Source organism: Nerophis lumbriciformis, linkage group LG28 (assembly GCF_033978685.3).
Source record: "Nerophis lumbriciformis linkage group LG28, RoL_Nlum_v2.1, whole genome shotgun sequence".
NCBI classification, from domain to species: Eukaryota; Metazoa; Chordata; class Actinopteri; order Syngnathiformes; family Syngnathidae; genus Nerophis; species Nerophis lumbriciformis.
Window position 1 is genome coordinate 7,066,417 of NC_084575.2, and position 144,179 is coordinate 7,210,595.

General features: G+C 41.4%; 5 protein-coding genes, 4 non-coding genes and 1 pseudogene across 9 annotated transcripts in view; 6 read left to right on the forward strand and 4 right to left on the reverse strand.

Annotated features, from left to right (window-relative positions):
• The window catches only part of LOC133570535 (uncharacterized), a 17,606-nt gene extending 11,913 nt beyond the window's left edge, over window positions 1-5,693 (reverse strand). The window contains exon 1 of the mRNA XM_061923220.2: window positions 5,226-5,693. Coding sequence (XP_061779204.1) covers window positions 5,226-5,412 — 187 coding nt within the window. The 5' untranslated portion in view covers window positions 5,413-5,693. The remainder of the gene's footprint in view (window positions 1-5,225) is intronic.
• Window positions 5,694-18,260: 12,567 nt separating this feature from the next.
• On the reverse strand, window positions 18,261-39,650 carry LOC133570622 (uncharacterized). The gene is made up of 5 exons (XM_061923311.2): window positions 39,518-39,650; window positions 39,178-39,298; window positions 37,009-37,275; window positions 30,755-31,015; window positions 18,261-19,898 (listed from the first exon to the last, which is right to left on the reverse strand). The coding sequence occupies exons 2-5, from the start codon at window positions 39,200-39,202 to the stop codon at window positions 18,568-18,570; spliced, it is 1,884 nt and encodes a 627-aa protein (XP_061779295.2). The 5' UTR covers window positions 39,203-39,298; window positions 39,518-39,650; the 3' UTR covers window positions 18,261-18,567.
• A 16,921-nt stretch (window positions 39,651-56,571) lies between these two features.
• Window positions 56,572-73,356, forward strand: LOC140680185 (uncharacterized). Its single transcript, XM_072916569.1, has 2 exons — window positions 56,572-56,695; window positions 72,830-73,356. The coding sequence occupies exons 1-2, from the start codon at window positions 56,572-56,574 to the stop codon at window positions 73,354-73,356; spliced, it is 651 nt and encodes a 216-aa protein (XP_072772670.1).
• A 1,282-nt stretch (window positions 73,357-74,638) lies between these two features.
• LOC133570564 (uncharacterized) lies at window positions 74,639-83,112 on the forward strand. Its single transcript, XM_061923246.2, has 2 exons — window positions 74,639-74,687; window positions 81,559-83,112. The coding sequence occupies exons 1-2, from the start codon at window positions 74,639-74,641 to the stop codon at window positions 82,962-82,964; spliced, it is 1,455 nt and encodes a 484-aa protein (XP_061779230.2). The 3' UTR covers window positions 82,965-83,112.
• A 6,933-nt stretch (window positions 83,113-90,045) lies between these two features.
• LOC133571165 (5S ribosomal RNA) lies at window positions 90,046-90,164 on the reverse strand. Its single transcript, XR_009810321.1, has one exon. It is a non-coding gene; the product is annotated as a 5S ribosomal RNA (ribosomal RNA).
• A 9,020-nt stretch (window positions 90,165-99,184) lies between these two features.
• Window positions 99,185-111,257, forward strand: LOC133570522 (uncharacterized). Its single transcript, XM_061923205.2, has 3 exons — window positions 99,185-99,206; window positions 100,980-101,240; window positions 109,408-111,257. The coding sequence occupies exons 1-3, from the start codon at window positions 99,185-99,187 to the stop codon at window positions 111,144-111,146; spliced, it is 2,022 nt and encodes a 673-aa protein (XP_061779189.2). The 3' UTR covers window positions 111,147-111,257.
• A 3,110-nt stretch (window positions 111,258-114,367) lies between these two features.
• Window positions 114,368-114,439, forward strand: trnap-ugg (transfer RNA proline (anticodon UGG)). The gene has a single exon. It is a non-coding gene; the product is annotated as a tRNA-Pro (tRNA).
• A 272-nt stretch (window positions 114,440-114,711) lies between these two features.
• Window positions 114,712-114,783, forward strand: trnap-ugg (transfer RNA proline (anticodon UGG)). Its single transcript has one exon. It is a non-coding gene; the product is annotated as a tRNA-Pro (tRNA).
• Window positions 114,784-117,175: 2,392 nt separating this feature from the next.
• trnap-agg (transfer RNA proline (anticodon AGG)) lies at window positions 117,176-117,247 on the forward strand. Its single transcript has one exon. It is a non-coding gene; the product is annotated as a tRNA-Pro (tRNA).
• A 25,103-nt stretch (window positions 117,248-142,350) lies between these two features.
• On the reverse strand, window positions 142,351-142,925 carry LOC133570657 (ragulator complex protein LAMTOR1 pseudogene; annotated as a pseudogene).
• Between the last annotated feature and the right edge of the window lie 1,254 nt (window positions 142,926-144,179).

Sequence of the window (144,179 nt, forward strand, 5' to 3'; positions counted from 1 at the left end):
CAGGTTTACATCTTCTTGGGGACTGGAACACAGATATGTCCCGAAAGGATGCACCCATTTTTAAAACCTTCACTAAGCTGTGTCACCAACATTGTCTCATTTAAGCAAACTACCAGGGTGAGTGAGTCCTTTTAAACCTTCATAGACCTCGTTGTTACTTCTGACCAGTCTAAGATCACCACAAGTGGAACTACTGTATGCGGCTTAAGTGATCATTCCATCATTTTCTGTACCCATAAAGAACATAGAACCGAGGCTTATGACCACAAAACAAGTGAAGCTACAATCCTTAAAACCTAAACTAGCAAGGCTATCAATGACAAACTGGCACATTAAGACTCGCCTGGTACTTGCAAGTACACAGGTTTTTGGGTCAATTCCTAACCTCAGAAAAGTAGATAACTTCACAGTCAAAGTGGGTGACAATATTATAACAAACAAAAATGAGATTACCGTATTTTCCGCACTATAAGGCGCACCGGATTATAAGGCGCACCTTCAATGAATTGCCTATTTTAAAACGTTGTTCATATATAAGGCGCACCGCATTATAAGGCGCATAGAATAGACGCTACAGTAGAGGCTGGGGTTACGTTATGCATCCATTAGATGGAGCTGCGCTAAAGGGAATGTCAACAAAACAAATAGTGATTGTACTGACACTTCTACTTGCTGCTCTCTGTTCAACAACTCACTGTTCGACTTTGTCCTCCAACTGTAGCCATCTCGCTTTGTTCCCTCGGAAACTCTGTTTAGTCTTCTTTACTTGGCGCAGGTCATCATGTTGCTTACTCCTCTTACGCACCATTGATTCGTTTATGTTAAATTCTCTCGCTGCTGCTCTATTCCCGTGTTCTACTGCGTGACTGATCGCCTTGAGTTTGAACTCTGTGTCGTAAGTGTGTCTCTTAATAGGAGCCATTTTTCTTCTTCTTCTACGGTAAGCAGCCGCAGACTTCATTTCCCCCCGTAGAAAAAGAAGCGCTTCTTCTTCTACGGTAAGCAGCCGTAGCACACTACTTCTTCTACGGGGGAAAATGAAGTCAGCAGCTTCTTACCGTAGTTGCGAGACCTGTTGTGGCTCAATATTGGTCCATATATAAGGCGCACCGGATTATAGGGCGCACTGTTAGCTTTTAAGGAAATTGGAGGTTTTTAGGTCAGCCTTACAGTGCGGAAAATACGGTACCTATTTTGGCTGCATCGTAGAGACTAATCTCTCCAGTGAAAAAATTACTACTAAGGCAGTCAAATAATCAACTGACGAATTCTGTTCTTACTAGTGGTGTCCTGATACCAATATTTTGGTACCGGGACCTGTACCAAAATGTATTTCGATACTTTTCGGTACTTTTTGATACTTTTCTAAATAGAAAGGACCACAAAAAGTGCATTAATGGCTTCATTTTAACAAAAAAATCTTAGGGTACATTAAACATAAGTTTCTTATTGAAAGTTTGTCCTTAAATAAAATAGTGAACATACTAGACAACTTGTCTTTTAGTAGTAAGTAAACAAACAAAGGCTCCTATTTTAGTCTGCTGACGTATGCAGTAACATATTGTGTCATTTATCTACCTACTATTTTGTCTACATTATTAAGGACAAGTGGTAGAAAATGTATTATTAATCTACTTCTTCATTTACTGTTAATATCTGCTTATTTTCTGTTTTAACATGTGCTATCTACACTTCTGTTAAAATGTAATAATCACTTTATCTTCTGTTGTTTGATACATCACATTAGTTTTGGATGATACCACAAATTTGAGTATCAATCTGATACCAAGTAGTTACAGGATCATACATTGGTCATATTCAAAGTCCTCATGTGTCCAGTGACATATTTACTGACTTTATAAACATAATATATTTTTTTTAAACAAAAGAAGATGTTGTGATGCCAAAAAGTATTGATATAATCATAGAAGTAGTATATTTTACAGGCGGTATAGTACCAAATAGGATTCATTAGTATCGTGGTACTATACGAATGCTGGTATACCGTACATCCCTAGTTCTTACATAGTAGGATCACCCCGCTGGTGGGTAGAAATACACGTAAGACTAACACAAGCACTCATTTAACCCCACTTTGACTACAGAGTTCATGTTTGGTACCGTGATGCCTTAAAAGCCCTGAAAAACAAACTCCAGACAGCCAAAACAAAATGATTGGGCTTCTACTCAACCGTCCATCTCGGGCTCACATTTCCACCAACCATTTCAGAGTACAGCTTCTTGCAGTTGATATGGTGTACAAGATACACCATACCACTAAAATCACCATGTATTGCAACTACCCAGAGGTAGTTGTACAAATCACATTCAACCCAGATTTCTCCGAAAAAATTTTTAAATCATTTTCCTGCTATCCCACCAAAATGTGGAACTCCCTATCAAAAAGAGAATACATTACAGGTACCGGCTACTCGTAACTGGGACTATACAACGCCTTTTGCTTATTGTAAATTATATTTTCATTTATTTTCTTGCCGTATATTTGTATTTTAAATGCTAATTTCTACATAGTAATGTGAGTTAAAAAATATTTTAACTGAAACCATCTCAGGCTTTCTTGTAGCAGCAGGGTTTCCCGCAGCGTTTTGTTGTTAAGGCGGCCGCCTTAACAACAAAGAGCCACCGCCTAAACTAACATCTTAACAGGATCTCCAGCCACACGTGAGCATTTAAAGAAACTATTACTGTCCCCAAGCAAACGCATACACTGAGTGTCATACACATGCCAAAATACTGGGGGCGCTGTAGCCTAGGACTTAAGACCATTTTAGCCAATCAGAAACATCCAAAACGTCATTTCTGGAGGCGGCATATAGAAAAAATGGCGGGTCACGGCAACAAAGAATTATATATGTGGACTGACAGAGAAGTAGAGCTACTTTTAAGCATCGTCTTGGAGCTTAAAGTTAACACAACTCAACATAGTGTTGACTGGTAAACTTGCCAGTCCAAGTCTGGTGACATTCTTACCCTATTTTGGAACGGTACGGACTTGGAGGGACATCTGAGGAATTTCCTCATCGGAAAGAGGACATGACAAAAACAACTATCGACACTAAACTGAAAGTGATTGGTGGAAAGTACAGACAAGCAGTGGACGCAGGTGGAAGAAGTGGTTACGCTAGAGTTGTTTTGCTGTACTTCCAACTATGCCAGCAGACCTGGGGCGGTTCTCCATCAACTACATCCATTCCATTTGGAATAGAAACATCAGATATTGACACAAGCTCTCACAGGAGTTGGGATTCTCCATTGACCCTTGACAGCCTGGTCACAGACAAAGATATGCCCAATGATGTACAAGAGCGGCAAGGTTCCAATAGGAACTATCCACAATCTTCTGTGGTGAAAGAGAGAAGAGCTCTACTTCAGGTATGTGGGCGCTAACTTCATTGCTAGTAAGTAATATTGTTAAACGGCAGATAGATGTGGCATCAAAACATTTTTATATGAACTGCACTGCAATTCCAAATGCTCTCAGATGACCACTTTCAACAATGTGGAATCATATTTGTTTGAATATGATCATTGTTTGACAACAGTGTGACAAAAATACTTGCTTTGGAATCAGAAGTCAAGATGGCAAGCATGTATTAAAGTTCAGCTGTTTTACATGTATTTAAATAGGCTTGTATTAAAAATGCTTTGAGTAGTTTCTTGTAATAAATAATATTGAGTTAAGTAAAACTGCAGTTGCATTAAATTTTTTTTTTTTCTGTCAAAATTTAAATAATAAAAAGTGTTTTATTGACACACATTGTTTCCTGACGATGTTGACGGCCATTTGACATGTTGTAAATAACATGTCACTATCTTACACCTGTGCTAAAGTGGGTTCATTCCAAATAATGTATTCATGATTATTGAATGCCATTTTGGCAAGACACTTCAGCCCTTGCTCCTGATGGCTGCTGGTTAGCGCCTTGCATGGCAGCTCCCGCCATCAGTGTGTGAATGTGTGTGTGAATTGGTAAATGTGGAAATACTGTCAAAGCGCTTTGAGTACCTTGAAGATAGAAAAGCGCTATAAAAGTATAACCCATTTATTATTTAGTAAAAATCCTCATAATTTTTTTTTTTTCACTAGGCAAAACTCGACAGCCACAAGCATGACAGACTAAAAGGAAAACTTCCAATGGAGACAAAGTTGCTGAATGCAGTAGAAGACGACATCCAGATAAAGAAGAGACTTCTGGACATGATGGAGACATCAGAGAAGCCATCGTCGACAATTTAGACAAACTAAAATCAAATTACTAAGTCAAAATATTGACTTACTAAGTCATAATAATAAGATACTTAGTATCTCAGGTAACTAGGACTGTTTTGTGTTTTGTTTGTACTTTACGGAAAAAATATGGAGATTTATATCGTATATCATCATTCTGCAAATGGAGCGGAAAACACAACCAAAAATTGTAGGCTTCTTTATTTCTCTAATATTTTTATTTATTATAATATATTGTTATTTGGTTATTTTTTAATAAACAATGTGTTCAATGTATTCAGAGTCTGTAGTCTATTGCCCCCCCAGGCTGTGGTGGCAGCGATGAGGTGGAGACGTGATGGTGGTGACAGGCCGCCTATCCCGGGAGACGCCCCCTCCCACCACCTTAACTAACACATTTTCTGGGGGAAACACTGAGCAGTGAATGTGTACCGTGATGAAAGTGTAGCCTTTCTTATGCAAACTCCTCATAACTCCTTCAAAAACAATCACACATTGTTACAAACTGAGAGGAACATCAACCTCAAACTGTCTCGTTTTCATGAAGAATCTAAATGAAAGCATTGCATCATCCCCACAAGACAAACCATCTTCCTATTCAGTTCAACTTAAAGTACCAATGATTGTCACACACACACTAGGTGTGGCGAAATTATTCTCTGCATTTGACCCATCACCCTTGATCATCCCCTGGGAGGTGAGGGGAGCAGTGAGCAGCAGCGGTGGCCGCGCCCGGGAATCATTTTTGGTGATTTAACCCCAAATTCCAACCCTTAATGCTGAGTGCCAAGCAGGGAGGTAATGGCTCACATTTTTATAGTCTTTGGTATGACTCGGCCGGGGTTTGAACTCACAACCTAACCATCTCAGGGCGGACACTCTAACCACTAGACCACTGATTGACCATCTATTGAAGAAAGGTGTTATTAATCATATATTAAGTTAGTAAACACGTGAGAGTAAGAAGTCAACAAACCTGTTCTGTGTAACACAACTTGATGTTTCTTGAAAACAGCATCCAGTAGTCGATTGTTCTCCTCCTTTGTTCTAGAAAGTTCCGCCTCGTATTCTGCTATCGTTCTTTCTAACACTACAAATATTTCTTCAACGGCAGCAGTTAGTCGCTGATCCACCAACGCTCTCAACATGTGTAATGTAGACATTTTCACACAATCGCAACACTTTACTCTCACACTTGATCTCTACTTAGCGATGTGTTGATAACTTCTGTTAGCAGCTAACAAGCTAAGCTAACTAGCGAGCTAAGCTAACTAACAATAAACGAGCACGAGAAGCAGCAAAGTGCTTCTAGCACATCGAGACGATTTTATCCTTAAAATAAAGACTCAAAGATGTATTTTATACGACGTAAATATTTCAAACTGGAGAACAAATAATAAGACTGACTTATTAGCGTCCTTCTGGCTTCTTTCTGCGTCAATGTGCTTTCACGACAGTTGGCACGCTTGACGTTACAAGACGGTTCTGCTCTCGTCTCTGACTGCTCTGCTCTCGCGAGATGTGTCATGCGCAGAAGACTCAAAGCTTTGTAGTAAATCAGGAGCGTGATCACTTTTTGATTTTCTACATTTATTTTGCATTATTGACTTTGTTAAAATTGTTGTTTGTAATAAAATGATTATTTTTTTTATTTTGTAGTAATTGTTTCAATAACTAAAATTATGTATATATTGTTATATTATTCACCAATAAAACGATACATTTTGGTCCCGTGTTTTATTCTGATGACAATGAGGTAAAAGGCATAGTGAAAGTGAAACTAAGCTACTGCCTCTCGCCGACACGTCAATTTATCGTGCGGTAGCCAAAAGTCACCAGTAGATGGCAGTACAGTATTGTAAAGTCCTACATATAGTACCATTGAAATGTTGCTGCTCATATAAATAAAACGCAAAATCCTTTATTTTGACAAAATACCTCTAGTAGTGATACAAATGTGCTCTGGCAAAATAATATTATTTCCTTTGTCTGGCTCGAAAGAAGCTATGAAAATAAACATGACAAAAAATGTGTAAATCTCCGCCATTTTAGTTTTACAAAAAAAAAGTTATCAGGAAAAAAAAAAATTGTAGATGATGTGAAAGGACCAAATCCTCTGTTAAGGAATAATACAAATAATAATAATCAATTGTATTTACAAGGTGCCTCTCTGGAGACGATACAAACATTACAACATTGAACAATATAAAACAGAACATGTCAGTTTAGACAAGAAACTAGAAATAGCTGAAATGAAAGTGAATAAGTATTCTGGAATAAGTGTGTTCTTGATTTGAAAAGGCTAAATGAGTCCATATTGTGGAAGTCTTGCTGTTCCAAAAATATGGAGGGTCAAATGGGACAAAAACTAAACAAATAAATACATCTTTAAATAATTACTTAAATGTGATAATTCATTACAAATTGAATTAAATACATAAATGTATTTTATCTTTCAAACTCAGCCGTCAAAGTCAGTGGGCGGGTCCTAACATCTGATTGGTTCCACCGACCAGAGAGAATAGCGGTTTATATCTTCGTCCGAAAGTGAGAAAATTGTTACATCTTTGTAACTGTTTTGGACTTAAATTTGCTTGTTATCTGTATGTGGTATATAAGTTCCTGTCCTGTGCCCTTATTTGGTGTTTTTCACTTCCTCGTGCTGTTCACAGGCTTCCACACCAGCTGCCTGATATACAACCGGGACACAACTGTACCATGTTGCCAATCAATCTCCTATTTCAGTCCAGATTGTCAACCAGACAGCGTCGGATCATTGCTTCGCGTACGTGTGATGTTTCCGGTACAAAATTAGTTCCGTCTCTTGTGCATTTACTTCTGCACTCGCCTTCTTTTGTTTTCCTTCACTCCTATTGTGGTTGAGTTTTCTGTTCTTTCCTCCCCTCCATGTGAGTATTTTCTCTGCATCCTTGGGGTCACGTCGCTAAGCTGCATTCCAGCTCCTGACAGAAATAACTGTATTACATTCCTCTACTTTATTTGATACATGCGGGTCAGCATAGGTCTTACTTCTACATGTTGCACATCTACAAGCAACTCCCAAAAAGTATTTAAAAGTTTGTCCTTCAAAGACGTCACGTTTTCAAATACTTTTAAAGTTCCAAAGATATGAAGATATGACGGGGCGAGGTTGTAGATAATCTTGAAAGTAAGAATGATCTTAAATTGGCTACGGTCTTTGACGAGGAGCCAGTGGAGTTGCTGCAAGACCAGGGTGATGTACTGGACTAAGGTTCTGGTGAGTATCCGGCTGGGGGAGTTGAAGGATTCAAGGAACTTTGTTTAAGACACATAAGATGGCAGGAAAACTAATAACCAAGGTTCTGGATTTAGCCCAATGAGTACCACATAAAAGTATAGGCATGGGTTATTAAAGCATCATTTAATACAGCCAAACTTCCCTCTCCCACCAGCTTGGACCCAGAATTGGATTCAAAAGGACCCCTTACAGCCAGTACACCAAACAAATGGACCCAGTTCAGGGACGTAGTAACAGCGACTGCACAAGCTGTGTTTGGCAAGAAGCAGATAATTAATCAAGACTTGTTTGATCAGTACAACATGGCTGTACAGGCGCAATTTGATGAAAAAAGAAGGGCCTCTATTGACCTGTGGATCCCAACATGACAGATTCAAAGACTGTCAAGCCAAAGTCCAAAGAGAGCTTTGCTCTATGCAATATATTTGGTGGGAGTCAAAAGCTGAGGAAATCCAGCGTTACGCAGACTCTATCAACTTCAAAATGCTCTTCAGCCGTCTGAAAGTCATCTTCGGTCCAGCTAAAGGGGGCACTGCATACCCTCTCTCTGTCGATGCAACCATTAAATTAAAGAGCAAATCTTGGATCAGTGGGCGTTGGGAAGAAATCTTTAGTCAGTTCCTCAACAGACCACCTTCTGTTGACCAAGAGGCATTACAACAGATACCACAGAAGTCAACTCAGGCGTGCCTGTACCTCCCTCCTACTGGGGGAAAGTGAGAACTGCCATGGACCAGACACGCTGTGGTAAAGCAGCAGTTCAGAATGGCATACCTGCCGAAGTGTACAAAGCCTTAGGACCCACAGCCTTCAAGGCATTTCACGACATCCTGTTAACCATTTGGGACAAAGGAGATACGTAGCCTGACCTTGGAGATGCCACCATTGTCATATTATGTTTAAAAAAATGACAGAAATTCAGACTGTGGTAACTACAGAGGTATATCACTTCTCTCTATCGATGGAAAGATTCAAGCTTGTGTCCTGCTAAAATAGACTAACAGATGGCATTCATGAGAATCACAATGTGGTTTCTGTCCGGGCAGAAACACTGTTGACCTGGTATTTGCGATATGCCAACTCCCAGAAAAGTGTATTGAGCAACAGATGGACCTGTAGGTCTTTGTTAAACTAACCAAGGATTTTGACACAGTGAATCGTGAAGCACTCTGGTCTATGTTGGCAAAATTGGGTGGCCCAGAAAAGTTCACAATAATGATAAGTCTCTCTCACGATGACATGATTGGTCAGGTCCTCTCAAACGGGGACTATACTGGCAGCTTTGGGATCAGTAATGGTGTCAACCGTCAACCTCTTCTTCATGTAAGTCATCCCCCATGCTGTCAAGGACCTTGGCATTGGCGTCTACTTCAGATAGCAAGACGGATCCGTGTTTGATCTGAGATGTTTCGCTGCAAAGACACAAGAAAAAATCATCTTCAAGGCTCTTTCGCTGATGACAATGCACTTCATGACTCAAAAGGAGGACCATCTCCAAGTCATTAACGACCGTTGTGAGACATGACATCAGTCTAGTGATGTTCTTGTGGGTCATGCAGCCCTTTGAGGCATCTGTGCTTAAAGTCTTTATCAAAAAATCTGTATACAATAGGGGCTTACATCTTCTTGCAAAATAACACATTTCGAGTCCTCAGTGTCAGCCAATCTGGGTCATGGCACCAATTGAAAGAATAGACTTTTATTTTTGTTAAAACACCACAAAGAATCAGACCATTAGTCCTAAAAAACAGACATTTTATTCTACAAGGTCACATGCAAAGGATGCAGCGCTGGTTTGAATCTGCTAGTACAAACAAAAATGTCTATCTTACAAAAGGTGTGCATAAATATATTGTACAAGTAGTATGACGGCTGGCACCACCATGGTGGAGACTTGTGTTGGACACAGCAAGCCTGTGAAAGGGCACACTGAACCATATCATCATCATCACTTCTTAAATGTTAGCAGAAGTACAAAGTGATGTGTTAGTACACAATTAAAAATATTAGTAAGAATGGATAATAAATATAAACTTTTGTGTGGATGTTGTTTTCCAGAATGTGTAACTAAGAAACATATTTACATGTTTGCTATTGAAGTAATTGAAAAGTAACTAAAAGTGATTTGGGGTTTGTTTGATTGTCATTTAGTTGGAATCAAAACAAAAAAAAAGTATAGTCAGATGTTAATGAAACTTTCAGGACATGTCAGAAATGGGATAAGGAACAAGTGATTAGATTTTGATGTTGATCCTGATCATCATTTTTGGATTCAGCTTTCTTTTGAAGGATTCTTTACTACTGGGAGATTTAGCCTGGTGGAGGTCTGCGCAACATTTTTCTATTTTACTGCTGCTGTTCTCACCAGCACACTTGTGTTTGTTATGTTGGTACTCATGAGAGAATCTTTCATCACACACACTGCAACTCAACACTTTTTCTCCAGTGTGTCTTCTCATGTGACTTTTCAAATCTCGACTTTGTGCATAACTTGAACCACACACTGAACAGGAAAACGTTTTTTCTCCAGTGTGTATTCTCATGTGTCTTTTCAGAGAACTATGGTATTTAAAAGTTTTGTGACAGTGAGAACATGTGAAGTGAGTGTTGTCAGTGTGACATGTTGCATCATCTTTAGAGTGTTCATCATCAGTGTCAGGAGAGTGTGACATTGTGTCCTCACTATCTGATAGTGGAGCTAAGATCTTGTCTGCTTGTGATCCTCCACAGTGGTCTCCATCAGCTTCTGTTGTCATGTGTTGTGTTGAGCTGCTGCTTGGAGGCTCCACCTCTCTCTTCTCCTCACTTTCACCTTTGACCTCATCATCTTCACTCTTCACAGGGACACCAGTCACTGAGAACCCCACCAGTCCTTCAAGATGATCTCCCTCCTGACTGATGCTGTGTTCCTCCTCTTCCTCTTTAATGTGGGGGGTCAGTGAGTCTTCCTCTTCCTTTTTACAGGGAAGGGTCTGTGTCAAAGAGGAAAAGGAGAAGCCAGAGGGTCCGTGGTGCCTGGTCTTCCTCTGTGGTGGATCCTCCTTCCACATCCTGAAGCTACTCTCCTGTTTTTCAGGCAGAAGTTGTTCTTCACAGACGTATGCAGGACACAAAATGACAAACATGCTTGAAAAATGTCCAGATTTTCTCGGTCTGCAGGTGTACCTAATGTTGTGGCCCAGCAGCGACTGCAGCACAAATTTCATATTTCATTCATTCGCAACTTCTCCAACACGAACATTATTGTTTTTGCACTTTTGGCTTCTTATTAAATAACTTTTTCAAATACATTCAATCTTGCACGTTGAAACTTTAAGTGTGGGCTTTAGTTGATATAACACTCCCGTCAGGGGGTGCATTCTACGCCGGGGGTGCATTATCCGGCACAACACCTGGAACCTGACGCTACAAGGTGTGTGTATGTGTGTGTGTAAGGGGGTTTGGTGGGGTTTGGAGGTAGCGGGAGTGTATATTGTAGCGTCCCGGAAGAGGTAGTGCTGCATGGGATTCTGGGTATTTGTTCTGTTGTGTTTATGTTGTAACGACCGGGGCGCATTGTGATGCGGGGTTCGTTCTCTCAGGAATGCAGACGGGCGTCATACACAGCGTGCAGGTAAGAAGGTATTTATTTAATAAATAAGTTATACTGGAACAAAGAAAAGGGTGCTCATAGCACATAAGGCAAAAACTAAAAGAGCTAGCATGGGAGCTAGAAGGTAAAAACTAAGGAAGATTAGCGTGGAAGCTAACAGGTACCGAGCCAGAACAAAAGTCGTCAACTGTTGCATGAAAACAAACTACGAAGCAAGAACGAATGACAGGGAGGACAGGCTTAAATAATAATGTCAGTGATGACAAACAGGTGCGTGTCGGGAAACAAACGCGGCAGGTGAAAATAATAAGCAGCCATGGCAACAAACTCAGGTGTACAAAACAGGTACTCAAGGAGTCCAAAACTAACCAAAAACACAAGTATCTTGAAAACGTAAACAAAAAATATGATCCGGGCAGCGGATCATAACATATGTTGTGTTACTGTGCGGATGTTCTCCCGAAATGTGTTCGTCATTCTTGTTTGGTGTGGATTCACAGTGTGGCGTATATTTCTAACAATGTTAAAGTTGCTATACAGCCACTCTGTGTAAACTGTATCGCTGTTGATGAAGTATGCTTTGCATTTACATGTGTGTGCGTACTAAAGCCGCTCACATCTTGTGACTGCGCGGGCACGTTGTTCGAAGGGATGAAAAGCGGACATGACATCAGCTCGTAGAGGACGTTAAAAGCAGTGCCTGCAAGGCACGCCCCCAAGACTGTGGAATACGAGATATAATGACTGATGAACACCTTTGTTCGATAATGAGGGTTGCCTCAGCTCAAAGCCTGATCCCCGACATTAATGAACTAGCATCCAAGAAAAGATGCCAGGTATCTGGCTTTGGCACATCAGATTGGATCAGTGTGTTGCAAACTGAGCAGTTTAAAGCCCTGAATGGTTGGTTTATTCATTATTTTACTGGTATTTTCAAATATATTAGCCTGTGGAAAAAGTTAATGTATATATGTACCTCAGACGGCTGCAAATAGAAAAGAGGCATTCAATTTTTATTTAAATTGTATTTGATATGCCATTGATAATTTTTAATTATTATTATTATTATTTGAAACTGGATTTTGCATGTCACTATAAAGTTATATAAGCCTTGCTTGTTCAATATTTAATGCAAAACTTGTTTGGGTCCCTATTAAAAGGTTAATTTGTTCAACCTTGGCCCGCGGCTTTGTTCACTTTTACATTTTGGCCCACTCTGTATTTGAGTTTGACACCCCTGGTTTACATGTACTTAAAATAACAAGTTAGTATATGAATTGGCCTAAAAACAAACACACTGCTGTTTACAACATTATTCACAGGAAAAGAAAACCACTTTTTACAAGGGGTGGGCAAAATGGCCTAAAATCTATATTGCCATAAATTCCCTTTTGCCTGAGTGCAGCTGGGATAGGCTCCAGCGCCCCCTGTGATTGTATTGTCAGTTACTGATGTATAAAGTTGGAAAAATATGAGGTTGTTTACAATGTAAATCTGTATTCTGTATTGTTGTCTCTGCTATGGCGCCATCTTGTGGTCAAGTTTGCTCACTGCGAGTGATGTGGGTTGAAAGTGTATTTCCTTTTGCTTCGTGCCTTGAACCCCAAGTATGGTTACGTCATTTATCTCGCCAAGCAACGTTTGTAAGTGTAACCGGGGATTTCCACTGGATGTGAATTGGCGGCGCCACAGCAACAGACTCGTTCCGTTTTTTGTTTTGAAGTCAACATGTCAGTTTCCACCGCCTGACTTCTATATTTAGTGGTCGACATAACAAGGCGGTTCAATTGAGCTAAAATCTGCTCGTGTGGGACAAGAAGTCATGCATAAACACAAAATAAATGATCCAGTTTACTTTCAAAGTAGAATATTCTGTTTAAGGTGGATGGCATTCTACACTTTGAAAATACCTAATGGACATGAAGTCCACTTGTCAAAAGGTTTTCAGACCTAATTTTACCTTCTTGACACAAATAGACGAAGACATGCTGATTCTAAAAGGCCCAAAATGAAAGAATCATACAACAGGCATATCCCCCGGCAGCCATATGGGGGTATGTGTCAAATACCAGCTGATACGAGGCCTTGAATAAAAATCATTCTCCTACAGTTTCAAAGCAATGTGTACATTAAAATTCAGCGTTGTATTAAAATGACTAGTTCCACCTCCAACATGAACACTAACACTACTAACACTACTGTACACAGGAAAACGTGTGGAGGAGAATTGCAAGTAGCCGAAACAAAGATTGAAAATGACTGACAAAAGGCTCAATTTGTTCATGTACCGTATTTTTCAGACTATAAAGCGCATTTAAAATACTTTCATTTTCTCAAAACTCGACAGTGCGCCTTATAGCCCGGTGCGCCTAATGTACGGCATAATTCTGGTTGTGCTTACCGACCTCGAAGCAATTTTATTTAGTACAAGGTGTAATGATAAGTGTGACCAGTAGATGGTAGTCACACATAAGAGATACCTGTAAACTGCAATATGACGCCATTAAACAACAAAACGTTTTAAGTTCCATTGAAAATAAAGAACATTACACACACAAAAATCTGTCAAAATGTTTTAGTAGGACTTTAAAAGCCGCACGGCTTGATGGATTGTCGGACCATTACGGCTACCGTAGTCAGAGATACAAGTATTACTATGGTGTGTGTATAAGAACCACAAAATGGCACCCATTAGCAGACATATTATCTGGCGTTTTGTTTCGCAATATTATGCAAAACCAACTTTTCTTACCTTCTGGTACCTGCTGATGTGTATTTGGGATCTGCAGAAGTCCTGAAAATGTGCGCACGTCCGTGCCGATGCCATAAGCTTCTTCTTTTTCCCTATCTTCTTGTTATGGGACATTCACCCTCTGCTGTTGCCATTTCTAATACAAAGTAGTGTAAAATGATGTCAGTAAAGCTCTAAAACATACCGGTGTAGTGAGTTTACATTATTCACCCAAGGAACTTTAGTTATTAGAGACTTCCGGTCGGACGCTTTTTCACGGGACACATTTCCAATGTTGTTGTTGCACTAGTGAGCCACGGATGAGGAGATGCTGCTCCGTTATTGATTGAAGTAAAAACTAAATGTCATTAAAACAGTTAACTCCATCTTTTGACACTTCTTCCATTCCCGTCCTTGCATGCTACACCGCTACAACAAAGATGACGGGGAGAAGACGCTGTCGAAGGTGAGCCACGTAAATAAGACCGCCCCAAAATGACGCATCCGGAAGCGACTGTCAGATAGTGTAGGTATATATGTATTTACATATTTTTGCTCATTGGCGCATTAATTTCAAAAACACATCACAACGTTCGTTTTTTTTTAACAAGATTACTGAATATTACACACTACAGAATTCATGAGAGCCAACAAACAAACAAAAAACATCACCTACTGTACAAAGTCTGCTGTGACTATGACACAGACTGATATAATCTCGTTATATTCCCATTTAGATAAACAGTGATTCATAATCGTCGCACAGAAGAGAGGGGTGAAACCAAGCATCTTTTTGTGTCGTTCGCCACTGCCGGGTCTAAATTGGCTGTCAAACGGTACCAACTTGTCAAAGTACATCTTCATCCTTCTACTATCCAGGTGAGAGGCATAATTCATGATCTGGAATAATCTTTCACCAGCACCGAGGCGAGGAAGGAGCTCACCAGCCGGTGATGTCAACATAGACACACAAGCTATAAATAGTTTGTCTGCGTTAGCACTTACAATAACAATATCATTAATACTTGGTGGACATTCAAGCCACGAAATGCAAATGGAGTATTGTTGGCACTTTTTGGATGGTTATAGAGGACCTCCCATTGGCTCCATTGCATGTGGACTTTTTTTTTTACAAACCCCGTTTCCATATGATTTGGGAAATTGTTAGATATAAATATGAAGGGAATACAATGATTTGCAAATCATTTTCAACCCATATTCAGTTGAATATGCTACAAAGACAACATATTTGATGTTCAAACTGATAAACTTTTTTTTGTTTTTTTTTGCAAATAATCATTAACTTTAGAATTTGATGCCAGCAACACGTGACAAAGAAGTTGGGAAAGGTGGCAATAAATACTGATAAAGTTGAGGAATGCTCATCAAACACTTATTTGGAACATCCCACAGGTGGGTGCCATGATTGGGTATAAAAACAAATTCCCAAAAAATGCTCAGTCTTTCACAAGAAAGGATGGGGCGAGGTACACCCCTTTGTCCACAACTGCGTGAGCAAATAGTTAAAGTTAAAGAACAACGTTTCTCAAAGTGCAATTGCAAGAAATTTAGGGATTTCCACATCTACAGTCCACAATATGATCGAAAGGTTCAGAGAATCTGAAGAAATCACTGCACGTAAGCGACATGGCCGGAAACCAACATTGAATGACCGTGACCTTCGATCCCTCAGACGGCACTGTATCAAAAACCGACATCAATCTCTAAAGGATATCACCACATGGGCTCAGGAACACTTCAAAAAACCACTGTCACTAAATACCGTATTTTCCGCACCATTAGCCACACCTAAAAACCACAAATTTACTCAAAAGCTGACAGTGCGGCTTTTAACCCGGTGCGCTTTATATATGGATAAATATTAAGATTCATTTTCATAAAGTTTCGATCTCGCAACTTAGGTAAACAGCCGCCATCTTTTTTCCCGGTAGAACAGGAAGCGCTTCTTCTTCTACGCAAGCAACCGCCAAGGTAAGCACCCGCCCCCATAGAACAGGAAGCGCTTCTTCTTCTACTGTAAGCAACCACCCGCCCCCGGAAGAAGAAAAAAAAACGCGCGGATATCACCGTACGTTTCATTTCCTGTTTACATCTGTAAAGACCACAAAATGGCTCCTACTAAGCGACAAGGATCCGGTTCATGAAAAGACGCGATCTCTCCATCCGCACACGGATTACTACCGTATTTCACAGCAACTGATATTCCTGTGAACCGCACTGTGGAACGGGAGCACGTACGGTGAATATTCGCACCACAGGGAATGAGAAGTCATCCTTCACTGTGGTTCTAGCTTGCCATGCTAACTTCCACCCATGGTGATATTCAAAAGGAAGACCTTGCCAAAAGAGACCTTTCCAGCCGGCGTCATCATAAAAGCTAACTCGAAGGGATGGATGAAGAAAAGATGAGCGAGTGGTTAAGGTAAGTTTAAGTTTACGCGAAGAGGCCGGGTGGCTTTTTTCACGCAGCTCTGTCCATGTTGATATACGTATGTTTGTGATTGCACATTTGCGTACATTTTGGGAGTGAACAGAGTTGTTAGAATGCTGGTTTTTAATATATTATTAAAGTTTGACTGACCTATCTGACTGTTTTTTTGACATTCCTTTAGCGCAGTTAGATGCGGCTTACAACACGGGGCGGCTTATTGGTGGACAAAGTTTTGAAATATGCCGTTCATTGAAGGCGCGGCTTTTAACCCAGGGCGCCTTATGATGCGGAAAATACGGTACAGTTGGTCGCTACATCTGTAAGTGCAAGTTAAAGCTCTACTATGCAAAGCCAAAGCCATTTATCAACAACATCCAGAAACGCCGCCGGCTTCTCTGGGCCCGAGATCATCTAAGATGGACTCATGCAAAGTGGAAAAGTGTTCTGTGGTCTGACGGGTCCACATTTCAAATTGTTTTTGGAAATATTTGACATCGTGTCATCCGGACCAAAGGGGAAGCGAACCACCCAGACTGTTATCAACGCAAAGTTCAAAAGCCAGCATCTGTGATGGTATGGGGGTGCATTAGTGTCCAAGACATGGGTAACTTACACATCTGTGAAGGCACCATTAATGCTGAAAGGTACATACAGGTTTTGGAACAACATATGCTGCCATCTAAGCGCCGTCTTTTTCATGGACGCCCCTGCTTATTTCAGCAAGACAATGCCAAGCCACATTCAGCACGTGTTACAACAGCATGGCTTCGTAAAAAAAGAGTGCGGGTACTTTCCTGGCCCACCTGCAGTCCAGACCTGTCTCCCATCAAAAATGTGTGGCGCATTATGAAGCGTAAAATATGACAGCGGAGACCCCGGACTGTTGAACGACTGAAGCTCTACATAAAACAACAGGAAACAATTACACTTTCAAAGCTTCAACAATTAGTTTCCTCAGTTCCCAATTGTTTATTGACTGTTGTTAAAAGAAAAGGTGATGTAACACAGTGGTGAACATGCCCTTTCCTAACTACTTTGGCATGTGTTGCAGCCATGAAATTCTAAGTTAATTATTTGCAAAAAAAAATAAAAAATGTATGAGTTTGAACATCAAATATGTTGTCTTTGTAGTGCATTCAACTAAATATGGGTTGAAAAGGATTTGCAAATCATTGTATTCCGTTAATATTTACATCTAACACAATTTCCCAACTTATATGGAAACGGGGTTTGTAGATTTATGAGTTAGAATGTGATTTAAAAAAATAGATATATCCATCGTCAGGTCTTTTATAATGATTGTGAACAACAGAAAACATTCCCCCAAAAAGGAGCAGTTCCCCTCTAAATTGCAATGATTCGATTTAAGACTTGAAGTGTATGAGCATGAAGTGATGAAGCCTACTTGGATGAGTCTTCTAAGACAAAGTGAACAGTCCAGTTGTGATGGATTGAATGCCCTGAGAATAAAATGATATGTGCTTACTTGGACTGTGATGAAGCTGTGAGGACTCAGGTGCTTTGTCTTCATGCTCTTCAGTCTTCACAGAGACAACAGTCAGTGGAAACTTGCTGCCATCATCCTCCTCTTGCCCTACAACACACTCTCCCTCCTGAGTGATCCACACTTCCTCCTCTTTCTCTTTAATGTGTGTGTGTGCGTGTGTGGGGGGGCGGGGGGGGGGGGGGGGGGGGGGGGGGGTCTGTGGATCCTTCCCCTTCCTCTTTAATGTGAGGGGGCTGCTGGATGTCTGTAGGGTAAATAAGTAAATAAGATAAAGAGAGAATATACTGTAAATAGCGACCGAGCATTTTTTGGGAAGTTATTTTTATACCCAAGTGAAGTGAAGTGAATTATATTTATGTAGTACTTCCATATTTTAAACTATCTAATCTATAAATGAATGAATGAATGAAATAAGTTTATTTCGGTCATATAATCAACCATTAACCATTGTGTGTGACCAGTTTAAGAGTACAGACTATACATTTATAAAAATCATACACATTTACACACAAAAGGAAAAGAAAAGAAAAGAAAAAGCATGACCGAAAAAAGAATAGGCTGAAGCCAAAGCTTATATTTGGCTATCCTAAACCTTCACTGAAAATAAGATTACCTGGAACATCAACGTTAATAAAAAATGTAGGAGAATATTAACAAGATAGTTACACAAACAACAATGTCACACATGTTATATGTGCTGATGTTGTTAGAAAGTCAACATTAAAGTCTTGACAGTTTATTTCAAATCCTGCATCTTCATTTGCTGCTGCTTTTCTCACCAGCACACTTGTGTTTCTTACACTGGTAATTAGAAGACAATCTTTCACCACACACACTGCAACTCAACACTTTCTCTCCTGGGTGTGTTCTCATGTGTTTTTTCAAATGTTGACTTTGTGTAAAACCTTTACCACAGGTTGAACAGGAAAAGGGTTTTTCTCCAGTGTGTATTCTCATGTGTACTTTCAAATACTGACTTTTTGTAAAACCTTTACCACAGGTTGAACAGGAAAATGTTTTTTCACCAGTGTGTCCTCTCATGTGTCTTTTCAAATGTCTTTGTGTAAAACATTTACCACAGATTGAACAGGAAGAAGGTTTTTCACCAGTGTGTGTTCTCATGTGTACTTTCAAATATTGACTTTGTGTAAAACCTTTACTACAGATTGAACAGATACAAGGTTTTTCACCAGTGTGTGTTCTCTTGTGTCTTTTCACACTGTGACTTTGTGTAAAACCTTTACCACAAGTTGAACAGGAAAAAGGTTTTTCACCAGTGTGTATTCTCATGTGTACTTTCAAATATTGACTTTGTGTAAAACCTTTACCACAAGTTGAACAGGAAAAGGGTTTTTCACTAGTGTGTGTTCTCATGTGTCCTTTCAAATGTTGACTTTGTGTAAAACCTTTACCACAGGTTGAACAGGAAAAGGGTTTTTCACCAGTGTGTATTCTCATGTGCATTTTCAAAGATCGCCTTTGTGTAAAACCTTTACCACAGATTGAACAAGAAAAAGGTTTTTCACCATAGTGTGTTCTTGTGTGTGTTTTCAGATCACTATGGTACTTAAAGGTTTTGTGACAGTGAGAACATGTGAAGTGAGTGTTGTCAGTGTGACATGTTGCATCATCTTTAGAGTCTTCATCATCAGTGTCAGGAGAGTGTGACGTTGTGTCCTCACTATCTGATAGTGGAGCTAAGATCTTGTCTGCTTGTGATCCTCCACAGTGGTCTCCATCAGCTTCTGTTGTCATGTGTTGTGTTGAGCTGCTGCTTGGAGGCTCCGCCTCTCTCTTCTCCTCACTTTCACCTTTGACCTCATCATCTTCACTCTTCACAGGGACACCAGTCACTGGGAATTCAATATGATCTCCTTCCTGACTGATGCTGTGTTCCTCCTCTTCCTCTTTAATGTGGGGGGTCAGTGAGTCTTCCTCTTCCTTTTTACAGGGAAGGGTCTGTGTCAAAGAGGAAAAGGAGACGCCAGAGGGTCCGTGGTGCATGGTCTTCCTCTTTGGTGGATCCTCCTTCAACATCCTGAAGCTACTCTCCTGTTTTTCAGGCAGAAGTTGTTCTTCACAGACGTCTGCAGGACACAAAATGACAAACATGCTTGACAAAGGTCCAGATTTGCTTAGTCACATGAGGCATTCAGTAAGTTCACATGTACTTAAAATAACAAGTTAATGTACGAATCGGCCTGAAAACAAACACACTGCTGTTTACAACATCATTCACAGGAAAAGAAGACCACTTTTTACGAGGGGTGGGCAATAAGGCCTAAAATCTGTATTGCCATAAATTCCCTTATGCCTGAGGTATGATGTATAAAGTTGGAGAAAAGATTAGGTTGTTTACATTGTAAATCTGTATTCCGTATTGTTAGCTCTGCTATGGCGCTATCTTGTGGTCGAGTTTGCTCACTGTGAGTGCAGTGGGTTGAAAGTGCATTTCCTTTTGCTACGTGCCATAAACCCCAAGTATGGTTTCTTCATTTATCCCGCCAAGCAACGTTTGTAAGTGTAACAGGGGATTTCCACTGGATGTGGAACGGCGGCGCCACGGCGACAGACTCGTTCCGTTTTTTGTTTTCAAGTCAATGTATCAGTTTCCACCGCCTGGCTTCTATATTTAGTGGTCGCCACAACAAGGCGGTTCAATTGAGCTAAAATCTGCTCGTGTGGGACAAGAAGTCATGCATAAACACAAAATAAATGATCCAGTTTACTTTCAAAGTAGAATATTCTGTCTAAGGCGGATGGTATTCTACACTTTGAAAAGACCTAAAGGACATGAAGTCCACTTGTCAAAGGTTTTCAGACCTAATTTCACCTCCTTAACACAAATGGACGAAGACATGCTGATTCCAAAAGGCCCAAGATTAAAGAATCATATAATAGGCATATCCCGGTCAGCTATATGGGGGCCTGTACTTCAGCGCTATATTAAAATGACCATCTCTAACATTAAAGTGAGTGTGGCCAACACTAAGAAAATGTGTAGAGGAGAATTGCAAGTAGCCGAACCAAAAGTTGTGAATAACTTACTTTGTTCATGTAAGTCTGCTGTGGAATTAACATGCTCAGGTGCTGAGAGCCATGCACAGAGTGAGACCTCTTAGTCCAGTGTAAAATCCAGAGACCAAGAAGGAAACACACGGACAAAGCAATGTATTGATGACGGCAACAATTAAGTTATTAGGTTAATTTTCATTTATATCGGTCCCGGCCTACGATTACATGAATATTTTAATGCCTCTGGACATCGTATTTAATGATGTTTAATACCATTTAAGGCCTTAATTTATGCAAAGTCCATTTAATGCCTTTAATGCTTTTTAATGACCCACAGAAACCCTCTTAAATTTAAAAAATGTGGTCACAATACCAAGTATAATATCAGTATAAGGTCAATACAGTGGTTTGATCGATATTTTGTATTATATATATTTTGATGATTTTGTGATTGTTTACAGGAAATAAGTCTTTGGACACAGGAAGACTTTAAGGGCATAAACCAAATTATTTTATTCAGAGCCATCCTGTTTTTTTTCTTATTCGGGTTATTCAAGTCATGCAACCACATGCTACTTGGATATCTTGCACTTCCGCCCACTATAGTCTCTATAGCTTAGGCGCCGATCTACATTTCGGCCAGTGGGTGCTCGGACGGGCGGTAAATCTGACGCTACTTTTCTGAGCATGCGCGGTTTTTGCTTGGTGGTAACTCACCACTGGTTTCACATTTCAAATGCAGTATTAAAGGCACTACCTAATCCACTTTTTATTTTTGATAATGAAAACTGTTCTTATTGTTTTAGATAGATAGATAGTACTTTATTGATTCCTTCAGGAGAGTTCCCTCAGGAAAATTTAAATGTATTTAAATAAATAAATAAATATATTTTAATTTTATTTATGATGCCAAGAATATAGTTTTATTCAAACTTTCTCATATTAATTTTTAAATCATTTTATATATATATGTGTGTGTGTGTGTGTGTTTTCATCTCAAACATGTTATGATGACAAAATGAACATTGATTACTATTATGCATGCTAAGAATGCAATGAACTGTATAGCATTCTTAAAATGTAAAACTGTTGTCGTCATTATTAAGTGGTTTGTCTTTTTATATTGTTTATGTATTGTTGGCAGGTTGAAAACAGCTCAGCGGATTTGCGTGGAGAAACCACCATTTAAACAGCACCGTATAATTAACATCAAAAACGCACAAGAGACAATTACTTTTTTATGTGATCACACGGCACAGCACATAGGGTTGTGAGCGCACCTGTTTTTATTAGCAAAAACAAATTGGCATGCATTTCAGCTGTGCATGTCAGCCTTCAATAATGAAAACAGGTGTTTAGGAAATAAGACAATTAGGACAAACGCAGTAATAAAGGGCACATCTTAACATGTATAATTAAACCTTAATTAAGCAAAAATATTGCTCCGGCCCGGCTGCACCAAATGATAATATAAATCCATTTAATCAAGTCAAAATACAAATAAGGCAACAAGAGAAGTATCCCACACTTCTCTTTTGTTAAGTAAATTTGTACAGCCGATATCGGCATCTACATCAACAATATGATTTGCCTGAGAAGCTGGACCGGACAAAATATATATATATTTTTTAAGCAAAAATATCCATACGTCCGGCGGCGAAAACTCATTTCGGCCGCTTGTACCTGTGATCTTGTCCTTTCGATCATAACCCAAAGCTCATGACCATAGGTGAGGATGGGAACGTAGATTGACCGGTAAATTGAGAGCTTTGCCTTCCAGTTCAGCTCCTTCTTCACCACAACGGATCAATACAGCGCCCGCATTACTGAAGACGCCGCACCGATCCACCTGTCGATCTCACTATCCACTTTTCCCCCACTCGTGAGCAACACTCCTCGGTACTTGAACTCCTCCACTTGGGGCAAGATCTCCTCCCCAACCTGGAGATGGAACTCCACTCTTTCCCGGACGAGAACCATGTACTCGGACTTGGAGGTGCTGATTCTCATCCCAGTCGCTTCACACTCGGCTGCGAACCGATCCAGTGAGGGCTGAAGATCCTGGCCAGTTGAAGCCATCAGGACCACATCATCTGCAAAAAGCAGAGACCTAATCCTGCATCCGCCAAACCGGATCCCCTCAACGCCCTGACTGGCCTAGAAATTATTTTCATAAAAGTTATGAACAGAATCGGTGACAAAGGGCAGACTTGGCGGAGTCCAACCCTTACTGGAAACGTGTCCGACTTACTGCCGGCAATGCGGACCAAGCTCTGGCACTGATCATACAGGGAGCGGACCGCCACAATCAGACAGTCTGATACCCCAAACTCTCTGAGCACTCCCCACAGGACTTCCCGGGGGACACGGTCGAATGCCTTCTCCAAGTCCACAAAGCACATGTAGACTGGTTGGGCAAACTACCATGCACCCTCAAGGACCCTGCCAAGAGTATAGAGCTGGTTTACCGTTCCACGACCAGGACGAAAACCACACTGTTCCTCCGGAATCCGAGGTTCGACTATCCGGAGGAGCCTCCTCTCCAATACACCTGAATAGACCTTACCGGGAAGGCTGAGGAGTGTGATCCCACGATAGTTGGAACACACCCTCCGGTTCCCCTTCTTAAAGAGAGGAACCACCACCCAGGTCTGCCAATCCAGAGGTACCGCCCCTGATGTCCATGCGATGTTGCAGAGTCTTGTCAACCAAGACAGCCCCACAGCATCCAGAGTCTTAAGGAACTCTGGGCGGATCTCATCCACCCCCGGGGCCTTGCCAGTGAGGAGCTTTTTAACTACCTCGGCAATCTCAGCCCCAGAAATAGGAGAACCCACCACAGATTACCCAGGCACTGCTTCCTCATGAGGATGTGTTGGTGGGATTGAGGAGGTCTTCGAAGTATTCCCTCCACAGATCCACAATAGCCGCATTAGAGGTCAGCAGTACACCATCCTCACCATACACGGTGTTGACAGTGCACTGCAGGCATTACACTACAGGCTCTTCTCACTCTTTCTTGTCTCTCCTTCTCACAGAGACATAAAACAAGCGCATCTTCTTACATACGTCACATACTGTCACGTGTGCAACGTCATACGCTCTCACGGAGCAGACAGGCAGCGGCGTGGTAACATTAGCTGTGGTGCTAGTGGTAATACGAGAGAAAGAAGGTGCAAATCTGGTGACAAATATAAAGGAATAATTCATTCCCAAGACAAACAGCAGTGAGTCCATCATCTGGCAGTGGTTTGGCTTCAAGCGGGTAGATGGTGAACAAGTATGCGGCAAAAGCGTTGCTACAAAAATTAGTAGCACTACTAATGTGTAACATCATTTGAAAAGTCACCCGCTAGAGAATGAGGAGTGCTTGAAACTCTGCATGTCAACATCTCTGTTTGGTGCCACACCCACAAAATGCCCAAGCAACCATTTCCACATCAACACCGTATGAAACAAATAGTCAACAACAGAAGGAGATAACGTCCGCAGGAACCTACCACATAGCGAAAGATATACAAACCCTGTTTCCATATGAGTTGGGAAATTGTGTTAGATGTAAATATAAACGGAATACAATGATTTGCAAATCATTTTCAAACCGTATTCAATTGAATGCACTACAATGACAAGATATTTGATGTTCAAACTCGTAAACTATTTTTTTTTGCAAATAATAATTAACTTAGAATTTCATGGCTGCAACACGTGCCAAAGTAGTTGGGAAAGGGCATGTTCACCACTGTGTTACATGGCCTTTCCTTTTAACAACACTCAGAAAAAGTTTGGGAACTGAGGGGACACATTTTTTTAACCTTCTCAGGTGGAATTCTTTCCCATTCTTGCTTGATGTACAGCTTAAGTTGTTCAACAGTCCGAGGTTCTCCGTTGTGCTATTTTAGGCTTCATAATGCGCCACACATTTTCAATGGGAGACAGGTCTGGACTACAGGCAGGCCAGTCTAGTACCCGCACTCTTTTACTATGAAGCCACGTTGATGTAACACGTGGCTTGGCATTGTCTTGCTGAAATAAGCAGGGGCGTCCATGGTAACGTTGCTTGGATGGCAACATATGTTGCTCCAAAACCTGTATGTACCTTTCAGCATTAACGGCGCCTTCACAGATGTGTAAGTTACCCATGTCTTGGGCACTGATACACCCCCATACCATCACAGAAGCTGGCTTTTCAACGTTGCGCCTATAAAAATCCGGATGAATCTTTTCCTCTTTGGTCCGGAGGACACGACGTCCACAGTTTTCTAAAACAATTTGAAATGTGGACTCGTCAGACCACAGAACACTTTTCCACTTTGTATCAGTCCATCTTAGATGAGCGCAGGCCCAGCGAAGCCGACGGCATTTCTGGGTGTTGTTGATAAACGGTTTTCGCCTTGCATAGGAGAGTTTTAACTTGCACTTACAGATGTAGCGACCAACTGTAGTTACTGACAGTGGGTTTCTGAAGTGTTCCTGAGCCCATGTGGTGATATCCTTTACACACTGATGTCGCTTGTTGATGCAGTACAGCCTAAGGGATCGAAGGTCACGGGCTTAGTTGCTTACGTGCAGTGAAGTGTAGTGAATGATATTTATATAGCGCTTTTCTCTAGTGACTCAAAGCGCTTTACATAGTGAAACCCAATATCTAAGTTACTTTTAAACCAGTGTGGGTGGCACTGGGAGCAGGTGGGTAAAGTGTCTTGCCCAAGGACACAACAGCAGTGACCAGGATGGCGGAAGCGGGGATCGAACCTGCAACCCTCAAGTTGTTGGCACGGCCGCTCTACCAACCGAGCTATACCGCCCACAGTGATTTCTCCAGATTCTCTGAACCCTTTGATGATATTACGGATCGTAGATGGTGAAATCCCTAAATTCCTTGCAATAGCTGGTTGAGAACGTTTTTTCTTAAACTGTTCAACAATTTGCTCACGCATTTGTTGACAAAGTGGTGACCCTTGCCCCATCCTTGTTTGTGAATGACTGAGCATTTCATGGAATCTACTTTTATACCCAACCATGGCACCCACCTGTTCCCAATTAGCCTGTTCACCTGTGGGATGTTCCAAATAAGTGTTTGATGAGCATTCCTCAACTTTATCAGTATTTATTGCCACCTTTCCCAACTTCTTTGTCACGTGTTGCTGGCACCAAATTCTAAAGTTAATGATTATTTGCAAAAAAAAAAAATGTTTATCAGTTTGAACATCAAATATGTTGTCTTTGTAGCATATTCAACTGAATATGGGTTGAAAATGATTTGCAAATCATTGTATTCCGTTTATATTTACATCTAACACAATTTCCCAACTCATATGAAAACGGGGTTTGTACACTATTTGATTTCCTATTATGCAGCTCATTTTTATTTGACACTAATTGAAATATCTTAGTGACATCATGCACAAAAGTGCACTTTATTTGTTTTAAACTATTGTAGTGGCATTCTGTACAAAAAGTGCACTTTAATTTAGTGTTGTTTTGATATGTCATCTTAGTGACATCATGCACAAAAGTGCACTAATAGCTTGTTTTAAAATGTCTCTGACAATCTTGCATTTTCTGTTTGGAAATGACATGAATGTTTGTGCCACTGCTTAATAACTGTTTAATAAATACACTTTTGCTAAATTGACTTAGTTGTGGTTTCCATCTCTGCATGAAAGTTTAAAAATAGCATATATTAATGCAGTATGAAGAAGAATGTTTTAATGTAGACATATAGAATCATCATACTGCTGTGATTATATGCATCAAGTGTTCATTTAAGGCCAGAACAAAATATCCACATATATATGGTGTATCGTGACATGGCCTAAACATATCCACATATATATGGTGTATCGTGACATGGACTAAACATATCCACATATATATGGTGTATGGTGACATGGACTAAACATATCCACATATATATGGTGTATGGTGACATGTACTAAACATATCCACATATATATGGTGTATCGTGACATGGACTAAACATATCCACATATATATGGTGTATCGATACATGGCCTAAACATATCCACATATATATGGTGTATCGTGACATGGCCTAAACATATCCACATATATATGGTGTATCGCGACATGGCCTAAACATATATATGGTGTATCGTGACATGGACTAAACAGGCGCAGTGGAAGAATGGCCGTGCGCGACCCGAGGGTCCCTGGTTCAATCCCCACCTAGTACCAACCTCGTCATGTCCGTTGTGTCCTGAGCAAGACACTTCACCCTTGCTCCTGATGGGTGCTGTTAAGCGCCTTGCATGGCAGCTCCCTCCATCAGTGTGTGAATGTGTGTGTGAATGGGTAAAATGTGGAAGTAGTGTCAAAGCGCTTTGAGTACCTTGAAGGTAGAAAAGCGCTATACAAGTACAACCCATTTATCATTTATTTATTTATATATGGTGTATCGTGACATGGCCTAAACATATCCACATATATATGGTGTATCGCGACATGGACTAAACATATATATGGTGTATCGTGACATGGCCTAAACATATCCACATATATATGGTGTATTGTGACATGGCCTAAACATATCCACATATATATGGTGTATCGCGACATGGACTAAACATATATATGGTGTATCGTGACATGGCCTAAACATATATATGGTGTATCGCGACATGGACTAAACATATATATGGTGTATCGCGACATGGACTAAACATATCCACATTTATATGGTGTATCGTGACATGGCCTAAACATATCCACATATATATGGTGTATCGTGACATGGCCTAAACATATCCACATATATATGGTGTATCGTGACATGGCCTAAACATATCCACATATATATGGTGTATCGCGACATGGACTAAACATATCCACATATATATGGTGTATCGCGACATGGACTAAACATATCCACATATATATGGTGTATCGTGACATGGACTAAACATATCCACATATATATGGTGTATTGTGACATGGACTAAACATATCCACATATATATGGTGTATCGTGACATGGCCTAAACATATCCACATATATATGGTGTATCGTGACATGGCCTAAACATATCCACATATATATGGTGTATCGTGACATGGCCTAAACATATCCACATATATATGGTGTATCGCGACATGGCCTAAACATATATATGGTGTATCGTGACATGGACTAAACAGGCGCAGTGGAAGAATGGCCGTGCGCGACCCGAGGGTCCCTGGTTCAATCCCCACCTAGTACCAACCTCGTCATGTCCGTTGTGTCCTGAGCAAGACACTTCACCCTTGCTCCTGATGGGTGCTGTTAAGCGCCTTGCATGGCAGCTCCCTCCATCAGTGTGTGAATGGGTAAAATGTGGAAGTAGTGTCAAAGCGCTTTGAGTACCTTGAAGGTAGAAAAGCGCAACCCATTTATCATTTATTTATATATGGTGTATCGTGACATGGCCTAAACATATCCACATATATATGGTGTATCGCGACATGGACTAAACATATATATGGTGTATCGTGACATGGCCTAAACATATCCACATATATATGGTGTATTGTGACATGGCCTAAACATATCCACATATATATGGTGTATCGCGACATGGACTAAACATATATATGGTGTATCGTGACATGGCCTAAACATATATATGGTGTATCGCGACATGGACTAAACATATATATGGTGTATCGCGACATGGACTAAACATATATATGATGTATCGTGACATGGCCTAAACATATATATGGTGTATCGCGACATGGCCTAAACATATCCACATATATATGGTGTATCGCGACATGGACTAAACATATCCACATATATATGGTGTATCGTGACATGGACTAAACATATCCACATATATATGGTGTATCGTGACATGGCCTAAACATATCCACATATATATGGTGTATCGTGACATGGACTAAACATATCCACATATATATGCTGTATCGTGACGTGGCCTAAACATATCCACATATATATGGTCAGTGTTTCCCACAGGACAGGCATCTATTTGTGGTGGTGTGGTCAGGGGGCGGGGGGTGGCGGGGGGTGGCGGCGGTAGCGGCGATGACCAAGAAGAACGCGGAGTTGGAATATAATTACAACATTTTATGTACATATTTATATACAGATTTGAACAATTAGTGATTCACTGAAATATATTTATTAATTGTGGTTCTTACAAAAAATATATCTTATAAAATATAAAAGCTAAAATGTCTCTTAAAGCTCTGCCCCTTTAATTAGTGAATACTAAATAATTTAACTTTAGCCTACTACTACAACCATATTATTTACCAGCAACATGAAGTGAAACAGAGGCAGAGGTGTCCTGCCACAGTCAGTCAACCTCCTCCTCCTCCTCCTCCTCTTGCTGCTGCTGAACAGGTCGCACCTGTGGTCCGGACTGTAGGCCTACCTCCTCTCCAAGTCGAGCCCTTTTCGGCCGTTGAAAATATTTTTCTATACTCATCTGTGTGAAGGAGTGAACATCCAACATTAGAATTTATTACTAACGAGCAGAACCGCTCTATGTACAGTGCCGTCTAACCTTAAGCGGCAGCAGCTCAACACATGCAGGGTTCAACGTTAAGGTTTTTTTCCACTTGCCCGACTTCTCAAATCTACTTGCCCCAATATTTTTACTTGTCCTGCCTAGGTTTTTTTCTGGCTGTGTAGTGCTCATGGCTTATATCTTACTAAAATCCTTCCTGTTGACTATTTACAACACTACACAGTATTTATTATTATTATTATTATTATTATTATTATTATCTATAATTACATTTAAATGGCATTGCATGCATGTAAAATTAAATGCTATTTCACATTATTTGACCAGTAGCAGTTACACTCATCTGAACAGGTCAGCCACCTGTTTAAAGCCCGATCACAGTTGAAATCTTGAAATGAAGGGCCTTTAATGTTACTACGTGCGTCTGCCCCGGAACCCGAGTCAAACAGCGGCGGTGTTAATGAAGCAGCGTCAGGCTGCTCACCGTCAGTGAAACGCTCGGTGAAATCGCGGATTAACGTTAAATATATGACGAGCCGCGAGCGATGCAGCTATAACCTATCTACCTATAACCTGTATTACCCTCGTATTTTGATCCCGTCCGTCCCTCTTCTTCTTCTTCTGGCCCACCAGGTGAATTAAGTGCTATTGGCGGAGTTACAATGCATAGTAGGCTACCGCCACCTACTGCACCGGAGTTGTAACTACAAGCAACATTCACAGACAGAGTCCCATTGCTTTTATGAGCGGTCGAGCGAGTCAAAAGCCGAAAAATCCATTTGTGGCGGACGTAATTCTTTCGTGGCGGGCCGCCACAAATAAATGAATGTGTGGGAAACACTGATGGTGTATCGTGACATGGCCTAAACATATCCACATATATATGGTGTATCGTGACATGGCCTAAACATATCCACATATATATGGTGTATCGTGACATGGCCTAAACATATCCACATATATATGGTGTATCGTGACATGGCCTAAACATATCCACATATATATGGTGTATCGTGACATGGCCTAAACATATCCACATATACATGGTGTATCGTGACATGGACTAAACATATCCACATATATATGGTGTATCGGGACATGGCCTAAACATATCCACATATATATGGTGTATCGTGACATGGCCTGAACATATCCACATATTAATAAAAGACCATATCGCCTGGCCCTTGTTGTAATGTGATTTTTTTTTTTTAATATACCCACCATCATGTCTTATATAATGATTGTGAACGATTGGAAAAATTCCCCCAAAAAGTGCAGTTCCCCTCTAAATTCCAATGACTAGATTTAAGACTTGAAGTGTATGAGCATGAAGTGATGAAGCCTACTTGGATGAGTCTTCTAAGACAAAGTGAACAGTCCAGTTGTGATGGATTGAATGCCCTGAGAATAAAATGATATGTGCTTACTTGGACTGTGATGAAGCTGTGAGGACTCAGGTGCTTTGTCTTCATGCTCTTCAGTCTTCACAGAGACAACAGTCAGTGGAAACTTGCTGACATCATCCTCCTCCTGCCCTACAACACACTCTCCCTCCTCTTCCTCTTTCCTGTGTGGATCCTCCTCTTCCTCTTTAATGTGGGTGGGCTGTGGATCCTCCTCTTCCTCTTTAATGTAGGTGGGCTGTGGATCATCCTCTTCCTCTTTAATGTGAAGGGGCTGTTGAACGTCTGTTGGGTAAATAAGTCAATAAGAAAGAGAGAATATAAATAGTTTTGGACTGACACTGTTAACACAATGACATTATTTGTGTTCTTTCTTGTGTTGTGTTAAAAGAGTGTAACAAAACAACCAATAAAAACACGGGAAATACTTCCTCTTGTCCCAGCCACTAAAATTCATTCAAAAGTGAGTACAAAAACAGACTTGGAAATTTGATGAGGAGCAAGTTTTTTTTATAAGTACAAGGCAGCATTGATTGAGGCATTCTTAATTTTACACTCACTGATATAAAGTGTGTAAATATTTTATTCTGTATACGGTCTATGACACCTAAACTTTATCTCTAAACTTAACCACAATTTGTGGTGTAGAATGACGTCTGGAACTCAAGATAGTTCCACATGTCTGGGAACGCCACCGACGGATAATCCTTGATATTACTCAACAAATCTTTAGGGATCTATTCCGTTTCATAATTAGATCTTTTTCACGTATCTGCTTTTCGCAGGAAGATCTAGGCCAGGGGTGTTTAAACTAATTTTAGATGACGGGGCCACAGGGAGGAAGATCTACTCCAAGTTGTAACATACAAATAAAGACAACTGCAGATTGTTTTCTTTGTTTAAAAATAGAACAAACACATTCTGAAAATGTACAAATCATGTTGTTGTTTTTTACACACCATAGTATTCTATCTTTAGTTGTCCTTTTTTACACTTTCAGAATCAATTATGTGATAATCAGTCAATTCATTGGTGTTCATTTTCAATCTATCAAGATAAATAAATAATATCAAAATCTAATTACAGGATGTTTTTGATGTAGTTTGCTAATTTTCCCCGACTGGTGCGCTAACATCATGTGTTTTAGTTGTGTTTTACATATGTAGCATTATCTACAAAGATACAAAAAATTGCTATTGCGACATTTAGAGGACACATTTAAAACAGCAGTTTCTTTCATTCAAAAATTTCGACTCATTTTTGTACTTAGCAAACTCATCCCGTCTCATTGACTCATTCACACACTAATGGCGGGATCTGCCATGCAAGGCGCTTACCACGACCCATCAGGAGCAAGGGTGAAGTGTCCTGCTCAAGGACACAACAGACGTGAATAGGTTGGTAGAAGGTGGGGATTGAACCAGGAACCCTCAGGCACGGCCACTCTACCAACTGCGCCACTAGCCTTCCACCATCGACCTGCCTCCTAGCCTTCCACCATCGACCTGCCTGCTAGCCTTCCACCATTGACCTGCCTACTAGCCTTCCACCATCGACCTGCCTGCTAGCCTTCCACCATCGACCTGCCTGCTAGCCTTCCACCATCAACCTGCCTACCAGCCTTTCACCATCAGCCTGCCTGCTAGCCTTCCACCATCGGCCTGCCTGCTAGCCTTTCACCATCGGCCTGCCTGCTAGCCTTCCACCATCGGCCTGTCTACTAGCCTTCCACCATCAACCTGCCTGCTAGCCTTCCACCATCGACCTGCCTGCTAGCCTTCCACCATCGACCTGCCTGCTAGCCTTCCACCATCGACCTGCCTACTAGCCTTCCACCATCGACCTGCCTGCTAGCCTTCCACCATCGACCTGCCTGCTAGCCTTCCACCATCGACCTGCCTACTAGCCTTCCATCGACCTGCTGTTTGCCTCCAGCCATTGGCTTTGTCTACGGGCTTCCACCCGTCGGCCTTGGTTGCTAGTCTTCAGCCCTGTCTGCTAACATCTTCAAAAGTGGTGAAACAAGTGGAACTTCTCCTCTCACTATGTCACAAATTATTATATTGTGTTTTATACTTTTGTGTGGTTTTACTGGTGTCCCAAATGGGTCTGGTCACCCCCACTCACGAGCTATGCTACTTCAAGATGCACAGTTTGACATATTTAATAATTTGACATGTCATCATAGTGGCAGCTACAAAATAACCTCGGCCTTATCTCAGTTGAAGATTTCTGTGACTTTGGACACAACAAAATGGCTGCATACTATGGTAGAGTCCATTCATTCTTATTGTTTCCTTGTTTTGAGAGATCACGTCAACATTACTGCATCCTCCCCTATTGTGAGCACTTACTTTCACAGATTAAAGACCGACTCAAAAGATGGTAACTTTAAGCACAAATGTTTAGTTATATTATTGTTATTGCTCTCAGGAAATGTTGAGACTAATCCAGGCCCTGATACACCTACACAATGTATTACACCTGCAGATTTTAAAACTAGATCTGGTCTTGGGATTATTCATATCAATGTTCGGAGTTTACTCCCTAAACTGGATATGATAAAGATCTGGATAAACTCAACAAATGCTGATATTGTAGTCTTATCTGAAACTTGGCTTAAACAATCTGTGCTTGATAAAGATATTTACATTCATTGCTATAATGTCTATCGTACTGACCGACAAAGAAAAGGTGGTGGAGTGGCCATATATATTAAGCAGAGGTTTGATGCTAAATTAGTGCTCTCTGAATCAGTAAGTAAAGAACTTGAACTGTTAACACTTGAAATTGAATGAGCTAGAAATCACCACATTATGGTAGTGGGGTGTTATAGGCCTCCATCTGCCCCTAGTAATTCCCTATCTACTCTTGTGAAGCTTCTGTCTCAACTGAAATACAATGAAATAGTGATTTGAACTGGGACTGGCTCACATCTGTGTCGGACTCTTTGAAAGCACAGTGTGAATCTCTAAATTTAACACAATAAATTAACTCAGCTACAAGACCTAATCCTAAATGCCCTCAAAAAGCTACACTCATTGACTTAATTCTAACAAATATGCCCTTCAAATGTGTTGCATCTGGTGTTTTCCCTAATGATGTGAGTAATCATTGTCTGATTGCAGTAGTGCGAGACACAACACAAGGATTCCTAAGAGCAAGCCTCGTCTTCTTGAAAAACACAATATGAAATTATTTGAGACGCTAGCTTTTTTACATGACTTGCATCTTTTTAATTGGGATAGAATTGCTCTTTTTGATAATGTTGAACTGGCTTGGAAACATTTTCACGAAAACTTCTTGAGTATAGTGAACAAACATGCCCCTTTTAGAAAATGTAGGGTTAAAGGACGTGACAATCAGTGGTTTACATCGGACCTGTCAGATGTATTGCATGAGCGTAATGCTGCTTGGGCCAGGGCACGCAAGTCAGGGTTAGAAGCAGATTGGTTGAATTTTAGACAATTAAGAAATCAATTTACCTCTCTCCTTCGGAAAGTCAAATCAGAATTTTATTTCTCCACAACAACTGAAAACCTCAAACACCCAAAGAAGTTTTGGAAAATCATCAAATCTTTGTCCGCCTGCTGTAATTCAGTCAATCTCCCACCTAGTATACTTGTTGATGGTGTCAGAGTAAGTGACAGAAGAGAAATGGGTAGTCATTATAATAATCATTTTATGTCCTCTGGTTTTCTCTATAATTCTGACAACTTTACTGAAGTTCCGCAAACTCCGGAAAGAACCGTTGAAAATACCCAGGTTTTTAACTTTACGCCCTTTACCACAACAGAGGTCATGAGGGCTCTAAAACAACTTAAACCTAGAAAGCCAGCTGGCTCAGATAAGTTGGAGCCGCTCTTCCTAAAGTTGGCAGCTGAAATTATAGCTGGACCACTGACTCACATTTTTAACCTTACTCTAATTTCAAATGAAATCCCCTTGGATTGGAAATATGCCCTTGTAATCCCCCTATTAAAAGAAGGTGACCCTAGTAATCTAAATAATTACAGACCGATCTCTAAACTCTCTGTTCTGGCAAAAGTGCTTGAATCCCTTATCAGTGAACAGATAAAAGACTTTTTGGACACCAACTTTATTCTATCGCCATTTCAGTCAGGTTTTGGCAGAAATCACAGTACTGTTACTGCTGCTATGAAGTTTATAAATGATGTTACTGAAGCTCTTGACAATAAGCAGTGCTGTCTGTCCCTCTTTATTGACTTTTCAAAGGCATTTGATACTGTTGATCATGTCATTTTAATCAAACGTCTTTCAGCTATTGGTTTTTCTCAGCAAGCAGTTGGATGGTTTGCAAATGACCTCACAAGCAGAACTCAGGCTGTTCAGATAGAGGGTTCCATCTCGGACGTACTGCAAGTGAAAAAAGGTGTCCCTCAAGGTTCTGTGTTGGGCCCATTATTAATTAATAATCTTGGACAGAATATTCCGAACTCAACTTTCCATTCCTACGCTGATGATACTGTCATATACTGCACAGCACCCACTCCTGCTGAGGCCTTTAAATATCTACAACATGCATTTGACATAGTACAAGAACAACTTTGCTATCTTCAACTGCTTTTAAATGCAGAGAAAACAAAGTGTATGTTCTTTACCACATCAAAAACTGTAAGATCAGCAATGTGTGAGAACATTTGAACAAGAAATGGGCAACAAAATTGTGTTGGTATCTGCTTTAAAATATTTTGGATTTTTAAGTGATTACCACTTGAGTTTTAAGGAACACATTCAGTATGTTGTAAAAAAAAACTGAAACTTTTACTGGGATTTTATTATAGAAACAAGTCTTGCTTTTCTTTTACTGTGAAACAGAAATTGGTGGAAACAACCTTTTTACCTGTTATTGACTATGGAGATGTGTTGTACATGAATGCTACTGCTGGTTGTCTCCACAAGCTGGATAGTGTGTACCACGGGGCACTGAGATTCATCACCAACTTACTCACCATTGTGTGTTATACTCAATGGTTAACTTACTCACCATTGTGTGTTATACTCAATGGTTAACTTACTCACCATTGTGTGTTATACTCAATGGTTAACTTACTCACCATTGTGTGTTATACTCATTAATTAACTGGACATCTTTATGTGCTCGACGCCTCAATCATTGGTATGTGTTCATCTACAAAACCATTCTGGGTATCACCCCATCTTATCTGTCTTGTCTTTTAACAAAGAAACAAGGAAGTCACAATCTGCGTTCAATGAATGTTCTGCAATTTGTCGTCCCCAAAGTAAGAACTGAACTGGGCAAGAAAGCATTTAGGTTTTCAGCAGTGAAGGCTTGGAAAAACCTACAATCCAATATTCAACTTCAAACCCTTGTTACATTGAATGAGTTTAAAGCTTCTGTGAAAGGATTGCAGTCTACCTTGTCTGTATGCACATGTGTTATGTCAGCAAGTTTTAATGTTGTACATTTAATGTTTTATGTGTTGTTTACTGTTTACCTTGTCTGTATGCACATGTGTTATGTCAGCAAGTTTCAATGTTGTACATATGATGTTTTATGTGTTGTTTACTGTTTTAATGTAACCTTGCTGCTGCCCTCTTGGCCAGGTCTCCCTTGGAAAATAAATATTTGATTTCAATAGGATTTTACCTGGTTAAATAAATTAAAAAAACAAAAACAACAAAAAAACAGCTGTTTATTTGAAGTCTTAAAGAAGTCAACTATGCGTGCAGTGCAAGGTGAAATGCAGTTATGTCATCTTCTTGTCAATAACACACATATCAATCTTTTGCATGTTGTTGCTTCCTTATTTGTCATTATTCAAAGCTGATTGTAATGTGTAGCAGCGGCAGCTGAACTCAATGTGACAACGTGTCATAGTTACGTCAGTCAGCTGGAATTAAAAATACAAATAGTTGTGTCATTAGTCCAGAATCTTCACGGTCCTCATGGACGACATAATTAGGAACCAGTACTAAAAAAAATGATACTTGGTATACATCCCTAATCTTCACCACTAAACCTTTGAAATATGCTGACATATGTGCTGCTAAATGTAAATAAACAGTAGCCATATTGAATGTTTGCCTTCATTTGACCACGTGAGGTAAGGAGGACGGCCTCTAGGTCACATGGTTACACCCCAGCAATTACACTGTTGATGATTAATGAGCATTCATTTTTAAATGGTGGTGTTAAAAAGCAAGTATATCTCCATCTTTAGTCATAAATGTGGCCCCCGGATGAACATGTGTCACAAACATTGTATTAGATGATATGTGGATGTTGTGCTTACTTGGACTGTGATGAAGCTGTGAGGACTCAGGTGCTTTGTCTTCATGCTCTTCAGTCTTCACAGAGACAACAGTCAGTGGAAACTTGCTGACATCATCCTCCTCCTGCCCTACAGAACACTCTCCCTCCTCTTCCTCTTTAAAATAGGGGGGCTTCGGATCCTTCTCGTTCCCTTTCAAGTGTGAGGGCTGTGGATCCTCTGAAGTGAAACTGTCCCCCTGCAGATGAGGGAGACATACTTCTTGGTGTCCAATCAGCTGATGGATGTCTACAGGACACAAACAAATCACATTTTAACTCCTACATGCTAAATATTAAATCATACATGAAATATAGGGCTGTGGCTATTGAAAATGTTATTAATCAAGTGTTCTACTGGAAATGTTTTCGATTACCGTATTTTCCGCATCATAAGGCGCCCTGGGTTAAAAGCCGCGCCTTCAATGAACGGCATATTTCAAAACTTTGTCCACCTATAAGCCGCCCCGTGTTGTAAGCCGCATCTAACTGCGCTAAAGGAATGTCAAAAAAACAGTCAGATAGGTCAGTCAAACTTTAATAATATATTAAAAACCAGCGTTCTAACAACTCTGTTCACTCCCAAAATGTACGCAAATGTGCAATCACAAACATACGTATATCAACATGGACAGAGCTGCGTGAAAAAAGCCACCCGGCCTCTTCGCGTAAACTTAAACTTACCTTAACCACTCGCTCATCTTTTCTTCATCCATCCCTTCGAGTTAGCTTTTATGATGACGCCGGCTGGAAAGGTCTCTTTTGGCAAGGTCTTCCTTTTGAATATCACCATGGGTGGAAGTTAGCATGGCAAGCTAGAACCACAGTGAAGGATGACTTCTCATTCCCTGTGGTGCGAATATTCACCGTACGTGCTCCCGTTCCACAGTGCGGTTCACAGGAATATCAGTTGCTGTGAAATACGGTAGTAATCCGTGTGCGGATGGAGAGATCGCGTCTTTTCATGAACCGGATCCTTGTCGCTTAGTAGGAGCCATTTTGTGGTCTTTACAGATGTAAACAGGAAATGAAACGTACGGTGATATCCGCGCGTTTTTTCTTCTTCTTCCGGGGACGGGTGGTTGCTTACAGTAGAAGAAGAAGCGCTTCCTGTTCTATGGGGGCGGGTGCTTACCTTGGCGGTTGCTTGCGTAGAAGAAGAAGCGCTTCCTGTTCTACCGGGAAAAAAGATGGCGGCTGTTTACCTAAGTTGCGAGATCGAAACTTTATGAAAATGAATCTTAATATTTATCCATATATAAAGCGCACCGGGTTAAAAGCCGCACTGTCCGCTTTTGAGTAAATTTGTGGTTTTTAGGTGCGGCTAATGGTGCGGAAAATACGGTAATCGAGTAACTGGATAAAACTTAGTGTTGCTTGGTTAAAGACAAATTTAAGCGACTTTAAGACATTTCACTTAATAATGAACGGCCAATTGGTTTGAGATGGTATGAGATCAAGATGTCATCTTTAGATCAGGCTTTGTTTTTTCCACAATCACTGCTACATTAAAAAGTTAAAGTGCCAATCATTGTCACACACACACTAAGTGTGGCCAGATCATTCTCTGCATTTGACCCATCACCCTTGATCACCCCCTGGGAGGTGAAGGGAGCAGTGAGCAGCAGCGGGGGCCGCGCCCGGGAATCATTTTTATGGTGATTTAACCCCCAATTCCAACCCTTAAAGGGGAACATTATCACAATTTCAGAATGGTTAAAACCATTAAAAATCTGTTCCCAGTGGCTTATTTTATTTTTTCGAAGTTTTTTTTCAAAATTTTACCCATCATGCAATATCCCTAAAAAAAGCTTCAAAGTGCCTGATTTTAACCATCGTTATATACACCTGTCCATTTTCCTGTGACGTCACATAGTGATGCCAATACAAACAAACATGGCGGATAGAACAGCAAGCTATAGCGACATTAGCTCGGATTCAGACTCGGATTTCAGCGGCTTAAGCGATTTAACAGATTACGCATGTATTGAAACGAATGGTTGTAGTGTGGAGGCAGGTAGCGAAAACAAAATTGAAACTGAAGCTATTGAGTCATATCGGTTTGAACCGTATGCAAGCGAAACCGACGAAAACGACACGACAGCCAGGGACACGGGAGAAAGCGCGGACGAATTTGGCGATTAATTGTTACCTTTAGACTTCACATCAGAGTACATCTGAACTCCAATATCCGCTCTTGACAAAGTTTGACAATCATCCTCTTCAGAGAACAGTGAATGTCGATAAGAGTTCGAAAAAATGTCCTGTAACACCTGTAACAAAATAATGGGGAGACTTCACTCAGGTTAACCATACCTAAATAGACACAAAATACTGCATTGCACAAGACTACCCGAATGTACTCGAATGATTGAAAAAAAAAAAAAATTTTAAGCTAAATTATTGGTAAACACAGTTTATGTATAATAATTTATGTAAAACCGCGAGTAATGAATAAAGTTTTCATCAATTAATATATTCTGTAGACATACCCTCTTCCGCTCTTTTTTCCTGAAAGCCGATCTGTCCAGTTTTGGAGTTGATGTCAGCAGGCCAGGGAAGCTAGGGTCGATATTCTTCTCTTGATCATCTTCGGTGGCATAAGGGACGGTGTGAGCCAAGACATCCAGGTGGTTTAGCTCGCTTGTCTGCAGGAACAAACTGCCGCCATTGCTTGCCGTGCTAGCGAGGTCCTTTGTCCCTGAATTGCTCACACACTCCGGCAGATTCAATGGGGGTCTGGCAGCAGATTTCTTTGACTTTATGGTTGGAAATGCATCTGCTTTGAGTGTCGCAGTATATCCACACATTCTTGCCATCTCTGTCGTAGAATAGCTTTCGTCGGTAAAGTGTGCGGAACAAACGACTGACCATTTTGTCGGCTTTCCCCACACCCTCGTATTTTGAACAAATTTCGTCCAATTTCTTGCCACTTTCGCATCTTTGGGCCAATGGTGCAACTTGAATCCGTCCCGGTTCGTGTTGTTACACCCTCCGACAACACACTGACGAGGCATGATGTCTCCAAGGTACGGAAAACAGTCGAAAAAAACGGAAAATAACAGAGCTGATTTGACCCGGTGTTTGTAATGTGTTTGAGAAAATGGCAGATTGCTTACCGATGTGACGTCACATTGTGACGTCATCGCTCCAAGAGCGAATAATAGAAAGGCGTTTAATTCGCCAAAATTCACCCTGTTGTGTGTAACACAAATTGATGTTTTTCATGTTGTCGCTCCTTCTCCTCTTTTGTTGGACAAAGTTCCTCCTCGTACTCTGCTATGGTTCTTTCGCACATTTTCACACAATCACAACACTTTACACTCACACTTGATCTCTGCTTAGCGATGTGTTTTCATCTCTCTTTGTTAGCAGCTAACAAGCTAAACTAACTAGCAAGCTACGCTAGCTGGAGAAGCATCAAAGTGCGCTCAGACTAATATAACCGGATGCACCCCTTGACGCGGGAGCGCGCTTACGTCACTCGGTTGCGTCACTCGTCTCGAAAAGTATATCTAACTCGGCTGTTGGCTGAAATCGCCTCTTTTAAATCGCCTCTTTCGGCATAAAAAAAGTACATAAAGTGAAATAATCCAAGTTTTCTTTACTCGTGCTTTACTTGTGGATGAATTAAAAATGGTGAGCCTTTAATGATTTCGCCGTCATTCAAGTGGCTGAAATCGCCTCTTTCGGCATAATAAAGTACATAAAGTGAAATTATCCTTACTTGTGGATGGATTCCAAATTGTGAGCATTTAATGATTTCGCCGTCATTACATCAGATAAGGCGAAAACAATAACCAATTAATATTGGAATATTTGCTGTCCCGAAAATGTAGTATTGTCTACCTTGACAGCTACTGTAAAGAATATGTACACCAAAGTAAACCTCTATATGTACTTTTTTAGAGACATCAAGAAGAACGAATGTTTGCTGCTTCATTCGACGTGTTGTCGTGATCCAATACTCGTATTTTAAAAATATGACATTTTCTTTAACTCTAAGCTAGGAGCTCATGGGTGGATGGATGAATAAATAAATGAATGCATCTGATGTCTACCTTTGATTTAGTTTTAAGAAGTTTCAAATTGAACATTCACAAATGACGTTACCAAAAGTACCCGAAATACCAGAGGCGGAACTCACCCTGGTTACTCATCATAGCCCCCCCGGTATACACTGAAAACCATGTGATGATCGGACTACCAGAAGTGGAGTTAGGGGGGGGGGGGTGCATTTCCCACCTGCCACAGAATGCACCCCCCTTATATCTCTGGCTAGGAAGGTCCTAGAGACATGAAACTCACCCTGGTTACTCATCATAGCCCCCCAGGTATACACTGAAAACCATGTGAAAATTGGACTACCAGAAGTGGAGTTATGGGGGGGGGGTGCATTTCCCACCTGCCATAAAATGCACCCCCCATCTATCTCTGGCTAGGAAGGTCCTAGAGACATGAAACTCACCCTGGTTACTCATCATAGCCCCCCGGGTATACACTGAAAACCATGTGAAAATTGGACTACCAGAACTGGAGTTATGGGGGGGGTGCATTTCCCACCTGCCATAAAATGCACCCCCCATCTATCTCTGGCTAGGAAGGTCCTAGAGACATGAAACTCACCCTGGTTACTCATCATAGCCCCCCCGGTATACACTTAAAACCATGTGAAAATTGGACTACCAGAAGTGGAGTTATGGGGGGGGGGTGCATTTCCCACCTGCCACAGAATGCACCCCCCATCTATCTCTGGCTAGGAAGGTCCTAGAGACATGAAACTCACCCTGGTTACTCATCATAGCCCCCCCGGTATACACTGAAAACCATGTGAAAATTGGACTACCAGAAGTGGAGTTATGGGGGGGGTGCATTTCCCACCTGCCACAGAATGCACCCCCCATCTATCTCTGGCTAGGAAGGTCCTAGAGACATGAAACTCACCCTGGTTACTCATCATAGCCCCCCGGGTATACACTGAAAACCATGTGAAAATTGGACTACCAGAACTGGAGTTATGGGGGGGGTGCATTTCCCACCTGCCATAAAATGCACCCCCCATCTATCTCTGGCTAGGAAGGTCCTAGAGACATGAAACTCACCCTGGTTACTCATCATAGCCCCCCCGGTATACACTTAAAACCATGTGATGATCGGACTACCAGAAGTGGAGTTATGGGGGGGTGCATTTCCCACCTGCCATAAAATGCACCCCCCATCTATCTCTGGTTAGGAAGGTCCTAGAGACATGAAACTCACTCTGGTTACTCATCATAGCCCCCCGGGTATACACTGAAAACCATGTGAAAATTGGACCTCCAGAGGTGGAGTTATTTGCATTTTCAGGCAGGACGTTCAGGCCAGCTGCCTGAGAATGCACCCCCTATGTTTTTCTTGGTATGTACAGTGTCCCCAGCTCTTGGTACATGGGACTTCTCTAACAAAGTTTACCTCACAATAGAGATAAAGTCCCTGTCACACCAAACATCATAAATACATCTGTATTACGATAATATAATCTGAATCCAGTCTTGTAATTAAATAGGTTTTTTCAGGTGAGAGGAGAAGAAATATAATTTCTTATCAAACAAGGTATAATGCAATTTATTTTAATACAAACAAATAACAAAATCCACCAATAGTTAAATAATTTATATATACAATATTCAAAGTCAAACGTCAAATAAAGTGAACACAAAGACAATCAATCAATCAATCAATCAATCAATCAATGTTTATTTATATAGCCCTAAATCACAAGTGTCTCAAAGGGCTGCACAAGCCACAACGACATCCTCGGTACAGAGCCCACATAAGGGCAAGGAAAACTCACCCCAGTGGGACGTCGATGTGAATGACTATGAGAAACCTTGGAGAGGACCGCATATGTGGGTACCCCCCCCCCCCCCCCTCTAGGGGAGACCGAAAGCAATGGATGTCGAGTGGGTCTGACATAATATTGTGAGAGTCCAGTCCATAGTGGATCCAACATAATAGTAAGAGTACAGTCCATAGTGGGGTCAGCAGGAGACCATCCCGAGTGAAGACGAGTCAGCAACGCAAAGATGTTCCCAACCGATGCACAGGCGAGCGGTCCACCCCGGGTCCCGACTCTGGACAGCCAGCACTTCATCCATGGCCACCGGACCTGTGCCCCCCGCCCCCTCCACAAGGGAGAGGGGAGCAGAGGAGAAAAGAAAAGAAACGGCAGATCAACTGGTCTAAAAAGGGGGTCTATTTAAAGGCTAGAGTATACAAATGAGTTTTAAGATGGGACTTAAATGCTTCTACTGAGGTAGCATCTCTAACTGTTACTGCTAGAACATTCCATAGTACTGGAGCCCAAATAGAAAACGCTCTATAGCCCGCAGACTATCGCTGGCTAGTTCTAGCTTAACTGACTCAAAATAGAACACTTTTTTGTAATAAAATGTAACTCCTCATAAAAAACTATACATCTATAAACAGAAATATTATTATATATTGGGCAGAAGGGGATAACATAAATATAGTTTAATACTTCCAACACTCCCCTCATCATGAACACGCAGGGCACAGGTAATCCCCATCCACATCTGGCCTCAGGACACACTCGTGGTGAAACCACCTATCACAGATGTCACAGCAGATCTAAGGTGGGGGAGGAGGATGGAGGTGAGGAGGCAGATAAGTTGGGCCATTAAATGTATATAAATTCCGAATTTAAATAATTCATCATTATCACTGTTACAGCTCCATATCGAGACTTCACAGCCACAGAATCCACTTGCTCATACTACACATGAAATGGACTGAGACCTTTTTCCAGCTTCTGAATGAAATGAGGGAGTAGGTCATGGAAGGGTTCAGTAAACTGTTCTGTATTTGTTGGTTTCACTAACATTTGTAGGGCTTATTACAATTTTTTATTTTTTTACCTGTTTATCATTCAACCAATTTGTACACAAACACATTAAAACAGAAGGTACACTGTTTGAACTCATACGCATTATGCATTGTCACCAAAATACATTTTCCATTTTACTACAATAATGATGTTATTTACGCCCTGCTATTTCACAGCCTGACTGTATTGCACAGTGAAAACGTACCCATTGAGGGTTATCGCTCTCCTCCATCCCACAGCTGTGACAGACCTTGCTGAGATCATCTGTTCCGAAAAAGAGTATGCATCAATATTCAGTCTCGAATTTCTTCAAATATCTTGCTGAAATTAAAATAAACTCCAGTAATATGTAATTGTATTAAGCTGTGCTGATTATTTGACTTAATCTGTGCCATCAATATTTTTTATGGTTTAAAAATGTTAGTGGCAAACCTCATTTGAAATACGTCATCATTTACCCGAGAAAAAATCTGTTTTTAAATGTGTTAAAGTAAAGCAATATGTTAAGCAGTCAACCAATTTTCAAATTCTTAAAATCAAGACTGTCTTGTATTACCTGGAGCAGGGGTCCCCAAACTACGGCCCACGGGCTGGATCCGGCCCCCCAGCATCCAAAATCCGGCCCACAGGAAGTCAGAAGTTAAACAAAAAGTTTTAATTTTTAATTTTTAATTTTTTAATTTTATTTTTTTTAAATCTTTCTTTTCTAATCCATTTTCTACCGCTTGTTACTCTTGGTGTCTCCTAGCTGCTCAGGCAAATCATATTGTCTAAAAATGAATTTTCCCATAGATAACGTGACAATGTTAAATGTTGATGAACATCAATGTTAATTGATGTTAAATGACAAAACTGATTATAAAGACAATGTATATATGAATATATATATATATATATATATATATATATATATATATATATATATATATATATATATGTATATATATATATATATATATATATATATATATATATATATATATATATATGTATACACACATATATAGACATTTTTAGAACAGCAATATCCCCCCCACTGCAAGGAAAGGGCTACGATGAGTAACCAGGGTGAGTTTCATGTCTCTAGGACCTTCCTAGCCAGAGATAGATGGGGGGTGCATTTTATGGCAGGTGGGAAATGCACCCCCCCATAACTCCACTTCTGGTAGTCCAATTTTCACATGGTTTTCAGTGTATACCCGGGGGGCTATGATGAGTAACCAGGGTGAGTTTCATGTCTCTAGGACCTTCCTAGCCAGAGATAGATGGGGGGTGCACTCTGTGGCAGGTGTGAAATGCACCCCCCCCCCCATAACTCCAGTTCTGGTAGTCCAATTTTCACATGGTTTTCAGTGTATACCCGGGGGGCTACGATGAGTAACCAGGGTGAGTTTCATGTCTCTAGGACCTTCCTAACCAGAGATAGATGGGGGGTGCATTTCATGGCAGGTGGGAAATGCACCCCCCCCCCCCCCCCCCCCACACACATCAGATGCATTCATTTATTTATTCATCCATCCACCCATAAGCTCCTTAAAGTTAAAGAAAATGTCATATTTTTAAAATACGAGTATTGGATCACGACAACACGTCGAATGAAGCAGCAAACATTCGTTCTTCTTGATGTCTCTAAAAAAGTGTACTTTGGTGTACACATTCTTTACAGTATAGCTGTCAATTGGTAGACAATACTACATTTTCGGGACAGCAAATATTCCAATATTAATTGGTTGTTTTCGCCTTATCTGATCTAATGACGGCGAAATCATTAAATGCTCACAATTTTTTATTCATCCACAAGTAAAGCACAATTAAAGTAAACTTGGATTATTTCACTTTATGTACTTTTTTCTTTCATAGTTCTTTTTATTGATTTCACATTCACATTGACAAAATATTCAAACCCTCTTCATCCCCTACCCCTGCTGTCACTCAAAACAAAAACAAAAAAACAAAAGTAAGAGTACAAAAGTACCCGGAGTAAAAAAATAAATAAATAGATAAAGTTCAGTACAAGGCACCTAAAACACAGTAATTGAAAACTGAAACATAATGTAGACGCAGCATGACAAGGCCATATCTAGGTACATATCTAGGGCTCTTCCTGCACTTGTGTAGAAGATTGGTCAAAAAAAGTAAAAAAAGGTCTCCACACTTTAAAAAACTTGTTTTCAGAGCCCCGTAATGTGTATCTTATTTTCTCCAGCTTCAGGTTTGCTAGTACGTCCCTTATCCAGTGGGAGACTAAGGGTGGGTCAGCCTCCTTCCACTTCAACAATATCAGGCGGCGTGCGAGGAGGGTGGTGAAGGCAACTATTTTGTGACCCCCGACAGGTAGTTCCATCCCTTCAGGAATGATTCCAAATACGGAAATGAAAGGGTTTGGATCGATTTGAATTGTTAAAACCGTAGAGAGTGCTTCGAAGATGGACTTCCAGTACCCCTTTAGCTTCGGACAAAGCCAAAACATGTGTATTAATGTTGCGTTATCTAGTTTACATCTATCACATAATGGGTTAATATGGGGAAATATTTTTGCTAATTTTGCTTTTGAGAAGTGCACCCGGTGTATCACTTTAAATTGGACCAGTGAGTGTCGTGCGCACATTGAAGATGAGTGAACCCTTTTCTCAATGTTTGCCCAGGTTACGTCATCTATTGATGTTTGGAGGTCTTGTTCCCATGCTGTTCTGATTCTTAGCATGGAAGTGCATTCTAATACTGAGAGTAAATTAAGTATATATGATATTGCCCTCTTCTTTATTGGATTTAAACACATAATTTCATCTGTGGTTGATTTAGAGGGTTTGTTAGGGAACTGCGGAAGAACTGTTTTAACATAATCCCTTATCTGGAAATATCTAAATATATGGGAACTGGGTAGATTAAATTTCTTGGACAACTCCGTAAAAGAGGAGAATATATTGTCTATAAAAAGATCATTGAAGCATTTCAAACCCCTTTGATGCCACATATTAAAAGCTGTGTCAAGTGTTGAAGGTGGAAAGCAGTGATTTGATGCTACTGGACTGAAAAGGCTCATTCCTTGCAGGTTAAAATGTTTTCGAAATTGACAGTATATTTTGAGCGAGTGACTTACTACAGGATTAATATTAATTGTCTTCACTGATAGAGGCAAAGCTGCACCCATTAGGGCTGCTAAAGAAGCAGAACCACTAGAATGTGTCTCCAGCTTCACCCATGTAGGACTTTCCTTATGTAGATGGTAATATGTCCAGTATGACATGCAATGCAAGTTGGTGGCCCAGTAATACATACAGAAATTTGGAAGGGCCATACCTCCATCATGTTTTGCTCTTTGTAAAAACTCCTTGCGCAGACGTGGCTGTTTGCCATTCCAAATATAAGATGAGATTATTGAGTCTAATTTTTTGAAAAATGTACCAGGGATAAATACAGGTAAGCATTGAAACAGATACAAATATTTTGGAAGCACAGTCATCTTAATTACATTGACTCTGCCTATAAGTGAAATGAAAAGGGGAGTCCAATTAGCCAGATCTTGCTTGGTTTGTGTAAACAACTTCCCAAAGTTTTGCCTGAAGAGGTCTTTAAAATTCTTTGTAATAGTAATTCCGAGGTAATTAAAACTGTCTGTAGTGATCTTAAAGGGCAACCCAATGTTTTCTAGTATTGAGACGTCCATATTCAAGGGCAGTAGCTCACTTTTATTTAAATTCAATTTATAACCGGAGATTTCACCAAACTGTTGTAACAGGCTAAGAATTAATGGAATTGCAGATTCTGCGTTGGACACATAAAGGAGAAGATCGTCAGCATAAAGGGACAATTTATGTTCTATGTTTCCTCTATGTATGCCCATTATAGAGTGATTAGATCTAATGGCTAAAGCTAGGGGTTCGATAGCCAGGACAAAAAGAAGGGGACTGAGGGGGCATCCCTGGCGAGTTCCACGGTGTAAATCAAAAGGACTTGAATACAAATTATTAGTCAGAATCATAGCAGAAGGGCTGGAATATAACAGTTTTATCCATGTGATGAATGTTTCCCCAAATCCGAATTTTGCCAGCGTTTCAAAGAGGTAGTCCCATTCTACTCTATCGAATGCCTTCTCTGCATCCATGGAGAGAAGACATTCTGAAGCAGCTTGACAAGGAGTGTACATTATGTTAAACAGGCGTCGGGTATTAAAAAAGGAGCGTCTATGCTTAACAAAACCTGTCTGGTCTGGGGATATTAAACTGGGTAAAATGTTTTCCAAACGGTAAGCTAATACTTTGGCCAATATTTTATAGTCTGTGTTTAACAAAGATATGGGTCTATAGGATCCGCAGTCTAAGGGGTCCTTGCTCTTTTTTGCCAGTAATGTTATGCATGCCTGATTTAGGGTGGTTGGGAGAAATCCCGCTACTAGTGATTCTGAATACATGGCTGCCAAAATAGGAGCTAACTGTGTAGAGAATTTCACATAAAATTCACACGGCAGACCATCCAAACCAGGTGATTTTTTAGTTTGCAGAGACTTAATGGCCTCCGATATTTCTTGTTGTGTTACTGGCTTATCTAGATTTAAGACCTGATCTGGTGGCAAGGATGGGATACGCAGATCCTTAAAGAAGTCCTGAATGGCATTGGGATTGGAGGGACTGTTGGATGCATACAGTTTACAATAATAATCTTTAAAAATATTATTTATTTCCTGTTGGTCTGTAGTGACCCTACCATCCTGAGAAAGCACCCCATTGATAATTTGTTTAGCTCTTACCCCCTTCAATTGTCTGGACAGAATTTCCCCTGCCTTCTCACCATGTTCATACAGAACACTCCTATTCCTGAGCAGAAGGTTTTCAATGAAAAATGATGAAATAAGGTCATATTCTGCTTTAAGTTTCATACGCTCTTTATATAAGTCAGGAGATGGGAATTGTGCATATATTTTATCAATTTCAGCTATTTGCTTGTCCAGACTTAGTTGTTTTGCTTCAGAGTTCTTTCTCTTATTAGCCATGAAAGATATTATCTGCCCTCTTAAGTAAGCCTTAAGGGCCTCCCAAACAGTCGCAACTGAAACATCTGTGGTCATGTTTATTTCCAAAAATAGAGAGATTTGTTCTGATAAAAAAAGTACAAAATTTTCATCTGCTAATAATAGAGAGTTAAACCTCCAATTTCTTCTAATTGTCCTTGATTCAGGCAAATTCAGCTTCAATAAAAGGGGAGCATGGTCAGATATTAGTATAGTTTGATACTCACAAGAACTTATGTAGGGAGTTAATTTATTGTCAGTGAAAAAATAGTCGATTCTGCTATATGTGTGGTGCACATGCGAAAAGAAGGAGTATTCCCTACTTTTTGGATGCAAAAAACGCCATATATCGGATATGCCAAATTCCGAAAGAAAAGTTTGTATATAGGAAACTGATTTAGATGCTACATAACCTTTTCTGGCTGTTGATCTGTCCATCCCAGGTTCTAAACAAAAATTAAAATCACCTCCCATAATGAGCTGGTGAGAGTTTAGATCTGGAAGTAATTTGATGAGACGATCAAAAAACTGGGCATCATCAAAATTCGGAGCATATACGTTAGCCAGTACAACCTTGGTGTTATAGAGTTGGCCAGTAACTATAATATAACGTCCGTTTGAGTCTGCTATGATACCAGAGGGGGTAAAAGATATATCCTTATTTATCAATATGGCAACGCCTCTCGCCTTAGCCTGAAAAGTAGAATGGAAGAGCTGACCCACCCAACCACATTTTAAACGAGAGTGATCTGACCTTCGAAGGTGGGTCTCCTGCAGAAAGGCAATTCCCGTCCTCAGACGCTTGAGGTGTACTAGTGCTTTTTTCCTCTTTACCGGGTGATTCAGGCCCTTGACATTCCAGCTAACGAGGTTGATGTCACAGTTCATGCTGCTTCTATGTATGATATGGAAAAACAGTTAAACATCAAACAGGTGATACGGTGCCAATTAAGTTTAGACCAAGTACTCAAGTAATAGTGACCAGCCTTTATGCCTTGAGTGACAGCAAAACAAAAACAACCTCCCCCCAACCCTAAGGTGAATTCAGCTATTAAAAAAAAAAACAGCACACCTTCCCTAACTAACTTAAAGACTTCCAGATTACTTCTTAAAAAAGAACCAAAAACCCTCTACTCCCCCATATTATTAACCTATTAAGTACCCCACCTGATACAGGGAAATAACTGAGTACAAAGATATATATTAGATGTAAATATAATAAAACAGGGTAAACTATTAAATGTATATATAATCAAAAAAAATAAATGCTTTTTCAAAAAACAAACAAACAAACAAAAAAACAAAAAAACAGTCATATAGATTGAGGTAGAAAGTATAACGTGTAATATGATTATACAGTCCAGGTCTTAAACTCACTGTAACTCATAAACAAAGTTTGTTGATGAGGCCGTTATGAAGAGTCTTTATACGCCTTGATATAGTTAGCTGCCTCGGCTACTGATCCAAGCCAAACGCGAGTGCCGTCCGTCTGTGTGATGCGTAGCCTGGCCGGGTAAAGTAGCGAGGGTTTGAGTCCCATCTTGTACAGAGACGCCATCTCAGTCCGGTAAGCCCTCCGCTGATTCACTACCTCTGGAGAGTAGTCTTCGTACACTCTGAACGCGTGCCCGTGGTATTGCAGCGTACCCTTCTTCCTAGCCTCCCGGATCAGCAGCTCTTTACTCTGGAAGCGATGAAAACAGAGCAGGATAGGTCGGGGCTTGTCCCCGTGTGCCGGCTTGGGGGCCAGGCTGCGATGAGCGCGGTCCAGCTCAGGTGGAGAGGCGAATACTTCCTCACCAAGTACTTCCTTCAGCAACAAGGAGAAAAACTTGGTAGGTTGCGGGCCTTCTATCCCTTCAGGTAAGCCAACTAGCCGGGCATTACTCCGCCTGCTCCTTCCCTCCAGGTCGGTGAGCTTAGCCTTTAGCTTCTGGTTGTCGGCCTGTAGCATGTCACAAACAGCCTCCACCTGCTCCAACCGCTGATGTAGGGATTCGGCATTTTCCTCTAATGAAGTCAATCTATAGTTATGTCTATTGACAGTCTCCTGAAGTCCGTCCAGCTTCTCGTTCACCTCGCTAAAGGATGTTTTGAGCTCAGTCAACAAGGTTGATCTGTGGTCCGATAATATAGCAATTAGCTCAGATTTGCTAACGGCTGCAGCATCTGCCTCTGCCTTCTCTTGCGACTTTGCAGATTTGGGAGGCATTGTCAGTCATCAAGCGTGTTGCTATGCGTCGTTGTAGTAGAAAAGAGTTACCAGCGGTTAAATGCTCTTCAAATACAGGTGGGGTGCATGTTAAAAGGAAGAGTAAAGCGGGAGCTAGAGGCTAATACGTCTTCACGCCATGCGTCCTCAAAAATTGATTTATGTACTTTTTTATGCCGAAAGAGGCGATTTCAGCCACTTGAATGACGGCGAAATCATTAAATGCTCACAATTTTTAATTCATCCACAAGTAAAGCACAATTAAAGAAAACTTGGATTATTTCACTTTATGTACTTTTTTATGCCGAAAGAGGCGATTTAAAAGAGGCTATTTCAGCCAACAGCCGAGTTAGATATACTTTTCGAGACGAGTGATGCAATCGAGTGACGTAAGCGCGCTCCCGCGTCAGGGGGTGCATATTATGGCAGGGGTGCGTTTTCCGGCACAACACCGGCAGCCCCGCTTTTGTTTCCTCTCCCGCCGCCGCCTGTGTCGCCTGCTGGCTCCGATAACAATCCACGGAGATTCCCGCGGTCTCGCTATCTCGTCGGGTATGTTGTGCAAGCGGTGGAAATCGCTGGAGACAGCTATCCTAAGTAGAAAAGCAATGTCCAGCAGGTTTTGAGGACTGTGTGTGTCGCGACGGTAGACAGACATAACCAAAACACTATCAAACATAAACAGACATAACCAAAACACTATCAAACATAAACAGACATAACCAAAACACTATCAAACATAAACAGACATAACCAAAACACTTTTAAACATAAACAGACATAACCAAAACACTATCAAACATAAACAGACATAACCAAAACACCATCAAACATAAACAGACATAACCAAAACACTATCAAACATAAACAGACATAACCAAAACACTTTTAAACATAAACAGACATAACCAAAACACTATCAAACATAAACAGACATAACCAAAACACTATCAAACATAAACAGACATAACCAAAACACTATCAAACATAAACAGACATAACCAAAACACTTTTAAACATAAACAGACATAACCAAAACACTATCAAACATAAACAGACATAACCAAAACACTATCAAACATAAACAGACATAACCAAAACACTATCAAACATAAACAGTCATAACCAAAACACTTTTAAACATAAACAGACATAACCAAAACACTATCAAACATAAACAGACATAACCAAAACACTATCAAACATAATAAACAGACATAACCAAAACACTATCAAACATAAACAGACATAAGCAAAACACTATCAAACATAAACAGACATAACCAAAACACTATCAAACATAAACAGACATAACCAAAACACTATCGAACATAAACAGACATAACCAAAACACTATCAAACACAAACAGTCATAACCAAAACACTATCAAACATAAACAGACATAACCAAAACACTATCAAACATAAACAGACACAACCAAAACACTATCAAACATAAACAGACATAACCAAAACACTATCAAACATAAACAGACATAATCAAAACACTATCAAACATAAACAGACATAACCAAAACACTATCAAACGTAAACAGACATAACCAAAACACTATCAAACATAAACAGACATAACCAAAACACTATCAAACATAAACAGACACAACCAAAACACTATCAAACATAAACAGACATAACCAAAACACTATCAAACATAAACAGACATAACCAAAACACTATCAAACATAAACAGACATAACCAAAACACTTTTAAACATAAACAGACATAACCAAAACACTATCAAACATAAACAGACATAACCAAAACACTATCAAACATAAACAGACATAACCAAAACACTATCAAACATAAACAGTCATAACCAAAACACTTTTAAACATAAACAGACATAACCAAAACACTATCAAACATAAACAGACATAACCAAAACACTATCAAACATAAACAGACATAACCAAAACACTATCAAACATAAACAGACACAACCAAAACACTATCAAACATAAACAGACATAACCAAAACACTATCAAACATAAACAGACATAATCAAAACACTATCAAACATAAACAGACATAACCAAAACACTATCAAACGTAAACAGACATAACCAAAACACTATCAAACATAAACAGACATAACCAAAACACTATCAAACATAAACAGACACAACCAAAACACTATCAAACATAAACAGACATAAGCAAAACACTATCAAACATAAACAGACATAACCAAAACACTATCAAACATAAACAGACATAACCAAAACACTATCGAACATAAACAGACATAACCAAAACACTATCAAACACAAACAGTCATAACCAAAACACTATCAAACATAAACAGACATAACCAAAACACTATCAAACATAAACAGACATAACCAAAACACTATCAAACATAAACAGACACAACCAAAACACTATCAAACATAAACAGACATAACCAAAACACTATCAAACATAAACAGACATAACCAAGACACTATCAAACATAAACAGACTTAACCAAAACACTATCAAACATAGAAGGAAGCACCGAAAGTGGGAGCTGCCGCCATCTTGCTAATGGTCATTTGTATCCCGAAATCCAAATTAGGGCCTCTTCCCTATGTAACGGAGTTAAAATACACCTTTGTTATTTATTATATTTTGTTTGTGCATTTGATCTCCAAATAGTTCTCTTTTCTGCTCGCCTGTGAGAGGGCGGTTTGATATCTTTTTGTCCCTCCTGAGCTCCTGAGTTCTCCTGGGTTGTGGAGCCCCTCCCTTCTCCCCTCACAGAAAAGTTTCACATGGCTGAGGGTGAGTCTCGCTCGGACGATCCCACCGACCTTTTCTTGGCTTTTCGCTACAAATGAGCTCTTTAATGAAAGAATGTGTGCACCAAGAATGTGAATATGTTTACCTGTGTTGTCCTTTAGTTTGACATTCACATTCCAGGCAACATTACATCGCTAACATTGGCGCCAACCGGCCGCTCTTTGTTGTATGAGACTTGTTCAGTGTGTGTGTGTGAGTGTGTCTGTGTGTGGGTGTGTGTGTGTGGGTGTGTGTGTGTGTGTGCATGTGTGTGTGTGTGTGCGTGTGTGTGTGTGTCTGTGTGTGGGTGTGTGTGTGTGGGTGTGTGTGCTTATGTGCGTAGGTAACGAGTGTTATTCTGTGTGTTTAGGCGCAAGCCAAAGAAAGACGGGATACGGACATTGTGTGATTGTCGCCCGCAGGTTGGAAGGAACATAAATAAAGCTGAGAACAGTGGAAAAAGTCTCATCATTGTGCCGACCCAGAACTGTTCCACCTATGAGGAGTGATCCAGCCCACCTGCGAATGTCAAACTAAGGGGCCTTATCTTATTATGTGCTCAAACTGAAATACTACTATTTACTTAAACTTGGTCGTTGGCTTTCTCCAAGGTGAATATAAACCTTCACCATAAGCAAAACATAATATGAGTGAATTCATTCACTTCAGTATCTAATGGTGCATCACAATTGGTGTTTTGTAGAAAGAATGTTGTTCCTGTTTTGCGTGGGCCTTGTGTGTCCTCACCCAGCCAGTCTCTGGTAAACAATGTCCCATCATGCTGACATCCACTGAATGTGAGGGGTCATAACACACCACATAAACATACATACGCCAGCCCCTGGGCTCCACTTCCCAAGGATGCTGAGGGTCTCCTATCTTGGGGAGTTGTGAAGAAGTTGTAACGGACAGGACACTGACGGCCAAGTGGGGGGTTTGATTGATTGATTGATTGATTGAGAAGTTTATTGACATCTTAAAGAATTGAATCCATGTAATGCTTTAAAAAGGCAAATGGATGGCACAAAAAGCCAAAAGGCTTGTTTCCATTGTGGTCCATTAAGTCAGTATTTTGGTGAGCAACAGGGCCCCAAAATGGTAAAGTGACTGACACTGTGTAAGAGAGATATAACACCATCTGTGTCCTATTTGATACGATGACATTCAGCAATTTTCAAGGTCCAACTTTTATTTCAGGCACGCCTTTTTCTCGTTAACAACAATGCCAAAAATAATGCCGTCAGAACATATAAATAAGAAAAACAGAACTTACAATTAGTCTGACATCACATAAAAGAAAACACATTGATTTCACATACATTATCAGAAAGAATCATACCTCATTGGCCTCACAAACTCCGAGGGAATAAAGTTTATTTTCAAGCCGAGACTCCATTAACCTCTTACATCGAATGCTTGCTGTCTCATGCTGCTTCCCTTATTCCGTCACATATTAATTGTCCCCCCAACAATGTGACCAAACCGGAACAAAAAATATGTTCCCCTCCAATTGACATGGGTTTTGTAACAGAAATAAAGTTAACATATACTTGCATGAATTAACCAAAGGAAACACATTTTTAATCACATTATATGTAAATATGAGCTTATATTTATACATTGTATTTATTTACTCTAACCAACTATGAAATGATATAACATATATACAATGTGCTTCTGTCAGCAGCTACACTTTTCCTAACTAAGAGTTTCCCGCTTGTCTCCAACCCTTCCCCCATGCATTCCTGAGCTAAGATAAAAGGCGACACTCTCCTGTAAACAGACGGCCTTTGTCTTTTCAGGCCTCCAATAAATACTAAAAAAAAAAGGTATTCTCTGAGCATTTCTTATTAAATAGATTATTACATTGTAAAATAACAGACACTTTACTTTTGCTTGTCCTTATGTCCCTGCAAGATGATGTTATGTTTTGGACGCATGGCTGCAATGGTTGTGATCTCTCGGATGCAGAATTTTACACCAGTAAAACCAGCAAAGCAGTAATTATAGTCTGCACATTGTGTTGTTGTTGAATGATATTTATCTGATTTAAAGTCAAATACAGTTTATATACTTGTCTGTCTATCTGTGTTGGTCCTGCGATGAGGTGGTGACTTGTCCAGGGTGTACACCGCCTTCCGCCCGAATGCAGCTGAGATAGGCTCCAGCACCCCCCGCGACCCCGAAAGGGACACGCGGTAGATAAATGGATGGATGGATCATTTGTTGCCGTGCTTGAGACACCATGAAAACATACATTTAGAATGAATCGTTCATGACTTGCCCATCACTATGACTCATTGGCCCCGCCCCTAAGTGACGCATGCGTGGAGGATATGCGCTTCGCAGCAAAGTCTTCCTTTACTCCACACACGCTTCTAAGCCTCGCTACTAACTACACTTTATTCATCCTCCGTGTCAGGATAAACTCCACTCGTCTCAGTCAACTTTGGACATTATTAGGCCCGCTTAGCTTGCTACTTGTTTTAGCGCGTTAGTTAGCTTAGCTTGCTACTTGTTTTAACGCGTTAGTTAGCTTAGCGTGCTAGTTAGCTTAGCGTGCTAGTTAGCTGCTAACAAAGAGACGCGGATTTGATCAACACATCGCTTAGTTAAGATCAAGTGTGAGTGTAAAGTGTTGTGATTGTGTGAAAATGTGTGAAAGAACCATAGCAGAGTACAAAGAGGAACTTTCTCGGACAAAAGAAGAAAACAAAAGACTACGTCAACTACTGGACGCTGTTTTCAAGAAACCTCAAGTTGTGTTACACAGAACAGGTTTGTTTACTTCTTACTCTCACATGTTTACTAACTTTATATTTCATTATTAACATGAACATGACTTGTTAGATTAATTGTGATTAATAGGTGTAGTCAGACACATGATTGTTATTGTGTTATTAATGTGATTATCAGACAGCAGTCATTTCCATTAGATAATGTTCAAATATAGGTGATTTGGCACACTTATAATTAAAATAACAAAAATAATGTTGTTTTTCATCAGATATGTACTAGTATTGTATATGTGGATGGGGGCCCTGCTTTGGAAATAATGTGTACCCCTTTCAGAGATCACATTTAGTTCCACTTCAAACATTCACATGATCCACAATGAGATGAGATGGTATAACGTGAACAGTTTTGGAACTTTCTAACTCGGGGAAAAAACGGGATCTCGTTGGAAGCGCGATGTATTGGGTATAACAAAATGGTGTCTGCCAATGTAGTTTACAGTCTCACTACATCAGTAGTTGTCAAACTTTTTTCACCAAGTACCGTATTTTCCGCACTATTAGCCGCACCTAAAAACCACAAATTTACTCAAAAGCTGACAGTGCGGCTTATAACCCGGTGCGCTTTATATATGGATTAATATTAAGATTCATTTTCATAAAGTTTCGGTCTCGCAACTACGGTAAACAGCCGCCATCTTTTTTCCCCGTAGAAGAGGAAGTGCTTCTTCTTCTACGCAAGCAACCGCCAAGGTAAGCACCCGCCCCCATAGAACAGGAAGCGCTTCTTCTTCTACTGTAAGCAACCACCCGCCCGCGTAGAAGAAGAAGAAGCGCGCGGATATTACGTTTCATTTCCTTTGTGTGTTTACATCTGTAAAGACCACAAAATGGCTCCTACTAAGCGACAGGTTTCCGGTTCATGAAAAGACGCAATCTCTCCATCCGCACACGGACTACTATTTCACAGCAACTGCCTAAAGACTTTCAAGAAAAGCTGGCTACTTTCCGTGCATATTGTAAAAACAAGATAGCTGAAAAAAAGATCCGGCCAGAGAACATTATCAACATGGACGAGGTTCCACTGACTTTTGATATTCCTGTGAACCGCACTGTGGATACAACGGGAGCACGTACGGTGAATATTCGCACCACAGGGAATGAGAAGTCATCCTTCACTGTGGTTCTAGCTTGCCATGCTAATGGCCAGAAACTTCCACCCATGGTGATATTCAAAAGGAAGACCTTGCCAAAAGAGACCTTTCCAGCCGGCGTCATCATAAAAGCTAACTCGAAGGGATGGATGGATGAAGAAAAGATGAGCGAGTGGTTAAGGTAAGTTTACGCGAAGAGGCCGGGTGGCTTTTTTCACGCAGCTCCGTCCATGTTGATATACGACTCCATGCGCGCCCACATCACGCTGGTTTTTAATATATTATTAAAGTTTGACTGACCTATCTGACTGTTTTTTTGACATTCCTTTAGCGCAGTTAGATGCGGCTTATAACACGGGGCGGCTTATAGGTGGACAAAGTTTTGAAATATGCCGTTCATTGAAGGCGCGGCTTATAACCCAGGGCGCCTTATGGTGCGGAAAATACGGTACCACCTCAGAAAATACTTGGATCTCCAAGTACCACCATCATGAACAACATTAAAATACAATAGCATAGTAGGCCTTAATTATTCATTAAAAACAAGGAAGACACGTTATGTAACAAGTATATTTAATATTTTTAGTTACTCTAACATTACACACAGTTTGAACAGTAACACTGTGTTTGCATGTAGGAAAATAAAACACTGTACTTAAATAATGAAATAATAATTGGCGTACCACTAGGTGATGCCTGCGTACCACAGTTTACATCATATTCACATAAATCATATTTCTATTGTCTGCCCTAAATGTCAAAATATTTTTGTTTGTATCCCACCCATACCACCCCCACCCCAAAAAAAGAAAGAAACAACAAAAAAACAAAGTAATATCTACAAATACATCGATTAAATAAACAAAGAACAAAAAATAATAATAATACATTAATAATAATAATAATCAGAAATAAAACTAAATATAAACAGATGCATATATATATAAATATATATATATATATATATACATATATACATACATATACACATAAAGGGAGTAATCCCTTTTATTCTTTTTTTTTGCAGTACAATCACTAATTCGAAAAATTAAAGTCAGGTTTATGGGGTGTGACATAGTTGACCCAGTTTTCCCAGTATGAAGTAAATTTCTCCAATTCATAATTAATAAAGGCAGTTATCTTCTCCATTTTATATACCGTATTTTCCGCACTATAAGCCGCCCCGGGTTATTAGCCGCACCTTCAATGAATGGCATATTTCAAAACTTTGTCCACCTATAAGCCGCCCCGTGTTATAAGCCGCGCCTACGCTGCGCTAAAGGGAATGTCAAAAAAACAGTCAGATAGGTCAGTCAAACTTTAATAATATATTAAAAACCAGCGTTCTAACAACTCTGTCCCAAAATGTACGCAAATGTGCAATCACAAACATAGTAAAATTCAAAATAGTGCAGAGCAATAGCAACATAATGTTGCTCGAACGTTAATGTCACAACACACAAAATAAACATAGCGCTCACTTTCTGAAGTTATTCTTCATTCGTAAATCCCTCGAATTCTTCGTCTTCGGTGTCCGAATTGAAAAGTTGGGCAAATGTGGGATCCAAAATGGCCGGTTCCGTCTCGTCGAAGTCATCGGAGTCAGTGTCACTGTTGTCCAGCAGTTCTGTGAATCCTGCCTTCCGGAAAGCTCGGACCACAGTTGTGACCGAAATATCTGCCCAGGCATTTACGATCCACTGGCAGATGTTGGCGTATGTCGTCCGGCGCTGTCTGCCTGTCTTAGTGAAGGTGTGTTCGCCTTCGGTCATCCATTGTTCCCACGCCGTTCGCAGTCGTGATTTGAATGCCCTGTTGACACCAATATCCAGCGGTTGGAGTTCTTTGGTTAATCCACCCGGAATGACGGCGAGTGTTGTATTTGTGTGCTTCACTTGATTTTTGACACCATCTGTGATGTGGGCGCGCATAGAGTCGTATATCAACATGGACGGAGCTGTGTGAAAAAAGCCACCCGGCCTCTTCGCGTAAACTTCCCTTAACCACTCGCTCATCTTTTCTTCATCCATCCATCCCTTCGAGTTAGCTTTTATGATGACGCCGGCTGGAAAGGTCTCTTTTGGCAAGGTCTTCCTTTTGAATATCACCATGGGTGGAAGTTTCTGGCCATTAGCACGGCAAGCTAGAACCACAGTGAAGGATGACTTCTCATTCCCTGTGGTGCGAATATTCACCGTACGTGCTCCCGTTGTATCAACAGTGCGGTTCACAGGAATATCAAAAGTCAGTGGAACCTCGTCCATGTTGATAATGTGCTCTGGCCGGATCTTTTTTTCAGCTATCTTGTTTTTACAATATGCACGGAAAGTAGCCAGCTTTTCTTTAAAGTCTTTAGGCAGTTGCTGTGAAATAGTGGTCCGTGTGCGGATGGAGAGATTGCGTCTTTTCATGAACCGGAAACACCAAGAAGCACCACCTTTAAAATCATCCAGGTGAAGTTCGCTTGCTAGCGCTGTTGCCTTCATTCGAATAGTGATGGTGCTGACACTTCTGCTTGCTGCTCTCTGCTCAACAACCCACTGTTCGAGTTTGTCCTCCAACAGTAGCCATCTTGCTTTGTTCCCTCGGAAACTCTGTTTTGTCTTCTTTACCTGGCGCAGGTCATCTTCTTGCTTCCTCCACCTACGCACCATTGATTCATTTATGTTATATTCTCTTGCTGCTGCTCTATTTCCGTGTTCTTCGGCATGACTTATTGCCTTAAGTTTAAATTCTGCGTTATACGCGTGTCGCTTAGTAGGAGCCATTTTGTGGTCTGGTCTTTACAGATGTAAACACACAAAGGAAATGAAACGAAAATCCGCGCGCTTCTTCTTCTTCCGGGGGCGGGTGGTTGCTTACAGTAGAAGAAGAAGCGCTTCCTGTTCTATGGGGGCGGGTGCTTACCTTGGCGGTTGCTTGCGTAGAAGAAGAAGCGCTTCCTGTTCTACCGGGAAAAAAGATGGCGGCTGTTTACCGTAGTTGCGAGATCGAAACTTTATGAAAATGAATCGTAATATTAATCCATATATAAGGCGCACCGGGTTAAAAGCCGCACTGTCAGCTTTTGAGTAAATTTGTGGTTTTTAGGTGCGGCTAATAGTGCGGAAAATACGGTATGTCCATTGTTGTTTCCATCCATTGCTTCAAAGTTGGGCTCTCCTGGGATATCCATTTCCTAGTAATAGTCTTTTTACAAGCCACCAGTAGGATATTCATTAAGTGTTTATCTTTCTTCAGCCAGTCCTGAGGTACATGTCCAAAAAACAAAGTTTTACTTTGGAGGGGTATTTCACGTTTGAAAATATCCTGTAGAGCTTGGTGTATCTCTTTCCAATAGTCCTTTATGGTGGAGCAGTCCCACAAAACATGGTAGTGATTTGCATTTGAATTCCCACAATTTCTCCAGCAGGCAGGGGAGTTGTTATCATAGTGAGACTTCTGAAAAGGTGTAATAAAAAATCTGATCAAACTTTTCCAGCCAAACTCCCTCAACTTGGGTGAGCTGGTACACGTCCATTGATATTTCCATATTATTGTCCATTCTTCCTCAGATTTAGTTATCTCTCCTTCCTTCTCCCATTTTGTTTTAATATATGAAGTTGAATATGATTTCATATTCAACAGACCCTTATACAAGCATGAAACACTTCTATCAATAATTTCTGAATTGTAGGCTTTTGTAAACAGTTCAATCAAACATATACTCGTCTTTGTGACACTTTTCACCTTCATATTAACAAAATGCCGCGACTGCAAATATCGATAGAAGTCTTGGTTTTCTAATATATATGTCCTTTTAATAGTTTCAAAACTAAGCATTTTTTATCTTTCATTACACTACATAAAACTGTTATACCCTTAGATATCCAGTCCTTAAATCTTGAGTCTAATTTATTAGGTGTAAACTCTGTATCATAGGCACACCATTTAAGAACTGCAATATCACTCTCGAGTTTGTATTCCTTTATGATCATTTTCCACACTTTAAAGGGGAACATTTTCACCAGACCTATGTAAGCGTCAATATATACCTTGATGTTGCAGAAAAAAGACCATATATTTTTTTAACCGATTTTCGAACTCTTAATGGGTGAATTTTGGCGAATTAAACGCCTTTCTATTATTCGCTCTCGGAGCGATGACGTCACGTTGTGACGTCACATCGGGAAGCAATCCGCCATTTTCTCAAACACATTACAAACACCGAGTCAAATCAGCTCTTTTATTTTCCGTTTTTTCGACTGTTTTCCGTACCTTGGAGACATCATGCCTTGTCGGTGTGTTGTCGGAGGGTGTAACAACACGAACAGGGACGGATTCAAGTTGCACCAGTGGCCCAAAGATGCGAAAGTGGCAAGAAATTGGACGTTTGTTCCGCTTACTTTACCGACGAAAGCTATGCTATGACAGAGATGGCAAGAATGTGTGGATATCCTGCGACACTCAAAGCAGATGCATTTCCAACTGGACTGGACAGATCAGCTTTCAGGAAAAGAGAGCGGATGAGGGTATGTCTACAGAATATATTAATTGATGAAAACTGGGCTGTCTGCACTCTCAAAGTGCATGTTGTTGCCAAATGTATTTCATATGCTGTAAACCTAGTTCATAGTTGTTAGTTTCCTTTAATGCCAAACAAACACATACCAATCGGTGGTTAGAAGGCGATCGCCGTATTCGTCCTCGCTTTCTCCCGTGTCGCTGGCTGTCGTGTCGTTTTCGTCGGTTTCGCTTGCATACGGTTCAAACTGATATGGCTCAATAGCTTCAGTTTCTTCTTCAATTTCGTTTTCGCTACCTGCCTCCACACTACAACCATCCGTTTCAATACATGCGTAATCTATTGAATCGCTTAAGCCGTTGAAATCCGAGTCTGAATCCGAGCTAATGTCGCTATACCTTGCCGTTCTAGCCGCCATGTTTGTTTGTATTGGCATCACTGTGTGACGTCACAGGATAATGGACGGGTGTATATAACGATGGTTAAAATCAGGCACTTTGAAGCTTTTTTTAGGGATATTGCGTGATGAGTAACATTTTGAAAAAAACTTCGAAAAATAAAATAAGCCACAGGGAACTGATTTTTAATGGTTTTAACCCTTCTGAAATTGTGATAATGTTCCCCTTTAAGGCTCCATTTCACCCATGGGTTATCAATGTTATTTATGTGGGTTTGTAAATAGTTATCCGCCAGGATTGCTTGTATGGGGATGGAGGGCATTTCTTCTTAAACAATTTTCCATTGAGCAATGTATGACGGGTTGCACCAGCATATCACTGCTCTTATCTGGGCTGCAAAATAGTAATATCGGAGGCAAGGTAAACCCCATCCTCCCTTTTGTTTGACCAATTGTAAAGTTTTGAGACAAACTCTTGGCCTTTTACTTTGTTATATATACCTTGATACCATTTTGTCCCATTCATTGACTTGGTTTTGGTTAATCTCTATTGGCAGGGTTTGAAATAGGTACAGCAGTCTTGGCAGTACATTCATTTTAATGGAATCAATTCTAGAACTAAGGCTAAAAAAAGGAATTAAGTTCTATCTTGCTATGTCATCTTTTATTTTTTTATGTATGGGTAGATAATTGTATTCTGATCATTTTGTTTGATCTTTTGGCAAATTAATGCCAATGTATTTAAAAGACTCTGTTTGCCATATCAGAGGGTAACTACTTCTGATTTCCCCTGGTGGGTTATAATTATATGAGTAGCTGGGTTTTACCTATATTGATTTTATATCCTGGTAGTTGACCATACAGTTCAAATGATTGCATTAATTTAGGGAGCGAGTATGTTGGGTGTCCGAGGTAAACCAAAATGTCATCCGCATAGCAGGCCAATTTATACTCTCTTCCTTTAATCATGATTCCCTTAATATCTTCATTGTGTCTAATAGACTGAGCTAATGGCTCTAGATATAATGCAAAGAGTAATGGTGACCATGCACATCCCTGTCTAGAGCCCCTTTCTAGGGTAAAACTGTTTGATAAGTATCCATTGACTTTAATCGTAGCAGTAGGATTGTTATATAGTGCCTGCATAGTTTTAATGATTGTATCCTGAAAGCCGAATTTATATAAAACTCTGTAAATAAAATTCCAAATGACCGAATCAAAGGCCTTTTCAGCATCCACACTTGTAACAATTGCTTCAATGTTTTTTCTTTGTATATGAGCCATAATATGTAGTGTCTTTCTTATATTGTCTTGTGTTTGTCGTTGATGTATAAAACCTATTTGATCATTATGTATCAATATAGGTAAAACATCTTCTAATCGTTTGCCCATAATGGAAGTAAATAGTTTATAATCTACATTAAGAACCGATATTGGCCTGTAAGATGCACATTCAATTCTATCCTTGCCTTCTTTTGGTATAGCTGAGATAATTGCCTCCCTCCAACTGAGTGGCGTTTGTGCCTTTTTTAAGACCCAATTCAGTGTGGGGAGTAAAACAGGTATTCATTATTTTTTAAATTTCTTATACCATTTAGCCGTGTAACCGACTGATCCTGGCGATTTTCTTAATTCAAGCCTACTAATTGCAACTTTTAATTCATTTTCAGTTATATCTGCAGATATTGTTTGGTTTTGTTTTTCATCTAAAATAGGTCAATCCAGAGAGTTCAGGAAGCTGTCAATTTGGGTTATGCTCCTACTAGAGACCTCAGAGTATAAAGTTTTATAAAAATGTTAGAAGACTTCCTGAATTTCATTTGGTTTAGTTTTTATCCCTTTTGTTCTTGGATCCCTCATTTTATGAATGGTGTTTTCTGCTATCTTTTTTTTTAGTTTCCAGGCCAGTATTTTCATAGACTTAGAGCCACTTTCATAGTGTCTCTGTTGCAAAAACATTAGATTGTTTTTAATTTCTTGTGTGGCCAAACTGTTTATTTTATTCCTAGTATTTCTTATTTCCCTTAATGTATCCTGTACCAAATTTAGTTTGTGTTTTCTTTCTAATTCTTTTAGTTGTTTTTTTTTATTAAGTCATTTGATTTTGTATTCTAATTTTTTTTCTTAAATGAAGATATTGCTAGAATTTTCCCTCTTAAAACAGCCTTCAGAGTGTCCCATAATATGTGTCTTCAGTATCTACCGTATTTTCCGCACCATTAGCCGCACCTAAAAACCACAAATTTACTCAAAAGCTGACAGTGCGGCTTTTAACCCGGTGCGCTTTATATATGGATAAATATTAAGATTCATTTTCATAAAGTTTCGTTCTCGCAACTTCGGTAAACAGCCGCCATCTTTTTTCCCGGTAGAGCAGGAAGCGCTTCTTCTTCTACGCAAGCAACCGCCAAGGTAAGCACCCGCCCCCATAGAACAGGAAGCGCTTCTTCTTGTACTGTAAGCAACCACCCGCCCCCGGAAGAAGAAGAAGCGCGCGGTGCATGCTGGGATATGTGACGTTTCATTTCCATTTGTGTGTTTATGTAAAGACCCCAAAATGGCTCCTATTAAGTGTGTTGTCTGTCTAATTATAAATAATGCAGACGAGGCGTGTTAACTGAGTTCTCAACGTTTACTCACAGCGTGCTCATAACCACATTCTAACTCCCAGCATACAACAACGCTTCTCAGGGCTACCGCGCATGCTCGTAACTATCGTTGCATGCTGGGTAGTGTAGTTGTTATATTTGCTAGCTCATAACATCACATTAAGAGACACGCTTACGCGCTTAATTCAATACTCGCCGTCATTCCGGGTGGATTGACAAAAGACCTCCAGCCGCTAGATATTGGTGTCAACAGGGCATTCGAAGCTAGACTGCTAACTGCGTGGGAACAATGGATGACAGAAGGCGAACACACATTCACTAAGACAGGGAGGCAGCGCCAGACGACGCCAACATCTGCCAGTGGATCGTAAATGCCTGGGCAGATATTTCGGTCACAACTGTGGTCCGAGCTTTCCGGAAGGCAGGATTCACAGAACTGCTGGATAACAGTGACACTGACTCCGATGACTTCGACGAGACGGAACCGGCCATTTTGGATCTCACATTTGCCCAACTTTTCACTTCGGACACCGAAGACTAAGGATTTACGAATGAAGAATAACTTCAGAAAGTGAGCGCTATGTTTATTTTGTGTGTTGTGACATTAACGTTCGAGCAACATTATGTTGCTATTGCTCTGCACTATTTTGAATTTTACTATGTTTGTGATTGCACATTTGCGTACATTTTGGGAGTGAACAGAGTTGTTAGAACGCTGGTTTTTAATATATTATTAAAGTTTGACTGACCTATCTGACTGTTTTTTTGACATTCCCTTTAGTGCAGCGTAGGCGCGGCTTATAGTCCGGGGCGGCTTATTGGTGGACAAAGTTATGAAATATGCCATTCATTGAAGGTGCGGCTAATAATCCGGTGCGCCTTATAGTGCGGAAAATACGGTAATCAATGTGTCATTGAACTCCAAGAAGAGACTATTTTCAGATTTAATTTGTGTCTTAAAGGATAGGTCATTCAGCAGACTTGAGTTTAGTTTCTATGTATTAATTTTTGCCCTCAGATTAAAGTCAATAGATAGGTATATAGGTGCATGGTCACTTAGATCTATCGTCCCAATTTCACAGGTACATATTTTATCTTTATCCTGTCATGATCCGTTACCCGGATCATGGCATGATTTATGTTGGTAATGTTTCTGTTTTAGTCTGTTTCCTGGGTGCACCCTCTTTCCCTGTTTACTGTTGGTTTCCATGGGCACTGATTCTCCTCGCCTGTCTTAGTTTTGCAATTAGTGTTCCCACCAGGTGTTTTGGTTAATCACTCCCCTTTATAGTTTCCTGTCACCCAGCAGTAGTTGCTGGGTCAATGTTTGCTTTAGGCAACGTTTACGTTCTCGCTGTAGTAAGTTTGTACGCACTAGCATTCCTTGTTTTTTCACCCTTGGTGACATTTTGTGTTTTTTAGCTCCATGCTTGCTAGAATCCTCAGTTTGTATTTTTGATCCTGCCTTAGAATAATTAAAACCTTAAATCTTACCTGCACGCCGCACCTGCTTGTCGTCTGTATTGGAAGGAACACTACCAGCGCAACAATGCGCCCCCCAAGACGTAACAGATTGACCCAGCCAGACGAAGTGTTCCTGTCCAACATGGACAAAGAAGATATCCTCCTGGAACTCCAAGCGGACACCCAGCCGTGGGAATACGAGGACGAAGCCGAGCTGCCTGAAGAAGACCTTCCGGCCGACGCCTTGGTAGCATGGGGACAGCTAATGGCTAAGTTGACGGAAGCACAGACCCGCTTCCTCCCCCACTCTCAAGCCACCCGGACGTCGTCCACCCCACCTGGTACGCGAAGGCTCGGGCAGTGGGCCAGCTCAGAGCAGGCACAGAAGGGGTACCAGATGGACACTTTGCCCTCAACGTTGTCTACCAGGCTTTTCCCGTGCGGCTTCTCCTCCCCTCAGACACCACCTGCTGGCAATTGTCCAGAAAGGCGCCAGCGGCGCACACGCACAAAGCCAGCTCCCAGGCTTCCTAGAGCCCACCCGCCCGTGCCCTCTGCTCCCGCCAAACTCGCACAAGCGCTCCCCCCACAGCTCCATCTAGCATCTGGAATCTGCTTCCTGAGAGGGGCGGGGGCAGTGCTGGTACCGTGTCAGCGGGGCCAGCAGACCTCCTTCCACTGAGGTTGCTGCCTGCCTCTCCTCCGCGCTGTCGGCTTCGGCCCCACTTCCTGCTCTGTCTCCTCTGTCTGCTGTGCTACGTGCTGCTCAGCCTTCACCACTTCCTATTCCAGCCCAGTCATCTTCCAAGACAAACCTTGAAAAATACAGTTCGGCTTGGGTGGATGAGTGGTACCGCAAGGTACTTATTGAACTGCAACTGGAGGAACAATCCCAATCAGCAGAAAACACTCCGCCTGCTCTTCTGGCTCCTCCCACGCTGACAGCCCAGACGCCTACCACTCTGACGCCACCATCAACCCTGGTAGTCCTGCAAACGCCATCCTCTCCACCTCCTGCTCCAGCGATGCAAAGCACACGAGACCCTGCAGAGACCGACCCAGTAAAAAGGGCATTGCACGAACAGGCCAAACAACTTGGACAACAGGAGGAACAGTTTGGCGTTCTTGGGGCTTGCGTCAACGCCATGGCGGAACGCCAAGACGCCCGCCTTGATGCTTTGGAGAGACAGCTGGGAAGTATACTCACCGCGCTGCAGGTGATGATCCCCCCTACGGCCAACCCAGCAGTCCAGCTGAGACATCCACCACCCGCAGATATTCCGTTGCCTGATTCGCCCCTGACTGCGCCCACGTCGACAGACGAGCCGCCTGCTTCGCCTCTGGCTCCGCCCACGCCGACAGACGAGCCGCCTGCTCCGCCCACGCCGACAGACGAGCCGCCTGCTCTGCCTCTGGCTCCGCCCACGCCGACAGACGAGCCGCCTGCTCCGCCTCTGGCTCCGCCCACGCCGACAGACGAGCCGCCTGCTCCGCCTCTGGCTCCGCCCACGCCGACAGACGAGCCGCCTGCTCCGCGTCTGGCTCCGCCCACGCCGACAGACGAGCCGCCTGCTCCGCGTCTGGCTCCGCCCACGCCAACAGATGAGCCGCCTGCTCAGCCTCTGGCTCCGCCCACGCCGACAGATGAGCCGCCTGCTCCGCCCACGCCGACAGACGAGCCGCCTGGTCCGCCTCTGGCTCCGCCCACGCCGACAGACGAGCCGCCTGGTCCGCCTCTGGCTCCGCCCACGCCGACAGACGAGCCGCCTGCTCCGCCTCTGGCTCCGCCCACACCGACAGACGAGCCGCCTGCTTCCATGGCGACGACGCTTCCTGTTTCCACGGCGACGACGCTTCCTGTTTCCACGGCGACGACGCTTCCTGTTTCTACGGCGACGACGCTTCCCGCGGCTTCCACGACTGCCTCACCTACCACACCTCCCGCGGCTTCCACGCCTGCCTCACCTACGACGTGCCCACCTCCTTGTGTCCGGCGGGCCGCACCACGGCGCCGCCCACCTCGTCGTTTCTGGACTATTCATGGACGCTTTTGGCGCCAACAGCAGCGACGTCCCAGACTTGGGTACAGGACTCAAAGACTCCTGAGGTTCTGGCGCCAGTCTCGTCCGCCTTCTCAACGGCCACAGACATGGCCATTCCGAGGTCGCCCGCCTCGACGATTGTGGCGACAATCTACCCGCCGCCGCCACCTGACTTGTCCCCAGTGGCTTCGGGGACACATGGCCTGGCGGCCCACCACCAAGTCATCCCTCTACCCTCCCGTGACTTTTGACTTTCTGGGGGGGGGATTGTAGTTTGGGACGTCTGGGATCCGTCCCTTAAGGGGGGGGGTTATGTCATGATCCGTTACCCGGATCATGGCATGATTTATGTTGGTAATGTTTCTTTTTTAGTCTGTTTCCTGGGTGCACACTCTTTCCCTGTTTACTGTTGGTTTCCATGGGCACTGATTCTCCTCACCTGTCTTAGTTTTGCAATTAGTGTTCCCGCTAGGTGTTTTGGTTAATCACTCCCCTTTATAGTTTCCTGTCACCCAGCAGTAGTTGCTGGGTCAATGTTTGCTTTAGTCAACGTTTACGTTCTCCTGTTTTTTCTCCTCGCTGTAGTAAGTTTGTACGCACTAGCATTCCTTGTTTTTTCACCCTTGGTGACATTTTGTGTTTTTTAGCTCCATGCTTGCTAGAATCCTCAGTTTGTATTTTTGATCCTGCCTTAAAATAATTAAAACCTTAAATCTTACCTGCACGCCGCACCTGCTTGTCGTCTGTATTGGAAGGAACGCTACCAGCGCAGCAATGCGCCCCCTAAGATGTAACATATCCTTTCCAAATGTTAGAAATAATCTATTCTTGTATAAAGACAGTGCGGAGCAGAGAAATAAGTATAATCCCGTCTGTCTGGGAAAAAGTCTCGCCATATGTCAATTAAGCCTACTTCCTCAAAAAGTGTGTTTATTTTCTTATAAAGGGGTTTCACGTTTTGTATTTTTATACTAGATGAGTCCAATGTTGGCTGTAAATATATATTTAAATCCCCACCACAAATCAAAAGACCTTTGGTTTCCGTTACCATAATATTGGTGATTTTTTGGAAGAAATTAATATCACTCCCAGGGGGTGTAGAGACATTCAATAAGGTGATTGGGTTCCCATCTAGCTTTCCCTTTACTAAAATAAATCTACCCTCCTTATCACCAAATTCCAATACTTTTTCAAAATGTAGCTTTTTTGAGATGAGGATTGTAACTCCTTTCCTATGTCCTAATTTATATGACGAACAAAACAAATGAGTGAAGCCCATTCTCTTTAGTTTTACATGCTCCTTGTCAGTCAAATGGGTCTCCTGTAAATATACTATGTGGGCTTGTTCTGTCCTCACCTTCGATAATATTTTATTGCATTTAATTGGGTTCAATAGGACATTAACATTAAATGATACACATTTTACTTTGTCACTAACCATATGTATTTACTTGTAAATGTACCAATAAAATATTCAAAATAAAACCTAGCAAGTCTACTCCCATAACGAAAACAACTGATATAACATAAATAAAACAAAGCAAAAATAACTAAAGACAATTAAAAAAGAAAAGTGTAGTTCCAAGGCAGGGGTCTCTAATAGATGCCCCTGAGTTGGGCTAGATAAAACGTCTTGCTGTGGGGGAAATCCTCTCCCAACTATGGGCTGAGGGCCCCCATCATGGCACTTGGTAGAAAGAGAAACAAAATCTCTGTTCATTACATAGATACATCCCTCATTTGTATATATTCTCATCTAGCTGGGGTTATTATATAAACGCAAATGTCTTGGAGTGAATTTAAAGTCACCTGTTTTGGTTCTGTTCATCTTACCAACACTTTAAGAAGTCAGTCAAAATTAACAGGTCCTCCGGAGAAGGCGATGATTATCTTCTGAAGGCTTGCAGTCTCTCCTTGATGCTTTTCTCTGGCTCCTCACATGTCCCCTCCCGGCTCCTTCCTCCCATGGTCTCCCAGGCGGAGCGGGACAGCTGATCCAGCAGGCTCTCCCTCGGTGTAGTCACGCTGACTGGAAGTCCTCTGTCCTTCATGTCTTTTGTTGCCTCCTTTGCTGTCCGGTACAACTGCGTGCCGTCCTCCTGGAACACTCGTAGTTTGGCCGGGTACGGAGTCTGGAAGCAGATATTTCTTTGCTTTAACACTCGCTTCGCTTCAGCATATTTTTTCCTCTTTTGCAGGACTGCTGGGAGGTAATCCTGGTCAAAATGCATTAGTCTCCCATTCAGAAAAATCTTCTTCTTTCCCCAGGCTTTGCTCATGACCTCTTCTTTCATCCTGTAGCGGAGGAATTTGACTATTATTGACCGCGGCTTGTCTTCTCTGTCTCCGGCGGGTCTTGGCCCTTTCGATGTCGAGTTGCGTAGTTGCGGGGATCTCCAACATGTCCCGCAGCAGTTTTTCCACAAACTCTGGCATGGACGGTCTCTCGGCTCCTTCGGGAACATTGTATATCCTCAAGTTCTTGTGTCAGGATCTCCCTTCATAGTCGAGTAGTTTGTTTTCTTTCTGATGAATGACTTTTATCATGTTGTTCAACACATACTCCACGTTTTGAATCCGGCCCTCCACCTTCTCAATTCGCTCCTCTCTGTCTGTTATTTGTTTAATGTTGGTGAGCTCGGATTTAATATCGTTCAGCTGTTCTTTTATGTCTTTTCGGAAGTCCCGAATCTCCTCCAGAACTTGGACTAAACCTTCGGCGTCCGCCTCCTTTGAGCGAGGGTTAGCGTTAGCACCGCCATCTTGTAGCTATACAGGGGAGCTGTTCGCGGACACAGAGCTTTCCTCATTTACAGGCTCTGCAACAATATTTCCTCGATTTCCTCTGGTTTTCCCCATTCTTGCCCCTTTTGTTTGTTCAGAGATTATCTAAAAATTTGGCATGTTACGGTCTAACGGGGCAAAATAACTTTTCTCACGAGGGAGATGTTACTCGAAGCTGCCATTCAGCTTGATGATGTCACCGGAACTCCTCAGACTCAGTTCTATGTTTTTTTTGGGTACAGAAAATGATGCAATGATCACTTAAGCCGCATACAGTAGTTCCACTTGTGAAAATCATAGACTGGTCAGAAGTAACAACGAGGTCTATGAAGGTTTAAAAGGACTCACTCACCCTGGTAGTATGCTTAATGAGCTAAGTGAGACAATGTTGGTGGCACAGCTTAGTGAAGATTTTAAAAATGGGTGCATCCTTTCAGGACATATCTGTGTTCCAGTCCCCAAGAAGATGTAAACCTGTATCAACATGTTTACACAAAACTCACACCCTCACTAAATACATTTTTCACTGTAATCAAATCTAAATAAAGTTATAATTTCACTTCCTGATTCTGACTTACATGCAACAATAAGTGAAAGTAAACATTTATTTTCAATAACCAAAGTAGTCAACACTTGAATTATTAAAAGAACATAAAGGTGACTGACTTTCCTTCCGTGTGTTGTAGATGGTCTCCAATTCCTAAAGAGGAATTGTTGATGGAGATACTCCATAAAACAGCACATAGGGAAACATGTTTTTGTTAAAAGTTCCTTTTGGCCCAGCCAACAAAATGACCACCCAAAAGTATTCTGCATGATAACAAAAACATACCATGAATGTTTTTTTTAAGTGATTTTGGAATTAGATTTGTTTTATTTCCATGATAATGAAGTTACGGTAATGACAATCTCAATATTTACAGCCTTTACATCAGTGAAGTTAAGAATGCCTCAATCAATGCTGCCTCGTACATATAAACATTTTCAAATTGACCCCCATCAAATTTCCAAGTCTTTTTTGTACTCACTGTACCACTTTTGAATTAATTTTAGGACAAAAGATGGTATTTCCTGTGTTTTTATTGGTTGTTTTGCTACACACTTTTAACACAACACACAAAAGAACACAAATAATCTCATTGTGTTTACAGTGTCAGTCCAAAACTATTTATTTTCTCTCTTTATCTCTTATCATTTATCTTATTGACTTATTTACCCAACAGATGTCCAGCAGCCCACCCACATGAAAGAGGAAGAGGATGATCCACAGCCCACACACATGAAAGAGGAAGAGGGGGATCCACAGCCCACCCACATGAAAGAGGAAGAGGATGATCCACAGCCCACCCACATGAAAGAGGAAGAGGGGGATCCACAGCCCACCCACATGAAAGAGGAAAAGGATGATCCACACATGAAAAAGGAAGAGAATGATCCGCAGCCCACCCACATTAAAGAGGAAGAGGATGATCCACAGCCCCCCCACATGAAAGAGGAAGAGGATGATTCACACATGAAAGAGGAAGAGGAGGATCCACACATGAGAGAGGAAGAGGAGGGAGAGTGTGTTGTAGAGCAGGAGGAGGATGATGTCAGCAAGTTTCCACTGACTGTTGTCTCTGTGAAGACTGAAGAGCATGAAGACAAAGCACCTGAGTCCTCACAGCTTCATCACAGTCCAAGTAAGCACATATCATTTTATTCTCAGGGCATTCAATCCATCACAACTGGACTGTTCACTTTGTCTTAGAAGACTCATCCAAGTAGGCTTCATGCTCATACACTTCAAGTCTTAAATCTAATCATTGGAATTTAGAGGGAAACTGCACTTTTTAGGGGATTTTTCTATCGTTCACAATCATTATAACAGACATGATGGTGGATATATAAAAAAAAATCACATTCGAACTAGGGCTGGGCGATATGGCCTTTTATTAATATGTGAATATGTTTAGGCCATGTCACGATACACCATATGTATGTGGATATTTTTAGGCCATGTCACGATACACCATATATATGTGGATATGTTTAGGCCATGTCACGATACACCATATATATGTGGATATTTTTAGGCCATGTCACGATACACCATATATATGTGGATATGTTTAGGCCATGTCACGATACACCATATATATGTGGATATGTTTAGTCCATGTCACGATACACCATATATATGTGGATATGTTTAGTCCATGTCACGATACACCATATATATGTGGATATGTTTAGGCCATGTCACGATACACCATATATATGTGGATATGTTTAGGCCATGTCACAATACACCATATATTTGTGGATATTTTGCCTTAGCCTTGAATGAACACTTGATGCATATTATCACAGCAATATGATGATTTTATGTGTCTACATTAAAACATTCTTCTTCATACTGCATTAATATATGCTACTTTTAAACTTTCATGCAGAGAGGGAAATCACAACTAAGTCAATTGACCAAAAGTGTATTTATTAAACAGTTTTTAAGCAGTGGCACAAACATTCATGTCATTTCAAAACAGAACGTGCAAGATTGTCAGAGACATTTTAAAACAAGCTATTAGTGCACTTTTGTGCATGATGTCACTAAGATGACATCAAAACAACACTAAATTAAAGTGTACTTTTTGTACAAAACGCCACTACAATAGTTTAAAATAAATAAAGTGCACTTTTGTGCATGATGTCACACAAGATATTTCAATAAGTGTCAAATAAAAATGAGCTGCATAATTGGAAATCAAATAGTGTATGTCCTTCACTATGTGGTAGGTTCCTGCGGACGTTGTCTCCTTCTGTTGTTGACTATTTGTTTCATACGGTGTTGATGTGGAAATGGTTGCTTGGGCATTTTGTGGGTGTGGCACTGAACGGGGATGTTGACATGCAGAGTTTCAAGCACTCTTCATTCTCTAGCGGGTGACTTTTCAAATTGTGCTACATTAGCAGTGCTGCTACTTTTTGTAGCAACGCTTTTGCAGCATACTTGTTCACCATCTACCTGCTTGAAGCCAAACCACCGCCAGATGATGGGCCTCCTGCTGTTTGTCTCGGGAATTAATTCTGCCTTCATTTGTTACCAGATTGGCACCTTCTTTCTCTCGTATTACCACTAGCACCACAGCTAACGTTACCATGCCGCTACCTGTCTGCTCCGTGAGAGCGTATGACGTTGCACACGTGACAGTATGTGACGTATGTAAGAAGGTGCGCTTGTTTTATGTCTCTGTGAGAAGGAGAGACAAGAAAGAGTGAGAAGAGCCTGTAGTGTAATGCCTGCAGCTAAAAGCAACTGTGTGAGAACGTATACTCCAATATCACCATATAGTCATTTTCTATATCGCACAGAGACAAACCCACAATATATCCAGTATATTCCATATATCACCCAGCCCTAATTCTACCTCATAAATGTAAATAAAAGTCCACTTGCAATGGAGCCAATGGGAGGTCCTCTATAACCATCCAAAATACACCAACAATACTCCATTTGCATTTTGTGACTTGAATGTCCACCAAGTGTTAGTTGAGTTGAGTTGAGTTGAGTTGTGTTGAGTTTATTTGGAACATGCAAGCATACAACATGATACATCACACATGCATGCATACAACATGATACATCACACATGCATGCATACACCATGATACATCACACATGCATTGAGAAAATTGAGAATGTTTATCTTCTTCTTTTTACTTTGTAAACACTTTAAGTGTGAAGAGTTTCTTGAAGTGGATCATATTAGTACATTGTTTGATTGCTTTGCTTTATCCATTCCATCATTTAATTCCACATACTGATATACTGAAGGTCTTAAGTGTTGTACGTGCATACAAATGTTTTATATTACATTTTTCTCTAAGATTATATTTCTCCTCTTTTGTTGAGAATTGTTGTACATTGTTGGCTAGCAGGTTATAGTTTGCTTTGTGTATCATTTTAACTGTTTGCTAATTCACTATGTGGTGGAATTTCAGTATTTGTGATTCAATAAATAAAGTGTTTGTATGTTGTCTATATCCAACATGATGTATTATTATCACTGATCTGTTATGTAACACAGTTAATGAATGAAGTGTACTTTTGTAGTTATTTCCCATATTTCTACACAATAAGTCAGATATGTAACACTAGCGAGCAGTAGAGAATATGAAGTCATTTTTGGCCCGGGACGTATTTTGCTTTATTCATTATTAAAATGTGTTTTGCCACCTTATGTTTTATATTTTGTATATGAGATTTCCAGTTCATTTTATCATCTATTAATACTCCTAGAAATCTGGTTTCTTTTACCCTTTCAATGTCTATTCCGTCTATTTGTATTTGTGTTTGACTTTCTCTTCTACTGTTACCAAATAGCATTATTTTACTTTTACTGAGATTCAAAGATTGTCAAAGCATCTTTTTAATGTGTTCATTTCTTCTGTTATTATTTGTATTATCTTCTGTGTGTTCTCTCCTGAACAAAACGCTGTTGTATCAATCGCAAATAATACTAACTTTAAATATTTTGTAACTTCACAAATGTCATCTATATAGAGATTGAATAATTTAGGTCCTAGTATTGATCCCTGAGGTACACCACAGGATATATTTGGTGTTGTAGAAGTGTGTTGGCCTATCTTCACGTATTGTTTCCTGTTGGTTAAATAACTTCTTATCCAGTTTAAGACCAACCCTCTGATGCCATATCCTTCTAGTTTTTTGATGAAAATATTGTGATTAATTGTGTCAAATGCTTTAGTTCGATCCAACAACACTGCTGCTGCACATTTTTTACTATCTATTGCATTGCTCATTTCTTCTGTCATTTCAATTAAAGCCATCAAAGTTGAAATATTAGCTGTGTATCCATATTGGTTCTCTTCTAGTATTCTGTGTTTGTTTGTGAAACTCTCTAATCTGTTACTTTTTCAATGATTGTAGAAAACTGTGGAAGTAAAGAAACAGGTCTAAAATGTGTAAATTGGTGTTTGTCCCTAGTCTTATACAAACCCTGTTTCCATATGAGTTGGGAAATTGTGTCAGATGTAAATATAAACAGAATACAATGATTTGCAAATCATTTTCAACCCATATTCAGTTGAATATGCTACAAAGACAACATATTTGATGTTCAAACTCATAAACTTTTTTTTTTTTTGCAAATAATAATTAACTTAGAATTTCATGGCTGCAACACGTGCCAAAGTAGTTGGGAAAGGGCATGTTCACCACTGTGTTACATGGCCTTTCCTTTTAACAACACTCAATAAACGTTTGGGAACTGAGGAGACACATTTTTGAAGCTTCTCAGGTGGAATTCTTTCCCATTCTTGCTTGATGTACAGCTTAAGTTGTTCAACAGTCCGGGGGTCTCCCTTCTGCTATTTTAGGCTCCATAATGCGCCACACATTTTCAATGGGAGACAGGTCTGGACTACAGGCAGGCCAGTCTAGTACCCGCACTCTTTTACTATGAAGCCACGTTGATGTAACACGTGGCTTGGCATTGTCTTGCTGAAATAAGCAGGGGCGTCCATGGTAACGTTGCTTGGATGGCAACATATGTTGCTCCAAAACCTGTATGTACCTTTCAGCATTAATGGTGCCTTAACAGATGTGTAAGTTACCAATGTCTTGGGCACCAATACACCCCCATACCATCACACATGCTGGATTTTACACTTTGCGCCTATAACAATCCGGATGGTTCTTTTCCTCTTTGGTCCGGAGGACACGACGTCCACAGTTTCCAAAAACAATTTTAAATATGGACCTGTCAGACCACAGAACACTTTTCTACTTTGTATCAGTCCATCTTAGATGAGCTCAGGCCCAGCGAAGCCGACGGCGTTTCTGGGTGGTGTTGATTTTGCCTTCTATAGGAGAGTTTTAACTTGCACTTACAGATGTAGCGACCAACTCTAGTTACTGACAGTGGGTTTCTGAAGTGTTCCTGAGCCCATGTGGTGATATCCTTTACACACTGATGTCGCTTGTTGATGCAGTACAGCCTGAGGGATCGAAGGTCACGGGCTTAGCTGCTTACGTGCAGTGATTTCTCCAGATTCTCTGAACCCTTTGATGATATTACGGACCGTAGATGGTGAAATCCCTAAATTCCTTGCAATAGCTGCTTGAGAAAGGTTTTTCTTAAACTGTTCAACAATTTGCTCACGCATTTGTTGACAAAGTGGTGACCCTCGCTCCATCCTTGTTTGTGAATGACTGAGCATTTCATGGAATCTACTTTTATACCCAATCATGGCACCCACCTGTTCCCAATTAGCCTGTTCACTTGTGGGATGTTCCAAATAAGTGTTTGATGAGTATTCCTCAACTTTATCAGTATTTATTGCCACCTTTCCCAACTTCTTTGTCACGTGTTGCTGCCATCAAATTCTAAAGTTAATGATTATTTGAAAAAACAAAAAATGTTTATCAGTTTGAACATCAAATATGTTGTCTTTGTAGCATATTCAACTGAATATGGGTTGAAAAGGATTTGCAAATCATTGTATTCTGTTTATATTTACATCTAACACAATTTCCCACCTCATATGGAAACGGGGTTTGCAAATTGGTGCAACTTTAGCTATTTTCATTTAGTTTGGGTATTTGAAATGATAGGTTACTAATATACATGAATGGTCCTGAGATCTCTTCTAGAACCTTTTTTATGGTTTCCATATCAATTCCATTACAATCAGTTGAAGTCTTAGATTACAGGATTATAACTATTTCCTCCTGTGTCACATTACTGAGGAACATGGAGTTGGGATTTGGCTCTATGGTATCATTATAGTCCTCAATTGAAACTGGGTCTGGAATCCTTTCTTCCAATATTTACAAAGAAATTATTGAAGCTTTCAACTACTTCCTTTATGTTGTCATTATTTGTGTTTCCGTCTAAGAAGTATTGGGGGTAATCCCCCCAAATATAAGCTTTGGCTTCAGCCTATTCCTTTTTCCGTCATTCTTTTTCTTCTCTTTTTGTGTGTAAATGTGTATGATTGTTAAATATGTATCATCTGTACTGTTAAACTGGTCACACAGAATGGTTGATGGTTGATTATATGATGGAAATAAACTTATTTCATTAAAATAAACATATGGGACGCAGGTTGTCTTACGTCAGCACCAGAAGTGGTCAAATCAGCTGCTCACCTGGCAGGTTTTTTGGGGATGAATAGGGAAGTCCTTCTTTAGCTGCCGTCTTGTTTTATCATATATTGCTGCCTTTGCACCTGTCAATGTTAATATTTTTATGCACATTAAATCAACAACAAATCTTGACTTTGGAGCAATTTTCACAGACTCTAGTATTAGATGCAATGTTATTGGGACCATGATTTATGTCATAACTTGTTCACACCTCCTCATATGGAAGATACTTTTCCTTCTTCATGTCTCAAGAACACACATACACACGCACACACACACACACACATTATTGTATGTGTGACCTTCTTGACAACCTCTGAAAAATGCCTACCACTTTAGGACCAGCATTTTTAAATATATAAAGATTTATATTTACAACATTAATAATATATACATACTATGCAATCATAAAAAAGGTAAGCTTTTTGTAAATTTGTTTTGGATTTAGTTTTTTGTAATTGGTTTTCAATCTTCATTATTTACCGTATTTTCCGCACTATTAGCCGCACCTAAAAACCACAATCTTTCACAAAAGCTGACAGTGCGGCTTATAACCCGGTGCGCCTTATATATGGATTAATATAAATATTTATTTTCATAAAGTTTCGGTCTCGCAACTACGGTAAACAGCCGCCATCTTTTTTCCCCGTAGAAGAGGAAGCGCTTCTTCTTCTATGGTAAGCAACCGCCAAGGTAAGCACCCGCCCCCATAGAAGAGGAAGCGCTTCTTCTTCTACTGTAAGCAACCACCCGCCCCCATAGAAGAAGAAGCCCCCGGATATTGCGTTTCATTTCATTTGTGTGTTTACATCTGTAAAGACCACAAAATGGCTCCTGCTAAGCGACACGCGTATAACGCAGAATTTAAACTTAAGGCAATATTTAACCAAAGAACTCCAACCGCTCGATATTGGTGTCAACAGGGCATTTAAAGCACGACTGCGAACGGCGTGGGAACAATGGATGACCGAAGGCGAACACACCTTCACTAAGACAGGGAGACAGCGCCGGACGACATACGCCAACATCTGCCAATGGATCGTAAATGCCTGGGCGGATATTTCGGTCACAACTGTGGTCCGAGCTTTCCGGAAGGCAGGATTCACAGAACTGCGACGAGACGGAGCCGGCCATTTTGGATCCCGTATTCGCCCAACTTTTTAATTCGGACACCGAAGGAGAAGAATTCGAGGGATTTATGAATGAAGAATAACTTCAGAAAGTGAGCGTTATGTTTATTTTGTGTGTTGTGACATTAACGTTCGAGCAACATTAAGTTATTGATGCTTATTGATTGCACATTTGCACATTACCGTACATTTTGGGAGTGAACAGAGTTGTTAGAACGCTGGTTTTTAATATATTATTAAAGTTTGACTGACCTATCTGACTGTTTTTTTGACATTCCTTTAGCGCAGTTAGATGCGGCTTATAACACGGGGCGGCTTATAGGTGGACAAAGTTTTGAAATATGCCGTTCATTGAAGGCGCGGCTTATAACCCAGGGCGGCTTATGGTGCGGAAAATACGGTACTTCAAGTTATTACGATCTCTCTCTCTCTCTCTCTCTCTCTCTCTCTCTCTCTCTCTCTCTCTCTCTCTCTCTCTCTCTCTCTCTCTCTCTCTCTCTCTCTCTCTCTCTCTCACACACTTGTTATTACATATGTTGACCAGATGTTGAGATATTTGCTGGGAGTCCATATTGGTTCTCCACCAGCGTCCCACTTTTGTTGATAAACAAATCTAATCAGCTATTGAATAGTTTTTCCATGATTTTGGAGAATGGTGGAAGTAATGAAACTGGTGTGTAGTTAGTAAACTGGTGTATGTCTCCATTCTTAGAAACGACTTTTGCAATTTTCATTTTGTCAGGGAATTTGCGGGTTAGAAATGATACGTTGCTGATATATCTCAGAGGTTCTGAAATGTCTTCTATAACCTTTTTCATGGTAACCATATCTATTCCATGACAGTCGGTTGAGGTCTTGGATTTGCAATGTTTTACAATTTTGATTATTTCTTCTTTTGTCACGTTCTTAAGAAACATGGAATTGGGATTTCTGTTTATGAGCTCACTCAAGTCCTCAACTGATCCATCATCTGCATTTGGAAATCTTTGTTCCACATTCTTTCCGATATTAACAAAGTAATCATTAAAACGTTCATCTATTTGGTTCATATTGTCATTTTTTGTATTTCCATGTAGAAAGTACTGGGGGTAATCTTTCTTAGCAGCATTTTTAATGATGCTATTTAGGATGCCCCATGTTGCTCTCATGTTGTTTCTATTCTTCTTTAATAATTGTCTGTAGTATTCCTTCTTACATGTTCCTAGTATACCAATTAGATAGTTTTTATATTTATTATACTTATTTTCTGCCTCTATAGATGTCTGTGTTATTAATATTCCATATAATGTCTTTTTTTTGTGACAAGCATTTTTCAGTCCTTTTGTCATCCATGGTTGGTTGTTTTTCTTTTGCTTCTTACTAACTTCTTTCCATGGGCAACATAAACATTGATATTATACATGTGGGCCAATATATATATATATATATATATATATATATATATATATATATATTTGATGTGGCAAGCTACTTTTGCAGTGTAGCTTGTAGTGTAGCGTGCTCCAATTCTCTGAGGATAGCTTAGCTCCATTTAATTGAGAGTAACTTGTAGCTTAGCTTACTACATTGTCCAGGTAGCTTGCCCATCACTGTCTATTTGGCCTAGCTCACATGTCAATAGTTTGAATACTGCAAACTTCAATACAGTAACACCTCATTTGTTCTGCAGACGTCCAGCGGGTGTCAGCGGGGAGTCATGAAGAGGAGTGGCACACCAGTGTGGGACAGAAGGAGCTACAGGCCCCCTCCCACATTAAAGAGGAGCAGCTTCATGATGAAGATGAAGCTCAGTCCTTACAGCTTCATCACAGTCAAAGTGAGGAGAACAGAGGGGCGGAGCTTGTAAGTCAACACATCACAGAAGCTGATGGAGAGCATTGTGAAGATATCAAGTCAGAACCAGACAGCATCTTTGCTCCACTGTCAGACATGGACCACATGATGTCACACTCTTCTGATCACAGTGACCACATCCAAAAACCTTTGGAGAGTAAAAATGACTCTAAAGGTGATACGAGACATCACACTAACAACAAACACTTTGACTGCTCTGAATGTGGGAAATCATTTAGACGGAAGAGTCATTTTACAAGACACATGAGAACACATACTGGAGAGAAACCTTTTACTTGCTCTGTTTGTAAGAAGAGTTTCTCCAGAAAGGAACAAATGACCATACACATGAGAACACACACAGGTGAGAAACCTTTTACTTGCTCAGCTTCTGATCACAGTGACCACATCCAAAAACCTTTGGAGAGTAAAAATGACTCTAAAGGTGATACGAGACATCACACTAACAACAAACACTTTGACTGCTCTGAATGTGGGAAATCATTTAGACAGAAGAGTCATTTTACAGTACACATGAGAACACATACTGGAGAGAAACCTTTTGCTTGCTCAGCTTGTGCTAAAAGATTCAACACTAATAAGGAACTTATATTACACGTGAGAACACACACAGGTGAGAAACCTTTTACGTGCTCCGTTTGTAAGAAGAGTTTCTCCACAAAACAGTACATGACCACACACATGAGAATACATACTGGAGAGAAACCTTTTGCTTGCTCAGCTTGTGCTAAAAGATTCAACACTAAGAAGGAACTTATATTACATGTGAGAACACACACAGGTGAGAAACCTTTTACTTGCTCCGTTTGTAAGAAGAGTTTCTCCAAAAAGGAACACATGACCAGACACATGAGAACACACACAGGTGAGAAACCTTTTGCTTGCTCTGTTTGTAAGAAGAGTTTCTCCAGAAAGGCACACATGACCACACACATGAGAACACACACTGGAGAGAAACCTTTTGTTTGCTCAGCTTGTGCTAAAAGATTCAAATCTAAGAGGGAAATGATATTACACATGAGAACACACACAGGTGAGAAACCTTTTACTTGCTCTGTTTGTAAGACGAGTTTCTCCAGAAAGGAACAAATGACCACACACATGAGAACACACACTGGAGAGAAACCGTATAGTTGCACTGTGTGTGATAAGATGTTCAGGTTTAAGAATCAGGACAGTAAACACAAGTGTGTAACAGTCATGGAAGCTGCAGGGATTTAAAAACACTTAAACAGTGATTGTGCTAAATGTAGTTTAAAAACACAGCATGTATAATATGAATGTATATTTGATGTTGTATGTAGTGCTGCTCAGTCCGAATGAGACTAACCCTAACCCCTAGCCCTAATAATATCAAATAAATAAATAAAAAACAATAATGATAATAATAAAACATGTGATTACTCGAAGGCTTCGATGGACATGCAAGTACCGAGACTACGATTTCCCTCGCCCGGACGCGGGTCACTGGGGCCCCCCTCTAAAGCCAGGCCCGCAGTTAGGGCACAATGGCGAGCGCCTGGTGGCCGGGCCTGTCCCCATGGGGCCCGGGAGGGCACAGCCCGAAGAGGCGATGTGGGTCCCCCCCCCTCCAATGGGCTCACCACACATAGCAGGGCCCATAGAGGTCGGGTGCGCTGTGAGCTGGGCGGCAGCCGAAGGCAGGGCACTTGGCGGTCCGATCCTCGGCTACATAAGCTAGCTCTTGGGACGTAAAATGTCACCTCGCTGGGGGAAAAGGAGCTTCAGCTAGTGCGCGAGGTGGAGAAGTTCCGGCTGGATATAGTCAGACTCACTTCGACGCACAGCAAGGGCTCTGGAACCAGTTCTCTCGAGAGGGGTTGGACTCTCTTCCACACTGGCGTTGCACGCAGTGAGAGGCGATGAGCTGGGGTAGCAATTCTTGTTGCCCCCCGGCTCAAAGCCTGCACGTTGGAGTTCAACCCAGTGGACGAAAGGGCAGCTTTCCTCCGCCTTCGGGTGGGGGGACGGGTCCTGACTGTTGTTTGTGCTTAAGAACCAAACGTTAGTTCAGAGTACCCACCCTTTTTGGATACACTCGAGGGAGTACTGGAAAGTGCTCCCCCGGGTGATTCCCTTGTCCTACTGGGGGACTTCAACGCTCATGTTGGCAACGACAGTGAAACCTGGAGAGGCGTGATTGGGAAGAATGGCCTCCCGGATCTGAACCCGAGTGGTGCTTTGTTATTGGACTTTTGTGCTCGTCACAGATTGTCCATAACGAACACCATGTTCAAACATAAGGGTGTCCATATGTGCACTTGGCACCAGGATACCCTAGGCCGCAGTTCCATGATCGACTTTGTCGTTGTGTCATCGTATTTGCTACCTTATGTTTTGGACACTCGGGTGAAGAGAGGGGCGGAGCTTTCTACCGATCACCACTTGGTGGTGAGCTGGCTGCGATGGTGGGGGAGGATGCTGTACAGACCTGGCAGGCCCAAACGCATTGTGAGGGTCTGCTGGGAACGTCTAGCAGAGTCTCCTGTCAGAGAGAGTTTCAATTCCCACCTCCAGAAGAACTTTGAACATGTCACGAGGGAGGTGCTGGACATTGAGTCCGAGTAGACGATGTTCCGTGCCTCTATTGTCGAGGCGGCTGATTGGAGCTGTGGCCGCAAAGTGGTTAGTGCCTGTCGTGGCAGTAATCCCAAAACCCGTTGGTGGACACCGGCGGTGAGGGATGCTGTCAAGCTGAAGAAGGAATCCTATCGGGTTCTTTTGGCTCAAAGGACTCCGGAGGCAGCGGAAAGGTACCGACAGGCCAAGCGGTGTGCGGCTTCAGCGGTCGCGGAAGCAAAAACTCGGACATGGGAGGAGTTTGGAGAAGCCATGGAAAACGACTTCCGGACAGCTTCAAAGCGATTCTGGACCATCATCTGCCGCCTCAGGAAGGTGAAGCAGTGCACTATCAATACTGTGTATGGTGAGGATGGTGTTCTGCTGACCTCAACTGCGGATGTTGTGGATGAGGATGCCACCCGAACGCCTCCCTATGGAGGTGTTTCGGGAACGTCCGACTGGTAGGACGCTGCGGGGAAGACCCAGGACACGTTGGGAAGACTATCTCTCCCGGCTGGCCTGGGAACGCCTCGGGATCCTCCGGAAGTAGCTGGACGAAGTTGCTGGGGAGAGGGAATTCTGGGCTTCCCTGCTTAGGCTGCTGCCCCCGCGTCCCAACCTCAGATAAGCGGAAGAAGATGGATGGATGGATGGAAGTTGAATATGATTTTAGATTCAACAGACCTTATACAAGCATGAAACAGTTCTTTCAATAGTTTCTGAATTATAGGCTTTTGTAAACATTTCAATTAAACATATGCTTGTCTTTGTTACATGTTTCACCTTCATATTAAAAAAATGCTACAACTGCAAATATTGCTATAAGTCTTGGTTTTCTAATAAATGTGTCCTTTTAATACTTACAAAACTGAGCATTTTTTTTTAATCTTTCATTACACTACATAAAGCTGTTATACTCTTAGATATACAGTCCTTGAATCTTGAGTCAATCAATCAATCAATCAATGTTTATTAATATAGCCCTAAATCACAAGTGTCTCAAAGGGCTGCACAAGCCACAACGACATCATCGGTTCAGATCCCACATCAGGGCAAGGAAAAACTCAACCCAGTGGGATGACAATGAGAAACCTAAGAGAGGACCGCAGATGTGGGTGACCCCCCACCCCCCACACCCCCTCTAGAGGAGACCGGTGCAATGGACGTTGAGTGGGTCTAGCATAATATTGTGAAAATCCAGTCCATAGTGGATCTAACATAATAGTGTGAGGGTCCAGTCCATAGTGGATCTAACATAATAGTAAGAGTCCAGTCCATAGTGGGTCTAACATAATAGTGTGAGGGTCCAGTCCATAGTGGATCTAACATAATAGTAAGAGTCCAGTCCATAGTGGGGTCAGCAGGCATCCCGAGCGGAGACGGGTCAGCAGCACAGAGATATCCCCAACCGATGCACAGGCGAGCGGTCCACCCCGGGTCCCGACTCTGGACAGCCAGCACTTCATCCATGGCCACCGGACCTGTGCCCCACCTCCACAAAGGAGAGGGGGACAGAGCATAAAATAAAGTAAATGGCAGATTAACTGGTCTAAAAAGGGGGTTTAGTTAAAGGCTAGAGTATACAAATGAGTTTTAAGATGGGACTTAAATGCTTCTACTGAGGTAGCATCTCTAATTGTTACCGGGAGGGCATTCCATAGTACTGGAGCCCCAATAGAAAACGCTCTATAGCCCGCAGACTTTTTTTGGGCTCTGGGAATCACTAATAGGCCGGAGTTTTTTGAAGGCAGATTTCTTGCCGGGACATATGGTACAATACAATCGGCAAGATAGGCTGGAGCTAGACCGCGTAGTATTTTATACCTCAGTAGTAAAACCTTAAAGTCACATCTTAAGTGCACAGGAAATCAGTGCAGGTGAGCCAGTATAGGTATATATATACTGTATATATATATGTGTATATATGTATATAAAGGTGTATACATTATAGGCGTAATATGATCAAACTTTCTTGTTCTTGTCAAAAGTCTAGCAGCCGCATTTTGTACCAACTGTAATCTTTTAATGCTAGACATAGGGAGACCCCAAAATAATACGTAACAGTGTGGTGGAATTTCTGACCTATTGAACCATATTTTGTGTCTGTCACAGTCCGAAAAGAGAGCGAGGTCGAAAAGCATTAAGAATGTCTGCTCGTTTTTCTTTTTTCTATTCTGAACCATTGAAGGAGCATATGTAGGTTATAGTTGAACGAGTGGTCAGCCTGACCATTCTACAAAATGTTTTCATTGTTTATTATGGCCAAAGGATTCAAGGAGGTTGCAGAATAAACAGGTCCAAAACAACGGTACCTTGACACATGAGAGAAACACATAAATGGCCAAGTAGACCAAGTCTATGCATGATTCGCATGATTCTCCATTCATCCAACTTCTGCGGAGGACGTTGTCTGTTTGCATTGGCAATTCAATCCAACCTTGTACCAGTTGATTATGGGTAAATAAAACTTTTGTACTAAATTCACTTTTGTTGCTGTTTAAGATTCGGACCTTCCACCACATAAAATTGGCGTCACGAACAGGATGGTCTAGAACGGTTGATATCAGGACTCCCGGTATCTCAAGGCAGACAGAGTTGCATGTGCGCATCTAAAGTTAAGCAATTTCCCTTAATGTGTAAACGCTGTCTGTCTGAGATGGTCGGGACTGGTAAGACTAAATGATGAACCTGTTTTTGATAACAGATAGGTCTAGCCAGGTTCTCCAAAAACAACCTGGAATGGGGTATGTTATGGTTGGATTGGGTTGTTATATATGTGATTATATTGTCTGTGTGTTTGTTTGAAAACTTGTGATTTCTTGTTGTAACAATTGTCAATACGTGGACTTTGGCGTGGTTTGTTTTCCCATGGTGCAAAGGATTTGGACCGGACACGGCGTGAAGGTGAATACATATTTTAATTATACTAATAAAGTGTAAACAAAAAGCGTGTTCAAGGCGGAGATAAACTTGGCTAAGAAAACAAAACTTGCACAAAGGCAGAAACTATGGACATAAAACAAATAAACACTTACTGTGATGTGAACAGGGCAGCGTGGACTATGAACATGAAACAGAGTGTCAGGAGTGTGTCAATAGTGTGATGTTTCCAGGCTGACAATGGGCTTAAATAATACAGACATGATTAGTGACAGGTGCGTGAGTGCAAAACGTGAGACAGGTGAAAACTAAAGGGTTGGCATGGAAACAAACACAATGGAGCGTAAACAGAAACTGAAGAGTCCAACAACCAAACAAAACAAAACATGACTAAAACAAAACATGATCACACAGACATGACAACAATAAGGGGAACTGTTAATAGAATTGTGGTGGTTCAGGAGTGTCAAGCACAAACGATTTGAGGCAAATACATTTTTTAACTTCTTCCCCCCTCTGGCGTTGTCGGCAGAGGGGGCCTTCTTCTGCAAGTACACCAGATTAGCACAGTTTGGATACAGCTAAAGTGAAGGCCTTTTGAACTAACCGGTGGTATATTTGACTATAAAAAATTGTTGAAAGTTTGTGAATGTGCGACGCATCTGTCTTTGTGGAACTGCAGCGGTGAAAAGGCCTCATTTTAAGTGACCTTTTCAGTGACTCCGGTAAAAGAGATCGACTGAGCTGATGTTTGTCACGACGTTCTGATTAGTGTGCTGCAGTTAGACCAGGGGTCGGCAACCTTTACCACTCAAAGAGCCATTTTGACCAGTTTCACAAATTAAAGAAAACAATGGGAGCCACAAAACTCTTTTGAAATTTAAAATGAAATAACACTGCGTACAAAGTTTTTTTTTGCTTTGTGCTATGTATAAACCAGGGGTCTCAGACAGGCGGTCTGCACCTTCATATGAAAATGTAATGTTAGTGCGGCCCGCAAGTTTTATATGGACGGCACTTGACAGCGTCATACTTGCCAACCCTCCCGATTTTTCCGGGAGACTCCCGAAATTCAGGGCTACTATTCTCTCCAACGTCCGCTGATTTTCACCCAAGCAACAATAATAAGGGCTTGCCGTGATGGCACAGCATTTCACACTCTCTCCCACCTGTACAAACTGCGTGCTAGTTTATTCACATTTTGTATGCACGCCCTTATTTTTGTTGTTAGGGTGAAAATAAATAATAAAAAAGATCGGAGAATATATACTCCAGGAGATTTCTGGGAGTGGCACTGAAATTCTGAAGTCTCCTGGGAAAATCGGGAGGGTCGGCAAGTACAAGTGATGGGATCGGCAGTTCTTTTGACTGTACTGAATCACTAGAATCAGTTCCTTTAATTGAGTCGTTCAAAAAATTTGTTCACCGAATCCCCCCCCCCAAAAAAATAAAAAATAAAAATAGGAGGGGGCGGGGCGTGCGTAGTACAGTACAGTGCAGACATTCGCGGGAGAAGCAGCAAATAGGGTGAACGCGAGTCCCTACACAGCTCTGTGCATGCAGTACACCAGGCAGTGAGTGACACAGTCAGCACAGTTCAGTACGTGAACCTGAATCACTTCTGCAGCAGCAGTTCTGTGTGCAGGTCGGCGAATCATGAGTCAGTCAGTAACAGCTTCCCCAGCGGCAGATCTCGGTGTGTGTCAGTTCGCCAACGACACAACGACTCCCACACACACCCGCATCCCCTCACATCCCTGCTAATCTGTAAAGGTCTGGAAATTGTCCAAAATGTGTGTGTGTATGAGAAGATAGACAAATTATGTTCGGAAATCATATGAGTGAATCCATCCATCCATGTATCTTCTTCCGCTTATCAGAGGTCGGGTCGCGGGGGCAGAAGCCCAGACTTCTCTCTCCCGAGCCATTTCGTCCAGCTCAGAGTGAATAATAAATGTTGTTTATTATTATTAGGTTCTGATATAATACAGCTGTGCTTCTGGGTGAGAAAAATAGTTGACTGTTGAGGTTGTTTTTGTCTGTGTGAGTCTGATTGTGACTGTGTGATATTATAGTTTTGTAAAAAAAAGTGTCTGAGATTTTGATTACACAAAAAAGGCTCGCTCGTTGTTGATTTTTTTGTGCACGTGTGACGCAGTAAGAAGAAGAGGCGGCTCTGTTAGGAAACATTTTGAGATAAGAGGTGTGTCGTTGTGACGTGCTGCACGTTAGACGTGGGCCGGAGAGGTGTGTCACTGTTAGCATAGCATAGGTTAACATAAATTAGATTAGCATAGGATTAGTTTAGCATTGAGCTAGGTTAGCAAAAATTAGCTTACTGAGGCCTAGTAAGGCTAGGTTAGCATTTAGCTTGGCATTACAAAATGTGAGTGGACAGCTTTCTCAGTCTGAAGAGAGTGCTGACAGGTTGTACTGTTATCAGTTATAGAACATGATTTATTAACGCCTTTTGACATATCAGGGACATTTAATGATCACTTGACATGCAAATTCTACATATGACACCTTTAATATTGCTAAATTAACACAACACATCAGTTCAGGTAATCCCTGCATATTTACTGCTCCTGTTGTGTTCTAATTAAATTAAGTAATTCATTTATACAGCACACATTCTCATATTGTGTATTAATTATGATACATTGTTGTATTGTTATATTGCAGTAACAGTCAAACTGGTGTTCAACATATTGACGGACTATCCGTGACTGGTGAATTTATAAAATGACATGTGTTTTTGTAAAACTGAAAGTGAAATAAAAACGATAGGTTTTTTTTGCAAGAAGTGAGAAACAGCGCCCTCTGGCGTGAGTGTAAAAGCTTACAGCACCTGGTATTCCCAGGCGGTCTCCCATCCAAGTACTAACCAGGCCCGACCCTGCTTAGCTTCCGAGATCGAACGAGATCGGGCGTGTTCAGGGTAGTATGGCCGTAAGCCGAAAGACGAGGTAAAAACAACCTTTTTAAATGTAACTCTTACAGACGGGGTGAGAGACAATTATTATTTATCTTAGAGCCTGGCGCGCATGCGTACACTAATGTGCTTTTTCTGGCTGTGTGAGGTGCAGCTCTCCATCCATTGTCTACCGCTTGTCTCTTTTGGGGTGGCAGGGGGTGCTGGAGCCTATCCCAGCTGCATTCAGATGCCACCTCATCACAGCTCTCAACACTACTTTATGCTTAGGGACCGTCAATAAATCACTATTGTCTTGAAAAATGTATATCTGCTACATCAAAACACTGATTCATCTAAAAGAAGGTAAATAATTAGTCATACCTCCTTATTGTGCATGCCCATTATTTCATAATTCTAACATATATATATCCATGTTTTATATAAAAAAATAAGGATATTTTCCCAATAGTCTCCATGTCATACAATTTAGTAACCTAATTCCACTTATTAGTCATGCTAACCTTTTAGTGTAACGCACAACTTTTTATTTTAAAATAGGGTTTTATTAAATAAAAAAAGGTTTTTAATAAAGATCATGTGCGTGATATATCTTATACAGATAATTAGCAGCATTTTTATTAGCTCCAAATGAGAGTCAAGTTGGTTTTATGTTGGATAGTCGTAGTTGTTGCGGGAGCTAAAAATGAAACCATGGTTTTCAATATTACAAATTTATATAAAATCCAATTAAACTTACATTTTAAAACAAAAAAGTGTGAATCACAATAGAAAAAACACTTCAAATATCAAGTGAATTTGGGATTTTAGGTCATATGACCTATGAAAGTGATCCTATTTTAAAATAAAAGGACTAATGTAAAGTGGAATTTGGTTACTAAGTTGCATGATGACATGGAGACTTTTAAAACAAATAATTATTGTTTACATTAAAAAAAATATTTAAATGATAAAATCAGGAACGATATTAAAAATGTAGGACTATTTATTTGACCTCCTTTTAGATGAATCAGTGTTTTGATGTAGCAGATATACATCTTCCAAGACAATAGTAATGTATTGACGGTCCCTAAGCATAAAGTAGTGTTGAGAGCGGCACCTCTCCTGCAATCTCCCCGCAGCATGAGAGAGCAGTGTGGGCACAGTGAGGGGGAGCTTCCGCTGGAGCTCCGGAGGCAAATATCCACCGTGAAAGCAACTTGACCGCCGTAGCAAAGGAAGACAATCACACAGCCAGAAAAAGCACATTAGTGTACGCATGCGCGCCAGGCTCTAAGATAAATAACAATTGTCTCCCATCCCGTCTGTAAGAGTTCTATTTAAAAAGGTTGGTTTTACCTCGTCTTTCGGCTTACGGCCATACTACCCATATAAGCTACTGTTTATTTACCAAAATAAGTTGTATGTCTTTGTTTTGAAAATGTAAAAGTTTATTCTTATTTTCAGAATGTTGAAATAGTTGTACCGGGGTTGGGGGGGGGCTGGTTACTTGTTTCTCTCGCGAGATCTGGAAAAGAGCTGGTTGATTGTTTCTCTCGCGAGATCTGACAAGACTGCGCGCGAACCAAACAGGGCGAGGTAAAAGCAAGATGGCGTCTGACGGTGAAGACGTTATTGCAGTCGTCACAGTTCAGTGTTCTTAATCTGTGCGTCCATGTACACATATATGTCCTTTATTACACTCTATTAAATAGAGTCATAATAACTGTTTGTATATTAGTCTGAGCGCACTTCTCCAGCTAGCTTAGCTTGCTAGTTAGCTTAGCTTGTTAGCTGCTAACAAAGAGAGATGAAAACACATCGCTAAGCAGAGATCAAGTGTGAGTGTAAAGTGTTGTGATTGTGTGAAAATGTGCGAAAGAACCATAGCAGAGTACGAGGAGGAACTTTGTCCAACAAAAGAGGAGAAGGAGCGACAACATGAAAAACATCAAGTTGTGTTACACACAACAGGTTTGTTTACTTCTTACTCTCACATCTTTACTAACTTTATATTTATTATTAACACTTTTCTTCAATAGATTGTCTATAGGAAGATGAATTGTCATGTGAGGATGTTCAGACACACAATATTTATGAGAGGTTGATGTTCCTCTCAGTTTGTAACAAAGTGTATCAACATGTTTACACAAAACTCACACAGTCACCGGGGGAATATTCCAGAGAGCAGGTTAAGTGCAAACTCCTGAGTATGTGAAGCTCCAGAGTTTGACCTCCAAAAATAAGAGAGGTAAGACAAAGTCAGAGTCAGTTACCATGGTAACTGACGCTGTAAACCTAGCCTGCTAGCTGGCAGGTTTGACAAGTTATTTATGTGTGTAAAAGCTATACTGACCTGTTATTTCCTTCATATTGGTGCAGCCATTAACCTACTACAACACCTGCTACATCCACCTACTCAGTGGCCTAGTGGTTAGAGTGTCCGTCCTGAGATGGGTAGGTTGTGAGTTCAAACCCCGACTGAGTCATACCAAAGACTATAAAAATGGCACTCAGCATCAAGGGTTGGAATTGGGGGTTAAATCACCATAAAAATGATTCCCGGGCGCGGCCATCGCTGCTGCTCACTGCTCCACTCACCTTCCAGGGGGTGATCAAGGTTAATGGGTCAAATGCAGAGAACAATCTGGCCACACCTAGTGTGTGTGTGACAATCATTGGTACTTTAACTTTTTAATGTGGCAGTGATTGTGGAAAAAACAAAGCCTGATCTAAAGATGACATCTTGATCTCATACCATCTGAAACCAATTGGCCGTTCATTATTAAGTGAAATGTCTTAAAGTCGCTTAAATATGTCTTTAACCAAGCAACACTATTTTATCCAGTTACTCGATTAATCGAAAACATTTCCAGTAGAACACTTGATTAATAACATTTTCAATAGCCACAGCCCTATATTTCATGTACGATTTAATATTTAGCATGTAGGAGTTAAAATGTGTTTTGTTTGTGTCCTGTAGACATCCATCAGCTGATTGGACACCAAGAAGAATGTCTCCCTCATCTGCAGGGGGACAGTTTCACTTTGGAGGATCCACAGCCCTCACACATGAAAGAGGAAGAGGAGGGAGAGTGTGTTGTAGGACAGGAGGAGGATGATGTCAGCAAGTTTCCACTGACTGTTGTCTCTGTGAAGACTGAAGAGCATGAAGACAAAGCACCTGAGTCCTCACGGCTTCATCACAGTCCAAGTAAGCACAACATCCACATATCATCTAATACAATGTTTGTGACACATGTTCATCCGGGGGCCACATTTAAAGTTAAAGTTAAAAGTTAAAGTACCAATGATTGTCACACACACACACTAGGTGTGGCGAAATTATTCTCTGCATTTGACCCATCACCCTTGATCACCCCCTGGGAGGTGAGGGGAGCAGTGGGCAGCAGCGGTGGCTGCGCCCGGGAATCATTTTGGTGATTTAACCCCCAATTCCAACCCTTGATGCTGAGTGCCAAGCAGGGAGGTAATGGGTCCCATTTTTATAGTCTTTGGTATGACTCGGCCGGGATTTGAACTCCCAACCTACCGATCTCAGGACGGACACTCTAACCACTAGGCCACTGAGTAGGTAGTATTTATGACTAAAGATGGAGATATACTTGCTTTTTAACACCACCATTTAATAATGAATGCTCATCAATCATCAACAGTGTAATTGCTGGGGTGTAACCATGTGACCTAGAGGCCGTCCTCCTTACCTCACGTGGTCAAATGAAGGCAAACATTCAATATGGCTACTGTTTATTTACCTTTAGCAGCACATATGTCAGCATATTTCAAAGGTTTAGTGGTGAAGATTAGGGATGTATACCAAGTACCATTTTTTTTAGTACTGGTTCCTAATTATGTCGTCCATGAGGACCGTGAAGATTCTGGACTAATGACACAACTATTTGTATTTTTAATTCCAGCTGACTGACGTATCTATTACACGTTGTCACATTGAGTTCAGCTGCCGCTGCTACACATTAACATCAGCTTTGAATAATGACAAATAAGGAAGCAACAACACGCAAAAGTTTGATGTGTGTGTGTTATTGACAAGAAGATGACATAACTGCATTTCACCTTGCACTGCACACATAGTTGACTTCTTTAAGACTTCAAATAAACAGCTGTTTTTTTCTTCTTTTTTCTTTCTTTATTTAATCAGGTAAAAATCCCATTGAGATCAAAGATCTCTTTTCCAAGGGAAACCTGGCCAAGAGGGCAGCAGCAAGGTTACATTAAAAACAGTAAACAACACATAAAACATAAAATGTACAACATTAAAACTTGCTGACATAACACATGTGCATACAGACAAGGTAGACTGCAATCCTTTCACAGAAGCTTTAAACTCATGTCATGTAACAAGGGTTTGAAGTTGAATATTGGATTGTAGGTTATTCCAAGCCTTCACTGCTGAAAACCTAAATGCTTTCTTGCCCAGTTCAGTTCTTACTTTGGGGACGACAAATTGCAGAACATTCATTGAACGCAGATTGTGACTTCCTTGTTTCTTTGTTAAAAGACATGCCAGATAAGATGGGGTGATACCCAGAATGGTTTTGTAGATGAACACATACCAATGATTGAGGCGTCACGCACATAAAGATGTCCAGTTAACCATTGAGTATAACACACAATGGTGAGTAAGTTAACCATTGAGTATAACACACAATGGTGAGTAAGTTAACCATTGAGTATAACACACAATGGTGAGTAAGTTGGTGATGAATGTCAGTGCCCCGTGGTACACACTATCCAGCTTGTGGAGACAACCAGCAGTAGCATTCATGTACAACACATCTCCATTGTCAATAACAGGTAAAAAGGTTGTTTCCACCAATTTCTGTTTCACAATAAAAGAAAAGCAAGACTTGTTTCTATAATAAAATCCCAGTAAAAGTTTCAGTTTTTTTTTACAACACACTGAATGTGTTCCTTAAAACTCAAGTGGTCATTAATTAAAAATCCTAAATATTTAAAATCAGATACTAACACAATTTTGTAGCCCATTTCTTGTTCAAATGTTCTCACACAGTGCTGATCTTACAGTTTTTGATGTGGTAAAGAACATACACTTTGTTTTCTCTGCATTTAAAAGCAGTTGAAGATAGCAAAGTTGTTCTTGTACTCTGTCAAATGCTTGTTGTAGATATTTAAAGGCCTCAGCAGGAGTGGGTGCTGTGCAGTATATGACAGTATCATCAGCGTAGGAATGGAAAGTTGAGTTCGGAATATTCCGTCCAAGATTATTAATTATTAATTAATAATGGGCCCAACACAGAACCTTGAGGGACACCCTTTTTCACTTGCAGTACGTCCGAGAAGGAACCCTCTATCTGAACAGCCTGAGTTCTGCTTGTGAGGTCATTTGCAAACCATCCAACTGCTTGCTGGGAAAAACCAATAGCTGAAAGACGTTTGATTAAAATGACATGATCAACAGTATCAAATGCCTTTGAAAAGTCAATGAAGAGGGACAGACAGCACTGCTTCTTGTCAAGAGCTTCAGTTACATCATTTATAAACTTCATAGCAGCAGTAACAGTACTGTGATTTCTGCCAAAACCTGACTGAAATGGTGACAGAATAAAGTTGGTGTCCAAAAACTATTTTATCTGTTCACTGATAAGGGATTCAAGCACTTTTGCCAGAACAGAGAGTTTAGAGATCGGTCTGTAATTATTTAGATTACTAGGGTCACCTCCTTTTAATTGGAGGATTACAAGGACAGATTTCCAATCCAAGGGGATTTCATTTGAAATTAGAGTAAGGTTAAAAATGTGAGTCAGTGGTCCAGCTATAATTTCAGCTGCCAACTTTAGGAAGAGCGTCTCCAACTTATCTGAGCCAGCTGGTTTTCTAGGTTTAAGTTGTTTTAGAGCACTCATTACCTCTGTTGTGGTAAAAGGCGTAAAGTTAAAAACTTGGGTATTTTCAACGGTTCTTTTTGTTAGCGGAACTTCAGTAAAGTTGTCAGAATTATAGAGAAAACCAGAGGAAATAAAATGATTATTATAATGACTACCCATTTCTCTTCTGTCACTTACTCTGACACCATCAACAAGTATACTAGGTGGGAGATTGACTGAATTACAGCAGGCGGACAAAGATTTGATGATTTTCCAAAACTTCTTTTGGTGTTTGAGGTTTTCAGTTGTTGTGGAGAAATAAAATTCTGATTTGACTTTCCGAAGGAGAGAGGTAAATTGATTTTTTAATTGTCTAAAATTCAACCAATCTGCTTCCAACCCTGACTTGCGTACCCTGGCCCAAGCAGCATTACGCTCATGCAATACATCTGACAGGTCCGATGTAAACCACTGATTGTCACGTCCTTTAACCCTACATTTTAAAAGGGGCATGTTTGTTCACTATACTCAAACAGTTTTTGTGAAAATATTTCCAAGCCAGTTCAACATTATCAAAAAGAGCAATTCTATCCCAATTAAAAAGATGCAAGTCATGTAAAAAAGCTTGCGTCTCAAATAATTTCATATTATGTTTTTCAAGAAGACGAGGCTTGCTTTTAGGAATCCTTGTGTCTCGCACTACTGCAATCACACAATGATCACTCACATCATTAGGGAAAACACCAGATACAACACATTTAAAGGGCATATTTGTTAGAATTAAGTCAATGAGTGTAGCTTTTTGAGGGCATTTAGGATTAGGTCTTGTAGCTGAGTTAATTAATTGTGTTAAATTTAGAGATTCACACTGTGCTTTCAAAGAGTCAGACACAAATGTGAGCCAGTCCCAGTTCAAATCACTATTTAATTGTATTTCAGTTGAGACAGAAGCTTCACAAGAGTAGATAGGGAATTACTAGGGCAGGGGTCGGCAACTTTTACCACTCAAAGAGCCATTTTGACCAGTTTCACAAATTAAAGAAGATAATGGGAGCCACAAAACTCTGTTGAAATTTAAAATGAAATAACACTACATACAACGTTTTTTTTTTTGCTTTGTGCTATGTATAAACCAGGGGTCTCAGACACGCGGCCCGCACCTTAATATGAAAATTGAATGTTACTGCGGCCCGAGAGTTTTATATGAATGGCGCTTGACAGCGTCATACTTGCCAACCCTCCCGATTTTTCCGGGAGACCACGAATAATTTCAGGGCAACTATTCTCTCGAGCGTGCCATGATGACACGGCATTTAACGCCCTCTACAACCTGTACAAACAGAGTGCCGGCCCAGCCACAGGATGTATGAGGCTTCTGCTAACTCACACAAATGACAGCAATGCATACTTGGTTAACAGCCACACAGGTCACACTGACGGCGGCCGTGTAAAACAACTTTAACACTCTTACTAATAATGCGCCACACTGTGAACCCACACCAAACAAGAATGACAAACACATTTCGGGAGAACATCCGCACCTTAACACAACATAAACACAACAGAACAAATACCCAGAATCCTTTGCAGCCCTAACTCTTCCGGGCTACATTATACACCCCCCCCCCCCCCCCCCCCCCCCCCTACCACCAAACCCCGCCCACCTCAACCGACGCACGGAGGGGTTTGGGGGGTGATGGTTGGGGGAGAGCAAGGTTGGGGTGGGCGGGGTTTGGTGGTAGCGGGGGTGTATAATGTAGCCCGGAAGAGTTAGGACTGCATGGGATTCTGGGTATTTGTTCTGTTGTGTTTATGTTGTGTTAAGGTGCGGATGTTCTCCCGAAATGTGTTTGTCATTCTTGTTTGGTTTTGGTTCACAGTGTGGCGCATATTAGTAAGAGTGTTAAAGTTGTTTTATACGGCCACCGTCAGTGTAACCTGTGTGGCTGTTGACCAAGTATGACTTGCTGTCACTTATGTAAGCAAGCAGTAGTTGAATACAACATGTGGCTTGGCTGGCACACTGTAAGTACAGGTTGTAGAGGGCGTTAAATGCTGTACCATCACGGCAAGCCCTTATTATAATTGTTAGGGTGAAAATCTGAAAATATTTGTCCCGGGAGATTTCTGGGAGAGGCACTGAAATCCGGAAGTCTCCCAGGAAAATCAGGAGCTGAGCCGCATCAGAGTGATCAAAGAGCCGCATGCGGCTCCGGATCCGCGGGTTGCCGACCCCTGTACTAGGGGCAGATGGAGGCCTATAACACCCCACTACCATAATGTGGTGATTTCTAGCTAATTCAATTTCAAGTGCTAACAGTTCAAGTTCTTTACTTACTGATTCAGAGAGCACTAATTTAACATCAAACCTCTGCTTAATATATATGGCCACTCCACCACCTTTTCTTTGTCGGTCAGTACGATAGACATTATAGCCATGAATGTAAATATCTTTATTAAGCACAGATTGTTTAAGCCAAGTTTCAGATAAGACTACAATATCAGCATTTGTTGAGTTTATCCAGATCTTTATCATATCCAGTTTAGGGAGTAAACTCCGAACATTGATATGAATAATCCCAAGACTAGTTTTAAAATCTGTAGGTGGAAAACCTTGTGTAGGTGTATCAGGGCCTGGATTAGTCTCAACATTTCCCGAGAGCAATAACAATAATATAACTAAACATTTGCGCTTAAAGTTACCATCTTTTGAGTCAGTCTTTAATCTGTGAAAGTAAGTTCTCACAATAGGGGAGGATGCAGTAATGTTGACGTGATCTCTCAAAACAAGGAAACAATAAGAATGAATGGACTCTACCATAGTATGCAGCCATTTGGTTTTGTCCAAAGTCACAGAAATCTTCAACTGAGATAAGGCCGAGGTTATTTTGTAGCTGTCACGATGATGAAATGTCAAATTATCAAATATGTCAAACTGTGCATCTTGAAGTAGCATAGCTCGTGGGTGGGGGTGACCAGACCCATTTGGGACACCAGTAAAACCACACGAAAGTATAAAACACAATATAATAATTTGTGACATAGTGAGAGGAGAAGTTCCACTTGTTTTACCACTTTTGAAGATGTTAGCAGACAGGGCTAAAGACTAGCAACCAAGGCCGACGGGTGGAAGCCCGTAGACAAAGCCAATGGCTGGAGGCAAACAGCAGGTCGATGGAAGGCTAGTAGGCAGGTCGATGGTGGAAGGCTACCAGGCAGGTCAATGGTGAAAGGCTGGTAGGCAGGTCGACGGTGGAAGGCTAGCAGGCAGGTCGATGGTGGAAGGCTAGAAGGCAGGTCGATGGTGGAAGGCTGGTAGGCAGGTCAACGGTGGAAGGCTAGCAGGCAGGTCGATGGTGGAAGGCTAGCAGGCAGGTCGATGGTGGAAAGCTAGCAGGCAGGTCGACGGTGGAAGGCTAGCAGGCAGGTCGATGGTGGAAGGCTAGCAGGCAGGTCGATGGTGGAAGGCTAGCAGGCAGGTCGATGGTGGAAGGCTAGCAGGCAGGTCGACGGTGGAAGGCTAGCAGGCAGGTCGATGGTGGAAGGCTATCAGGCTGGCCGATGGTGGAAGGCTAGCAGGCAGGCCGATGGTGGAAGGCTGGCAGGCAGGTCGATGGTGGAAGGCTGGCAGGCAGGTTGATTGTGGAAGGCTAGCAGGCAGGTCGATGGTGGAAGGCTAGGAGGCAGGTCGATAGTGGAAGGCTGGTAGGCAGGTTGATGGTGGAAGGCTAGCAGGCAGGTCGATGGTGGAAGGCTAGGAGGCAGGTCGATGGTGGAAGGCTAGTGGCGCGGTTGGTAGAGTGGCCGTGCCTGAGGGTTCCTGGTTCAATCCCCACCTTCTACCAACCTAGTCACGTCTGTTGTGTCCTTGAGCAGGACACTTCACCCTTGCTCCTGATGGGTCGTGGTAAGCGCCTTGCATGGCAGATCTCGCCATTAGTGTGTGAATGAGTGAATGAGACGGGATGAGTTTGCTAAGTACAAAAATGAGTCGAAATTTTTGAATGAAAGAAACTTCTGTTCTAAATGTGTCCTCTAGATGTCGCAATAGCAATTCTTTGTATCTTTGTATATGATGCTACATATCTAAAACACAACTAAAACACATGATGTTAGCGCACCAGTCGGGGAAAATGAGCAAACTACATCAATAACATCCTGTAATTTGATTTTGATATTATTTATTTATCTTGATGGATTGAAAATGAACACCAATGAGTTGACTGATGAACATTATCACATAATTGATTCTGAAAGTGTAAAAAAGGACAACTAAAGATAGAATACTATTGTATGTAAAAAAAAAAAAACATGATTTGTACATTTTCAGAATGTGTTTGTTCTATTTGTAAACAAAGAAAACAATCTGCAATTTTCTTTATTTTTACGTTATCTTGCCGTGATTTTAACAGTCCGGCCAACTTGGAGTAGATCTTTCTCCATGTGGCCCCCTATCTAAAATTAGTTTAAACACCCCTGGCCGAGATCTTCCTACGAAAAGCAGATACGAGAAAAAAATCTAATTATGAAACGGAATAGATCCCTAAAGATTTGTTGAGTAATATCAAGGATTATCCGTCGGTGGCGTTCCCAGACATGTGGAACTATCTTGAGTTCCAGACGTCATTCTACACCACAAATTGTGGTTAAGTTTAGAGATAAAGTTTAGGTGTCATAGACCGTATACAGAATAAAATATTTACACACTTTATATCAGTGAGTGTAAAGTTAAGAATGCCTCAATCAATGCTGCCTTGTACTTATAATAAAACTTGCTCCTCATCAAATTTCCAAGTCTGTTTTTGTACTCACTTTTGAATAAATTTTAGTGGCTGGGACAAAAGGAAGTATATCCCGTGTTTTTATTGGTTGTTTTGTTACACTCTTTTAACACAACACACGAAAGAACACAAATAATGTCATTGTGTTAACAGTGTCAGTCCAAAACTATTTCTATTCTCTCTTTATCTTATTGACTTATTTACCCAACAGACGTTCAACAGCCCCTTCACATTAAAGAGGAAGAGGATGATCCACAGCCCACCTACATTAAAGAGGAAGAGGAGGATCCACAGCACACCCACATGAAAGAGGAAGAGGAAGATCCACACATGAAAGAGGAAGAGGAGGGAGAGTGTGTTGTAGGGCAGGAGGAGGATGATGTCAGCAAGTTTCCACTGACTGTTGTCTCTGTGAAGACTGAAGAGCATGAAGGCAAAGCACCTGAGTCCTCACAGCTTCATCACAGTCCAAGTAAGCACATATCATTTTATTCTCAGGGCATTCAATCCATCACAACTGGACTGTTCACTTTGTCTTAGAAGACTCAGCCAAGTAGGCTTCATCACTTCATGCTCATACACTTCAAGTCTTAAATCTAATCATTGGAATTTAGAGGGGAACTGCACTTTGTGGGGGAATTTTTCTATCGTTCACAATCATTATAAAAGACATGATGGTGGATCTATATATATATAAAAAAAAAATCACATTCTAATTAGGACTGGGCGATATGGCCTTTTATTAATATGTGGATATGTTTAGTCCATGTCACGATACACCATATATATGTGGATATGTTTAGGCCATGTCACGAATTTAGAGGGGAACTGCACTTTTTGGGAATTTTTCTATTGTTCACAATCTTTTTAAAAGACATGATGGTGGATATATATATACAAACAAAAATACATTCTAAGTAGGGCTGGGAGATATGGCCTTTTATTAAAATCTCTATTTTTAGTCCATGTCACGATACACCATATATATGTGGATATGTTTAGGCCATGTCACGATACACCATATATATGTGGATATGTTTAGTCCATGTCACGATACACCATATATATGTGGATATTTTGCCTTAGCCTTGAATGAACACTTGATGCATATAATCACAGCAGTATGATGATTCTATGTGTCTACATTAAAACATTCTTCTTCATACTGCATTAATATATGCTACTTTTAAACTTTCATGCAGAGAGGGAAACCACAACTAAGTCAATTTAGCAAAAGTGTATTTATTAAACAGTTATTAAGCAGTGGTACAAACATTCATGTCATTTCAAAACAGAAAGTGCAAGATTGTCAGACATTTTAAAACAAGCTATTAGTTCACTTCTGTGCATGATGTCACTAAGATGACATATCAAAACAACACTAAATTAAAGTGCACTTTCTGTACAGAACGCCACTACAATAGTTTAAAACAAATGAAGTGCACTTTTGTGCATGATGTCACACAATATATTTCAATAAGTGTCATATAATAATGAGCTGCATAATAGGAAATCAAATAGTGTATGTCCTTCACTATGTGGTAGGTTCCTGCGGACGATATCTCCTTCTGATGTGGAAATGGTTGCTTGGGCATTTTGTTGGTGTGGCACAGAACGGAGATGTTGACATGCAGAGTTTCAAGCACTCTTCATTCTCTAGCGGGTGACTTTTCAAATGATGCTACATTAGCAGTGCTGCTACTTTTTGTAGCAACGCTTTTGCCGCATACTTGTTCACCATCTACCCGCTTGAAGCCAAACCACCGCCAGACGATGGACCCCCTGCTGTTTGTTTTGGGAACTATTTCTTCCTTCATTTGTTACCAGATTGGCACCTTCTTTCTCTCGTATTACCAGTAGCACCACAGCTAACGTTACCATGCCGCTACCTGTCTGCTCCGTGAGAGCGTATGACGTTGCACACGTGACAGTATGTGACGTATGTAAGAAGGTGCGCTTGTTTTATGTCTCTGTGAGAAGGAGAGACAAGAAAGAGTGAGAAGAGCCTGTAGTGTAATGCCTGCAGCTAAAAGCAACTGTGTGAGAACGTATACTCCAATATCACCATATAGTCATTTTTATATCGCACAGAGACAAACCCACAATATATCCAGTATATTCCATACATCACCCAGCCCTAATTCTAACTCATGAATGTAAATAAAAGTCCACTTGCAATGGAGCCAATGGGAGGTCCTCTATAACCATCCAAAATACACCAACAATACTCCATTTGCATTTTGTGGCTTGAATGTTCACCAAGTGTTAGTTGAGTTGAGTTTATTTGGAACATGCAAGCATACAACATGATACATCACACATGCATGCATACAACATGATACATCACACATGCATGAATACAACATGATACATCACACATGCATGCATACAACATGATACATCACACATGCATGCATACAACATGATACATCACACATGCATGCATACAAACATGATACATCACACATGCATGCATACAACATGATACATCACACATGCATGCATACAGCATGATACATCACACATGCATGCATACAATATGATACATCACACATGCATGCATACAACATGATGCATCACACATGCATGCATACAACATGATACATCACACATGCATGCATGCATACAATATGATACATCACACATTCATGCATACAACATGATACATCACACATGCATGCATACAACTTGATACATTACACATGCATGCATACAACATGATACATCACACATGCATGCAATATGATACATCACACATGCATGCATACAACATGATACATCACACATGCATGCTTACAACATGATACATCACACATGCATGTATACAACATGATACATCACAATTTCCAGTTTGTCTTTTCAACATGTTGGAAAAGGAGTAGGAAGACTTACTTACTTACTTACTTACTTAGTCCTCTTGCACTTCAGGGCGCGTAGAGCCGACCATAGCAACCAGGTCTCTCCATCTGGGTCTGTTGTGGGCAAGGTGTTGAGCTTGTGCCATAGTCACATTGCAGGCCTTAAGGTCCTGGGCTAATACATCCAGCCAGCGAGTCCTGGGGGCGCCTCTAGGGCGTCTCCAGCCAGCTCGCTGCGGGTTGAAGTCCAGGATTTTGCGCGTGGGGTGTTCCCCCGGCAGGCAGATGACATGGCCATACCTGCGCACTCGCCGCATTGCCGCGAGGCGAGAGGCTGGGAGCTGTTGGGTTAGCTCTCTTAGGGTCTTGTTGGTGACATGCTGGCTCCACGTGATGCCTTCTATCCTCCTGAGGGCTCTGGAATCAAAGCCATCTAGCCTGGCCGCCAGGATGTTATTCAGCGGCCATGTTTCCGAGCCGTACAGAAGGACAGAGATGACAGAGGAATTGTAGACCCTCAACTTGGTGTCCCGAGATATGTGCCGGTGTCGCCACAACGGTCTCCACAGGGACTGCATGACGGAGGCTGCAAGGGTGCGACGGCGGTCCACCTCTCGTTTGAGGTCGCCGGTGTTGGTGACTGTCGAGCCGAGGTATCTGAAGGTAGGGACAAAGTGGACAGGGGTATTCTCAAATAAGAAGGGTGGTGGGTCTGGTCCATCGCCGATATGCATGAGTTCGGTTTTGGACCAGCTGATTTTCAGGCTGAGCTGTTTGGTCTCCTCATCAAACACACCAAGGGCCTCCCTGAGCTGGTCAGCGGTCTCACTGAACAGGGTGGTGTCATCGGCGTATTCGAGGTCCTTTAGGGTGTAGTTTCCAAGTGACACCCCGGGGACTCGCACACAGACTCTGGACATCAGGTGGGCGATGACACAGTTAAATAGTTCTGGTGCGGCAACACAGCCTTGCCTGACCCACTCAGAGTCTTTACAGCTCACCCGCACACAGCTTTCTGCACCCTGATACAACTGCTGAAAGAGTGTGGTGATTTTAGTTGGGACTCCGAGGGACTTCAGGATGTTCCAGAGGGACCCGTGGTCCACAGTGTCGAAGGCAGCCTTAAGGTCAATGAAGGCAATGTAGAGGTGCCGGTCCTTTCTGAGCTCCCGGGCCTTTTCTATTAAGAGCCGGATGGCAGAGATGTGATCCATGGTGGAACGATTGAGCATGAAGCCGGCCTGTTCTTGGCGGCGTCTGCTTCTGGTTGCAGGTAGAGCTCGGGTGAGTAATATGCGGGTAAAGAGTTTACCGGGGATGGAGAGGAGTGTGATCCCTCTATGGTTGCTGCAGGTCAGCTGGTCTCCCTTATGCTTCCAAAATGGTAGTATAATGCCCCGCCTCCAGTCATCAGGCAGCGACTCAGAGACCCACACATGGTTGATGATCTGTGTGAGCCAGAGGATGATGTTGTCTCCTCTGGCCTTCAGCATCTCTGCTGTGATGGTACATAAGCCAGGGGCTTTTCCATTCTTGAGTTTCGTTAGGGCTGCTCTGACTTCAGCTGGAGAGACAGGGGCGGTGGAGCAGTCCGGGATTGTGGTGGTGTGGGTGGTAGGGGTGGGGTCTTCTGGGGCAGGGGGATGGTTGAGGAGCTCGCTGAAATGCTCCTTCCAGCGGCTGATGCAATCCGCTTCAGTGGAGAGGATGTTGCCAGCCTGATCCTTGACTAGGAAGCAGCGCTGGCGGGGGCCCGCTTTCCCTTTGCGGAGCAGGTTGAAAAGCTGCCGCAGGTTGTTGTTTTGGGAAGCCGTCTCCATGGCTGTCGCCTGGTTGCTCCAGAAGTTCGCCCTGTCGCGTCGAATAGGCAGATTGCGTTGGCTGTTGAGGCGTCGATACAGGTCCAGGTCTCCCCGCAGACGGGCTGCTCGTCTGTTATTCACGATATCTAGTGTGTCTTGTGATATCCAGGGCTTCTTGGTGGCAGGTCTCGTCCGCCCGATTGATTCTTTGGAAGCCTCAATGACCTTGTTTTTAAAGTGAGGCCATTCTTTATCAATCCCACTGGAGAGGGCATTGAATCGGTTTGCGATGGAACATCTGTACGTCTCCATGATGGTCGGGTCTTGCAGTCGTGAGGAGTCTAGCCTGGGGGAGGCATTAGTTAATGCCCCTGCCTTGAACTTCAGCCGCATGTCGGCTATCAGCAGGCGGTGGTCGGTGTTACCAAGCTGTGCACCTCTGAAGACACGGCAGTTGGTGATGGATGTTTTCCAGCGGCGGGATATGAGGATGTGGTCGATGGCTTTCTTTGTTTTTCCATCCGGGCTGTACCAGGTCCAATGATGGATCCGCTTCCGGGGAAACCAAGTGTCGGCGATGCAGAGGTTGGTGGCTCTGCACAGATTAAGCAATCGTTGGCCGTTATCATTGGTGGTGCTGTTGATAAAGACGGGACCTGTTACTGCCGGGAGGGTGAGGTCCTGGGTGGAGATTGTAGCATTGGCATCTGTGAGGACGATGACAATGTCATGAGGGGGGGCTGCCAGGATGGCGTCATGTAGCCGGTCGTGGAAGGTGTCCTTTGCCTGGTCTGGGGTGACATCAGTTGGGCTATAGGCGACAATAACTGTCATCTTCCCATGTTGGTGTAATAGACGGACAGAGAGCAGTCTATCACTGACTGGTTTCCAGCTGATGATTGACTTCCTCCGGTATAGCGGGATGGCTAGGGCTACGCCGTAGAGGCCTCTACCATCATTTGGGCCACTCCAGAGAAAAAGGTGGTCGCCGGCGGTGGTCTCTCCAGTACCGCGCCAGCGTGACTCGCAAAGGCCAGCGAGGGTAATGTTGTAGTTGGAGAGTTCATGGGAGAGAAGTGTTGCATAGCCGGGGCGTAGGAGTGTTTGGACATTCCAGCAGGCAATGCGGGTTTTGTAACGGAGATCCAAATGTCGTAGTTCGAGGGCATGCAGGGGTCTGTTGCCAGGGTAGTCCGTCCGGTTAAATCTAGTTGCTCTGGTTGGATTCGTAACTGTTTAGTTTTCACCATGCTGGGTAGTTGGCCCTGCGATGGCTAGTCAGCTGGTGGGGCTGCCACCTTACAGCATGCTGACAGGCTGTGAACCCCTTACGTATGGCAGGGGGTTCGGCGGAAGCTGCTCATTAGTGCCATCCTGGTGCCGTGAGCCCCCCGAAGGTTACAGGTTCACCATGCACTGAGCCCAGGCAGGCACCAGGTAGGTTTAAGCTGTCGCACCTCGTCAAGGTTACACAGTTCCTTGTCCTGGTGGGGTGAGGCCCCCAGAACAGCGACAGCGGCCCCCAGTACAGCGACAGAACAAGTAGGAAGAAGCAGAGCTTATTTAATTCTACCCCTTTTCTTTTACATAACAGTTGCGAACACTTTTGTTCACTTCCTGTTCTCAATGTGTTCACAATATACTCCATAAGTAATCACAATAAAAATAAATAAATAATAATGAGTGAAGTAAGTTATATTTCATATGGTGAGATGAGTAAGATGATGTAGAAAATGAATAATGGATGAAATAAATTGAGAATGTTTATCTTCTTCTTTGTACTTTGTAAACACTTTAAGTGTGAAGAGTTTCTTGAAGTGGATCATATTAGTACATTGTTTGATTGCTTTGCTTAATCCATTCCATCATTTAATTCCACATACTGATATACTGAAGGTCTTAAGTGTTGTACGTGCATAAAAATGTTTTAAATTACATTTTTCTCTAAGATGATATTTCTCATCTTTATTTGAGAATTGTTGTACATTCTTGGCTAGCAGGTTATAGTTTGCTTTGTGTATCATTTTAGCTGTTTGCTAATTCACTATGTGGTGGAATTTCAGTATTTTTGATTCAATAAATAAAGTGTTTGTATGTTGTCTATATCCAACATGATGTATTATTATAACTGATCTTTTTTGTAACACAGTTAATGAATGAAGTGTACTTTTGTAGTTATTTCCCATATTTCTACACAATAAGTCAGATATGTAACACTAGTGAGCAGTAGAGAATATGAAGTCATTTTTGTCCCAGGACTTATTTTGCTTTATTCATTATTGCAATGTCTTTTGCCACCTTATGTGGTATATTTTTTACATGAGATTTCCAGTTCAATTTATCATCTGTTATTACACCCAAAAATCCGGTTTATTTTACCCATTCAATGTCTACTCTGTCCATTTGGACTTCTCCTGTAACCAAATAGCATTATTTTACTTTTACTGAGACTCAAAGATAGTTTGTTTTTGTCAAAGCATCTTTTTAATGTGTTCATTTCTTCTGTTATTATTTGTATTATTTTCTGTGTGTTCTCTCCTAAACAGAAAGCAGTTGTGTCGTCTGCAAATAAAACTAACTAAGTCCTTTGTAACTTTACAAATGTGGTTTATATAAAGATGAAACAATCTTGGTCCCAGTATTGATCCCTGGGGTACACCACAAGATATATCTAGCCGTGTTGACATATTTTCACCCATCTTCACATATTGCTTCCTGTTGGTTAAATAGCTTCTTACCCAGTTCAAGACCAACCCTCTGATGCCATATCCTTCTAGTTTTGTTATAAAAATATCATGATTAATTGTGTCAAATGCTTTAGTTTAGTCCATGAATACGGCGGCCGCACATTCTTTACCATCTATTGCATTGCTCATTTCCTCTGTTATTTGGATTAATGCTATCCATGTTGAGATATTTGCTGTGAATTCTGGTGTGTAGTTAGTAAACTGGTGTATGTCTCCATTCTTATAAATTGGTACGACTTTTGCAATTTTCATTTTGTCAGGGAATTTGCGGGTTAGAAATGATACGTTGCTGATATATGTCAGAGGTTCTGAAATGTCTTCTATAACCTTTTTTATGGTTACCATATCTATTCCATGACAGTCGGTTGAGGTCTTGGATTTACAATGTTTTACAATTTTGATTATTTCTTCTTTAGTCACGTTCTTAAGAAACATGGAATTGGGATTTCTGTCTATGAGCTCACTCAAGTCCTCAACTGATCCATCATCTGCATTTGGAAATCTTTGTTCCACATTTTTTCCAATATTAACAAAGTAATCATTAAAACGTTCAACTATTTGGTTCATATTGTCATTTTTTGTATTTCCATGTAGAAAGTACTGGGGGTAATCTTTCTTAGCAGCATTTTTAATGATGCTATTTAGGATGCCCCATGTTGCTCTCATGTTGTTTCTGTTCTTCTTTAATAATTGTCTGTAGTATTCCTTCTTACATGTTCCTAGTATACCAATTAGCTTGTTTTTATATTTATTATACTTATTTTCTGCCTCTATAGATGTCTGTGTTATTAATATTCCATATAATGTCTTTTTTTTGTGACAAGCATTTTTCAGTCCTTTTGTCATCCATGGTTGGTTGTTTTTCTTTTGCTTCTTACTAACTTCTTTCCATGGACAACATAAACATTGATATTATACATGTGGGCCAATATATATATATATATATATATATATATATATATCTATATATATATATATAGATATATATATATATATATATATATATATATATATATATATATATTTGATGTGGCAAGCTACTTTTGCAGTGTATAGCTTAGCTACATTTAATTGAGAGTATAGCTTAGCTCCATTTAATTGAGAGTAACTTGTAGCTTAGCTTACTACATTGTCCAGGTAGCTTGCCCATCACTGTCTATTTGGCCTAGCTCACATGTCAATAGTTTGAATACTGCAAACTTCAATACAGTAACACCTCATTTGTTCTGCAGACGTCCAGCGGGTGTCAGCGGGGAGTCATGAAGAGGAGTGGCACACCAGTGTGGGACAGAAGGAGCTACAGGCCCCCTCCCACATTAAAGAGGAGCAGCTTCATGATGAAGATGAAGCTCAGTCCTTACAGCTTCATCACAGTCAAAGTGAGGAGAACAGAGGGGCGGAGCTTGTAAGTCAACACATCACAGAAGCTGATGGAGAGCATTGTGAAGATATCAAGTCAGAACCAGACAGCATCTTTGCTCCACTGTCAGACATGGACCACATGATGTCACACTCTTCTGATCACAGTGACCACATCCAAAAACCTTTGGAGAGTAAAAATGACTCTAAAGGTGATACGAGACATCACACTAACAACAAACACTTTGAGTGCTCTGAATGTGGGAAATCATTTAGAAAGAAGAGTCATTTTACAGAACACATGAGAACACATACTGGAGAGAAACCTTTTGCTTGCTCAGCTTGTGCTAAAAGATTCAAAACTAAGAAGGAAATGATATTACACATGAGAACACACACAGGTGAGCAATCTTTTGCTTGCTCTGTTTGTAAGAAGAGTTTCTCCAGAAAGGAACACATGACCACACACATGAGAACACACACTGGAGAGAAACCTTTTACTTGCTCTGTTTGTAAGAAGAGTTTCTCCAGAAAGGGTGACATGACCACACACATGAGAACACACACTGGAGAGAAACCTTATGCTTGCTCAGCTTGTGCTAAAAGATTCAACACTAAGAAAGTCATGATCACACACATGAGAACACACACAGGTGAGAAACCTTTTACTTGCTCTGTTTGTAAGAAGAGTTTCTCCAGAAAGGGTGACATGACCACACACATGAGAACACACACTGGAGAGAAACCTTTTGCTTGCTCAGCTTGTGCTGAAAGTTTAAACACTAAGAAGGAACTTATATTACATGTGAGAACACACACAGGTGGTAAACCTTTTACTTGCGCCGTTTGTAAGAAGAGTTTCTCCAGAAAGGAACACATGACCAGACACATGAGAACACACACTGGAGAGAGACCTTTTGTTTGCTCAGCTTGTGCTAAAAGATTCAACACTAAGAAGGAAATGATATTACACATGAGGACACACACAGGTGAGAAACCTTTTACTTGCTCTGTTTGTAAGAAGATTTTCTCCAGAAAGGAACACATGACCACACACATGAGAACACACACTGGAGAGAAACCTTTTACTTGCTCTGTTTGTAAGAAGAGTTTCTCCAGAAAGGGTGACATGACCATACACATGGGAACACACACTGGAGAGAAACCTTTTGCTTGCTCAGCTTGTGCTAAAAGATTCAACACTAAAAAGAAAAGTATATTACACATGAGAACACACACTGGAGAGAAACCTTTTGCTTGCTCAGCTTGCGCTAAAAGATTCAACACTAAGATTGAAATGATGTTACACATGAGAACACACACAGGTGAGAAACCTTTTACTTGCTCTGTTTGTAAGAAGAGTTTCTCCAGAAAGGAACACATGACTACACACATGAGAACACACACTGGAGAGAAACCTTTTACTTGCTCTGTTTGTAAGAAGAGTTTCTCCAGAAAGGGTGACATGACCATACACATGAGAACACACACTGGAGAGAAACCTTTTGCTTGCTCAGCTTGTGCTAAAAGATTCAACACTAAGAAGAAAATTATATTACACATGAGAACACACACTGAAAAGAAACCTTTTGCTTGCTCAGTGTTAGAATAATTATGTATATATTATCACACTAACTTTAGTATCCTTAAAGTCTGTTGCTTTAGTTATTAGTTATTGTGCTCAAGTTAGACTTTTCTATTTGTGCAAGGACAAAAACTTCTTGTCTGAGGGGTGGCCTCAGCCACAGATGTTATCTTTGTTTTAGCCCGCTAACAGCCAAGGACTTCAAGGACCACAACGAAGATAAGACGACAACACGCAGACGAAGCAGAGACTTGAAGGACCTCAATGAAGATAAGATGACAACATGCAGACAAAGCGGAGACAAGGCGAAATCACAAGGCCCCCACCACATTCTGTCACGTATTGTGCGTCCTGGACCTGCTTTGCATAAAATATGTGACCACTCTTTTTAGAGGCGGCCTCAGTGATGTTGACTGTGGAACTCTTGAATAAATAGAGGGACGCGGGAGCTGAACCTTAGAGCGTAGGGCAAGACTGTGACTAAGTGTGCAGCTCCATGTGTTCTCCGCATGAGCTAAATTGAACTCTGTCTCTGCATGATTCCTTGCTTCTTGTCTGATGAATATATGTCATAAGTGTTTGAACCTGACACTCAGTTTGTGCTAAAAGATTCAACACTAAAAAGGAACTTTTATTACACATGAGAACACACATTGGGGAGAAACCTTTTACTTGCTATGTTTGTAAGAAGAGTTTCTCCAGAAAGCAAATCATGACCAGACACATGAGAACACACACTGGAGAGAAACCTTTTGCTTGCTCTGTTTGTAAGATGAGTTTCTCCAGAAAGCAAATCATGACCACACACATGAGAACACACACTGGAGAGAAACCGTTTAGTTGCACTGTGTGTGATAAGATGTTCAGGTTTAAGTATCAGGCCAGTAGACACAAGTGTGTAACAGTCATGGAAGCTGCAGGGATTTAAAAACACTTAAAGGGGAACATTATCACAATTTCAGAAGGGTTAAAACCATTAAAAATCAGTTCCCAGTGGCTTATTTTATTTTTCGAAGTTTTTTTCAAAATTCTACCCAGCACGCAATATCCCTAAAAAAGCTTCAATGTGCCTGATTTTAACCATCGTTATATACACCCGTCCATTTTCCTGTGACGTCACATAGTGATGCTAATACAAACAAACATGGCGGATAGAACAGCAAGCCATAGCGACATTAGCTCGGATTCAGACTCGGATTTCAGCGGCTTAAGCGATTCAACAGATTACGCATGTATTGAAACGGATGGTTGTAGTGTGGAGGCAGGTAGCGAAAACCAAATTGAAGAAGAAACTGAAGCTATTGAGCCATATCGGTTTGAACCGTATGCAAGCGAAACCGACGAAAACGACACGACAGCCAGCGACACGGGAGAAAGCGAGGACGAATTCGGCGATCGCCTTCAAACCAACGATTGGTATGTGTTTGTTTGGCATTAAAGGAAACTAACAACTATGAACTAGGTTTACAGCATATGAAATACATTTGGCAACAACATGCACTTTGAGAGTGCAGACAGCCCATTTCAGGCGCGCTAAGAACATATATTTTTCCACGATTTCAGCACTCAGGTTAACCATACCTAAATAGACACAAATACTGCATTACACAAGACTACCCGAATGTACTCGAATGATTGAAAAAAATAAATATTGTTAAGCTAAATTATTGGCAAACACAGTTTATGTATTATAATTTACGTAAAACCGCGAGTAATGAATAAAGTTTTCATCAATTAATATATTCTGTAGACATACCCTCATCCGCTCTTTTTTCCTGAAAGCTGATCTGTCCAGTTTTGGAGTTGATGTCAGCAGGCCAGGGAAGCTAGGGTCGATATTCTTCTCTTGATCATCTTCGGTGGCATAAGGGACGGTGTGAGCCAAGACATCCAGGGGGTTTAGCTCGCTCGTCTGCGGGAACAAACTGCCGCCATTGCTTGCCGTGCTACCGAGGGCCTTTGTCCCTGAATTGCTCACACACTCCGGCAGATTCAATGGGGGTCTGGCGGCAGATTTCTTTGACTTTATGGTTGGAAATGCATCTGCTTTGAGTGTCGCAGGATATCCACACATTCTTGCCATCTCTGTCGTAGCATAGCTTTCGTCGGTAAAGTGTGCGGAACAAACGACTGACCATTTCGTCGGCTTTCCCCACAGCCTCGTATTTTGAACAAACTTCGTCCAATTTCTTGCCACTTTCACATCTTTGGGCCACTGGTGCAACTTGAATCCGTCCCTGTTCGTGTTGTTACACCCTCCGACAACACACCGACGAAAGTGAGAAAATGGCGGATTGCTTCCCGATGTGACGTCACGTTGTGACGTCATCGCTCCGAGAGCGAATAATAGAAAGGCGTTTAATTCCCCAAAATTCACCCATTTAGAGTTCGGAAATCGGTCAAAAAAATATATGGTCTTTTTTCTGCAACATCAAGGTATATATTGACGCTTACATAGGTCTGGTGATAATGTTCCCCTTTAAATTAGTGCTAAAAGTGCAATATAATAACACAATTTCAGAATGATTTCTTGTTAAAATCTCACAATTCATGAGATTTTTATCTAAAATGATAATTTTTGGGGCTTGTTGGTCTAGTGGTATGATTCTTGCTTAGGGTGCGTAAGGTCCCAGGTTCAATTTAAAACTCTTAGCTTTATTTTCCAAACTGCACACAATGAAGGGATCAATGAAAATGTATAAAATCAAATACAGTGGTAGCTCAATTTACGAGCTCTATTTGTTTTAGGACAGAGCTTGTAACCTTTAGTTCTTTTTTGCAGGAAAATAGCCATACTTTTAAATTAGTGGTAAAAGTGCAATATACTAACCCAGTTTCAGAATGATTTCCCTGTTAAAATCTCACAATTCATGAACATTTTTGATGAAAGTTGATTTTTTTTGGGGGCTTGTTGGTCTAGTGGTATGATTCTCGCTTAGGGTGCGAGAGGTCCCGGGTTCAATTCACGGTGAAGCCCTAAACAGTGATTTAAAACGCTTCGCTGAATTTTCCAAACTGCACACACTCAAGGAACAATGAAAATTATAAAATCAAATACAGTGGTAGCTCAATTTACAAGCTCTAATTGTTTTAGGACAGAGCTTGTAACCCTTAGTTCTTTTTTGCATGAAAATTGCCATACATTTAAATTAGTGGTAAAAGTGCAATATACTAAGCCAGTTTCAGAATGATTTCCCTGTTAAAATCTCACAATTCATGAGATTTGTATCTAAAATTATATTTTTTGGGGCTTGTTGGTCTAGTGGTATGATTCTCGCTTTGGGTGCGAGAGGTCCCGGGTTCAATTCCCGGACAAGCCCTTAGCAGTGATTTAAAACTCTTAGCTTAATTTTCCAAACTGCACACAATGAAGGGATCAATGAAATTGTATAAAATCAAATACAATGGTAGCTCAATTTACAAGCTCTAATTTTTTTAGGACAGAGCTTGTAACCCTTAGTTCTTTTTTGCAGGAAAATAGCCATAACTTTAAATTAGTGGTATAAGTGCAATATACTAACCCAGTTTCAGAATGATTTCCTGTTAAAATCTCACAATTCATGAGATTTGTGTCTAAAATTATATTTTTCGGGGCTTGTTGGTCTAGTGGTATGATTCTCGCTTTGGGTGCGAGAGGTCCCGGGTTCAATTCCTGGACAAGCCCTTAACAGTGTTTTAAAACTCTTAGCTCAATTTTCCAAACTGCACACAATGAAGGGATCAATGAAAATGTATAAAATCAAATACAGTGGTAGCTCAATTTACGAGCTCTAATTGTTTTAGGACAGAGCTTGTAACACTTAGTTCTTTTTTGCAGGAAAATAGCCATACCTTTAAATTAGTGGTAAACGTGCAATATACTAACCCAGTTTCAGAATGATTTCCCTGTTAAAATCTAACAATTTGTAAGACTTTTTGTTGACACATGTTTTTGCGGTTTATGTTGGTCGAGTCGTATGATTCTCGCTTAGGGTGCAAAAGGTCCAGAGCTTGTAACCTTTAGTTCTTTTTTGCATGGAAATAGCCATACCTTTAAATTAGTGGTAAAAGTGCAATATACTAACACAGTTTCAGAATAATTTCCCTGTTAAAATCTCACAATTCATGAACATTTTTGATGAAACTTGTTTTTTCGGGGCTTGTTGGTCTAGTCCAGGGGTCGGCAACCTTTACCACTCAAAGAGCCATTTTGACCAGTTTCACAAATTAAAGAAAACAATGGGAGCCACAAAAACCTTTTGAAATTTAGAATGAAATAACACTGCATACAAAGTTGTTTTTTTTTGCTTTGTGCTATGTATAAACCAAGGGTCTCAGACACGCAGCCATCACCTTAATATGAAAATTGAATGTTTGTTAGCGCGGCCCGCCAGTTTTATATGAATGGCGCTTGACAGCGTCATACTTTTCAACCCTCCCGATTTTTCCGTCAGACTACGAATTTCAGGGCAACTGATGTGTGGGGGAGCAGGGTTGGGGTGGGGGCGGGGTTTGGTGGTAGCAGGGGTGTATAATGTAGCCCGGAAGAGTTAGGGCTGCATGGGATTCTGGGTATTTGTTCTGTTGTGTTTATGTTGTTTTACGGTGCAGATGTTCTCCCGAAATGTGTTTATCATTCTTGTTTGGTGTGGGTTCACAGTGTGGCGCATTATTAGTAAGAGTGTTAAAGTGTTTTATACCGCCACCGTCAGTGTAACCTGTGTGGCTGTTGACTAAGTATGCCTTGCTGTCACTTGCGTGTGCAAGTAGAAGATGCATACAACAAAGGGCTGGGCTGGCACACGCTGTTTGTACAGATTGTAGAGGGCGCTAAATGCTGTACCATCATGGCACGCCCTTATTATTATTGTTAGGGTGAAAATTGGAGAATATTAATCCCGGGAGTTTTCTGCGAGAGGTACCGAAATCCGGAAATCTCCCAGGAAAATCGGGGGGTTCAGCAAGTAAGCTGCTGAGCCGCATCAGAGTGATCAAAGAGCCGCATGCGGCTCCGGAGTTGCGGGTTGCCGACCCCTGGTCTAGTCGTATGATTCTCGCTTAGGGTGCGAGAGGTCCCTGGTTCAATTCCCGGACAAGCCCTTAACAGTGCTTTTGAACCCTCAGCTCAATTTTCCAAACTGCAAACACTCAAGGGATCAATGAAAATAATTTTAAAAAATGCAGTGATACCTCAATTTTCTAGTTCTAATTGTTTTAGGACAGAGCTTGTAACCCTTAGTTCTTTTTTGCAGGAAAATATCCAAACCTTTAAATTAGTGGTAAAAGTGTATTATATTAACCTATAGCTTTAGATTGTGTTCCCTATCAACATGTCACATTTATTGAGATTTTTGCAAAATCACAAGTCAGAGCTTGTTGGTCTAGTCGTATGATTCTCGCCTGATGTCTGGGGTTCAATTACTGAAAAAGCTCTTGTTCATTTATGCATGAAAATTGTAGTGAATCAAAATTTTTGTTAATAAAATTGCAGTTACAGGTTATCGCCCTAGATAAAATATAAACTTTTTTGAGAATTTGGTAACAATTGCCATAGGGCTTGATGGTCTATTGGTATGATTCTCGCTTAGGGTGCGAGAGATCCCGTGTATAATTCCTGGACAAGCCCTTCACAGAGATTTAAAACTCTTAACTTAATTTTCCAAACTGCACACACTCAAGGGATCAACGAAAATGTATAAAATCAAATACAGTGGTAGCTCAATTTACAAGCTCTAATTGTTTTAGGACAGAGCTTGTAACCCTTAGTTCTTTTTTGCAGGAAAATAGCCATACCTTTAAATTAGTGGTAAAAGTGCAATATACTAACCTAGTTTTAGATTGTTCCCTATCAACATGTCACATTCATTGAGATTCTTGCAAAATGACAAGTCAGAACTTGTTGGTCTAGTTGTTTGATTCTCGCCTGAGGTCTGGGGTTCAATTACTGAAAAAGCTCTTGTTCATTTATGCATGAAAATTGTAGTGAATCAAAATTTATGTTAATAAAAGTGCAGTTACAGGTTGTTTCCCCAGATAAAATATAAACTTTTTTGAGAATTTGGTAACTGTTGCCGTAGGGCTTGTTGGTCTAGTGGTATGATTCTCGCTTAGGGTGCGAGAGGTCCCGGGTTCAATTCCTGGACAAGCCCTTAACAGTGATTTAAAAGTCTTAGCTCAATTTTCCAAACTGCACACAATGAAGGGATCAATGAAAATGTATAAAATCGAATACAGTGGTGGCTCAATTTACAACCTTTAATTGTTTTAGGACAGAGCTTGTAACCCTTAGTTCTTTTTTGCAGGAAAATAGCCATACCTTTAAATTAGTGGTAAAAGTGCAATATACTAACACAGTTTCAGAATGATTTCCCTGTTAAAATCTCACAATTTGTAAGACTTTTTGTTGAAACATGTTTTTGCGGTTTATGTTGGTCGAGTCGTATGATTCTCGCTTAGGGTGCAAAAGGTCCAGAGCTTGTAACCTTTAGTTCTTTTTTGCATGAAAATAGCCATACCTTTAAATTAGTGGTAAAAGTGCAATATACCAACCCAGTTTCAGAATGATGTCCCTGTTAAAATCTCGCAATTCATGAACATTTTTGATGAAACTTGATTTTTCAGGGCTTGTTGGTCTAGTCCAGGGGTCGGCAACCTTTATCACTCAAAGAGCCATTTTGACCAGTTTCACAAATTAAAGAAAACAATGGGAGCCACAAAAATCTTTTGAAATTTAGAATGAAATAACACTGCATTCAAAGTTTTTTTTTTTGCTTTGTGCTATGTATAAACCAAGGGTCTCAGACACGCAGCCATCACCTTAATATGAAATTTGAATGTTAGTGCGGCCCGCAAGTTTTATATGAATGGCGCTTGACAGCGTCATACTTGGCAGACTACAAATTTCAGGGCAACTGTTCTCTCGAACGTGCCGTGATGGTACAGCATTTTGTGCCCACTACAACCAGCGTGCCGGCCCAACCACACGTTGTACGGGGCTTTTACTTGCTCACGTAAGTGACAGCAAGGCATACTTGGTCAACAACTACACAGGTTACACTGACGGTGGCGGTATAAAAAACTTTAACACTCTTACAAATAATGCGCCACACTGTGAACCCACACCAAACAAGAATGACAAACACATTTCGGTAGAACATCTGCACCTTAACACAACAGAACAAATACCCAGAATCCCATGCAGCCCTAACTCTTCCCGGCTACATTATACACCCCCGCTACTAAACCCCGCCCACCTCAACTGACGCACGGAGGGGGTGGGGGTGGGGGGGGGGGGGGTGATGTGTGGGGGAGCAGGGTTGGGGTGGGGGCGGGGTTTGGTGGTAGCAGGGGTGTATAATGTAGCCCGGAAGAGTAAGGGCTGCATGGGATTCTGATTTCCCTGTTAAAATCTCACTATTCATGAGATTTTTATCTAAAATTATATTTTTTGGGGCTTGTTGGTCTAGTGGTATGATTCTCGCTTAGGGTGCGAGAGGTCCCGGCTTCAATTCCTGGACAACCCCTTAACAGTGATTTAAAACTCTTAGCTCAATTTTCCAAACTGCACACACTCAAGGGATTGATTGATTGAGACTTTTATTAGTAGATTGCACAGTACAGTACATATTCCGTACAATTGACCACTAAATGGTAACACCCCAATAAGTTTTTCAACTTGTTTAAGTCGGGGTTCATATATATATACTAACGTCATAATACAGTCATCACACAAGAGAATCACATTGAATTATTTACATTATTTACAATCTGGGGTCTGGAGGGGGGGCGGGGGGGGGGGGGGGGGGGATTTGGCTTGCATTCATTTTGTGGTTTGAAAACAAACTGAGAAAGTAAAAAACTTCAAGACACTGACGGGATTTGAGCCCAACATCTCCTATTTAACAAACAGGCACCTTGACTGACAGCTACAGTGCCTGGAACAGCATGGGATTTCAACACGATGTCTATAACCCTACACTGAATTAATGATAGCCAATTTGAGGCGATAGCATTGATTATCAGTCATTTACATTAGTTTAAACAAGCATGGCTTGAAAGTTATGTTGCAAACGTTTTAACTAGAAACTTTTTTGCAAATTTAAGAGAGAGAGAGAGAGAGAGAGAGAGAGAGAGAGAGAGAGAGAGAGATCAGAAGGCATAAGAAAAAGTATCTACATTTGATCATTTACATTTGATTGTTACCAATGAAAGAGTTAAAGACTTGCTTCAACAACACTACTTTGCAACAAAGAAATGCTATAAACAAAAAGCTGCTACATGCGTCTTGTCATTTTATCTGCAGTGTTTACAATTAAAACTGACTTCTTTTCAATTTGGACTCAAAACTCACGTTTTCCAGTCTTCGTCAAAAGGCCACCCTTCAAAAGTTTGTAACCTATTCTCCCAAAAGTACATCGTAAATGTTTCACTTTCGTTAAAAAGCTCCATTTGGGCTTGATTTAAAAGCCGGATAAAAGTTGTAAAAATGGCAAAAAAAAACAAGCAAAGCGAATTGAAATATGACAGTTTTCTTGAAAATGTTTTGATTGGATAGTTTTCTTCTTCATGGTTGAGCCACACAAGTGCTGGTGCGGCCTACGCCACCTTGTGGTTGTCTTGCCCAACTGTTGAAGACACATGTTTTTCCTCTCAGCACCAGCATGGAGCTGTGTAGCATTTGTCTGTGACAGAATGACATCACACTAAGACATTCAGTGACAGTTTTCCAGTGTTTATCAGTCATTTTTATTTACTTATTTAGAATTTTGGTACAGTAAAAACCTTTTAAACAAAGTGTTTGCTCGTGAAATTTTTCTGAAAGTTGTAGGTATATTCTTGCTATCGTTCACATTTTCAGAATGTATAATATTGTTTTTTAGAGAAATGTTTTGACATTTTGTTATTATTGTTAATATTGTCTGGAATCTATTTTTGGCAGCAGCAAAGTGGCCATTTGGGTAGTTTTTAGCTCCAAAAAGGGTATTTCAACAAGTAAACAGTACAGTAGGTGTTGATATATGTAATGCTCATAAGGGTATTCTAGTAGAATATGCAGAGATGAGATGTGTCAATATCAAAATATTACTTGAAATCATTTTTTTGGCAGCAGCAAAGTTGTTGTTTTGGCATATTTTAACTTTGTAAAGGGTATTTCTACAAGTAAACAGTAAAATAGGTACTTGATTTATATACAGTATATGTAATGCTCATAAGGGTATTCTAGTAGAGTATGCAGAGATGAGATGTGTCAACATTGCCGTTGTTAGGCCTATTTTAGGGGGGCTCAAGCCCCCCTAAATATTCTTAAGCCCCCCTAAATCATTTGGTGTTATATATTTTTATTTTTTTATTTTACAAATACATGCCGACATATTCATTATAAAGTGGGCCGAATATGAGTTTAAATAAATAATCATATAACCTGTCATTATTCACTCAGTTTCCCCTCACTTCATAGCGTAAGGTAGAGAGCCCCTTTAGTGCGTCGGTATCCAATCCATTCCACTTCTTCATATAGAAAATGCCCACATCACTCAAAATCCAGTCCGCATTTTCTCTGCGACCTTGCTTGCGGTCCTGCAGGTGTACGAAGCACATTAGCACACAGCACTGCATATTGCAGAACAAGAACGTGAACGGATGCAAAATGAACATAAGAAAGGTTTTCAAGAAAGTAAGTATTCATCACTGCTTGTAGTCAAATGTATTAGCTCCACTTTACACCTGGTCTGTGTTTGACAAAAAGTTACTTTCCCGCTCTAAATACACCATCTTTGTAGTCATTTTTCTCCTGCGTGGACTTCCGTCTTCCTTTACAATGAGTGAAGCTGCACCAAACCTTGTGTCTGCAATTGTAAATCATTTACTTTTTAACTTTTGTGTTTCTTGTAGAATCTATATCAAGTAATATACATTAGCCTATTGTTCAAATAATGGAAAAAGCATCATTAAATATATTTGTTGTATTGTATTGTTACATTAATAGCTGCACGGTGGCAGAGGGGTTAGTGCGTCTGCCTCACAATACGAAGGTCCTGACTAGTCCTGGGTTCAATCCCGGGCTCGGGATCTTTCTGTGTGGAGTTTGCATGTTCTCCCCGTGACTGCGTGGGTTCCCTCCGGGTACTCCGGCTTCCTCCCACCTCCAAAGACATGCACCTGGGGATAGGCCCCTCCCACCTCCAAAGACATGCACCTGGGGATAGGCCCCTCCCACTTCCAAAGACATGCACCTGGGGATAGGTTGATTGGCAACACTAAATGGTCCCTAGTGTGTGAATGTGAGTGTGAATGTTGTCTGTCTATCTGTGTTGGCCCTGTGATGAGGTGGCGACTTGTCCAGGGTGTACCCCGCCTTCCGCCCGATTGTAGCTGAGATAGGCTCCAGCACCCCCCGCGACCCCGAAGGGAATAAGCGGTAGAAAATGGATGGATGGATGGGTGTTAATCATTTCATAGGATTTTCAGAGGGAGGAAAAACCAAGACATTTAATAAAAAATGTAAAATGAATAAATACATAAAAAGAAAAAGTAAAAAAAATGGTTAAAAGCCATCGTCCCGGGGAGCATTTCATTTCGTCCCGTGCATTTTTTTACCGTCCCCGGGACGACGGGACTACGTTAATCTCAAGCCCTGGAAGTTACATTTTATTGTTTACATTATTTGTTTCAACATTGCACTTTGAAGATGGTCCCTCAGCTCTTTGACAGCTTTGGCTCTTTTTCACATCAGCAGTCTTTCTTATTTACAGTATATATAAACCTTTCTCATTTCTATTCAGACTTCCATATATATTTAATTTCTTTAACGACTTGCCATAATATATATATATATATACATATATATATATATATATATATATATATATATATATATATATATATATATATATATATATATATATATATATATATATATATTATATATAAGCCAAATTATCCCGGTCCAGATATGACTTTAATTCAAGTAATTAAGTAATATTTCCAGGGCTTGAATTTACAACCATTTTAGTCACATATGTTCCCAAAATGTAATCTGTGCAACTTCAAAATATTTGGGAACAAACAATTATTGTACTGTGAGCAAAAGTGGTGGCATTAGCCTCTATGTTGTGAAGTAATAACATCGAGGCTAATGCCACCACTTTCATTGTGTTTCAGTGTCTCTTGAAGGATCATGCAAGTCATTGTTTCTTGTTGATGCTGTCAACAAAATGTCATTGTTGTTGTTGTACTGAACACACATTGAAAATAAACCCACTGAAATAATAATAATAACAATGAATCATTTCTAAGTCTTTGTTAGCCGTTTGTGAAGATTTGTGCTCGTGCGCTACGTTCGCTCGCATCCTGTGCATCTCCTGGGGGCTAAGCCCCCCCTGTCCTTAAAAGCTAGTGACGCCCCTGTGTGTCAATATCAAAATATTATTTGAAATACATTTTTGGCAGCAACAAAGTGGCCATGTGGGTAGATATTTGCTCTAAAAAGGGTATTTCAGCAAGTAAACAGTACAGTAGGGGGTTAGGGTAACCCTAAACCTAACCCAGCAGGACCCTGAGGTCTTCAGACCAGCTCCTCCTGGCTGTCCCAAGAACTAGGCTAAAAACCAGAGGAGATGGATCCTTCTCAGTGGCAGGGCCCAGACTGTGGAACAACCTTCCACTATCTATTAGATCCTCCCAGTCTCTGAGACTATTTCAATATAAAAACATATTTTTACTCCCTGGCGTTCAAATCCAGTTAGGCAGCATCTTGGCTGTTTTTAATTATTTCTTCTTTTATCCTTTTGTATTTATTTATTACATTTTAGTATTTTAGGTGATATATTCTGCACTTCTTTTAAGGTATATTTTACGATTGTATTGTATTCATCCTCCTGTGTTACCATGTTAATGTGACACTATGTGCACCTTATGTCTTATGTCTGTACAGCACTTTGGCCAACTGAGCTTGTTTTCAATGTCACATAGAAATAAATACACTCAACTCAACTCAACACATCATTGAGTGGCATTTACTTTTTACACTGGGGGGGGACCAGACAAGCATTTACTTTTTACACTGGGGGGGACCAGACAAACATTTACTTTTTACACTGGGGGGACCAGACAAGCATTTAGTTTTTACACTGGGGGGGACCAGACAATCATTTAGTTTTTACACTGGGGGGGACCAGACAAGCTCTGCTTCTTCCACTCATGTTGGACGCTTGATCACTTGAGCAAAAGTTGTGCTTGTAAAGTTTTGACAAGTTCCAAATAAATACATTGAAAGTGAACATTAATAATAACATTTTAAAGTATGTTTTGGTTGTATGCCAACTTTGCGGAGCAGCTCTTCACAGCATCACCTCGCTAGTTAGCTTAACGTTAGCATCTTCCATGTTACATCATAACGATGTTGAATAAATGTGTTTGTGTGCCTTACAGACGGACTTGTTATTGGCTAACATATATACACATCATTTGTGCTACATCTTTTTACTTTATTAGTACATTAACCTCCAGTCTTCACACAGTGAGCGTAGAAATGAGTTTAACATTGGGGGGACATCAATTTATATCCCAAAATAATGTTAGGACAAATAAATGATTACACAGTATCAGTATCAGTCTATGTTAAGCATTTTATGTAGCATTCCCATTTTACACTTTTTACTCAACTCTTGTGAAATATCCACTGTCATGTTACTCTTAATTGTTTATTAATTAGTCAATGAATATAATATTTACTGAGTCCTGCTGCTGTTTCACTTTTATTGTGGTGTCATTTTTCTAGCTGTTAAGGAAAGTATTTGATCTTAAATATATAAATAATCCTCCATATTGGCAGCCATAGTGATTCATTTATTCAGCAGAGCAATAAAACTTGGATCTGACAAAAAAGTAAACACAAATGTTGTCTTCCTCGCTGATAAAACATGATAGCAACATACACTAAATGTGGGATATAAATAATAGTGGAAGTATAATTGTTTGTATATCGTATATAAATTGGTACAAAGGTTTAATACGCGTATAAGGATATTTCACATGCCTTTACTGTGTATATAATTGAACAATGTTCATATTGTGTATAATGTGTATTTATAATATGTTGTACAAAAGACATTTCATAATTTTCGGAAGTTCATCTTGTACTTGACATTGTTTATAGGGTTAGGCGCTATAAGTGTTGAACTTCAGCCTAAACCCTTTCGGTCTGCAACATTTTCATTTTCATTTTCATTCTATGAATGTGCAACTGTTTGTTTATTTTGTTGACCATTGACCGAAGAATAATAAACTAATAACATCTGCTAGCTCATGATCGCCCCCACTTCTCAGTGTGGCGAGTTGGAGTACTACAAGAAGCACTCTAATACAGTGCTTGAATCTGTATTTTTAGTCTTATTATCAAGGAATAATGAGGTCACACTTATATTAAAATATTAATGCTAAGGTTTCGTCCAGTAGTGGACCGGTGATGATGATGATGATGATGAAGATGTATCTGTGCAAGTGAACAATTGGATCCACAAGGGACAACAACCCTTTCCACAGACTACACACACACATCAGAAACATAAATGTTAGAAGCCTACAACAATATATGTGAAGAAGACTTTAGGATTAAAAGTGAAGATGTGAGGTGAAATAAGTACAAATGCAGCAATAAAAACAAGCAACTCCACTCACGATGGCTCTAAAGTTCAGTGATGTGTTGCTAACTTCAGCATTTTTCTTCTTTGTTGATGTTTTGCAGTAGTTAACATCCATGATGTAACAATGCTGCTAATCTACCAGAGTCCACATTTTGTTTACCATTTTATTCATTCATACTTTTAGTTGGATAATAACATCAATAAAATGCAATGGAAAAAATGTGTGGAAAAAAATGCAAATGAAAATAATAAGATGTCCTCTCTTCAAAGATGAGAAAATAAAATAAAATAGTAGCTACATATATAATATTCAATACATGCACACAACTTAAAAAGTAAGTACAGGACAACATATAAGACTAGAAGATGAGAAGCACTACATACAACATCAAATATACATTCATATTAAACATGCTGTGTTTTTAAACTACATTTAGCACAATCACTGTTTAACTGTTTTTACATCCCTGCAGCTTCCATGACTGTTACACACTTGTGTTTACTCACCTGATACTTATACCTGAACATCTTATCACACACAGTGCAACTAAACGGTTTCTTTCCATTGTGTGTTCTCATGTGTGTGGTCATGTTTTCCTTTCTGGAGAAACTCTTCTTACAAACAGAGCAAGTAAAAGGTTTCTCACCTGTGTGTGTTCTCATGTGTAATATCATTTCTTTCTTAGTGTAGAATCTTTTAGCACAAGCTGAGCAAGCAAAAGGTTTCTCTCCAGTGTGTGTTTTCATGTGTGTGGTCATGACTTGCTTGATGGAGAAACTCTTCTTACAAACAGAGCAAGTAAAAGGTTTCTCTCCAGTGTGTGTTCTCATGTGTGTGGTCATGATACCCTTTCTGGAGAAACTCTTCTTACAAACAGAGCAAGTTAAAAGTTTCTCATGTAGGTGTGTTCTCAGGTGCAATATAATTTCCTTCTTAGTGATGAATGTTTTAGCACAAGATGAGCAAGCAAAAGGTTTCTCTCCAGTGTGTAGTCTCATGTGTGTGGTCATGGTAGGTTTTGTGGAGAAACTCTTCTTACAAACAGAGCAAGTAAAAGGTTTCTCACCTGTGTGTGTTCTCATGTGAAATATCATTTCCTTCTTAGTTTTGAATCTTTTAGCACAAGCTGAGCAAGCAAAAGGTTTCTCTCCAGTGTGTGTTCTCATGTGTATGGTCATTTGTTCCTTTCTGGAGAAACTCTTCTAACAAACAGAGCAAGTAAAAGGTTTCTCTCCAGTATGTATTCTAATGTGTCTTGTAAAATCACTCTTCCATGTAAATGATTTCCCACAATCAGAGCAGTCAAAGTGTTTGTTGTTAGTGTGATGTCTCGTATCACCTTTAGAGTCATTTTTACTCTCCAAAGGTTTTTGGATGTGGTCACTGTGATCAGAAGAGTGTGACATCATGTGGTCCATGTCTGACAGTGGAGCAAAGATGCTGTCTGGTTCTGACTTGATATCTTCACAATGCTCTCCATCAGCTTCTGTGATGTGTTGACTTACAAGCTCCGCCCCTCTGTTCTCCTCACTTTGACTGTGATGAAGCTGGAAGGACTGAGCTTCATCTTCATCATGAAGCTGCTCCTCTTTAATGTGGGAGGGGGCCTGTAGCTCCTTCTGTCCCACACTGGTGTGCCACTCCTCTTCATGACTCCCCGCTGACACCCGCTGGACGTCTGCAGAACAAATGAGGTGTTACTGTATTGAAGTTTGCAGTATTCAAACTATTGACATGTGAGCTAGGCCAAATAGACAGTGATGGGCAAGCTACCTGGACAATGTAGTAAGCTAAGCTACAAGTTACTCTCAATTAAATGGAGCTAAGCTATCCTCAGAGAATTGTAGCACGCTACACTACAAGCTACACTGCAAAAGTAGCTTGCCACATCAAATATATATATATATATATATATGTATGTATGTATTGGCCCAGATGTATAATATCAATGTTTATGTTGTCCATGGAAAGAAGTTAGTAAGAAGCAAAAGAAAAACAACCAACCATGGATGACAAAAGGACTGAAAAATGCTTGTCACAAAAAAAAAGACATTATATGGAATATTAATAACACAGACATCTATAGAGGCAGAATATAAGTATAATAAATATAAAAAAAGCTAATTGGTATACTAGGAACATGTAAGAAGGAATACTACAGACAATTATTAAAGAAGAACAGAAACAACATGAGAGCAACATGGGGCATCCTAAATAGCATCATTAAAAATGCAGCTAAGAAAGATTACCCCCAGTACTTTCTACATGGAAATACAAAAAATGACAATATGAGCCAAATAGTTGAACGTTTTAATGATTACTTTGTTAATATCGGAACAAATGTGGAACAAAGATTTCCAAATGCAGATGATGGATCAGTTGAGGACTTGAATGAGCTCATAGACAGAAATCCCAATTCCATGTTTCTTAAGAACGTGACAAAAGAAGAAATAATCAAAATTGTATCCATCCATCCATCCATCTTCTTCCGCTTATCCAAGGTCGGGTCGCGGGGGCAGCAGCTTAAGCAGGGAAGCCCAGACTTCCCTCTCCCCAGCCACGTCGTCCAGTTCCTCCCGGGGGATCCCGAGGCGTTCCCAGGCCAGCCGGGAGACATAGTCTTCCCAACGTGTCCTGGGTCTTCCCCGTGGCCTCCTACCGGTCGGACGTGCCCGAAACACCTCCCGAGGGAGGCGTTCGGGTGGCATCCTGACCAGATGCCCGAACCACCTCATCTGGCTCCTCTTGATGTGGAGGAGCAGCGGCTTTACTTTGAGCTCCCCCCGGATGACAGAGCTTCTCACCCTATCTCTAAGGGAGAGCCCCGCCACCCGGCGGAGGAAACTCATTTCGGCCGCTTGTACCCGTGATCTTGTCCTTTCGGTCATGACCCAAAGCTCATGACCATAGGTGAGGATGGGAACGTAGATCGACCAGTAAATCGAGAGCTTTGCCTTCCGACTCAGCTCCTTCTTCACCACAACGGATTGATACAGTGTCCGCATTACTGAAGACGCCGCACCGATCCGCCTGTCGATCTCACGATCCACTCTTCCCTCACTCGTGAACAAGACTCCGAGGTACTTGAACTCCTCCACTTGGGGCAAGATCTCCTCCCCAACCCGGAGATGGCACTCCACCCTTTTCCGGGCAAGAACCATGGACTCAGATTTGGAGGTGCTGATTCCCATCCCGGTCGCTTCACACTCGGCTGCGAACCGATCCAGTGAGAGCTGAAGATCTTGGCCAGATGAATCCATCAGGACTACATCATCTGCAAAAAGCAGAGACCTAATCCTGCAGCCACCAAACCAGATACCCTCAACGCCTTGACTGCGCCTAGAAATTCTGTCCATAAAGGTTATGAACAGAATCGGTGACAAAGGGCAGCCCTGGCGGAGTCCAACCCTCACTGGAAACGGGTCCGACTTACGGACCAAGCTCTGACACTGATTATACAGGGAGCGAACCGCCACAATAAGACAGTCCGTTACCCCATACTTTCTGAGCACTCCCCACAGGACTTCCCGGGGTACACGGTCGAATGCCTTCTCCAAGTCCACAAAGCACATGTAGACTGGTTGAGCAAACTCCCATGCACCCTCAAGGACCCTGCCGAGAGTATAGAGCTGGTCCACAGTTCCACGACCAGGACGAAAACCACACTGTTCCTCCTGAATCCGAGGTTCGACTATCCGGCGTAGCCTCCTCTCCAGTACACCTGAATAGACCTTACCGGGAAGGCTGAGGAGTGTGATCCCACGATAGTTAGAACACACCCTCCGGTTCCCCTTCTTAAAGAGAGGAACCACCACCCCGGTCTGCCAATCCAGAGGTACCGCCCCCGATGTCCACGCGATGTTGTAGAGTCTTGTCAACCAAGACAGCCCCACAACATCCAGAGCCTTAAGGAACTCCGGGCGGATCTCATCCACCCCCGGGGCCTTGCCACCGAGGAGCTTTTTAACTACCTCGGCAACCTGAGCCCCAGAAATAGGAGAGTCCACCACAGATTCCCCAGGCCCTGCTTCCTCATAGGAAGACGTGCTGGTAGGATTGAGGAGGTCTTTGAAGTATTCCCTCCACCGATCCACAACATCCGCAGTCGAGGTCAGCAGAACACCATCCTCACCATACACGGTGTTGACATTGCACTGCTTCCCCTTCCTGAGGCGGCGGATGGTAGTCCAGAATCGCTTTGAAGCCGTCCGGAAGTCGTTTTCCATGGCTTCCCCGAACTCCTCCCATGTCCGAGTTTTTGCCTCTGCGACCGCCGAAGCCGCACATCGCTTGGCCTGTTGGTACCTGTCTGCTGCCTCCGGAGTCCTATTAGCCAAAAGAGCCCGATAGGACTCTTTCTTCAGCTTGACGGCATCCCTTACCGCTGGTGTCCACCAGCGGGTTCTAGGATTACCGCCACGACAGGCACCAACCACCTTGCGGCCACAGCTCCAATCGGCCGCCTCGACAATAGAGGCACGGAACATCGTCCACTCGGACTCAATGTCTAGTGCCTCCCTCGTGACATGTTCAAAGTTCTTCCGGAGGTGGGAATTGAAACTCTCTCTGACAGGAGACTCTGCCAGGCGTTCCCAGCAAACCCTCACAATGCGTTTGGGCCTGCCAGGTCTGTCCGGCATCCTCCCCCACCATCGCAGCCAACTCACCACCAGGTGGTGATCGGTAGAAAGCTCCGCCCCTCTCTTCACCCGCGTGTCCAAAACATGAGACCGCAAATCCGATGACGCAACTACAAAGTCGATCATGGAACTGCGGCCTAGGGTGTCCTGGTGCCAAGTGCACATATGGACACCCTTATGTTTGAACATGGTGTTTGTTATCGACAATCTGTGACGAGCACAAAAGTCCAATAACAAAACACCACTTGGATTCAGATCCGGGCGGCCATTCTTCCCAATCACGCCTCTCCAGGTTTCACTGTCGTTGCCAACATGAGCGTTGAAGTCCCCCAGTAGAACGAGGGAATCACCCGGGGGAGCACTCTCCAGTACTCCCTCGAGTGAATCCAAAAAGGGTGGGTAATCTGAGCTGCCGTTTGGCGCGTAAGCGCAAACAACAGTCAGGACCCGTCCCCCCACCCGAAGGCGGAGGGAGGCTACCCTCTCGTCCACCGGGTTGAACTCCAACGTGCAGGCTTTGAGCCGGGGGGCAACAAGAATTGCCACCCCAGCCCGTCGCCTCTCACTGCCGGCAACGCCAGAGTGGAAGAGAGTCCAGCCCCTCTCAAGAGAACTGGTTCCAGAGCCCTTGCTGTGCGTCGAAGTGAGTCCGACTATATCTAGCCGGAACTTCTCCACCTCACGCACTAGCTCAGGCTCCTTCCCCCCCAGCGAGGTGACGTTCCACGTCCCAAGAGCTAGCTTATGTAGCCGAGGATCGGACCGCCAAGTGCCCTGCCTTCGGCTGCCGCCCAGCTCACACTGCACCCGACCTCTATGGCCCCTGCTATGGGTGGTGAGCCCATTGGAGGGGGGACCCACTTTGCCTCTTCGGGCTGTGCCCGGCCGGGCCCCATGGGGACAGGCCCGGCCACCAGGCGCTCGCCATCGTGCCCCACCTACGGGCCTGGCTCCAGAGGGGGGCCCCGGTGACCCGCGTCCGGGCGAAGGAAATCTGGGTTCCTTGTTTGTGTTCTTCATAGAGGTCTTCGAGCTGCTCTTTGTCTGATCCCTCACCTAGGACCAGTTTGCCTTGGGAGACCCTACCAGGGGGCATAGAAGCCCCGGACAACATAGCTCCTAGGATCATTGGGACACGCAAACTCCTCTACCACGTTAAGGTGGCAGCTCAGAGAGGAGATCCAAAATTGTAAAACATTGTAAATCCAAGACCTCAACCGACTGTCATGGAATAGATATGGTAACCATAAAAAAGGTTATAGAAGACATTTCAGAACCTCTGACATATATCAGCAACGTATCATTTCTAACCCGCAAATTCCCTGAAAAAATGAAAATTGCAAAAGTCGTACCAATTTATAAGAATGGAGACATACACCAGTTTACTAACTACACACCAGAATTCACAGCAAATATGTCAACATGGATAGCATTAATCCAAATAACAGAGGAAATGAGCAATGCAATAGATGGTAAAGAATGTGCGGCCGCAGTATTCATGGACTTAACTAAAGCATTTGACACAATTAATCATGATATTTTTATAACAGAACTAGAAGGATATGGCATCAGAGGTTTGGTCTTGAACTGGGTAAGAAGCTATTTAACCAACAGGAAACAATATGTGAAGATGGGTGAAAATATGTCAACACGGCTAGATATATCTTGTGGTGTACCCCAGGGATCAATACTGGGACCAAGATTGTTTCATCTTTATATAAACCACATTTGTAAAGTTACAAAGGACTTAAAGTTAGTTTTATTTGCAGACGACACAACTGCTTTATGTTCAGGAGAGAACACACAGAAGATAATACAAATAATAACAGAAGAAATGAACACATTAAAAAGATGCTTTGACAATCTTTGAATCTCAGTAAAAGTAAAATAATGCTATTTGGTAACAGTAGAAGAGAAAGTCAGACACAAATACAAATAGACGGAATAGAAATTGAAAGACTAAATGAAACCAAATGTCTAGGTATAATAATTGATGATAAATTGAACTGGAAATGTCATGTAAAAAATATACAACATAAAGTAGCAAGAAACACGTCAATAATGAATAAAGCAAAACATGTTCTAGACCAAAAATGACTTCATATTCTCTACTGCTCACTAGTGTTACATATCTGACTTATTGTGTAGAAATATGGGAAATAACTACAAAAGTACACTTCATTCATTAACTGTGTTACAAAAAAGATCAGTTATAATAATACATCATGTTGGATATAGACAACATACAATCCCTTTAATCATTGAATCAAAAATACTGAAATTTCACCACATAGTGAATTTGCAAACAGCTAAAATGATACACAAAGCAAACTATAACCTGCTAGCCAAGAATGTACAACAATTCTCAACAAAAGAGGAGAAATATAATCTTAGAGAAAAATGTAATTTAAAACATTTGTATGCACGTACAACACTTAAGACCTTCAGTATATCAGTATGTGGGATTAAATGATGGAATGGATGAAGCAAAGCAATCAAACAATGTACTAATATGATCCACTTCAAGAAACTCTTCACACTTAAAGTGTTTACAAAGTACAAAGAAGAAGATAAACATTCTCAATTTATTTCATCCATCATTCATTTTCTACATCATCTTACTCATCTCACCATATGAAATATAACTTACTTCACTCATTATTATTTATTTATTTTTATTGTGATTACTTATGGAGCATATTGTGAATACATTGAGAACAGGAAGTGAACAAAAGTGTTAGCAACTGTTATGTAAAAGAAAAGTGGTAGGATTAAATAAGCTCTGCTTCTTCCTACTCCTTTTCCAACATGTTGAAAAGACAAACTGGAAATTGTTATGTATCATGTTGTATGCATGCATGTGTGATGCATCATGTTGTATGCATGCATGTGTGATGCATCATGTTGTATGCATGCATGTGTGATGTGTCATGTTTGTATGCATGCATGTGTGATGTATCATGTTGTATGCATGCATGTGTAATGTATCATGTTGTATGCATGCATGTGTGATGTATCATGTTGTATGCATGCATGTGTGATGTATCATGTTGTATGCATGCATGTGTGATGTATCATGTTGTATACATGCATGTGTGATGTATCATGTTGTATGCATGCATGTGTGATGTATCATGTTGTATGCTTGCATGTGTGATGTATCATGTTGTATGCATGCATGTGTGATGCATCATGTTGTATACATGCATGTGTGATGTATCATGTTGTATGCATGCATGTGTGATGCATCATGTTGTATACATGCATGTGTGATGTATCATGTTGTATGCATGCATGTGTGATGCATCATGTTGTATGCATGCATGTGTGATGTATCATGTTGTATGCTTGCATGTGTGATGTATCATGTTGTATGCTTGCATGTGTGATGTATCATGTTGTATGCATGCATGTGTGATGCATCATGTTGTATGCATGCATGTGTGATGTATCATGTTGTATGCATGCATGTGTGATGCATCATGTTGTATGCATGCATGTGTGATGCGTCGTGTTGTATGCATGCATGTGTGATGTATCATGTTGTATGCATGCATGTGTGATGTATCATGTTGTATGCATGCATGTGTGATGCATCATGTTGTATGCATGCATGTGTGATGCGTCGTGTTGTATGCATGCATGTGTGATGTATCATGTTGTATGCATGCATGTGTGATGTATCATGTTGTATGCTTGCATGTGTGATGTATCATGTTGTATGCATGCATGTGTGATGTATCATGTTGTATGCTTGCATGTGTGATGTATCATGTTGTATGCATGCATGTGTGATGTATCATGTTGTATGCATGCATGTGTGATGTATCATGTTGTATGCTTGCATGTTCCAAATAAACTCAACTCAACTAACACTTGGTGGACATTCAAGCCACAAAATGCAAATGGAGTATTGTTGGTGTATTTTGGATGGTTATAGAGGACCTCCCATTGGCTCCATTGCAAGTGGACTTTTATTTACATTTATGAGTTAGAATTAGGGCTGGGTGATGTATGGAATATACTGGATATATCGTGGGTTTGTCTCTGGGCGATATAGAAAATGACTATATGGTGATATTGGAGTATACGTTCTCACACAGTTGCTTTTAGCTGCAGGCATTACACTACAGGCTCTTCTCACTCTTTCTTGTCTCTCCTTCTCACAGAGACATAAAACAAGCGCACCTTCTTACATACGTCACATACTGTCACGTGTGCAACGTCATACGCTCTCACGGAGCAGACAGGTAGCGGCATGGTAACGTTAGCTGTGGTGCTAGTGGTAATACGAGAGAAAGAAGGTGCCAATCTAGTAACAAATGAAGGAAGAATTAATTCCCAAGATAAACAGCAGGGGGTCCATCGTCTGGCGGTGGTTTGGCTTCAAGCGGGTAGATGGTGAACAAGTATGCGGCAAAAGCGTTGCTACAAAAAGTAGCAGCACTGCTAATGTAGCATCATTTGAAAAGTCACCCGCTAGAGAATGAAGAGTGCTTGAAACTCTGCATGTCAACATCTCGGCCGGTGCCACACCCACAAAATATCTAAGCAACCATTTCCAGATCAACACCGTATGAAACAAATAGTCAACAACAGAAGGAGATAACGTCCGCAGAAACCTACCACATAGTGAAGGACATACACTATTTGATTTCCTATTATGCAGCTCATTTTTATTTGACACTTATAGAAATATCTTGTGTGACATCATGCACAAAAGTGCATTTTATTTGTTTTTAACTACTGTAGTGGCATTCGGTACAAAAAGTGCACTTTAATTTAGTGTTGTTTTGATATGTCATCTTAGTGACATCATGCACAAAAGTGCACTAATAGCTTGTTTTAAAATGTCTCTGACAATCTTGCACTTTCTGTTTAGAAATGACATGAATGTTTGTGCCACTGCTTAATAACTGTTTAATAAATACACTTTTGCTAAATTGACTTAGTTGTGGTTTCCCTCTCTGCATGAAAGTTTAAAAGTAGCATATATTAATGCAGTATGAAGAATAATGTTTTAAAGTAGACACAAAGAATCATCATACTGCTGTGATTATATGCATCAAGTGTTTATTCAAGGCTAAGGCAAACATATCCACATATATATGGAGTATCGTGACGTGGCCTAAACATATCCACATATATATGGTGTATCGTAACATGGCCTAAACATATCCACATATATATGGTGTATCGTGACATGGCCTAAACATATCCACATATATATGGTGTATGGTGACATGGCCTAAACATATCCACATATATATGGTGTATCGTGACGTGTTCTAAACATATCCACATATGCATGGTGTATCGTGACATGGACTAAACATATCCACATATATATGGTGTACCGTGACATGGCCTAAACATATCCACATATATATGGTGTATCGTGACATGGCCTAAACATATCCACATATATATGGTGTATCGTGACATGGCCTAAACATATCCACAAATATATGGTGTATCGTGACGTGTTCTAAACATATCCACATATATATGGTGTATGGTGACATGGCCTAAACATATCCACATATATATGGTGTATCGTGACATGTTCTAAACATATCCACATATACATGGTGTATCGTGACATGGAGTAAACATATCCACATATATATGGTGTATCGTGACATGGCCTAAACATATCCACATATATATGGTGTATCGTGACATGGCCTAAACATATCCACATATATATGGTGTATGGTGACATGGCCTAAACATATCCACATATATATGGTGTATCGTGACGTGTTCTAAACATATCCACATATACATGGTGTATCGTGACATGGACTAAACATATCCACATATATATGGTGTATCGTGACATGGCCTAAACATATCCACATATATATGGTGTATCGTGACATGGCCTAAACATATCCACAAATATATGGTGTATCGTGACGTGTTCTAAACATATCCACATATACATGGTGTATCGTGACATGGCCTAAACATATCCACATATATATGGTGTATCGTGACATGGACTAAACATATCCACATATTAATAAAAGGCCATATCGCCCAGCCCTAGTTAGAATGTGATTTATTTATTTTTATATATCCACCCTCATGTCTTTTATAATGATTGTGAACGATAGAAAACAATGCCCAAAAAAGTGCAGTTCCCCTCTAAATTCCAATGATTAGATTTAAGACTTGAAGTGTATGAGCATGAAGTGATGAAGCCTACTTGGATGAGTCTTCTAAGACAAAGTGAACAGTCCAGTTGTGATGGATTGAATGCCCTGAGAATAAAATGATATGTGCTTACTTGGACTGTGATGAAGCTGTGAGGACTCAGGTGCTTTGTCTTCATGCTCTTCAGTCTTCACAGAGACAACTGTCAGTGGAAACTTGCTGAGATCAGTCTCCTTCTGCCCTGGAAGAAACTCTTCCTCCTGAGTAACCCAGAGATCCTCCTCTTCTTCTTTAATGTGGGGGGGCTGTGCATCCTCCTGCTGCTGAAGGGGACGTTCTTCTTGACGAGCGTTCATCTGTTGGACGTCCGCAAGACAACACAAACAAACTTCAGCTCAGATGTGTCAAATATTTTTTAGTCTATCAAATATAATATTCTCCAAGTGGACAGACACCACTTTGTGGTGATGTTCTTCTACACATGGAATAATCATCAGTTATTGATTATTATGAATTGTGTAATTGATCTTGTTTTCTGCATTTAAATAAATTATTGATAAAAAGTAACAACTTATAGAAAACCTCCTGCTGGGATTTTAATACCGTCATGACTGCATTAAGTCAGTCTGCACGTATAAAAGTTTCATTGTGCTGCAGCATCGAGTGACGCCAACTCGCTCCTCCCACTACCAACCTACCAGCCAACCTTGACGTGTCACGTGCACCTCCAAAATAGTCCGACCTCACGTCAACGGTGACCAGGACTGCAGAGCTGTGATCGGTTGGCTTTACTTTTACGCGCAATATCCTCTCCTCGTTCTTCCTTCTGCGAAAGCAACATTCTTAAACCCAACAAAAAAAACAACAGAAGTGCAGCGAAGCACGTGTAACAAGTGCCAGCGAGTGTGGCCGTGCGATAGTATGTTGGTTGAACCTCACTCACACCTTAAGAAATGTGCTGGCGTGAGAATATATATACACTATATTGCCAAAAGTATTTGGCCATTCATCCAAATGATGACAATCAAGTGTCCTAATCACTTATAAAACCAAGCACTTAGGCGGCATGGAGACTGTTTCTACAAACATTTTGTGAAAGAATGGGCCGCTCTCAGTGATTTCCAGTGTGGAACTGTCATAGGATGCCACCTGTGCAACAAATACAGTCGTGAAATTTCCTCGCTCCTAAATATTCCAAAGTCAACTGTCGGCTTTATTATAAGAAAAGTGAAGAGTTTGGGAACAACAGCAAGTCAGCCACCAAGTGGTGGGCCACGTAAACTGATAGAGAGGTCAGCATAGTGCAAAGACTCTCTGAACAGTCAGTTGCTACAGAGCTCCAAACTTCATGTGACCTTCCAATTAGCCCACGTACAGAACGCAGAGAGCTTCATGGAATGGCTTTCCATGGCCGATCAGCTGCATCTAAGCCATACATCACTAAGTACAATGCAAAGAGTGGGATGCAGTGGTGTAAAGCATGTCACCACTGGACTCTAGAACAGTGGAGACGCCTGGACTGATGAATCACGCTTTTCCATCTGGCAACCTGATGGACCAGTCTGGGTTTGGAGGTTGCCAGGAGAACGCTATATTTCGTACTGCATTGTGCCGAGTGTGGAATTTGGTGGAGGAGGAATTATGGTGTGGGGTTGGTTTTTCAGGAGTTGGGCTTGGCCCCTTAGTTCCAGTGAGAGGAACTTTGAATGCTCCAGGATACCAAAACATGTTGGACAATTCCATGGGATGGCACTTCAAGTTCTTATGTGAGTAAAGGCAGGTGGCCAAATACTTTTTGAAAGATAGTGTATATAAATATATAAATATATATATTTTTTTGAGAATATTTGGGTACCTCATGATTCGATTACAAACAAAATATTGATGCATGTTCAATTTGTGTACAGTATATTAAAGCCATTTTTATTATTTAACATTTATTTCATTAAATATTTACCTACATATATAATATATATATAATCATTTACAATTGTGCAAATAGTGTATTCGTAATAACAAGCATCAGTTAATTGAATTTTCATATGTCCGCCCGAATGCAGCTGAGATAGGCTCCAGCACCCCCCCCCCCCAATCCCGAAAAAAGACAAGCGGTCGGAAAATGGATAGGTGGATGTTATCAAGGTAATATAAGTGCGTGCAAACAACATAATTTGTATTTATTGCTAATAAAGTTAGCACCAACACAAAGTAGACTACTGCAATGTATGTGTGATACATTATATTACACTGTCATAATAATCCATCCATCCATTTTCTACCGCTTGTCCCTTTCGGGGTCGCGGGGGGTGCTGGAGCCTATCTCAGCTACAATCGGGCGGAAGGCGGGGTACACCCTGGACAAGTCGCCACCTCATCGCAGGGCCAACACAGATAGACAGACAACATTCACACTCACATTCACACACTAGGGCCAATTTAGTGTTGCCAATAATTTAAATTGTTATCCTGTAAAGCGTCTTTGAGTACACTGAAAAGCGCTATACCAAATAAAATGTTTTATTATTATTATTATTATACCATGTGACTTATTCCAGACTTAAATTACGAGACGTTCGTTCCTTTCTAGTAACAAATATTTAATGATGTTAAGCGTGACTGTACTATACAGCAAAAAAACAGTTAAGGAATTAAATAAGTCAATATAATTGTCATAGAGAACATATAAAATACACTCCTCAGACGCTCGCATTTGCTACAAAGGCCTGCTAGCTGGCTAACGCTAGCACGTTAGCTTCGAACAACATATCAGGTAAATAATATAAACATATATAATGTATTTTACCTCATAAGCCGCATGTACAAGAGAGGAGTGGAATATATTCTTCTTATTGTTACACCAGCAACTCTTAAATGGCACTTTCTGTTGTTCTGTGGCTGGGCGAAGGAAGTGTGCACCACTCACTATTGTCCCAGTGAAACACGTGTTTGGACAACATTTGTTCCGCGGTTGAGAACACCTCGATGACGTCACACAGGAGGAAGAACAAAACAAGATGGCGTCTGACGGAGAATACCTTGTTTTGGTTATTATGGTTTCTTGGTCTTAATTACAACGTCCATGTGCACATGTATGTCGTTTAACAGAGTAATTGTTTGTATGCGGATACATTAGTCTGAGTGCACTTTGACCTGCTAGCCTAGCCTGCTGCTTAGCTTAGCTTGTTAGCTGCTAACAAAGAGAGGCGGAAGTGATCGACACATCAAAGCAGAGATCCAATGTAAGTGTAAAGTCTTTTTATTGTGTGAACATGTCTACATTAAGTAGAGATCCAATGTAAGTGTAAAGTGTTATTATTGTGTGAACATGTCTACATTAAGCAGAGATCCAATGTAAGTGTAAAGTGTTATTATTGTGTGAACATGTCTACATTAAGTAGAGATCCAATGTAAGTGTAAAGTGTTATTATTGTGTGAACATGTCTACATTAAGTAGAGATCCAAAGTAAGTGTAAAGTGTTATTATTGTGTGAACATGTCTACATTAAGCAGAGATCCAATGTAAGTGTAAAGTGTTATTATTGTGTGAACATGTCTACATTACAAATGATGTGAGTGTTGGTAAATCAGCGACTAACTGCTGCCGTTGAAGAAATATTTGTAATGTTAGGAAAAAGCAAAAAAAAAATAGCAGAGTATGAGGAGGAACTTTGTCCAAAAAAGAGGAGAAGGAGCGACAACATCAACTACTGGACGCTTTTTTCAAGAAACATCAAGTTGTGTTACAAATCCATCCCTCCATCCATCCATCCATCCAGCCATCCATTTTCTTCTGCTTATCCGAGGTCGGGTCGCGGGGGCAGCAGCCTAAGTAGGGAAGCCCAGACTTCCCTCTCCCCAGCCGCTTCGTCCAGCTCTTCCCGGGGGCGTTCCCAGGCCAGCCGTGAAACATAGTCTACCCAACGTGTGTCCTGGGTCTTCCCCGTGGCCTCCTACCGGTCGGACGTGCCCTAAACACCTCCCTAGGGAGGCGTTCGGGTGGCATCCTGACCAGATGCCCGAACCACCTCATCTGGCTCTTCTCGATGTGGAGGAGCAGCGGCTTTACTTTGAGCTCCTCCCGGATGACAGAGCTTCTCACCGTATCTCTAAGGGAGAGCCCCGCCAACCGGTGGAGGAAACTCATTTCGGCCGCTTGTACCCGTGATCTTGTCCTTTCGGTCATGACCCAAAGCTCATGACCATAGGTGAGGATGGGAACGTAGATCAACCGGTAAATTGAGAGCTTTGCCTTCCGGCTCAGCTCCTTCTTCACCACAACGGATCGATACAGCGTCCGCATTACTGAAGACGCTGCACTGATCCGCCTGCCGATCTCACGATCCACTCTTCCCTCACTCGTGAACAAGACTCCAAGGTACTTGAACTCTTCCTCTTGGGGCAGGGTCTCCTCCCCAACCCGGAGATGGCACTCCACCCTTTTCCGGGCGAGAACCTTGGACTCGGACTTGGAGGTGCTGATTCTCATCCCCCTGAAGATCCTGGCCAGATGAAGCCATCAGGACCACATCATCTGCAAAAAGCAGAGACCTAATCCTGCAGCCACCAAACCAGATCCCCTCAATGCCCTGACTGTGCCTAGACATTCTGTCCATAAAAGTTATGAACAGAATGGGTGACAAAGGGCAGCCTTGGCGGAGTCCAACCCTGACTGGAAACATGTCCGACATAATGCCGGCAATGCGGACCAAGCTCTGACACTGATCGTACAGGGAGCGGACCGCCACAATCAGACAGTCCAATACCCCATACTCTCTGAGCACTCCCCACATGACTTCCTGAGGGAATGCCTTCTCCAAGTCCACAAAGCACATGTAGACTGGTTGGGCAACCTCCCATGCACCCTCAAGGACCCTGCCGAGAGTATAGACCCGGTCCACAGTTCCACGACCAGGATGAAAACCACACTGTTCCTCCTGAATCCGAGGTTCAACTATCCGGCGTAAACTCCTCTCCAGTACACCTGAATAGACCTTACCGGGAAGGCTGAGGATGCTTATACATATTGTTACAACAATTACTACAATAAAAACACTAACCTTATGACGGATGCTTTTGCAATTGTTCGATTTGATCTTTCACAACACCTAGTGGCCACAATAATTCATTAGTCAAGCTCATGGCGTAGAAAGTTGAACGATGCGGACACCTTTGTTACTGGATATTTTCTATCCGACTTCTGTTTTGGAGACTTTGTGTACGTATTAAGCAACTATAATTATTTGATATGCTTAAATGTGCTGTTTTAGCTTAGCTGTTGTGTAGCTGCTAGCTCCTACAGCAGGTGTGTCCAAAGTGCAGCCCATAGCTATGTTTTTAACCGACAACAGGGAGGGTTGAAAATGTGGTATTTGCGTGTCGGTCCAATCAGCAGCAGCTACGCCCTGTTTCGTCATTGGACCTAAGTCTTTGGCTTGGTAGGTGGGACAGAGAGCAAGGGAACAATGTGGGACAGCAATGGTGTCCATCTTTTACCATGCTAGTTGTTGCAATGGAAGGTCAACATGATCAGCCACACCCTGACTTCCAACATATATAGAAGTCTAAGGCCTCCTGGTATGAGTCGTCTGACTGGTGATCATAACAGGTGGTGGTACATACGGACGCAGCTCAGTCAGCCAGGGCTTTCACTGATAGAACAGTTGGAGCAGTCCTTGTCCTTCACTCCTTCCCGGGAGGAGGCGTACCTAGTAGATGTCAGCCATTGCTGATACTTCAGGCTGTGGTACGAGCACGAGCATGGAGGAGCCTTTGTAGTGGTGTCGCAGCTTGGTGGTCGTGCCGTCAGGTAACACCAGGAAGGTTCCTTCTGTGCAACACTGACTGGTGCTTTTTTCTCCCTGGACTCTGACTTCATATCTGGTGTTGTCCTTCAGACCTGGGCCAAGAAGCCACGTAAACCGTGGCAAGAATGTGGGCGATAAGAGTGTATGTGCGTGGGCATGAACTTGCACCCAGTTTCAACTGGAACTCAGGACATATGATTAGTTGCACGGCCTATTCTAATCTATATTACACATTTCTTAATCACTTCATCCTTCATTATCTTAATTATATCCCAACTTTAGCTACCTGTAAAAATGAGTGATATATTGTAGTCCATTTCCTAAATTATAGTCTCTTCACTTTAACCAGACAGTCATTAGGACAAAAGACCCTGCAAGGACTTTGCCCTTTAAAAGGGAAAGCCCAAAAAAGGACAGTAATAAGATAAATTCATCACATTTGCTATGAGGCATTTTATTATTAATGTATTTTGTTCTTGTTACTTGGGGCGGTATAGCTCGGTTGGTAGGGTGGCCGTGCCAGCAACTTGAGGGTTCCAGGTTCGATCCCAGCTTCTGCCATTGTAGCTGTTGTGTCCTTGGGCAAGACATTTTACTCACCTGCTCCCAGTTAACATTGGTTTAAATGTAACTTAGGTATTGGGTTTCACTATGTAAAGCGCTTTGAGTCACTAGAGAAAAGCGCTATATAAATATAATTCACTTCACATGATATGTTTTTGTTCTGTTTTCTCATTTCAAGGGGAACTGCACTTTTTGGAATCATTCACAGTCCCTATGTAAGTTAAATAAATAAATAAATGATAAATGGGTTGTACTTGTATAGCGCTTTTCTACCTTCAAGGTACTCAAAGCGCTTTGACACTACTTCCACATTTACCCATTCACACACACATTCACACACTGATGGAGGGAGCTGCCATGCAAGGCGCTAACCAGCACCCATCAGGAGCAAGGGTGAAGTGTCTTGCTCAGGACACAACGGACATGACGAGGTTGGTACTAGGTGGGGATTGAACCAGGGACCCTCGGGTCGCGCACGGCCATTCTTCCACTGCGCCACGCCGTCTGTTGCACGTCCGAGTATGGCACCAGGTCACTGGCCAGCACTTGGTGGGGCTGGCTGGTGAAGGAGGGGAGAACCAGGGCTTTCTTTTGAAGACTGCTGCTGCTAAATGCAACAAGTTTTGTACTGTATTGTCGAGCTTTGTCCATGTATTCATGTTGCTCCATCATGACTGAGTCAGCCGCCGACACGTCGATGATGTTCTGTGCCGTCTTGGTGAGGATGGAGGTGAGCAGGGCCTGTTCGTCCGTCCTGGCCGAGGGCACGGTGGGACTGATCCAGTCCGTGCCATTTGGGGGTTTGCTGACCGGGTTTGGGTGCGTGATCAGCGGCTTGCGTTCAGGATCCTGCTCTGCCGCCTCGTCCTCGCCGCTGTAACAGCACCCCATGGCGGCCTCCGCGACACTCCGGCGTCCCTCTTTTCACACGGAAAAGCAGCCGTCTTCTTCCGCGCCGGCAAACATAAAAGTTGTCTGGTTGAGGGCAAAAAGTAGCCACCGTCGGCGGCAGATATCACATGACAACAACACGGGCGCCACTTCCGGTATTTGAGGCGCAGCGGTGTCACGGCCCCACGCGTTTGCGCATGCGCTGAATTAAGTTAAAGTTCAGGTCCCAACTGTAGTCCCACACTAGGTGTGGTGAAATGATCCTCTGCATTTGACCCATCCCCAAGTTCACCCCCTGGGAGGTGAGAGCAGCGGAGGCCGCGCTCGGGAATCATTTGGTGATTTAACCCCCAACCCTTGATGCTGAGTGCCAAGCAAGGAGGCAATGGGTCCCGTTTTTATAGTCTTTGGTATGACTTGGCCAGGATTTGAACTCCCGACTTTCCAGTGTCAGGGCAGACACTCTAACCACAAGGCCACTGAGCAGGTCAATGGTTAATGCATCCTCAATAGAAAATAAACCTTCGCAAAAGTTAGCTAACAATTGAGTCATTAGTAGCCGCTCTATTCTGCCTATAAAGTGCTCTAAATAACATCCTAAAACCTTCATCAACATTTTAAATACACACTGTACATATATACAGTATGTAATGTAGTAACATTCTTAATAACATGTCATATTTACATATCTTGCTCATTTTAAGCCTACAATGTCTGCTCTCACTGGGATGCCGACTGATGGGATGTTCATATCTTCCCGTTTAGATGAAGAATTAATCCTCACAAAGGGTAAAAAAGGGTGAATGCAGAGGAGCGTATTTTTCTGTCTTTCTTGCCATCTCCAGGTCTAAGTTGGATGTCAAAGTTGACCAAGTTCTCCGGTTTATGTCCACAACCTTCTACTACATAAATGAGAAGAATGATTTATAATCTAGAATTAGCTTTCACCATCTTAGAGGCGAGAAAGCAGCTCAGTATGTCAATATAGCAGCATAAGCTCGCTATTTCTGTGATCAATGCACCGCTAAAAGTAGGTCCTTAACGTTAGCGCTTATACCGTATTTTCCGCACTATAAGGCGCACCTAAAAACCACAATTTTTCTCAAAAGCTGACAGTGCGCCTAATAACCCGGTGCGCTTTATTACGATTCATTTTCATAAAGTTTCGGTCTCGCAACTTCGGTAAACAGCCGCCATCTTTTTTCCCGGTAGAACAGGAAGCGCTTCTTCTTCTACGCAAGCAACCGCCAAGGAAAGCACCCGCCCCCATAGAACAGGAAGCGCTTCACCCGCCCCCATAGAACAGGAAGCGCTTCACCCGCCCCCGGAAGAAGAAGAAAAAACGCGCGGATATCACCGTACGTTTCATTTCCTGT

Bases quoted from the DNA above. Each gene is read 5' to 3' on its own strand.
- LOC133570622 (XM_061923311.2), bottom strand. From the start codon at position 39,202: ATGTACTCTGATGTGAAGTCTAAAG. The intron at 31,016-37,008 runs GTAAGCACAACA...TTTACCCAACAG, and splicing joins ACAGCTTCATCACAGTCCAA to ACGTTCAACAGCCCCTTCAC. The intron at 19,899-30,754 runs GTAAGCACATAT...TGTGTCCTGCAG, and splicing joins ACAGCTTCATCACAGTCCAA to ACGTCTGTGAAGAACAACTT.
- LOC140680185 (XM_072916569.1), top strand. From the start codon at position 56,572: ATGTGTGAAAGAACCATAGCAGAGTACAAAGAGGAACTTTCTCGGACA. The intron at 56,696-72,829 runs GTTTGTTTACTT...TTTACCCAACAG, and splicing joins AGTTGTGTTACACAGAACAG to ATGTCCAGCAGCCCACCCAC.
- LOC133570522 (XM_061923205.2), top strand. From the start codon at position 99,185: ATGGTGGAAGGCTACCAGGCAG. The intron at 99,207-100,979 runs GTCAATGGTGAA...TTTACCCAACAG, and splicing joins GGTGGAAGGCTACCAGGCAG to ACGTTCAACAGCCCCTTCAC. The intron at 101,241-109,407 runs GTAAGCACATAT...TTTGTTCTGCAG, and splicing joins ACAGCTTCATCACAGTCCAA to ACGTCCAGCGGGTGTCAGCG.
- LOC133570564 (XM_061923246.2), top strand. From the start codon at position 74,639: ATGATGGGCCTCCTGCTGTTTGTCTCGGGAATTAATTCTGCCTTCATT. The intron at 74,688-81,558 runs GTTACCAGATTG...TTTGTTCTGCAG, and splicing joins AATTAATTCTGCCTTCATTT to ACGTCCAGCGGGTGTCAGCG.